The sequence below is a fragment of the Chiloscyllium punctatum genome, chromosome 10 (assembly GCF_047496795.1).
Source record: "Chiloscyllium punctatum isolate Juve2018m chromosome 10, sChiPun1.3, whole genome shotgun sequence".
NCBI lineage: Eukaryota > Metazoa > Chordata > Chondrichthyes > Orectolobiformes > Hemiscylliidae > Chiloscyllium > Chiloscyllium punctatum.
The window spans coordinates 115,424,246-115,568,424 of NC_092748.1; the positions used below are offsets into that span (position 1 = coordinate 115,424,246).

General features: G+C 44.8%; 1 protein-coding gene across 4 annotated transcripts; it reads left to right on the forward strand.

The window, feature by feature from the left end:
- Nucleotides 1–2,089: 2,089 nt before the first annotated feature.
- stk11ip (serine/threonine kinase 11 interacting protein) lies at nucleotides 2,090–111,171 on the forward strand. 4 transcript variants are annotated; one of them, XM_072579997.1, is made up of 26 exons: nucleotides 2,090–2,383; nucleotides 18,487–18,553; nucleotides 24,920–25,122; nucleotides 25,942–26,016; nucleotides 27,745–27,840; nucleotides 30,328–30,435; nucleotides 31,358–31,429; nucleotides 31,828–31,957; nucleotides 33,814–33,917; nucleotides 34,299–34,388; nucleotides 35,958–35,999; nucleotides 36,631–36,786; nucleotides 38,382–38,463; nucleotides 40,015–40,395; nucleotides 41,157–41,341; nucleotides 44,518–44,661; nucleotides 53,621–53,807; nucleotides 58,113–58,288; nucleotides 60,815–61,214; nucleotides 63,149–63,264; nucleotides 81,663–81,760; nucleotides 89,337–89,515; nucleotides 102,734–102,818; nucleotides 104,661–104,746; nucleotides 107,178–107,389; nucleotides 108,597–111,171. In XM_072579997.1, the coding sequence occupies exons 1-26, from the start codon at nucleotides 2,105–2,107 to the stop codon at nucleotides 108,735–108,737; spliced, it is 3,894 nt and encodes a 1,297-aa protein (XP_072436098.1). In that variant the 5' UTR covers nucleotides 2,090–2,104; the 3' UTR covers nucleotides 108,738–111,171. The 4 variants fall into 4 exon arrangements, 3 of the variants coding, with proteins under 3 accessions (XP_072436098.1, XP_072436100.1, XP_072436101.1); XM_072579999.1 differs by having other exon boundaries at nucleotides 63,152–63,264; XM_072580000.1 differs by having other exon boundaries at nucleotides 44,551–44,661.
- Nucleotides 111,172–144,179: the final 33,008 nt, after the last annotated feature.

Genomic DNA, 144,179 nt, shown 5'->3' on the forward strand with positions numbered 1-144,179 from the left:
TTCTGTGTTGTACTGGTGTCTAGGATTTATGCTGCTGCCCCTTGTTCTGTGCAAAACTGTGGGAGTTAAAAGTAGGAGGCCATTCAGCCCCTTGAACCTATTCTGCTATTCACACACACCGAAACTTTCACCACCTTTTGATTTTTTTTTGGAGAGAAGGGTTACTGGATGAAGCAGATACAGTGGAGCTATAGGCACAGCATGAACAAATGGCTGGCACAGGATCGATGGGTTGAACGGCCATCTCCTGTGCTGTGAGGGAGACTAGCGTGAGCATGTCTGATAACAAAATTGATTACTGTAAGCGATTTGGGAGAAGGTTTGTGGCGCGCAGGTTGTGGATCAGGTTGTAAGTTTGCTTGCTGAGCTGGAAGGTTCGTTTTCAGATGTTTCGTCACCATGCTCGGTAACATCTTCAGTGAGCCTCCAGTGAAGCGCTGGTGAAATGTCCTCCTTGCTATTTGTGTGGCTTGGTCTGTTCCGGTGGGTGATATTTCCAGTTCTTTTTCTGAGGTTGGTAAACGGGGTGAATGCCGTACTTCTCAGATGAAAGCCATGTGCTGTGAACGCTGGAAACTTGGACTAAAAGCAGAACGTGCTGGAAGTAATCAGTCTGGCAGCTTGTGTGAAAAGAGATGTGTTAGCGTCTCTGCTTGATGACCTTTTTAGCAGAAGTACTTCCAGGTGCAGTCAATGAACAAGGCAGCTGACCAGCACACAGCAGGATCTGGCAAAGAGCAGTGTGAAATCACGGGCTTGTTTCCGTGGCGTTCTGAAAAGATTGTTTTCCAGCACGCGGATTGCACTCCTCCTCCTGCTGCCGATTTGTAATCCTCCTCTTTAAAATCGTGATCTTGAAATATTTTTTAGAATTAGGTTTGGATTGTCATGTGTACTCCTGTACAGGGATACAGGAGTACAGTAAAAATTTTACAATGTCGCCATTCACTGTGCCATCTTAGGTACAAAATCTTTGGTGAAAAAGTAGAAAAATAAAGTTAAGTTCAACATTTTCTGTTCCTCTCAGAATGAAGTAATAAATGAGAAATAAAGTTAAAACATTCGAGTGACAGTCCTCCTTTAGCTATGGGCCTGCAGTTGCTCTAAGCTGGGCTTTCCCAGTGTAGGGTCAATCCCTCGATTCCTGTACCTCTGGGGAGCCTCCTGGCTCACCCGACGCCGCCTCGTCACAGACAGCCAGAATCCCACTCTGGGCCCCTAGCAATCCTACCGACCACCAGAGCTCTGTCTGGGCACACCAAGCACCTTGTGACTGCCTGCCACCCGAGAGGATCTCTGTTTAACGTCCCTCAGGTCTGACTGTGCAGTGCTCCTTGATGCCACACCACTGTAATGGCAGAATTTAGCTCGTTCCAGCCTGTACCATCATTTTACGTGATCGTGGCTGATCAAACTTAGTCCTGTGTTGCCACTTCATTCCTTATACCTTTTGATTCCTTTGGCCCTAATAAATCCATCTATCTCCTTTTTGACAATGTTCAATATTTTGTCCTCAGTCATGATTTGGAGGTGGCAGTATTGGACTGGGGTGGACAAAGTTAAAATGCTCACAACACCAGGTTATAGTCCAACAGGTTTAATTGGACGCACTAGCTTTCGGAGCGCTGCTCCTTCATCTGGTGATTGTGCAGTATGCTCCACTTATACTTCACAACCACCTGATGAAGGAGCAATGCTCCGAAAGCTAGTGCTTCCAAATAAAGCTGTTGAACTATAACCTGGTGTTGTGTGATTTTTAACTTTGTCCTCAGTTGCTTTCTGTGGCAGAGAATCACCTTACTCACGTGATGTGAGGCATGTGCTGTTAGCCTATCTGTAAACAATGGCTGATTACTGTCCTGTGCTGACATGGACTGTGATCGGTTTTGATAAGGGGCAAGGGGTCTTTGAGCGGATACACTCTATTTATAAACAAGAAAACATTCCTGTGTGCTTCCTCCAGCTACCAGTGTGGAATGTGAAGATAACTTGGCTTTGTTCTGTTTCGATCATTCCACCGGCTGTGGAGGTGAGGATCAGCCTTTGATTGGACAGGTTAGTGTTAGTGATCACTGGGGAGGGGTGCTTGTCTCTGCAATGTACAATGGGGCCATTAGCACCTGATAAGGCAGTGGCTGCAGCTTCACTGAGTCGTTATGCACAAAGTCTGCCCCCACACGCACATGCACTAAAGCTCGGGGGAAAACATCTGAGGATGTATCCGGTGAAGATGTACAACCACTATTACAAACTCTCCTGGCTTCTGTTCACTCAGAAGCCTCAGAAAGTGGCTTGGCTGGAAGAAACTGAGAGTGTCGAGAGGTATCCCAGTCAAAAGATTGGACCTCACAGAGCAGCCTATTCTGGAAGCCAGTATGCAGTTGTAAGTGTCTTTAACTTATGTTTGCTTGTCGTGTCTTTAGAGTTTTGTCGGCTGGTGTGGCCCAGAGCTGAGAGTTGTGGAGCACAATGTGCTGTAAATTCCTGATTTGGAGATACCGGTATTGGACTGGGGTGGACAAAGTTAAAAATCTCTCAACACCAGGTTATAGTCCAACAGGCTTAATTGGAAGCACTAGCTTTCGGAGCATCGCTCGATCACCAGGTGGTTGTGGAGTATGAGTGGAGCATACTGCATGACCACCCTGATGAAGGAGCAGCACTCCGAAAGCTAGTGTGCTTGCAATTAAACCTGTTGGACTATAACCTGGTGTTGTGATTTTTAACTCTGTAAATTCCTGTCTGTCTTTGCCCCCTCCACACCCCCCCCCCCCCACTAAACTTTTGAAAATCTTAGCTCTTCCCCTATTTTAATTCTGCCTGTTGGGTGGTATTAAGGTAAAATGAATTCTTGGCTTTCCCCTCCCCTCCCCTCCCCTCCCCTCCCCTCCCCATCTCTCTCCTCCTCCCCCCCCCCCCCCTCCTCTCCTCCTCCTCTCTCCCCCAATCCCTCCTCCTCCTCCCTCCCCCCTCCTCCTCCTCTCTCCCTCCTCCTCCTCTCTCCCCCCCTCCTCCTCCTCTCTCCCCCCAAATCCCCCCTCCTCCTCTCTCCTTACATCCCCCCTCCTCCTCCTCCTCCTCTCTCCCCACATCCCCCATCCTCCTCCTCCTCTCTCTCCACATCCCCCATCCTCCTCCTCCCCCATCTCCCCAAATCCTCCTTCTCCTCCTCTCTCACCCCAAATCCCCCCCTCCTCTCTCTTTCTCTCCCCCCCCTCCAAACCCCCCCTCTTCTCTCTTCCACCCTCCCCAAATCCCCCCTCTTCTCTCTCCCCCCTCCTCCTCCTCCCCTCTCCCCCCAAAAGCCGCCTCCTCCCCCTCTCCCCCCAAAAGCCTCCTCTTCCCCCCTCCCTCCTCCTCCCCTCTCCCCCCCAATCCCCCCTTCTCTCTCTCTCTCTCTCTCTCTCTCTCTCTCTCTCTCTCTCTCACACCCTCCCCCCAAATCCCCCCTCCTCCTTTCCTCTCTCTCTTCCACCCCATCCCTCCTCTCTCTTCTCCCTCCCCCCACCAAATCCCCCCTCTCTCTCTTCTCCCCCCCATCCCCCCCTCTCTCTTTCCCCCCCTCTCTCTCTTCCCCCCCCCATCCCTCCTCTCTCTCTCTCTCCCCCAAATCCTCCCCCACTTCTCAACTGTCTGTAACCACCACCTCCCAAAAATTCTCCACCTCTGTTCTCCTGCACGTGCCTGATTTAAATCTGTTTACCACTGATGACTGCTTTCATCTGTCTGAGTCCCATACTTTGCATTCTTTATTTAACAAATCAATTAATGTGTCTCTTCCCCCACCCCCTCCCCCACCCCCACCAAATTGCTATTTAAATCCCTGTCTCTTCAATGTTAAAAATCACACAACATCAGGTTATAGTCCAACAGGTTTATTTGGAAGCACTAGCTTTCGGAGTGCTGCTCCTTCATCAGGTGGTTGTGGAGTATAAAGTCGTAGGACGCAGAATTTATAGCAAATATATAATTTCATTACTATAAATACTGCGTCTTATGATCTTATACCTCACAACCACCTGATAAAGGGGCAGCGCTCCGAAAGCTAGTGTTTCCAAATAAACCTGTTGGACTATACGCTGGTGTTGTGATTTCTAACTTTGTCCACCCCAGTCCAACACCGGCACCTGTCCAACACCCCAGTCCAACACCAAATCCTGTCTCTTCGAGCTAGCTACAGTTTAACATCCTAATTTCAGTTACATCACACTGTAGGCTTTTGCTATAAATTTTGTCTTACAATTGTGTCCTCCACAACCACCTGATGAAGGAGCAGTGTTTTGAAAGCTAGTGCTTCCAAATAAACCTATAGGACCATACCCTGGTGTTGTGTGATTTTTAACTAAATCCTAACATCTGAGTGACAGATTTTGATTGTGTTTCTGTGAATACCTTTGGTGGCACAGTGGTTAGCACTGCTGCCTCACAGCGCCAGAGACCCGGGTTCAATTCCCGCCTCAGGCAACTGTGTGGAGTTTGCATGTTCTCCCCGTGTCTGCGTGGGTTTCCTCCGGGTGCTCCGATTTCCTCCCACACTCCAAAAATGTGCAGGTTAGGTGAATTGGCCATGCTAAATTGCCTGTAGTGTTAGGTGAAGGGATAAGTGTAGGGGAATGGGTCTGGGTGGGTTGCTCTTTGGTGGGTTGGTGTGGACTTGTTGGGCCGAAGGGCCTGTTTCCATACTGTAAGAAATCTCATCATTTATAGATGCAAGTGATTTGGTGTTAGGGTTTATTCTAACGTGTACTGTGCACTGCTGACAGCTGGGTAAACACACCGATATGCGTTCAAGGAGTGTGGACTTCTGAGGGGTTTGAGGGCACTTTAGCCTCAGCCATGTTGCTGAGTGTCTAGAGTCACATGTAGTCAGGATTGAGTAATGACAGCTAATTTCCTTCCCTAGAGGACGTGGCTGAAGCAAATGGAGTTTGATGACGATCAGTTATACCACTGTTTCACTTCTTTTTTTAATTCCTTATATTTCAATTCCACTAGTTGCTGCAGAGGTATTTAAACCTGTATTCTGAGAGCATAGGTAGAGATCTCTGTATTCCTAGTTCAGTGAGTTTAGCATTGCCTCCTCTCTGGTACGCTGTCTCCAAGGCATTCTGTACATACCTTCTCCCTAGGTATCCTCTCGTTTTAATGTAAGACCACTGAAGGATAAAGGAGAGAACTTGTGTTTGGAGGTAGAGGATGTGGGTGAGATCCTAAATTTGCATCAGTATTCACCCAGGAGAAGGAAAGGGGCAAATTTCTTTTACACAGTGGTACGAGTGTGGAATATGGTGCCAGGAGTGGTGGTGGAGGCAGATATGATGTGAGTTTAAAAGACTTTTAGATAAGCACATGAATATGCAAGGATTGGAGTGATATGGGCCAAGGGCAGGCACACGCCATTAGTTTAATTTGGTATCATGTTCGGCATAACATGGTGGGCAGAAGGGCCCATTCCCCTACTGTACTGTTCTATATTGAAAGCAAAAAATGCTGGAGATCACAGTAGGTCAGACAGCATCCATGGCGAGAGAGCGAGCTAACGTTTCAAGTCTGGATGACTCTTCAGAGCTGTAAAATGTGGAGGGAACAGCACTTATGCTGTAGTTTGGGGTGGTGGGGGAAGGTGTGGGGGTGGTGAGGTGTCAGGTGCTGGAGGAGAAAGGATGCTGATAGTTGAGATTAAGTGATCAGAATGTGAGAATGGTGTGTCTAACATACAGTCCCACTGGAGTGGGGGGGGGGGAGGGGGGGAGAGGACATGGTGACAAAGATGCAACAAGTAAAATGGAAGAAATGAGATTTGGTTCACGGTTTAAAGGTATTGAACTCAACATTGAGCCTAGAAGGCTGTAAAGTGCCCAGTCTGAAGATAAGATGTTGTTGCTCCAGTTTGTGCTGTGATTCACTGCAGCATGTCGAGGGACGGACACATGGAGCACACGACCGAACGCTGTGTTAAAATGACCGGCTTTGTGAAGGTCAAGATCCTGCTTACGCACAGACCGGAGGTGTCCCACAAAGTGGTCACCCAGTCTGCGTTTGGTTTCTCCAATGTAGAGCAGGACACATTGGGTGCAGTGAATACAATCCACAAGATTGGGAGGAGGTCCAGGGGAAATGCTGCTTCCCCTGGAAAGCCTGTTTAGGCCCTTGGATGGGGAGCAGGGAGGAGGGGAAGGGGCAGGTATTGCATCTTCTGTAGTTACATGGTTCTGTGGGGGGGAGGGGGAACTGCTGGTTGTGGAATGGACTAGGGTGTCCAGGAGGGAACAGTCCGTGCACAATGCAGACGGGGAGAAGTTCTATGTTCTACTTGCCGAGAGACACTGAGGAGAGTTGCTGCTTGTCTGACTGGATCAGCTAGGAACACAGATCAGCCTCATAACCTTCCCAGTTTGAGACACTGAACCATTCAGCACATTAGGAAAACTGCAATCCCTTCAAGTATTTCAATTTGAATGGGGGTGGGTGGAGGAATAGTGAGCCACCAGAGAATGCTAATTCAGCATCAACTGCGGCATTGTGGCTAGCTCTGGACACTTCAGGAGGGATGTGAAAGAATTGCTGGTAAAATTCACATGAAGGGCTGAGTGAAACGAAAACAGTGAACATGTTGAATCCAGTGTGACTACTTCAGAAATAAAAGAAGCTGGAAAGTCTTGGTTTTTAGGCTGTTGACAGGAGAAGTGAGTGGTCCAAGAGGTGAGGGTGATCAGAGCAAGAGATGGTAAGGACAGCAAATTTGTATGCGGAAAGTAATGTGATTTTAAAAATAGTTAATCTGCTTTCTAAAATTATTTCATGGGATATGGTCATCGCTAGCTGGCCATCATCTTTGAGATGCTGAGGGTGAGCTGCCTCCTTGAACTGTTTACCGTCTTTGGCATGTAGGGACAACCATAGTGGTGTTGGAGAGGGTGTTCCAGGAGTTAGACCTAGCAACAGTGCAGGAGCGGCAAGATATTTTCAAGTCAGGATGGCGAATGCCTTGGAGGGTTGAATTGATTTTGATTTGATTTATTACTGTCACATTTACCTAGGTGAAAAGTTTTGTTTTGCATGCAGTACAGGCAGATCATAGAACAGAGCAAGGAATACAATGTTACGGCTGCAGAGAAGGCGCACAGAGAGCGAGATCAGCGTTAGATGTGAAATTTGACAGCTCCATTCAGAAGTCTAGTAATGGAAGGGAAGAAGCTGTTCGTGAATCTGGTTGTGTGTTTAAGCTTTTGTATCTTCTGCCTGACAGAGAAGTTGGGAGAGATTGTAACTGGGGTGGAAGAGGTCTTTGATTATGTTGTTTGCCTTTACAAGGTCGCGAGAGGTATAGATGGAGTCAGTGGATGGAAGGTTAGCTTCTGTATGATCTGGGCTATGTTCACAACTTTGTAGTTTCTTACTGTCTTCGGCACAGCTGTTGTCATACCAAGCTGTGATGCATCCAGATGGAATATTATCTATGGTGTATCTATAAAAATTGATAGGAGTCTTTGAATCTCCTTAGACTCCTGAGAAAGTAATGGCGTTGTGCTTTGTGAACTGTCACATCATTTTGGGTGGGCCAGTACAGATTGGTGGTCATCGTCACTCCTAGGAACCTGATGCTCTCGACTCTTTCCACCTCAGTAGACAGAGGCATGTCCTCCATCTTGGTTCCTGAAGTCAATGACTATAGAGTCCTAGAGATGTACAGCATGGAAACAGACCCTTTGGTCCAACTTGTCCATGCCAACCAGATATCCCAATCCAAATTAGTCCCACCTGCCAGCACCCGGCCAAACTCTTCCTATTAGCTCTTTAGTTTTGCTGATATTGAGGGAGAAATTGGCATGTTTACACCACACCACCAACCACTGTGTATTTTGCCTGTATTCTGTCTTGACATTGTTTGAAATCTGTTTAACAGTAGTAGTGTCGTCCAATAGTGGTTGGTATTGGTTAAAAACGAGACACAGGACAGCATTCCTGTTCTTTATAATGGTTTTGAGCGTCTCAGTTTAAGGACAGATGGCACCACTCCCTCACACTCTGTGCTGGGAATGCCCACTAGAATTTTATCCTCTGCCGTGGTTGTGGGTATCTTCGCCGAGCTGGGAAGTTGATTTAGAATCGGAGATGTACAGCACAGAAACAGACCCTTCGGTCCAACTCAGATATCCCAACCCAATCTAGTCCCATATGCCAGCATTTGGCCCATATCCTCTAACCCCTTCCTATTCATAAAGAACAAAGAAAATTTATAGCCCAGGAACAGGCCCTTCGGCCCTTCAAGCCTGAGCCGATCCAAATCCATTGTCTAAACCTGTTACCCAATTCCAAAGCATCCATATCCCTCTGCTCCCCATCTACTCATGCATCTGTCCAGATACATCTTAAATGAATCTACCGTGCTTGCCTCTACCACCCCTGCTGACAACGCGTTCCAGATGCCCACCACCCTCTGTGTGAAGTACTTGCTGCATGTATCCACCTTAAACTTTCCACCTCTCTCCTTGAAACCGTGACCTCTAGGAAAAAGCTTGTCGCTATCCACCCTGTCTATACCTCTCATGATTTTGTAAACCTCAATCAGGTCCCCCCTAATCTCCTTTTTTCTAATTAAAACAATCCTAACCTACTCAACCTCTCTTCATAGCTAGCACCTTCCATACCAGGCAACATCTTCGTAAACCTTCTCTACATCCTCTCCAAAGCGTCCAAATCCTTTTGGTAATGTGGTGCCCAGAACTGTACACAGTATTCTAAATGCGGCCGAACTAAAATCTTGTACAATTTTAACATGACTTGCCAGCTCTTATACTCTTGACCACTCTATCCACCTGCACAGCGACCTTCAGGGTACAATGGACCTGCACTCCCAGATCTCTTTGCCCATCAACTTTTCCCAAGGCTCTTCCATTCATTATATAATTTGCTCTAGAATTAGACTTGCCTAAATACATCATCTCACATTTGTCTGGATTGAAATCCATCTGCCACTTTTCCGCCCAACTCTCCAGTCTATCTAAATCCTCCTGTATTCTTTGACAGTCCCTTATGCTTTCTGCTACTCCACCAATCTTCGTGTCATCTGCAAACCTGCTGATCATACCAACAGTGCCCTCTTCCAGATCATTTATGTATATTACAAACAACAGTGGCCCTAATACTGACCCCTGTGGAACACCACTGGTCACCTTTCTCCATTTCGAGAAACTCCCTTCAACTACTACTGTCTCCTGTTGCTCAACCAGTTCTTTATCCACCTAGCTAGAACACCCTGCACACCATGTGACTTCAATTTTTCCATTAGTCTACCATGAGGAACCTTATCAAATGCCTTACTAAAGTCCATGTATATGATATCTGCAGCCCTTCCTTCATCTATCAACTTGGTCACTTCCTCAAAGAACTCCATTAAGTTGGTAAGGCATGATCTCCCCCTCACAAAACCATGTTGCCTATCACTGATAAGCCCATTCTTTTCTAAATATAAATAGATCCTATCCCTCAGTACCTTCTCCAGCAACTTTCCCACCACCGACGTCAGGCTCACTGGTCTGTAGTTACCCGGAATATCCCTACACCCTCCTTGTACAGGGGAACAACATGAGCAACCCTCCAGTCCTCCGGCACCTCACCTGTATTTAAGGATGCCACGAAGAGATATCTGTCAGGGCCCCAGCTATTTCCCCTCTCGCCTCCCTCAGCAACCTGGGATAGATCCCATCCGGTCCTGGGGATTTGTCCACCTAAATAACCTCTAGCCTACCCAACACATCTTTCCTATATACTCATCCAGATGCCTTTAAAATAATGCAATTGTACCAGCCTCCACCACTTCCTCTGACAGCTCATTCCATACACACACCACCCTCTGTGAAAGAGTTGCCCCTTGGGTCCCTTTTATATCTTTTCCCTCACACCCTAAACCTAAGAACTCTAGCTCTGGACTCCCCCACCCCAGGGAAAAGACAATGTCTATTTACCCTATCCCTGCTCCTCATGATTTTATAAACCTCTGAGGTTGCCCCTCATCCTTCCATCCCTTTGAGGTGGCATGTCACCTGGACAGAAGGTGAAACGTCTGCAAATCAACTTCCCAGCTTGGCGAACATACCCACAACCACAACAGCCAGCACCCGAGTTACAAATCTTTACACAATCCTTGAATTTTATCCTGTAGTCCAAACATTCAGATTTGAGCTAAAATTTTCGAACTTGATTGAAGTGTGATCCCTTGGGCCATGAATGTGATCACCTGAACTCCATTCGTATGTTTCCTGTTACGTTATTGCTAATGGAACCCAACTCCTTAGAAAAAGGAGATCAGAGAGGAAACAAGGGATTATGGACAGGTTAGCCTGCCTTCCGCCATAGGGAAAATCCAAGAGCCCAGTATAAAAGATTTGATAATGGAGCATTTGGGAAAGAGTGAATGGATTGATTAGAGTCAGCATGGATTTATGAAAGGGAACTGATGCTTGAGAAATCTACTGGAATTTTAAGCATGTCATGAGTAGAGTTAGTAAGCGGGAGTCAGTGGTGTGGTTTGATTGGACTTGTAGAAGGTTTTCAATAAGGCCCAGAAGACATTTAAGATGTAACATTAAAGTGAATGGGATTAAGGATAGTGTACAGATATGGATAAAGAACTGAATCTGAAAAAGAGTCTTAACAGACTCAAAGCATTAACTCTTGGCTCCACAGATGCTGCCAGACCTGCAGAGTTTCTCCAGCATTTTCTTTAGTAGAGTACTAGTTGGTGCATGAACAGGTATAAACAGGTAGTAACTTGTAGGATACTGCTGAGTTCAGTGCTTGGACCCCAGCTATTTGCAATATATATAAATGATTTAATGAGGGTACATCTGAGTTTGTAAACGACACAAAGCAGGGTGTGATGGGGGTGCAGCATGTGGAGAGGAGGGTGAACTGTAAAAAGAATACAGAAATGCTTAAGTATGATTTAGACAAGTTGAGTGAATGGGTAATGCTTTGCAGATGAAGTTATACTATGGATAAATGTGAGGTGGTTCACCTTCTGAGCAAAAATAGAAATGTCAATTATCTTGCAATAAATTGGGAAATGGGGAAGTGCAACAAGACCTGGATGTCCTTGTGCACCAGTCACTGAAAGTACGAATGCAGGTGCAAAAGGTGGTGAAGAAGGCAAATGGTATGTTGGTCTTTGCAGAGAGAGGATTTGAGTACAGGAGCAGTAATGTACTGATGCTGCAACTGTACAGGGTATTGGTGAGACTACACTTGCAGTTTGGCCTCCTTATCTGAGGAAGAGGGGAGTACAGCGAGTTTGTACCAGACTGTAGCCAGGTTTGAGTCTTCCAAAGACTGTTGTCTGTCTAGTACCTGGGTTTAGGATATCTCATCTGAGTTGCAGAGGAACTTGGAATTGGAGAGGAAAGGTTCGCATATGTGCCAACGCTGTGGGGGAGTATGATCATCCAGGAGCTAAATTACAAAAAGGTAACAATCTCCAGATTACTACCTGAACCATGAGTTAATTGGTAAGGAGACAACAAAATTCAAGAGGTAAATGTGGCTGAAAGATTGGTATGGGCGACACGCGTTTGAATTCTTGGGACATTGGTGCCTGAACTGGGAAGGAGCAAGTTATTTTGATGAAACTGGCTCCACTTGGAACGTGTTGGAACCAGAATGCTGGAAAATGATGCTAGAGAAATAGTAATGGGGAAACAAAGAAATGGTGGAAGAACTAAATATGGTACTTTGCATCAACCTTCATGGCGGAAAACACCAGTAGCAGACCAGAATTCAAAGTAGACAGGGAGCAAGTGAATATAGTGACCCTCATTAAGGTGAAGATGCTGAGAAGGTCGAAAGGTCGGCGAAATATAAATCATCTGGACTGCACCAAGTTCTGAAGAGGATAGCTGAGGAATCTTTGGATTAAGGGAGAGCGCTAAAGGACTCTACAAAATCCCAGGGTGAGGGATTCAATAACGAATTTGGATCGGGTTTGTTCTTTAACAAGACAATGTAATGCCACTGTTTAAGAAGGCAATCAGGCAGAAGACAGGAAATCTGCTGGCTGGTTAGCCTGACCTCAGTCCTTGGTAGGATTTCCAGAGTCCGTCCATTAAGGATGAGGTTGTAAAGTCAACATGGCTTCATCAAGGGGAGGTCATGCCTGACAAATCTGTCAGACGTCTTTGAGGTGGTAATGAGCAAGTTAGATAAATGAGAGCCGATGAACATGACCTACTTGGATTTCCAGAAGGCCTTCGACTAGGTGCCACAGAGGGAGTTGGAAAATCAGAGTCTATGGTGTTCGAGGCAAAGTACTGGCGTGGATAGAGGATTGGCTGAGTTGCAGAAGGTGGAGAGTGGGGATTGAACTTTTTTTCCAGGATGGCAACCAGTGACTAGTGGATCCACATGGGTTAAGTTTGGGACCACAACTATTCACGTTATGCATAAACGATTTAAATGAAGGAACTGAGGGCTTTGTTGCTAAGTTTGTGGATGACACAAAGATGGTTGGTGAGAGAGGTATTGTTGAGGAAGATGATGAAGTGCTTATGGCCGCAGAAGGACTTGGACAGGCCAGGAGATTGGGCAATGAAGTGGCAGATGGAATTTAATGTGGGAAAAAGTGTGGTTATGCACTTTGACAGGAAGAAGAGGTGTAGATCATTGTCTAAATGGGGAAAGACTTTGGAAATCTGAAGCATAAAGGTTCTAGGGAGTCCCAGTTCACATTAACATGTGCGTTCATTTAGCAGTTAGGAAGTCTAATGCAATGTTAGCATTTATTTTGAGGAGGATGGAATGCAAGAACAGTACTACTGAGGCTGTATAAGGTTCTGGTCAGACCAGAATATTGAGTTGTTTTTGGCCCTGTATCTAAGGAAGGATATGTTGCTATTGGAGGGGTCCAGAAAGGGTTAACAAAAATAATCCTGGGAATGAAGGGCTTGTCATATGAGGAGCACTTGAGGACTCTGGGTCTGTACTCGATTGGGGTTTAGAAGAATAAGGAAGATCTGATTGAAACTTACAGGATACTAGCAGGCCTGGATAGAGTGGATGTAGAGATGATGATTCCACTAGTAGGAGAGACTAGGACTCCAAGGCACAGCCACAAAGTGAAGGGATTCCTTTAGACCTGAAACAAAGTGGGATTCCTTCATTTGGAAATTGGTTAATCTGTGGAATTCATTGCCACAGAAGGCTGTGGAGGACAAGTCGTTGTCTGTATTTAAGACAGGTTCATGATACGTAAGAGGATCAAAGGTTATGGAGAGAAGGCAAGAGGATGGAGTTGAGAAACCTATCAGCAGTGATTGAATGGTAGGGCAGGCCCAATGGATTGAATGGCTTAATTCTGCCCTGTACTTTATGGTGCTGTGATTACTGGGATGACAGGACTGGTCTATGAAGAGAGTTTCAAAAGAATGAGGGGGAATCATAAAAACCTATAAAATTCTAGCAGGACTGTACAGGATAAACACAGACAGGATGTTCCCCATGACCATAGAGTCCAGAACCAGTGGTGAATGGAAATTGGATAGGCCATTTCTTACTAAGATGAGCCCAGCAGGAGGTCATTGTATACGTTGGAGCCAATGACATAGGAAGGGAAAAGCTTGTGATTCTGAAGGGAAAATATAGAGTAAGGCAGGAATTTAAAAAGGAGGTCCTAGAGTAGAAATATCTGGATTACTCCAGGTGCTACGAGCTAGTGAGAGTAGGAATAGGAGGATAGGGCAGCTGAATGCATGGCTGAGGAGCTGGTGTATGGGAGAAGGATTCACATTTTTGGATCATTGGAATCTCTTTTGGGGTAGAAGTGACCTGTACGAGAAGGACAGATTGTACCTGAATTGGAAGGGGACTGATATACTGGCAGAGAGATTTGCTAGAGCTGCTTGGGAGAATTTAAACTAGTAAGGTGGGTGGGGGGTGCTGGTGGGACCCAGGGAGATAGTGAGGAAAGAGATCAATCTGAGACTGGTACAGTTGAGAAAAGAAGCGAGTCAAACAGTCAGGGCAGGCAGGGACAAAGCAGAGAACAAGGTAGGACTTATAAATTAAACTGCATTTATTTCAATGCAAGGGGCATAACAGGGAAGGTTAGATGATCTCAGGGCATGGTTAGAAACATGAGACTGGGATATCATAACAATTACAGAAACATGGCTCAAGGATGGGCAGGACTAGCAGCTTAATGTTCCAGAACGCAAATGCTACACAAAGGCAAGGGAAGGAAGAGAGGAGGGGGAGTGGTGTTTTTGATAAGGGATAGCATTACAGCTGTACTGAGGGAGGATATTCCCGGAAATACATTCAGGGAACTTATTTTCGTGGAACTGAGAAATAAGAAAGGGATGATCACCTTATTGGGATTGTATTGTAGACCCTCTAACAGCCAGAGGGAAATTGAGAAACAAACTTGTAAGGAGATCTCAGTTATCTGTAAGAATAATAGGGTGGTTATGGTAGGGGATTTTAACTTTCCAAACATCGACTGGGACTGCCATAGTGTTAAAGGTTTAGATGGGGATGAATTTGTTAATGTGTACTAGAAAATTTTCTGATCCAATATGTGGATGTACCGACTAGAGAAGGTGCAAAACTGACCTACTCTTGGGAAATAAGGCAGGGCAGGTGACTGAGGTGTCAGTGGGGGAGCACTTTGGGGCCAGCGACCATAATTCTGTTAGTTTTAAAATAGTGATGGAAAAGGATAGACCAGATCTAAAAGTTGAAGCTCTAAAATGGAGAAAGGCTAATTTTGACGGTATTAGCTAAGAACTTTCAAAAGCTGATTGGGGGCAGATGTTCACAGGTAAAGGGATGGCTGGAAAATTGGAAGCCTTCAGAAATGAGATAATGAGAGTCCAGAGACAGTATATTCCTGTTAGGGTGAAAGGAAAGACTGGTAGGTATAAGGAATGCTGGATGACTAAAGAAATTGAGGATTTGGTCAAGAAAAAGAAGAAAGCATATGGCAGGTATTGTTAGGATAGATTGAGTGAATCCTTAGAAGCGTATAAAGGCAGTAGGAGTATACTTAAGAGGGAAATCAGGAGGGCAAAACGGGGACATGAGATAGCTTTGGCAAATAGAATTAAGGAGAATCCTAAGAAGAAAAGGGTGACTGGTGAGAGAATAGGGCCCTTCAAAGATGAGCAAGGCGCCTTTGTGTGGAGCCGCAGGAGATGGGGCGCTACTAAATGAGTATTTTGTGTCAAGTGTTTTCTGTGAAAAAGGACATTGAAGATATAAATGTAGGCAAATAGATGGTGCCATCTTGAAAAACGTACATATTACAGAGGAGGAATTGCTGGATGTCTTGAAAAGCATAAAGATGGATAAATCCTCAGGACCTGATCAGGTGTGCCACAGAACTCTGTGAGAAGCTAGGAAAGTGATTGCTGGGTCCCTTGCTGAGATATTTGTATCATCGATAGTCACAGATGAGGTGCCAGAAGACTGGAGGTTGGCTAACGTGCCACGATGTAAGAAGGGTGGGAAGGACAAGCCAGGGAACTATAGGCCAGTGAGCCTGACGTCGGTGGTAGGCAAGTTGTGGGAGGGAATCTTGAGGGACAGGATGTACATGTATTTGGAAAGGCACGGACTGATTAGGGATAGTCAACATGGCTTTGTGCGTGGGAAATCATGTCTCACAAACTTGATTGAGTTTTTTGAAGAAGTAACAAAGAGGATTAATGAGGCAGAATGGTAGATGTGATCTATATGGACTGCAGTATGGCGTTCGACAAGGTTTCCCATTGGAGACTGGTGAGCAAGGTTAGATCTCATGGAATACAGGGAGAACTAGCTATTTGGATACAGAACAGGTAGAAGATTGAGGGGGGTGGTGGTGGTGGTGGTGGTGGTAGAGGGTTGGTTTTCAGACTGGAGGCCTATGACCAGTGGAGTGCCACAAGGATCAGTGCTGGGTCCACTGCTTTTCATCACTTACATAAATGATTTTGATGTAAGCATAAGAGGTATAGTTATTAAGGTAGTAGATGACACCAAAATAGGAGGTATAGTGGGCAACGAAGAGGGTTACCTCAGATTACAACAGGATCTTGACCAGATGGGTCAATGGGCTGCAAAGTGGCAGATGGAGTTTAATTTAGATAAATGCGAAATGCTGCATTTTCGGAAACTAAACCCGAGCAGGACTTAAACACTTAATGGTAAGGTCCTAGAAAGTGTTGCTGAACCGTGGCATGCAGGTGCATAGCTCTTTGAAAGTGGAGTTGCAGGTAGATAGGATCATGGAGAAGGCGTTTGGTATGCTCCCCTTTATTGGTCAGTTAAAAATCACAACACCAGGTTATAGTCCAACAGGTTTATTTGGAAGCACTCACTTTCAGAGCACTGCTTCATCAGGTGGTTGTGGAGTATCACCTGATGAAGAAGCAGCGCTCTGAAAGCTAGTGCTTCCAAATAAATCTGTTGGACTATAACCTGGTGTTGTGATTTTTAACTTGGTACACCCCAGTCCAGCACCAGCACCTCCAAATCATTTATTGGTCAGAGTATTGAGTACAGGAGTTGGGAGGTCATGTAGCGGCTGGATAGGTTATTAGTTAGGCCACTTTTTGAATATTGCATGCAGTTCTAGTCTCCTTCTGATCGGAAGGATATTGTGAAACCTGCTAGGGTTCAGAAAAGATTTATAAGGATGTTGCCAGGGTTGAAGGATTTGACCTATAGGGAGAAGTTGAACAGGCTAGGGCTGCTCTCCCTGGAGCATCTGAGGGGTGACCTTGTAGAAGTTTATAAAATCATGAAGGGCATGGATAGGATAAATAGGCAAAGTCTTTTCCCTGGGATGGGGGAGTCCAGACTAGAGGCCATAGGCTTAGAGTGAAAGGGAAAAGATATAAAACAGAACTAAGCGGCAACTTTCTCTCACGGAGGCTGGTGCATGTGTGGAATGGGCTGCCAGACAAAGTGGTGGAGGCTGGGACAATTACAGCATTTAAAAGACATCTGGATGAGTACATGAATTGAAGGGTTTAGAGGGATATGGGCCGGGTGCTGGCAGGTGCAACTAGATTGGGTTGGGATATCTGGTCAATGTGGATGAGTTAAACTGAATGGTCTGTTTCTGTGCTGTACATCTCTATGACTGTAGGAGAAATGTTGTCAGCCAGAGAGTGGTGAGCCTATAGAATTTTTTTTAGATTACTTAGTGTGGAAACAGGCCCTTCGGCCCAACAAGTCCACACCGACCCTCCAAACAGTAGGTGGGCGGCATGGTGGCACAGTGGTTAGCACTGCTGCCTCACAGCGCCAGAGACCCGGGTTCAACTCCTGCCTCAGGCAACTGACTGTGTGGAGTTTGCACGTTCTCCCCGTGTCTGCGTGGGTTTCCTCTGGGTGCTCCGGTTTCCTCCCACAGTCCAAAGATGTGCAGATCAGGTGAATTGGCCACGCTAAATTGCCCGTAGTGTTAGGTAAAGGGTAAATGTTAGGGGTATGGGTGGGTTGTGCTTCGGCGGGTCGGTGTGGACTTGTTGGGCCGAAGGGCCTGTTTCCACACTGTAATGTAATGTAATCTGATCTAATCTTAAAAAAACTCACCCAGACCCATTCCCCTACATTTACCCCTTCACCTAACACTACAGGCAATTTAGCATGGCCAATTCACCTGACCTGCACATCTTTGGACTGTGGGAGGAAATCGGAGCACCCGGAGGAAACCCACACAGACACGGGGAGAATGTACAAACTCCATACAGACAGTTGCCTGAGGCGGGAATTGAACCCAGGTCTCTGGCGCTGTGAGGCAGCAGTGCTAACCACTGCTGCCCAGAATTCTTTGACACTGAAAGCGTTGAGGTGAAAACATTGAATGTTTTAAAGAAGGAGCTAAATATACGTAAGGCTAAAGGGACCAACGGGTTGCTGAGCTGGATGGTCATCCATGATCGTATTCAATGGCAGGGCAGTCAGAAGGGGCTGAATGGCCTCCTCGTGCCCCTAATTCTTACATTCTTATTTATTAGTTGTCAAGACTTTCTGTGATTCCTTTTGTCCTGTGCCTGTAGGCTCTGCTGATAGAATTGTGGAAATTTCATGGCACAGAAAGAGATCACTTTGCCCATCATGACTGCGATTGTTGTAAAACACACCATCCAACCCTAATTCCACTTCCCAATGTAGTTGGGCCGGTTCCACTTTTCACAGAAGTTGAGGTTTCTGTTTCTGCCAATCTTGCAAGCATTGAGCTTCCGAGCACTCCCAATAGCAGGGTGAGAAAATAATTTCTTTCAACAGAAGTCTTTCAACATCTCAAACAAATCTCCCTTCGGCCCACTCTTTTCTAAGGAGAACAACCCCAGACTATCAAATGTTATTTTCCCCAGTATCGTAAATCTTCACTGTCTGATCCTTCCTTTGATCAGGTGACCTGGATCTTTGGAACAAATGTTTTTGTGTTTGCCAACCAAAAGTGTGCTTGTGTTCTAACCTGGCTCCCTCTTTGCATTGTAGACAATGGCAAACAGAGTGCTGGAGGATGAGTTTGTGCGAAACTTAGCAAAGCTGCTCCGAAACCATGGTAAGTCAGATGGAGAAACTTCTTCCTGTGGTGCGGGACAGTGGGAGGCTCTGGGACAAAGCGGCAACACTTTTAAAATTGAGCCAGGTCGTCAAGGAGTGAAACACTTGATGTCAGGTAGATGACTGAACACTTGGAAAAACCAGTGTCAGTGCAGTTTCACAAAGGTCAGGTCGTGGATGACAAAGTTGCTGGAGTTCTTTTGAGGATGTAACTAGCGAGATGGATAATGGGGATCCAGTAGATGTGGTATATCTGGACTTTCAGAAGGTGTTTGACAAGGTGCTGCATAATACTCTGATCTAAACTGTTAGATCCCAGAGGGTTAAGGGTAGAGTATTGGCTTGGATAGAGGATTGCCAAAGTCAGGATAAGTAGGTCCTTCTCTGGATGGCGAGCTGTAACTATCAAACTGCCGCAAGTTTCAAATTTTGGGTTACAGCTATTTACAATCTGTGCTGGAGATCATAGCAGGTCAGGCAGCATCCATGGAGAGAGCAAGCTAATGTTTTGATTCTAGATGACTCTTTATCAGAGCTTTACAAGATTCATCTAGACTCGAAACATTAGCTTGCTGTCTATCCGTGGATGCTGCCTGACCTACAAGCAGGGATAGTGTAACAGAGCAAAATTCACAGCTGATACTAAACTAGGTGGGAAAGCAGGTGATGATGAGGAGATAAAGAGTTGACAAATGGATCTTGATGTAGGTTTGCTCGCTGAGCTATAAAGTTCGTTTTCAGAAGTTTCATCTCCCATACAAGGTAACATCATCAGTGAGCCTCCGGATGAAGCACTGGCATGGCTCACTTTCTATTTGTGTTTAAGTTTCCTTAGGTGGTTGATGTCATTTCCTGTGGTGATGTCATTTCCAGTTCTTTTTCTCGGAGTGTGGTAAATGGAATCCAGGTCAATGTGTTTATGGATCTTGTGGATCAAGATGGATCTTGATAGACAAGCAGAATGGCCCAGAGTCTGGCAGATAGAGTTTAATGTGGATAGGTATAGCAGGCCAGACAGCATCCAAGGAGCAGGAGAATCGATGTTTCGGGCATAAGCCCTTCTTCCTGCTTATGCTCAAAACGTTGATTCTCCTGCTCCTCTGCTGCCTGGCCCGCTGCACTTTTCCAGCACCACACTTTTCAACTCTGGTCTCCAGCATCTGCAGTCCTCACTGTCTCCTAATATGGATAGGTGCCAGGTTGTCAATTTTGGCTGGAAAAATAAAAGGGCAAATTGTTATTTAAATGGGAAGCAGATTGAAAGTGTGTCAGTGCAGAGGGATCTGGGTCTCCTTGTGTATGAATCACAGAATGTGGGTACACAGCTATACTGTATAATAAGAAAGGCAAACAGAATCTTGGCATTTATTGAAAAAGCACCGAATTATAAAAGTAAAGATGTGTTATTACAATTATATAAGGCGATGGAGTGATCATACCTGGAGTATTGTGTCCGTTTTTGATCTCCTTACTTGAGGGAGGATGTGGTGGCACTGGAGGCAGTTCAGAGGAGGGTCACCAGGTTGATTCCAGGGATGAAAGGGCTGTCGCATCAGGAACGGTTGAATAGTTTGGGCTTGTACCCACTGGAGTCAAGGAGATTGGGGGAGGGGGGGATCTGATTTGAGGGATAAAATGCAAAAGGGGAGGGATAAAGTGAATGGTGAACAGCTGCTCCCCCTTGTGGGACTGGCTTGAACAAGAGGTCAGAGATATAGAGTGAGAGGTGGGTGGTTCAAAACTACTTCTCTCTGAGAGTTGTGAATCTGTGGAACTCACTGTCCCAGAATGCAGTGGAGGCAGAATCAATCAACAGATTCAAGAAAGGAAAAGGTATGTTTCTAATGAAAAGCAGATAAAGGGTGATAGGGAGCAAGAAGGAGACTGGGGATGAGGATGAGATCAGCCGTGTTCATGTTAAAGGGAGGGACAGGCTCGAGTGGCTGAATTGCCTACTCCTGCTCCTAATTCCTATGTTCCTGTGAACCCATTGTCATGAAGTGAATCCATACTTTCTATCCACCACTACCCCTCACTGAAATTAAGTACATTCACAGATTTTTGGTAAAACAGTCAAACAGTATGTCCTGAAGTGTGTAAATGGTGTAGAGCTACAGATAAATTGTTATCTATAAAATAAGGTGAAAGGGCTGAATGGCCTCATGTTGTGTTAGGATGTTTATTTTAATTACAGCCTGCACTGATAACAAGTGAACCTCAGAACTTGAGAGGTGACTGAAATTTTCATTGAGGGGGGAGGTACCTGATGTACTGAATTTATACAAATTGCAGCTTAGGGCTTAAACCCTGGGGAATTTAGGGTTTAGAAACTAAAAGATTAAAAACAAGTGGGACAATTTCTTTTTAACTCTAACTCTAAAGATAATGAGATTGTGTAATGTGTTACAAACACAGGAAATGCTGGAGGTTTCCAACATCTGCAGTATTTTGCTTTTATTTGTGTGATATGTTACCAGGTTTGCAGCAGATAATTAATGCATTTCCTGGAGAAAAGGACGTTAGCAAGATGTTAGGTAGGTGGGAATTGCTCTCTCAAAAGGTTTGTTGGGTTTAAAGGTCAAGTTCCAATTTCTTAAATATTCTGTGTTCTTCTCATGAAACATTGTGCACCCCCAGTGCCCAAGTTCCTTCATAATTGCCAACAGGGGTTGGGATGACATTTGGTGTCCAGGAAAAGTTGTTTGTACTCTGGGAGTCCTGTACTGGCTATGAGTGATCTAACTGCTACATTGCATCCATTATAGTAGTGATTCCACCTCCAAAGGCTTTTCTGGCTGCAAGATGTCTTTGGGCCAGCAGTTATGACCCATTTGGGAAAGAGTTTTGATTCTCGAGCCCCACTGCTCTTAGGGGCATCGCAAAAGTTGGTTCAATCAAAGCACACACAGTCCCCTTTTACCTGTCCTTTAGAATCAAAATCACAAAGCATACCATAAGACATAGGAGTGGAAGTAAGGCCATTCGGCCCATCAAGTCCACTCCGCCATTCAATCATGGCTGATGCACATTTCAGCTCCATACTGACCAGGTTCCTGCACTTGAGGTATAAATAAGTACGGTCTAATCACAAGTAAAGTATCAACATATGGCCCTACTAGTTAAAAGCCTAACCGTTTTTAAAGTGCCTACACATATACATACAAGAAATATCATTTTATGGATGGAGGAGCTTGAAAACCCAGGGGACACAATCCATTAGCACCAGTCCATTGAGGGCTCATTGAGACGTTCCCTTTGCTTACCAAGACTGTGTGTTCTTTAGTCATCTTTCTCCAGATTCATAGAATCATTGAATGCCTACAGGGATTCTTTGTCATCTTTCTCCAGGCTCTTTCACTTTTATGTAGGAGGCAATTGATACATTGACTACAAAGTTCTTAGTTACTGGTGAAAGGCTGCAGCTTATCACACCTAATGGGAGAAAATATCTGGCTGTCTTCAGGTATTTTTACTGCAGGGAGTGTGTGCGCAAGATTCACCACCTACCCTACCTGAGTCATTCACAAGCCGTTTAGCTGCCCTGGAACCAATTAGAGAATTGTTGTTGGGCTGATGATCTTCGACATCTGCGACTAAGCACAATTGCACAAGCCACTCAGCTACCTATTGCTGGCCAAATCATGCTCTGCACTCTGACCGAGATGCCACAAGGCCATGGTTCACCTTCTCCAGAGGTGTGTCATATCATCTCTAAACTGGTTGATTAGGGATATCTAAAACAAAACATCCCCCTACCGTTTGCACAAACGAGCAGTGTTAAATGCCAAACACAGAGTTTGGTAACTTGTTTTTAAAAGTGCAGCAATTACTTCCATAGTCCTATAAATTTTAAATGGTCCTTTTTCCATTTTAGTCCATCATTGAAAATAAAATGATACTGTCCCCCTACAGACTGAAGTTGTTCAAGGTATTATGAAAATGTTAGTCTCCTTCCCCCCCCCCGCCACAGGTCAGAGTTCCTTCAATAAAGGTGTTGTTTACTTCAGTGGATGAGATTGAAGCTGCCCTCCAACGCATCTTGTCCACATCCCGCACCTCCGCCCTCAGACCCCACCCCTCCAACCGTAACAAGGACAGAACGCCCCTGGTGCTCACCTTCCACCCTACCAACCTTCGCATAAACCAAATCATCCGCCGACAATTCCGCCACCTCCAAACAGACCCCACCACCAGGAATATATTTCCCTCACCACCCCTTTTCTCCTTCCGCAAAGACCGTTCACTCTGTGACTACCTGGTCAGGTCCACGCCCCCCTACAACCCACCCTCCCATCCTGGCACTTTCCCCTGCACCGCAAGAACTGTAAAACCTCCACCCTCACCTCTATCCAAGGCCCTAAAAGAACCTTCCACATCCATCAAAGTTTTACTTGCACATCCACTAATATCATTTATTGTATCTGTTGCTCCAGATGCGGTCTCCTCTACATTGGGGAGACTGGGCGCCTCCTAGTAGAGCGCTTTAGGGATTATCTCTGGGACATCCGCACCAATCAACCACACCGCCCCGTGGCCCAACATTTCAACTCTCCCTCCCACTCTGCCGAGGACATGCCGCTCCCTCACCACCAGACGCCTGGAGGAAGAACGCCTCATCTTCCGCCTCCGAACACTTCAACCCCAGGGCATCAATGTGGACTTCAACAGTTTCCTCATTTCCCCTTCCCCCACCTCACCCTAGTTCCAAACTTCCAGCTCAGCACTGTCCCCATGACTTGTCCGGACTTGTCCTACCTGCCTATCTCCTTTTCCACCTATCCACTCCACCCTCTCCTCACTGACCTATCACCTTCATCCCCTCCCCCACTCACCCATTGTACTCTATGCTACTTTCTCCCCACCCCCACCCTCCTCTAGCTTATCTCTCCACGCTTCAGGCTCACTGCCTTTATTCCTGATGAAGGGCTTTTGCCCGAAACGTCGATTTCGAAGCTCCTTGGATGCTGCCTGAACTGCTGTGCTCTTCCGGCACCACTAATCCAGAATCTGGTTTCCAGCATCTGCAGTCATTGTTTTTACCTCAGTTATTAAAAGTCAGGCATTTGCATAAGACCTTGCATCACTTCAGGATCTGTCAATGCAATTAATAGCCAATGAAATGTTTTTACATTGGAACATTGTAACATTGGAAATGCAGCCATCTTTCACCTAGCAAACTCCTACAAATAACAGCTAGATTATTTTGATTTAGTGATGTTGACTCAGGAGACTGGAAAATAAGGCTCTGTTCTGAAAAATAATCATAGGTTTGGGGGCATTGACTGTTTTTCTCTCCAAAAATGCTGTCAGACCTTCTGAGTTTCTCCAACACTTTGTTTTAATTTCAGATTTCCAGCATCCACTGTATTTTGCTTTTATTTTTAATAAACCAAAGCCCCTTTTGAAATTGGGATCTTTTTCTTTCGCTTGATGGAGACAGGCAGGGTTTTGGTTGAGCATCCTATCAAAAAGGCAGCACCTCTGACAATGCAGCAGGCCCTCAGTCCTGCACTGGGAAGTCAGCTCGGATTGTGTTAGCAAGTTTCTGGAGCAGACTCAAGTGAATAATTCTGACTCTGAGGAGTGAATGCTCATAATAGAGCCACAGTAGACTTGAATCGTATGCCAAATGCAACTCACTAGTAGGACATTCAATCTGTTATGCTTGTGCTAGCTCTGGGAAACTCTCCAATTAACCCCACTTCGCATGCTCTTTCTGTATAGCCTTGCAACATTTCCAACCCCTTCTGGTGTTTGTCTACATTGAAAGTAATTCCTACAGCTGGTTGCATCACCAGTTCGAGTAGAATGTTCCAGGTTGTAACTGAGTAATTATGTTTAAAAACATTTTCTCGTGTCTCCTCTGGTTTTTCAGAAATGTAGTGCTCAGAAAATGAATAGAAGGGGTGCGATTGCCAGAACCAGGAAGCTTTGTTTCAGGATAAGTAGTTGGCCAATTAAGGCAGAGATTAAATCTTTCATCACTGAGAGTTAAGAATCTTTAGAAATCTGCATCCCAGAGAACAGTGAACACTATTATTGAGTATAATCGCAACCTTAGATTAACAGATCTTCGGAATCTGAGGAAATTATGAATGTGTAATTGGTGCAGGAAGGTAGAGTAGTTCCAGATGATAACTGGATTTTGCAGAATGTGAAGAGTACTCAATGTCAGTGTGGCCAGCTTTGGTTTCTGTCTCATTCCTCCTTGGATTAAGGATCAGGAACATTTTGTCCAGCCCGCTTGATGCAGCAGTACGTTCCTCACAGGAGTTGAGGGGTCCCTATCTTGGTTCATGAGGGTGTCCCACTTACCAGCAGCTTTGTTATATATGTGAATGTGTCTCTGGTGCCCTTTGTCCAGGTGACTCTGTACTGAATGGGACAAGTACTCTGTCGCTGTTAACTGTTGGCCTCCAGCTCCTCCACAATCTCTTTGAGCAGCACCTCCTGCCACGCAAGTACCAGCATGGGTTCATCGCACTGCCCTCCCACCCTTCTGATACTGCCTCCGTCCTTGAGGTGCAGTTCCTTTTTGATGTTCTACAGAAAACCGTCTCGCTGAAGGTTGGTGAAACTCTGCACGTTTTATTTTCTGTATGTTCATGGCTTTTAAGACTGTGGCTTGAATTTTCATTGATGACATCATTGATCATGTTTTCTTCACGCTCGGAAGGATCTTTCTGATCTTCTTAGATTGTGTACAGAAGCTTTTGTAAAGTTTATTTTCATCTAGATAGCAAAACTTTCTCTATGCTGTCCCTATCGAACACTTCCATGGACAGCATGGGTTTAGATGCAGAGGAAAGCGCTCTCTATGCTACACTAAACCCCCCCCCATCAGACACTCCCAGGATGGGAACAGTCCAGGGTTAGATAAAGAGGAAAGTTCCCTCTACACTGTGTTTTAGAATCCTGACGTCAGAAAGCTCTCCAAGTGTTTCCAATAACTGGGTTTCTGTTCTCTTGTGTTATCCGGTGCAGAATCTAGAACACGGTCCAGGCACTAGGGGGGGCAAGCAAGTGAAATAGTAGCACCTCTGCCGTATGGCAGCTATTTCTATGGATGGAACAGTGTGAAAAATTGTTTTACCTGCATTTGTGGAACATTACAGTAACTTCAATTTTTTAAAGTCTTTCCTTGGCATTATCAGACAGATTTGGCCTGTGGGGGGGGGGGGGGCGAGAGACTGATGTACACATTTGTGGGAGGGTGTTAGTAAGACAGATGAGCACATACGTGCATCAATGGGAGCTCTGGGGGATGTTTGCACACATTTGCTTTTGAGTGAGAGGCGAGAACAGTCAGTCTGTGTTGAGCAATGGGCTATATGTGCATCTTTTCTTCCTCAATCTCTGTAAAAATACTATCTTTTTCTCTTCCAGTTGGTACATCCCCCGGGTCCCAAACTTCAGACACCTGTGAAGATCATGGCTTTTAAATCTCTCCGATTTTTAGAGGTATGTATGTTGTGCCATTCCCTTCCAATCGGGGTGACTGGTTGGGTGGCTCTGCTGTGTGTTTGTCTGTAGCAGACAGCTTCCTGGGATGGAGCCATTGACCTCAGCTGCTTCCTTCCTATGGATGAGACTGTTCAGCTGCAAACAACTTCAATTCACAGCAACAACTTGATATTTAAAAAGCACCTTTAATGTCATCAGACTTTCCGTGTCTCACTGTCTGGCTGTCACTAATGTATGGGATCTAACCCAGTGTGGATAGCAGCTCATGGATATAAAGTAATTAAGCAAGCCCAAGATGCATCATCAGACACAGTATGACACCCACTTTTACATTAGGTCAAACAACCAAAAGCTTGGTCAAAGTGTTAGGTTTTAAGGTCTGTTTTGAATGAGGAAAGTGAGGTGGAGTGGTGTAGTGAGGGAATTACTCATACAGCATGGAAACAGACTCTTAAGTCCAACTAGTCCATGCCAACCATAATCCCAAGCTAAACTAGAGCTACCTAGTGTATTTGGCCCATGTCTTATTCATTTACTTATCCAAATGTCTTTTAAATGTTGTAACTATGCTCCCATACACCACTTCCTTTGCAGGTTCATCCCACACGCTGACTACTCTGTTTTAAAAAAAGGTAAATTGTCCTTCATGTCTTTTTAAAATCTTTCTCCTTTCAGATCTATCCCTAGTCTTGAAATTGCCCATGCAAGGGAAAAGACACCTGCCGTTCACCTTATCTATCCTCCTCATGTATTATAAACCTCTATAAGGTCACCCGTCAACCCCCTACGCTCCAGTGAGAAAGGTCCCAGCCTATTCAGTCTCTATGTATAACTCAAACCTTTCATTTCTGGCAACATTCTAGTAAATCTCTTCTGATCCCTCTCGAAACTTAATATATTTCCAAAAGATACAATCCACTATCACTAGTTTCGTACATTCAGACAAAGAAGGACGCCACTTTGACTGGGACAACACACATCCTAGGACAGGCGAAACAAAGACATGCACAAGAATTCCCAGAGGCATGGCATTCAAACCAGAACTCCATCAATAAACCCACTTAGACCCCATTTACCTTCCCTTGAAAAATGGAACCGGAAAGGACATCACCCACTTTAAGAAACCAAGACTTCTAAATAGAGAGGTGGGATATACCACTTGCGCTTCACTGGAGACTCTCACTGATGATGTTACCTAGTCATGGTGACAAAACATCTGAAAACAAACCTTCCAGCTCAGCAAGCTAACTTACATCACAATATCTTTCCTATAACAGGGAGACCAGAACTTGGAACTCAGGGAGCTGAAAGTTGCAGCTGTCATTGGTGAAGCGATTAAAATCCAGGATGTGCAGGAAGTCAGAATTAAAGGAGCTTAGGTAAATCTGAGTTACGTGGTTAGAGGTTACAGTGATAGGGAGAGCTTTGAAAAGGAGGGTGATGTATTTAAAGTCACAATGTTGCTCAGCCAGGAACTCAGTGTAGGTTGGTGAGCACAGAAGTACGGGCGAATCAGGACTTAGGGCAAGTTTAAATACAGGTAGAAAAGTTCCACATTCTTACAGAGTGGGTCACTGTATTCCAAGCACATTGGAGGTGGTATTGTAAGGTGTACTGCAATGGCAGCCTGTTTGATATTGATCAGTGATGCCCTGATGCAGTAGAAATTATCTTTTTGTGAATCACATGATAAAGCCCTCACCTCAGTCTGCTATTGTTCTCCAGTTGAAGCGGGTACCCCCTCACTGTCTGGAAGGGCTGCGGTTTGTCTACACGAGACTCGAGATCCTTGTCTGTTCAAGCTGCATCAACACAATTGAGGTGAGTCCAAGTCCTCTATCAAATGCTAACAGAGTGAGGGTGAGCCCATCGGAAATGGACCCCTTCTGATATTTTACAGAAGCAAAAGGTGCGCTTTTCCTGTCTTCTGCATGCTGAAAAGTCCATTACAGCTGGTTAGTGACTTTGTTTTGGCAGTGCAAACACTCATAGGATGCAAGGGACTGGGCAAACAATTTGCACATGACTAGCATCCCACACCCCCTACCCCCCCTACCCCTCCACCCCATAACATATGAACATCCCTCATGCACCTCCTCCCTGGCGCATATCTGCTGCTATGTGGTGTTTTCACACTGAAATTATTGTCAAGAAATCATCTGAACTTCCTGTGAAGTATTTTTAAGAGCGGATGGTGAACGTGCAAACTCCACACACTCAGTCGCCTGAGGTGGGAATTGAACCCGGGTCTCTGGCGCTGTGAGGCAACAGTGCTAACCACTGTGCCACCGTGCCGCCCGCAGTATTCCATCTGTGGCCTCAGTAATGTTATATAAAGTTGTTACAAGATCACTCTGGTCCTGTATTCTACCCCCGCCCCCCCCCCCCAGCTAATGAAGGCAAGCATCCTGTATGCTGTCTTCACCACCTTGTCTACCTGTGCTGACACCTTCAGGGATCTATGGACTCTTACACCAAGGTCCCTTTACTCCTCATCACTCCCTAGGAACCCACCATTCGTAGTGTAAACATTCCCTTATCCAAAAATGGACTACCTGACATTTATCAGGATTAAATTCCATCTGCTGCTGTTCTGCCCAATTTACCATAGAGACATAGAGATGTACAGCACGGAACAGGCCCTTCGGTCCAACTTGTCCATGCCGACCAGATATCCTAAACTAACCTAGTCCCATTTGCTTCTATCCCCCTCAAGCCTCCTTATTCACCTACATATCCAGATGCATTTTAAATGTTATATTTGTATCAGCCTCCACCATTTCCTCTGGCAGCTCATTCCCCACACGCACCACCCTCTGTATGAGGCAGTTGCCTCTGAGGTCCCTTTTTAAATCTTTCCCCTCTCTCCCTAACCTATGCCCTCTAGTTCTGGGCTGCTCCACCCCAGGGAAAAGACCTTGTCTATTTACCCTGTCTTTGCCCTTTATGATTTTATAAACCTCTATAAGGTTACCCCCCAGCACTCGTAAGAGCAGAATTAGGCCATTCAGCCCATCAGGTTTACTCTGCCATTCAATCATGGCTGATACATTTCTCAACCCGCTTTCTCCCCATAACCCTTGATCTCCTTTATAATCAAGAACCTATCTATCTCAGTTTTAAATCTCAATGACCTGGCCACCACAACCTTCTGTGGCAATGAGGTCCATAGATTCACCATTCCTAAGGCTATGCCCTCAGGCCCTTGTCTCTCCTGCCAATGGAAACATCTTCCCAGCATCCACTATGTCTAGGCTGTTCAATATTCTGTAAGTTCAATTAGATCTCCCTGCCCCCCGCCCCCCCCCACCCCCACCCCCACCCAAAATCCTTCTAAATTCCATTGCATATAGTCCCAGAATCCTCAAGCATTCCTCATATGTTAAGCTGTTCATTCCTGGGATCGTTCTTGGGGAGCTCCTCTGGACCTGCTTCAGGGCAAGTACTTCCTCCTTGAGATATGGGGCCCAAAACCGTGCACAATATTCCAAATGTGGTCTGACCAAAGCTTTCTAAAGCATAAAGTACATCCCTGTATTTATATTCAAGTCCTCTCGGAATAAATGTCAACATTATATATGTCTTCCTAACTACCGACTCAACCTGCAAGCTAACCTTCAGAGAATTCTGGACTAGGACTCCCAAATCCTTTTGTACTTCAGATTTCTGAATCTTCTCCCTATTTAGAAAGCATTAGTATACATAACAGCAAAGTGTCCCAGCACTGACCCCTGTGGTACACTGCTTGTCACAGGCTTCGAATCATTATAAACAGCCCTCCACCATCACCCATTGCCTCCCATCTGTTAGTCACTTTTGGATCCAGTTCGCTAACTTGCATTGGATCCTAGTGACTCTTACCTTTTTGGACCAGCTCTCCACGTGGGCCCTTGTTAGAGGCCTTACTGAAGTCCAGGCTTCTTAAGAAAAGGACAGGTTGGACTCTGGTCTGATTGTCACCATGCTTGTCTGGTGCACAGTGAATGGTGGTGATTCTAGTAGCAGGACATTTCCTTCATATAGAGCAATACAGTGCAGAACAGGCCCTTTCAACCCTAAGCTCAGCGATGACCTGGAGGAAGGAGGCACAGCCTCTAAATTAGCTCTTCTCTAACTGTGTGTTATTGCTCTCTCCATTTCTTTGCCGTTGCTCCCCCTCCCACCCGTGTGTGTCTCTTTCTCTCCCCCTCCCCCAAACCCCTCCGCGTGTCTCTCTCCCACCTGTGTCTGTCTGTTCTACCCTCTCACTTCCCGTATGTGTGTCTCTTTCCTGTTATCTCCCCCACCCCACCCTTTTCCCCAATGCAGGAAATTATCTCGGTCTGCGGTGGGGACCTGAGCTCTGCGCTCCCCTGGCTTGATTTGCACACGCTCAATTTCAGCAACAACTTTATCACCTCCCTGGACAGCTCACTGGTAAGGCCATTTGCCGGGGCATTCTACTGAGACTCTAATTGCCCTGTTGGTATAAGGTAGCCCCATGTTGTTTATCTGCCCATGTCCAGTTTCAGCCCCTATGCTGTGGGGCTCCCACAGTCACTTTTATGTTCTGCACATTTAGATATCAAACCCAGCCTGTTTCAGCTTTGAGTACAATACAGGGTTAGATAGAATAAAGCTCTCTTTACACTTAACACTGTACATCAAGCAGTTCAAGGGCCAGGTACATTACAAGGTTAGATACAAAGTAAAGCTCCCATCAACAACTCCCAGTACAAGGATAGCACAGAATTGGATTCAAAATAAAACTCCCACTATACTGACACCCATCAAGCACTCCCAGGACAGGGACAGCATGAGGTTAGATACAAAGTAAAGCTTCCTTCAGACTAGCTCCATTGAAAATGTTTTTTGGGCTGTGGGAATTAGGAATATAGTTGAGACTTGCTCCTGTTCACAACCTTATCCCCCACAGAGGGTAATTTTCATTCGTTAAACAACCGTTGATTTGGTTAGTATTTATTACCCACCTTTAGCTATTGTTGTGAAGTAAATCCCCATTGCCGGTGGAAGTCAAACTTATCTCTAGATGAAGCGTAGTAAAAACAATAACTGCAGATGTGGAAAACCAAATGCTGGATTAGTGGTGCTGGAAGAGCACAGCAGTTCAGGCAGCATCCAAGGAGCAGCAAAATCGACGTTTCGGGCAAAAGCCCTGGCTGTGCTCTTCCAGCACCACTAATCCAGTATCTAGATGAAGCGTGACTATTTGTCCTGTAACATCACCATTCTGTTGCTGTAAGTCCATGACAGTGTTGCTGAAAATGCAGTAATCTCTCTCCTAGACCAGTTCCCCTGCTGAATCCTAATTTTTTTTTTTGCTGACCCATTCCAACAGGCCCTGCTCAGTGTGCTACGTATTCTGGACCTGAGTCATAACCGAATACGGGACTGTGCAGAGCACCTCAAGGTGAGGAACTCCATCTACTGTGGGGGCTGTATACCACATGAACATCTCTGGAGGAGATGGGTTGGCTGGGGGAGGGGTGTGTTTCAGGTTTAATGTGAAATGAAATGTGGTTTGTATGATGATAGCTAAGCTAATGAGTAATGGGGATATGGTTCAAGCTGTATTCAATCCGTTTTGGATAGTATTGGTTTGTAGGGTGCTGAGGTGAGCGTTGCAGGGGTACTATTGAAGAGGGGAAGGGGAGTACTGATAATGGGGACCTGAATGCTAATGGTTGCTGTGGAGATAGGACACTGCCTCACTTGGACAAATAGCCCTGCAGCTGCATGTGCTCACGGTTAGTCTCTTCCTTTTTTCTGATTCCTACACACTCTAACTGTCCCCTTCTCAATCCTCAGCCCTTGTCAGAACTGGAATATGTCAACTTGAGCTACAATCTTCTGGAAAGAGTGCCCGTCTTCAGCTCCTGCTCCCGAGTTCAGCTGACCACTCTGCTCCTGCGCAACAACAATTTGGAGAATATTAATGGTAAGCTGACCTCTCTGTGTTGGGGGTTTTCAGTTTCAGTGGTTGAGAGTCTGCAAATACATCATTTACAAATGCACAATTTTGGGCAAGGAATAGCCCATTCGGCCCATTCTGTCTGCTCGTAAGATAATAACTGATGGTAGCCTCAACTCAACCCATCCAGCCCTTATAATCTTTGACGTCCTTGTTCATCAAGAATCTACCTACCACATCCGCTCACTCTCCAGGAACACCTCCATAGACTCAAATCTTCAGAGACCCTCTTTTCCCTCTTAAAGAAAAAGGAAACCCCTGATTTCTAATGGTGTCTCTTGTTCTCAACCCTGATGAGGGATAGCTCTTCCTCTCAGTATCTATCTTGTTAAGTTCCCCCTTGTGACCGATTTCCCATGTCTCTGCACTAGGTAAAGTGTGGATATACTGAGGGATGCATGTTGCGACCTCTCAGAAGTCCCAGTGCAGCTGACAATGCGTTCCTATTCATTCTTGAGATGTGGACATCACTGGCTGGGCCAGCACGTACTGCCCACCCTTCACTGTCCTTGAGAAGTTGTCGATGAGCTGCCTCCCAGAACCTTGGCACTGCATTTAGTGTAGGTTGACTGTCAATGCTGTTAGGGAGAGAGTTCTGGAATTTTAACCCAACAGGAATTGCCCGGGAAGTGGAATCCTCTGAGCAGTTTCCTGCTGCTTCGAATCCTCCAAAAACACTCTGATCCTGAGGTCATGTCTGAGGCATCAAGGAGTCCCCACCCGTGACTGAATAGTTTACTTGGAAGCATTAGGTTCTGAAGAAGCGCTCAAAACGTTAACTCTTCCTCACACTATCCCATCGCCCATATGGAATCAGCAGCCATTTGCACAGAAAGGGGCATGGTTTGTGTGACGGTTCACTGCTGCTAGACTATTCCTGTTGTGAAAGTCCTGCCTCCAGAATCATAGATTTGCTGTGACCCAGCTGGAGGCCATTTGGCCCATCGAATCTGAGTCAGTTTTATCACATAATGCCAACCTCTTCCCTTTTCCCGTATCCAATGGCTGCTTGAATGCCTCAATCGAGCCCTTGACCTCCCCCTCCCCCTCATATAGGCTCAGCCTGTCCAAGTTTTCCTCATAAAACAGATCCCAAGGGTCAGATAATTTAAACCTTCTTTTGAACTGTGTCTAATGATGTCCTTGTCTGTCAATATCAAAATCTGTACATAATACTCCAGGTGTGGTCTCTGATGCCCTTTGTAACTGTCGCAAAACACCTCTACTTTTATTATCCATTCCCTTGAAATAATCCATGAATTTGTTTTGCTAATCACTTGTACCTGCATATTAATTTGAAAAATGAATGTACCAGCACATGCAGACCAGAGTTTCAGACTTCTGTGATCTCTCTCCATTTTAAAGAAAAAGTGCTGCTTTTGTAGTCTTTTTGCGAAAGTGGTCAAATTGACGATTGCAGCTGCTGGAAATCAGAAACAGATATTGCTAGCAGCATCTGTGGAGAGAAAGCAGAAATTGACAAATTCACACTGCCACTTTACATTCCATCTGTCAGATGTTTGCCTTCTTGCTTACCTATGGATAGTATTTATGTTGTCTTCGCGACTTATCTTCTGACATATCTTTGTGTCATCAGAAAACTTTGCAATTTCAGTGCTTTCATCCAAGTCATGAGTTTTTAGATAGTTGAGTGTGTTTAATTCCTTTGGAAAGTTATTTGAAATTGTTACTGCCACATCAGGCAGTATGGTCATAATTACAACAACTGCACTTTGACATGTCATGAGCTTCTGGGCAGTGCTATATAAAGGCAAGAGTGTTCGTTCTTTTGATCTTCTGATATCTCATTCCTTTTTTTTTAGGAGTTGAGCATTTATCACATTTGAAACACCTGGACCTGGCCTACAACATGATCTCGGAGCATGCCCAGCTAGCTCCTCTGTCCCAGCTACACAGCCTAAAGGAGGTGGGTAGTGTGACTGACAGTACAGTGAGGGTGAGTAAGCTGGGAGACACTGAAGGATGGGGGAAGATTGCACAAATCCCACACTGGTGTCGCGGTGGGGAAATGGGTGAACTTTTTAATTGGGGAACTGAGCCGTGTCTCCTGTACAAAAAAAGTATGCCTGACAGTAAGGTTTCGCTATTTCAGAGGGCAGTTGTTTTGAGACCAATAGCCATGTAACTGAGGCAGCTGGTGACTTACATTACATTAGAGGTTTGCTAAATTCAGGGCTAACCTAGATTTCTTGGGTGGACTCCTGCTTCCATATCCCATTTTCCCATGTCCACCCCATCTGGCAAAACTTCAGAGCAGGTGTGTAATGCCTAGTATCTTGTCTTACAGCTCTTCCTTCAAGGGAATCCTGTATGTTACCAAAAACGCCATCGACCCTGCACTATCTATCACCTTTCCCCCAAAGCTGCCTTCATGCGGGTAAGTGTCCGTGGGTAACACTAAGCTGGTTAGAGTTTGGAGTCTCTCATTGCTACTCGGGTCATTTCCTGGGTTTCTGGGGAGGAGCAGCAGCAGCGTGCTGGAATGTTTCTGGGGACTGGGTTTGGCTTTGTGCAATCCATTCACCACCTTTTGCCTTCAGTCGCTCTGGATTACCTGATGAGGGAAGGCTGGATAGATGGAATTTAGAGTCAGAGAATACCTGATTGATACATGTAAGATCCTGAGAGGATGTGATGACAGGGTTGGCGTGGAAAAGGATGTTTCCTCTTGTGGGCGAATCCGGAACCAAGGATCATAGATTAAAAATGGACAGTGTTCACTGATACCTGCAACTGCAGGCAGCTACATATGTGCTATTTCTGGAACACACATGTACACAATACACCATCATTTACAAGTTATGTGATATCATGTGCAAAGGCAGTAATGCGCATGTGCAGAAAAGAGCATACGGTTTCGATATAGGGTTGAGTGGGGAGAAGCCCTGGATAGGGGGAATGCCTGCAGGAAATAGGCGGTCAGGTGCTGGAGCTGGAGCTAGGGGGTTTGGTAAGGTGGATGATGACAAGGTGGGCCCAGAATGTGAGAGAAGTGGGGGGCCGACCAGGAGGGCCCAGGATCTGGGAGGCGCTCTCCCCTCCTCTACCTTCTTCCCTTGTCCAATTCCCTCTTTCTTCCTCTCTCTCTATCTCTATCTCCCCAGTCTGTTTGTATGCATGGAGATGATTTAAAGCAGGACAGTGCACCCGTGTGCTGGTGTCAGCAAATGCAGCTGTAAAAACAAGGGGTCATAATTTAAAATAGAGATGAGGAAGCTTTTTTCTTCTGCAGGATTTGACAATCTTTGGAATTCCCTTCCTCAAAAGGTGCTGAATAATTCAAATATTTTTAAGACCGATGTAGTTTGATTCTTGTTTACCAAGAAGATTATTGAGGATATGCAGTACTGAAGAATTGAGGTTAAAGTCAGATCAGGCTTGAAGGGCCAAGTGCCCTGCTCTTGTTTTTTTGTTCATGTGGTATTGCTGTGATAGTTTTCTGTGCTGGAGAAACTGATCAAATGTGTTTTGCCCTTATGCTGTCCTGCCATTTTCGCTAATGTGAATGATCCATTTGTGGATATATTTAAATCTGGGTAAAGCAAGTTTTTGGTGTCTCAGAATCGAGAGAAATGGGGAGTAGATGGGACAGTAGAGTTGAAACGCAAAGTCTTCCTGCAGTAATACAAGGCTTGGAGTATTTTGTGCACAGTTTTGGTCTCCCTCCCTCAGAGGAGATGTACTTTGTTATAAAGGTGGTACAACCAAAGTTCATTAGGCTGACACCAGAGATGACAGGACTGCTCTGTGAGCAGAGATTGGTCTGTACTCTCTAGAGTTCACAAGAATGAGAAGGGATCTGATTGGAAGGTATAAAATTCTAGAATGGCTGGACAGACTAGGTGCAGGAAGGATGTGAGTAACATTGAGAATTTATGAGTTCACACTGTCCCTTTCTGATTGCATCATTGCTATATTATTAACTCTTCTGTTTGTTCCTACGCAGCTGATTTTGGATGGAGAACCACTGACTATGGCAGAACTCGCGGTGAGTACCCTGTTAAGAGTAAAATGTCTTCTGTCGGTCCTTTGCACATCCACATGACAAAAGGTTACACTCTTAAATTCAGGTGAAAGCCCCATCAAACACTCCCAGGATAGGGACAGCACTGGGTTAGATACAAAGTAAAGCTCACCTATGCTGTCCCTATCCAACACTCTCAGGACAGAGACAGCACAAGGTAAGATACAGAGTAGAGCTCCCTCTACACTGTCCCTATCAAGCACTTCCAGAACAGGTACATCACCTGGTCTCAATTGAGATAACTACTTTAGAATAGGTCACCCATTTAAGACAGAAAAAGAAATTAGTTTTTGGGCCCCTCTTCCAGAAAAAGAATCTTTGTATGTTTTTAAAGCAGAGGACAGTAGATTCATGTTAACTATGGGATGAATGATTCTTAAGGTAGATGGGAACTCTTATTGAATGGCTGAGCAGGCTTGAAAGAGTTGGTCTCCTTAATCATAAGTTTGAATAATATCTGTATCAAACCCCTTTGATTCTCTCTAAGGAGAGAAAATCTTAACAACTGAGGTCCCTCATCCTTCTGACCATTCTCTGACATCATCTGCACCCTCTCTACTACAATCCTGAAATGTCATGACCTTCCCTTTTGCAGTACCTGCCAAAGTCTGGCCGGCTAATTGGACAGTCAATGCGCCACTCTTCCCGGAATAGCCCGCTCAGGAATGTTCTGGAATCTTCGCTGACCAGTAACCGCAGTGACAGTGTATACTCATCAGCCAGCAGTGCCAGACCCATCACCCGCAAAAAGGTAAATGCTTCAACTTTTTACACATTTATTCATAGAATGTGAGTGTTGCTGGCTGGCAGTCCATGTGGTGTGGCTATCCCCACTGTGCCATTAGGGCAGACATTCTTGGACTTTAATCTGGTGACACTAAAGAAACGGCGATTACTTCCAAGTCAGGGTGGTGTGTGTCCTGGAGGAGAACTTGGCGGTTTTCCCATGTATCTGCTGCCCTTGTTCTTCTCGATGGAAGTGGATGTGGTTTAGAAGGTGCTTTCTAAGGAGCCTTGGTGAATTCCTGCAGTGCATCTTGAAGGTAGTAGCAGTGCATACTGAGCGTCAGTTGAGGGGGGGGGGGGTAGTTGAAGGTGATGGAAGCACATGGCTTTATCCTGGATGATGCCGAGCTGCTGCTTTGTTGTTGGAGTCACACCCATCCAGGCATTCTGTCATCATTGTTACGACATGGGGTAAACTCTCCAGCTTAATTTAAACCAACACAGAAAAGATTTATCCCGTGCAGTAATCTGTGAAAATTTGAGAGCCAAGAACTAAAGTAAAAATTCAAGTGTAACAGAGAATAATTAACTGACAACTATTTACAACTCCTTCCTCAAATCTATCTTTTACTTTCCCTTCTATAATACTAGTCTGATAAAAATCGCAATTAAGATTTACAAAACAAAACTACTTATCTCAAAATCAGGCAGCTTTCGGTTCTTCTCTGTATTCCTGTCTTTTCTTCTGGGGCGTCTGCTTCACAGGTTACTGATCGATAAAGGTACATTTTAAGAGAGCTACTTTTGGGTAGTCTTTACATGATTGTGGCTTGGCAGTTCTCCTCCCAATTGTTCAATTTCCCTTGGTCTTATACCACCACCACCCCCCCGCCCCCCAAAAGCATCGGATTATGTCATTGGCTTTTAAGATTGTCACTATACCCAATTCAAACTGGATTGGGGTATAACTTAAACTGATTGGCTAAATTCGAATTTGTTTTTGTCTCCAGGCAACCAGCTAATTGAGTTGTTCAACCAAATGTTACATTATATTTTTATTCCGAACACTTGGTACTGTCAGGTAGTTCTACTAGCTTTTAACTTCCTTAAAGGTACAGTACACCCACTTCTTCATAACACCATAAAACCTACTTTGACCACGCACTCAAATTGGCGTACCAAAAGCAAGATGTTGAATTTGTGTATGAGCCTGTGGTGTACTTCCGCCAACACCTTTCTAATTCTATAAAAACATTTAGATGGGCGGGATGTAGAGAAAACGTTTGCAACCTCTGGAACTTTTGAACACCAATGTCATAAATGTAAGCTTTGGTCATTAACTAATCCAATGGGAAACTCAGCGGCGGGAATGTGTAACTCTGCATTAGAGAAGGTGAAACAAGGACGGGAGATGTTTTGTGATGATTCTAGATAAAAGCATGAGGAAAGAAGATTGAAAATATGTTGAGAGCATAAACATCAACCTAGACTGCTTGGGTTGAATGGCTGGTATGTTTCTAAGCTTTAGATGGAGTGCCCATCTCCTACATAATCAAACTGACCATGTTTTACTGATTTTTTTTTTTCCTTTATTGGATACCAACCTCTCACCCATTGCAGAGTAAGATCAAGGTGCGGGCTGCCAGTATCTCGGAGCCAAGTGACAGTGACAAGGATATTCCGAATACTCCAGTCATATCACGTGAGTGTTTTGGAGATCTGGGCCACAAGCTGACAGAAGGGACGTGGAGATGTCCAAAATTGGAATTGTTCAAATGAATGCTTAAATTGCCAAAGATGTGGGTGAGCAGGGTGGTTCAGATCCCTTGCAAACTGAAGGAAGGAGTTTATGTGTGGCACAGTGGTTAGCACTGCTGCCTCACAGCGCCATAGACCCGGGTTCAATTCCCGCCTCAGGCAACTGACTGTGTGGAGTTTGCACATTCTCCCCGTGTCTGCGTGGGTTTCCTCCCACAGTCCAAAAAATGTGTAGGTTAGGTGAATTGGCCATGCTAAATTGCCCGTAGTGTTAGGTGGAGGGGTAAATGCAGGGGAATGGGTCTGGGTGGGTTGCACTTCAGCGGGTCGGTATGGACTTGTTAGGCCAAAGGGCCTGTTTCCACACTGTAAGTAATCTAATATAATCTAATCTAATATTGCAATGCTCAAAGACTGGATGAAATAGAACTGGTGTTTTACCTCTTAGTCACACTAGTATGCATCAGTAATGATTTAATGGCGTTAAAAACAAAGTGCTGGAGAAATTCAGTAGGTCTGGCAGTACCTTTGGAGGGAAACTTAACGTTTTGAGTCCACCATGACTCCTCTTCAGAACAGGGTAAAGAGAAGTTCTGAAGAGGGGTCATTCTGGGCTTGGATCTCTCGCTCTCACGCTCTCTCCCCACAGATGTGGCCAGACCTGCTGAGTGATGTTCTCTCTGAACCGCACGTGCAGCTGTCCCAGAGTCTCTTGCATGGTGATTGGCATTGGCCCGGCATTGCGGCCCAGAGGCACAGTACTCGTGCAACCAGAAAGAAAGTGACATGGGACACTGCAGCTGAGTTTCTCCAGCAGTTTGTGTTATTTCAGATTTCCAGTTTCCGCAGTGATTTGGCTTTTATATAATCATACTGAATAATTGAATAGGCTGGAGGGCTGATGACTGTTTTTATTCCAGTGTCTCCTTTTCTCCAGGGAAAGTCTGCCTATAGAATATGTAACAGAAATGGGCAAAATGATTTGTTGGGTGGGAGGGACTGTCTTATGACCCAAGATTAAACAGGTTGGGACTGTAATCACTGGAGTTTAGAAGAATAAGCAGTGATCTCATTGAAACCTATTGGATCCTTGAGGGGCTTGACAGGATAATTGCTGAGGGGATGTTTCCCCTCATGGTAGAGTCTAGGTCCAGAGGACATTGTCTGATTAAAGGGATGCCAATTGCAGACTGAGGTGAGCAGGAATTTCTTCTGAGGGGTTGAATGTCTTTGGAACTCCTTGTCACAGAGAGCTGTGAGGCAAAGTCTTTGTGTATATTTAACGTTGAGATAGATTCTTCAGAGGGACCTTCAAGGGTTATGGGGAAAGGGCATAAAAGTGGACATGAAGAATGTCGAATCAACCATGAGCCCTTTGAATGGGAGAGCAGAATCAAGGGTTGAACAGCTTATCTTATTCCTATTTCTGACGGTCCTACGGCCAATTTTCCTGTTTGTAAAACTGCTTTGTCGTTCATTCCTGGTTACTCTGCAGATGTTGTCTTGCAACACCAGGAGGACATCAAGAGGATGGATGAGCTCCGTGGTCAGATCGGGGACGATTGGCTGCGCTATCAGCATCACCTGAACAGTCCCAGTGAGGGGCAAACGGACAACTCTGAGGTAGCCAACACCCCTGGCAAGGATGAAGCCGACAGCTCCTCCAGCATCTTCCATCGCAGAAACAGTCTGGACGCTACATCTGAGGAGTCAGGAGACCATGCCAGGAGCAACGAGACCACTCTGCTGGCCCCGGTCAGCAACCAGGATGAATGTGCCTCCTCCAGCTATCTCGCTTCTGAAGAAGGAGCTTATTTGAATAATTCTGTGTCACTAATGGAGACACAGGAAGAGGAGGAGGAGGAGACAGTGAGAGGTACAATTCAAAGTGTTGGGGACATAGCCCTTCCTGATGTAGAGATGTCCAATGAGAGACAGCGAATTAATAACCGTACAGTAAAAGATACTGGGAAATGGTAATCAACTATTTGCAATCTATTTTAGCGACTTAGATTTTGGGAGCAAATCTAACATTTAAATAACGCAAGGACGGGTAAGAGAGTAAGTTATGAAGAGCTCATGAGTCTGTAAAGGCATATTGATGGGTTCAGTGAGTGGCAGATATATGTCAGGTGGAGTATAATGTGGAAAAATGAGTCTGTCCACTTGAACAGGAGAAAGAGAAGAGCAGCATATTATTTATATAGAGATTTCGAAATACTGAGGTTCAGAGGGATCAGGATGTCCTGATACAGGAGTAACAAAAAGTTAGTATGCAGTTAATTGGGAAGAGTAATGGAGTGTAGCTGTTTAATGCCAAAGGAATAAAATATAAAAGTGGGGAAGTGTTGCTGCGATTGTACACAGCCATAGTGAGACCTGGAAGCCTCTTGTACAGTTTTGCTCTCCTTATTTAAGGAGGGGTTTGAATGTATGGAAAACATTTATGAGTCAGTTTCTCAGCTGATTCCAGGGTTGAAGGGTTTGATGAGAAAAGGTTGATCAGATTTGGATTTATACTCATTGGTGTTTAGCTGAATGAGAGAATCCAGCAGTGGCTGTGCAGCGCTTTTGGGACGTCCTGTTGAAACGTTATTGTGTAAAAGGCAGAGTCTGTCTTTCTGTCCGCACTGTTAGATGTCTGCCAGCCCTTCATCGTTGGCCGGTTGGTGGAGGAGGAGCCTGAGATGGAAAGCAGCTGGATGTTCCTGAGAGTGACAGAGGACCAGCTCCTGGAGGTGGACCTGATGAATGCAGACGTCCTGGAGAAACTGGAGCTGAGCAGCCTGACAGCCATCCATACTTCCGAAGAGTTCTGGGAGGTAAGCCAGTTCTGGAGAGGTTGCCAGATTTTACCTGCTGCGGGTGGTTTCTGCTCTTGCAGACTTGAGTTGCCCTCAGGATCTTGGTTTAAATTGCGTAGAATGGTACAACACAGACACAAGATCATTCAGCCCATTGTCCCTGTAGTAACTCTTCAAAAGCGCTATCCAATTAGTCCCACTGGCCTGCACTTTCCCTGTCATCTTGCAATATTCCCTTCTGAACTTCCTTTGCAAATTCCCTGTGGAAGTTTACTATTGAAGCTGCTTCAGGGCTCCTCTGGCTATACATTTCAACGTGTCATCACATGCTGCTTTAATAAGGAAATTCTCCTTTTCCTATGGCTCTCTGGATCCGAGGCTGAATCCTGCAGCCCCTCAACAATCTTGCTAAGAATCACTGTCGTAACAAACCTACTCTTTCTCCTCTTCCTGCCCAACGAATCCAAAAGAGTTCAAGTAAATTGCAGGGCCTTCATTCTGATGAAAATGATCCTGATGGTCTGGTCCTCTTGTTTACAATAGCAGTGTATCTCTGAATATCTCTCTTCTCAACGGACTTACCTGCAGTGCATCTTTTTGCTTTGTCACAGAGGGGGCCTCTCCCTGTGCACCTTTTTAATGCAGCACCTTACTTCCAGATCATTCTCTGAACGGTATCTTTCAGCGATAAACACCCTGGGACTGGTCTACTTTTTGAAGGAGCCGTGGCAGAATGTGACTCCGTTTAAGAACATATGAAACAAGTTGGTCGATTTTTGATCAAACATATTCTGATTTGTCAGTGATGAGACAAAGGTGCACTGGAGTGTTATGTCTCTTGTACATTCGGTTCCCTTTTAGGTCACTGGCTGAGAATGAGCATCAGGTACAGACCTGCAGATGTTAGCCTCTCGCTCCATCACCGAAAGCATCTGTAAAGGATGGCCAGTGCACCGTTGGTATTGCACACCCACTGGATCACTTGTTACCTCTGAAAGGTGCCCCTGGGGAAAAATTAATCACTCACTCACTCATTCACATCCTTCCTTGTATGTTCAACACTAACACACCATGTATAAGCTGGCATGTGTGGAAGGGAGATTTCTGCAACAACGTTAAACTCAGTTTATGTTTCAGAGCAGCAAACCTTTTTGTAGTTAATTCACAGGATGTGGGTGTTGCTGGCTGGGCTTATTATCCATCCCGTAATATCCTGAAGAAGGGGGTGGTGAGCTGCCATGTGCTGTGGGTTGACCCTCTATGCCGTTAGAGAGGGAATTCCAGGATTTTGACCCAGTGACCGTGAAGGAATAGCGGTTATATTTCTAAGTCAAGATGGTGAGTGGCTTGGAGGAGAGCTTGTAGGTGGTAGTGTTCATTTATTTCTGCTCCCAATCCCCTTCTGGAAGCAGCTTGGAAGGCACCTTCTTAAATAATTTTGAGTTGTTTTTTAAACATGGTAGGTAGTAAATCTTTGAAATTCCTTTACTAGACAGCTATGGTGGTTCAATGATTCTATACTAAGATCGAAAGTTTTCAAGATACTAATGATATTGATAGTTCTGGAGGCATTGTGGGAAAATAGCATTGAGATCAATGACCAGTCGCAATCTAGACAGCATAGGGTGGCACGGTGGCTCAGTGGTTAGCACTGCTGCCTCACAGTGCCAGAGACCCGGGTTCAATTCCCGCCTCAGGCCATTGTCTATGTGGAGTTTGCACATTCTCCCTGTGTCTGCGTGGGTTTCCTCCGGGTGCTCTGGTTTCCTCCCACAGTCCAAAAATGTGCAGGTTAGGTGGATTGGCCGTGGGAAATTGCCCGCAGTATTAGGTGAAGGGGTAAATGTAAGGGAATGGGTCTGGGTGGGTTGCTCTTCGGAGGGTCAGTGTGGACTTGTTCGGCCAAAGAGCCTGTTTCCACACTAAGTAATCTAATCTAATCTAGAAGGACAAAGCAGGCTTGAGGGGCTGAATGGCCATTTCCTGCATTTCAACATTGGTTTATTTCTCATTCTTAACATGAGGAATGGAGAGACACCAGATCAGTTAGGACTACACTCACTGGGGTTCAGAAGAATAAGGGGCGTTTCATAGAAACTTATAAAATTCAATCAGGACTAGACAGGATAAACACAGGAAGGATGTTCCCGATGACCAGGGAGGAGAAAGTAGATGGCAGATGCTGGAGATCAGAGTCAAAAGGTATGGTGCTGGAAAAGCACAGCAGGTCAGGCAGTATCCAAGGAGCAGGAGAATTAACGTTTCGAGCATAAGCACATTCCTGATGAAGAACTTATGCCCAAAACATCAACTCTCCTGCTCCTTAGATGTTGCCTGGCCGGTTGTACTTTTCCAGCACCGATGACCAGGAAGTCCAGAACCAGGGGTCACAGACTAAGGATATGGGATAGGCCACGTAGGACTGAGAGGAGGAAAAATCTCTTCACCCAGAGGGTGTTGAGCCTGGGGCAATCTCCACCATTCAAACTGGTTGAGGCCAAAACATTGAATGTTTTCAAGAAGATCAAGGAGAAAGAGAGAACAGTGGACTGAGATAAATGGTGAAAGTGATGACTGCAGATGCTGGAGATCAGAGTTGAGAGTGTGGCGCTGGAAAAGCACAGCAGGTCAGGCAGCATCTGAGGAGCAGGAGAATTGACGTTTCGGGGGCAAAGCCCTTCGTCAGTCCATTCATTCCTGATGAAGGGCTTTTGCCCGAAATGTCAATTCTCCTGCTCCTCGGATGCTACCTGACCTGCTGTGATTTTCCAGCACCACACTCTTGACTGCAATAAATGGTCAGGCATTGAATGATGGAGCAGACTCATCTGGCCTGCCTCTGTTCCTGTTTTCTCTGTTTGTAGCTCATCTCATCTCAGATTCAGAAAGGTCAAGTAGCTAGTTCAGCATTTTCCAGTGCCTGAACCCTGAACCTATCCACCAGCTCATCCCATGGGAGGTTCTGAGCCTCCCACCAATGGCCTTGCTTTGTACTGTCCCTTTTCTGACCTGGGCTGAGGGGGACTCTTGCTCCGACAAATGGATGCAAAGCCGTCCCGACTTCCCTGCACAGCAAGCTTATACCAGATGTGTTCTTCACTTCCATTTTCTATCTCCCCTCACCAAACCCACACACCCCAACCCAACCCAACTGCAGCCGAGGCCCTGTCGTAACCTGATCTTCTTTATTTCAGGAAAATAATTCTGAGTCTTGCCTTTCTCGGCAGAGCAGAGGACAGGCTCTCCCAGCAGTGGAGTGTTCCTTCAGTTACATTCGCAGGGACAAACGCAAGAGGAAGTACGTGATCCTGGACAAGAATCCCCAGGATGCCTCTGAGGTGAGTATGGAACAGAGCATTACCAGGCATCATTACCTCAGAAAATGTTAATGACCTTGGAGGGAGTGCAGCATAGTTTCAACGGGATGATACCTGGCTGCCACAAATTGAGTTACGCAAACCTAGGGTTGTTTTCCCTGGAATTTAGATGTTGTGTGATTTGATCAAGTTTACAACCTGTCAAGTGGAAGAGAGCGAAATTATTTCAGTTGGTTGGGGAGTATAAAACAAGTGTGAGATCTGAATGTTTCAGGAGTGAAATTCGGCAACTTTTCTCTCAATACACACTATCTCTCACTCACTCAAAATTTGGAAATCTCTTCTACAAATGAGAATTGATATTTGCCAGTTGATTAACAAAAACACATCAGTCACATATTTAAAATTTCCAATGGCGTACTTAGTTCTTTAAAGAGGTAAATCCACCATCCAAACGCAGTCTGATCTATGCACCCAGAGCATTGTAGTTGATTCTTAAGCGTGGAAAATAGGAGTGGGAGTAGGCCATTTAGCCCTTCAAATCTGCTGATCAATGACTGATCGCTCAGCTCGACAGCCTGTTCCTGCTTCTTTCGTGCCCCCTCCCCCGCATTCTTCGATCCCTTTAGCCCCAAGTGCTGTATATCTAAGTCCTTCTAGAAAGTATTCCAGTGTTTTGGTTTTGACTGCTCTCTGTGGTAGAAAGTTTGACAGGCTCACTACTTTCTGAACAAAGAAATTTCTCTTCTCAGTCTTAGATGGTTTGCCCTATTTCCTTCGATTGAGCCCTGTTTCTGGACCTCTGCTTCTAAAATGGCCTCTTAGTTTACTTCGGACAATTAGGGATGCACAACAAATGCTGGTCTTACCATCAACAGCACGTCCCTTTTCCTTTTTTTTAAAGGTAAGACAAAGCTGACCACATGGGTTAGGTGATTGTACCCTCAATCCCACTTCCCTTTCTATCTCCAAGGGTCCCCTTACTGCTTTGTCAATCAAACATTTGTCCAGTGCAGCCTGGAATAAAATAAGAGACCCAGCTTCCACGATGCTCTGAGTAAGAAAGTTCCGAAGATTATCCATCCTCAGAGGAAGTTCCTACTCATCGCCATCTTAAATGGGTGATCCTTTTTTTTTCTTAAACTGTGGGCCCTCATTCTTTATTCCCTTGCAAGTGAAAATATCCTCTCCGCACCACCCTCAATTGAGCCCCCTCAGAATTTTTTTAAAATCTTGCAATAAGATCCTTTTTTATTCTTCTAAACCCCGTGTGTATCACCTCAATCCTTCTTTGTGAAATAACCCTTTCATCCCAGGAATCAGCCAAGACTACCTTCTCTGAGCTCCTTCCTGAAACAAGAAGATAAAATTATATTTTCCAGGTGTTTGCTTACTCATTCACAGGATGTGGGTGTTGCTGGCTGGGGCACATTTTGACCCATTCCCAATTGCTCCCTAGTCTGCATGGCTTGCAAGGGCAATTAAGAGTCAGCCACATTGCTGTGGGTCTGGAGTCATGTGTAGGCCAAATCCAGTAGCAATGGCAGATTCCCTTCTCTACAGGATATGAATGACCAAGATGTGTTTTGCCCTGATGAGTGACAGTGGTTACATGTTCATCGATAGGCCAGATGTAACTCCAGTTTTTTTTTAATTGAGTTCACAATTTGCCATCAGCCATGCCAGATTCAGACCTGTGTCTCCAGAGGTTTAACCTTGGGTTCTGGATAATTAGGCCAGTGACATTGATCTCACTAACGCTCTGTCTGTTTGCAGCAAGATTTCTCTCATAGAAAGTAACTCTGCCATCCTTCCCTGCTCTGTCCTATGTTGACTGCAGACCCACAGCAATGTGGTGACTCCTCTGCGTCCTCTGAAGTAGCCTTGAGAGCCAGTCCATTGTGAAGATGACAGCCCAGCATCACCACCTTAGGGCAATAATTTAATAGCATTGCCATGGGTGTCCAAGCCTCTTGAAGGAGTAACAATTCTTTTCATTGTGTTCCAGATCGTGGCAGTGAGCTGCGTTTTTTTTAAATACCTACTGTTTTTCCTTATTTATCTTTAGTTCTTGTCATGTGGTTACCGATCGCACTTCTGCTTCTCTGCCCCACAACAGTTTCTCCTGACGTACTCATTTACAACCCGTTATAATTTTGTGAAATTCTATTAAATGTTCTTTCTGCAGGATGCTAAACTCCTCCTCCTCATATAAATCTTTTAACAATATGTTAGTCAAAGTCCACAGTCACCTTCGTTGGCCTCCTGTCTCTCTATACCACCTGACAGTCTGGGTGTGTTTATTATATTCACTCATGGGACATGAGTGTCACTGGCTGGGTCAGCATTATTGTGTTCCTACTTATAGAGCCATAGAGTCCTAGAGATGTACAGCACGGAAACAGACCCTTCAGTCCAACCCGTCCAGGCCAATCAGATATCCCAACCCAATCTAGTCCCACCTACCAGCACCCGGTCCATATCCCTCCAAACCCTTCTTATTCATACACCCATCCAAATGCCATTAAATGTTGCAATTGTACCAGCCTCCACCACTTCCTCTGGCAGCTCATTCCATACACATACCACCCTCTGTGTGAAAAAGTTGCCCCATAGGCCTCTTTTATATCTTTCCCCTCTCACCCTAAACCTATGCCCTCTAGGGTCAGGGAGTCCAGAACTAGAGAAAAGACTTTACCTATTTAACCTATCCAAGCCCCATATAATTTTGTAAACCTCTGCAAGGTCACCCCTCAGCTTCCGCTCCAGGGAAACCAGCCCCAACCTGTTCAGCCTCTCCCTGTAGCTCAAATCCTCCTTCCCTGGCAACATCCTTGTAAATCTTTTCTGAACCTTTTCAAGTTTCACAACATCTTTCCAATAGGAAGGAGACCAGAATTGTACGTAATACTCCAACAGTGGCCTAACCAATGTACTGTACAGCTGCAACATGACCTCCCAACTCCTGTACTCAATACTATGACCAATAAAGGAAAGCATACCAAATGCCGCTTTCACTATCCTATCTACCTGTGACTCCACTTTCAAGGAGCTATGAACCTGCACTCCAAGGTCTCTTTGTTCAACAACACTCCCGAGGACCTTACCATTAGCTTACCATCCGACAAATGTGAGGTGATGCATTAGGCAAGTCTAATTCTAGAGCGAATCATACAATGAATGGAAGAGCCTTGGGAAAAGTTGATGGGCAGAGAGTGCAGGTCCATTGTACCCTGAAGGTTGCTGCACAGGTGGATAGAATGGTCAAGAAGGCATATAGTATGCTTGCCTTCATCAAACGGGGTATTGAGTATAAGATCTGGCAGGTCATGTTAAAATTGTACAAGACATTGGTTCGGCCACATTTAGGATATTGTGTACAGTTCTGGTCGCCACATTACCAAAAGGATGTGGACGCTTTGGAGAGGGTGAAGAGAAGGTTTACGAGGATGTTGCCTGATACGGAACGTGCTAGCTATGAAGAAAGGTTGAGTAGGTTAGGTTTATTTTCACTAAAAAAAAAGGAGATTGAGGGGGGGACCTGATTGAGGTTTGCAAAATCATGAAGGGTATAGACAGGGTGGGTAAAGACAAGCTTTTTCCCAGGGTGAAAGATTCAATAACGAGAGGTCACGCTTTCAAGGTGATGGGTGGAAAGTTTAAGGGGGATATGTGCAGCAAGTACTTCACACAGAGGGTGGTGGGCATTTGGAATGTGTTCCCAGCAGAGGTGGTAGGGGCAGGCACGGTAGATTCATTTAAGATGCGCCTGGACAGATGCATGTGTAGGTGGGGAGCAGGGGGAGACAGATGCTTAGGAATTGACTGACCAGTTTAGACAGTAGATTTGGATCGACTCAGATTTGGAGGGCAGAAGGGCCTGTTCCTGGGCTGTAAATTTTCTTTGCTCTTTATTCTATTAAGGGTATAAGTCCTGCTAAGATTTACTTTTCCAAAATGCAGCTCCTCGCTTTATCTGAATTAAACTCCATCTGCCACTTCTCAGTCCATTGGCCCATCTGGTCCAGATCCTGTTGTAATCTGAGGTAACCCTCTTCACTGTCCACTACACTTCCAATTTTGGTGTCATCTGCAAACTTACTAACTGTCCCTCTTATGTTCGCATCCAAATCATTTATGTAAATGACAAAAAGTAGAGGACCCATCACCGATCCTTGTGGCACTCCACTGGTCACAGGCCTCCAGTCTAAAAAATAACCCTCCACCACCACCCTCTGTCTTCTATCTTTGAGCCAGTTCTGTATCCAAATGGCTAGTTCTCCCTGTATTCCATGTGGGCGGCATGGTGGCACAGTGGTTAGCACTGCTGCCTCACAGCGCCAGAGATCCGGGTTCAATTCCCACCTCGGGCGACTCTCTGTGTGGAGTTTGCACATTCTCCCCGTGTCTACGTGGGTTTCCTCCGGGTGCTCCGGTTTCCTCCCACAGTCCAAAAAAATGTGCAGGTTAGGTGAATTGGCCACGCTAAATTGCCCATAGTGTTAGGTGAAGAGGTAAATGTAGGGGAATGGGTCTGGGTGGGTCACTCTTCGGCGGGTCGGTGTGGACTTATTGGGCCGGAGGGCCTGTTTCCACACTGTACGTAATCTAATCTAACCTTTTGAGGGGCCCTATTCTCTCCCTAGTTACCCTTTTGTCCTTGATGTATTTGTAAAAACCCTTTGGATTCTCCTTAATTCTATTTGCCAAAGCTATCTCATGTCCCCGTTTTGCCCTCCTGATTTCCCTCTTAAGTATACTCCTACTTCCTTTATATTCTTCCAAGGATTCACTCGATCTATCCTCTCTATACCTGACATATGCTTCCTTCTTTTTCTTAACCAAACCTTCAATTCTTTAGTCATCCAGCATTCCCTATACCTACCAGCCTTCCCTTTCACCCTGACAGGAATATACTTTCTCTGGATTCTTGTTATCTCAGTTCTGAAGGCTTCCCATTTTCCAGCCGTCTCTTTACCTGCGAACATCTGCCCCGAATCAGCTTTTGAAAGTTCTTGCCTAATACCGTCAAAATTGGCCTTTCTCCAATTTAGGACTTCAACTTTTAGATCTGCTCTATCTTTTTCCATCATTATTTTAAATCTAATAGAATTATGGTCGCTGGCCCCAAAGTGCTCCCCCATTGACACCTCAGTCACCTGCCCTGCCTTATTTCCCAAGAGTAGGTCAAGTTTTGCACCTTCTCTAGTAGGTACATCCACATATTGGATCAGAAAATTTTCTAGTACACACTTAACAAATTCCTCTCCATCTAAACCCTTAACACTATGGCAGTCCCAGTCCATGTTTGGAAAGTTAAAATCCTCTACCATAACCAGCCTATTATTCTTACAGATAGCTGAGATCTCCTTATCTGTAAGAATAATAGGGTGGTTATGGTAGGGGATTTTAACTTTCCAAACATAGACTGGGACTGCCATAGTGTTAAAGGTTTAGATGGAGCTAGTAGTACAGATTGAAATTGGCAGGTATAATGTTGTGGGTATCACAGATAAGTGACTGCAAGGTGATCAGGCCTGGGAACTAAACATCCTGTTGAAATAATGGACAGAGGGGGCAGCATTGTTCGTAGGAAATTAAATTGATAGCTGAATAGGCTGGGGTTGTTTTCCCAGGGGCATCAGGGGCTGATCTTATAGAGATTTATGAAATCATAAGGGGCATGGATAGGATAAATAGACAAAGTATTTTCCCTGGGGTGGGGAGTCCAAACTAGAGGGCATACATTTCGGGATGGAGGAGAAAGATTTAAAAGGGACCTAAGGGACAACATTTTCTCTCTCGCGGTGCTGTGTGTATGGAATGAGCAGCCAGAGGAAGTGGTGGAGGCTGGTACAATTACAACATTTAAAAAGCATCTGGATGAGTATATGAATAGGAAGGGTTTGGAGGGATATTAGCCAAGTGCTGGCAAATGGGTCTAGATTAGGGTAGGATATCTGGTCAGCATGGACAAGTTGGACCGATGGTTCTGTTTCTGTGCTGTGACTCTAGGCAGTGATATAATAGAGTTGGAAAGCAGAGAATCTGTGTGGTTGGAATTGAGGAACAGCAAAGGACAGAAGACCCTGATGGGAGTTGTGTACCTTCCTCTTGTGGTAGTCAGGATGTGGGGAAGAAAATAAATCAGGAGATACAATAGGCATGTAAGGAAGGTGTTGTTACAATAACCATGAGGGACGTCAGTATGCAGGTGGACTGGGAAAATCAGGTTGGTAGTAGATCCCAAGAAAAGGAATCTGTGGAATTTGTTTGGCGTAGCTTGTGTTCGAGCCCACTAGCTAACGGCAATTCTGTAAATTGATGAGTAATGAGGCAGACTTGATTAGGGAGGTTAAGGTGAAGGAACACCTAGGAAGCAGTGACTATAATCGGATAGAATTCACCCTGCAATTTGAGAGGGAGAAGCAGAAATCTGAGATGACTTCATTACAATTGGGTAAAAGTAACTACAAAGACATGAGGGAGGAGCTGGCCAGAGTTGATTGGAAGGGGAGCCCAGCAGGGAAGGTGGAGCAGTAATAGCAGGAGTTTTTGTGTGTAATTAGGCACAGCAGAAATTCATCCCAAGGAAGAAAAAACATATTAAAGGGAGGACAAGGTAACTGTGGCTGACAATGGAAGTCAGGAACAGCATAAACACAAAAGAAAATACATATAATGTAGCAAAGATTAGCGGGAAGCCTTTATAAACCAGCAGAGGACAATTTTTTAAAAAGGCAATAGAGGAGAAGATGAAATGAGAGTAAGTTAGCTAGTAACATAAAAGAAGATTGCAAGAGATTTTTTTAGTTATATAAAAGGTGAGAGAGAGAGGCAAGAGTGGACATTGCACCATTGGCAAAATGAGGCTGGATGTGTATAATGGGGAGGAAACAAATGATGGAAGAACTAATAGGTACATTACATTAATTTTCACCTGGAAGACACCAGCAGCATACCAATACTCGGGGGTCGGGGGTAGAGGTGAGTGTAGTGGCCATCACTAAACAGAAGGTGTTGGGGAAGACTGATAAATCATCCGGACCAGATGGACTACATCCCAGAGTTCAGAAGAAGATAGCTGAGGAGATTGTAGAGGCAATGCAGGTGATCTTTCGGGAATCACAAGTCAGGGAGAGTCCCAGTGGATTGGAAAGTGGTTAATGTAACACCCCTGTTTAAGAAGGGAGAGAGGCAGAAGATGAGAAATTATATGCCAGTTAGCCTGACCTCAGTCATTGATGTGATTTTAGAGTCCATTATGAAGGATGCGATTGTGGAGTACTTGGAAGTGCGTGGGAAAATAGGGTTCATGGCTTCATCAAGGGGAGGTCATGCCTGACAAATCTGTTCGCGTTCTTTAGAGGAGATGTAGAACAAGTTAGACAAAGGAGAGCCAGTGATCGTGATCTGTTTGGATTTCAGAAGGCCTTTGACAAGGTGTGCACAGGAGACTGGTAAACAACCCATGGTGTTAGGGGCAAGGGACTGGCATGGATAGAGGATTGGCTGACTGGCAGAAGGCAGAGAGTAGGGATAAAGGGGTCTTTTTCAGCCAGTGACTATGAAGTTCTGCAGGGCTCGGTGTCGGGACCAAACTATTCACATTATACATTGACAATCTGGATGAAAGAACTGAGGGAATTGTTGCTAAGTTTGCAAAGATAGATGATGTGACAGATAGTGTTGAGGAAGTGGGGAGGCTGCAGAGGGCCTCGGACAGGCTGGGAGAGTGGACAAGAAAGAGACAGATGGAATGCAATGTGGGAAAGTGAGAGACTTTGCACTTGGATAGAAAGAATAATGGCATGGACTATTTGCTAAGTGGGGAAAGGCAGTCTTTGTTCAAAAACCACTTCAGGTTAACCTGCAGGTTCAGTTAGCAGTTAGGAAGGCAAATGCAATGTGAACATTCATTTCAAGAGGACTAGAATACAAGAACAGAGGTGCAATGCTGAGGCTGTATACGGCTCTGGTCAGATCACCTTTGGAATATTGAGAGTAGTTTTGGGCCCTATATCTAAGGAAGGATGTACGAGCATTGGACGGGGTGCAGAGAAGGGTAATAAAAATGATCCTAGGGATGAAAGGTTTGTCACATGAGCAATTGAGGACTCTGGGTCTGTACTTGGTGTTCAGAAGGATATGGGGGGATCTAATTGAATCTTACAGAATACCGAATGGCCTGGGGAGAGTGAACATCGAGAAGATGTTTCCACTGGGAGGGGAGAATAGCACCACAGCCTCTGAGTGAAGGGACATCCCCTTAGAACTGAGATGGGGGTGAATTTCTCCATCCAGAAGGTGGAGAATCTAATTTCCCCAGAGGGCTGTGGAGGCCAAGTCATTGAGTGTAGTTAAGACAGAGATAGGCAGGATTGACAAGGAAGGCAACAAATTGGGGTTGAGAAACGTATCGGCCATGGTCAAATGGTGAAGCAGACTAAATGGGCCCAATGGCTGAATTCTGCTGATCTAAGTCAGGATGGTGAGTGACTTGGATGGGAACTTTCAGGGGGTGGTGTTCCCACCTCTCTTGTGCCCTTGTCCATCGAAATGGTTGTGGGTTTGGAAGGCGTTGTCTAAGGAACTTTGCCGACTCTCTGCAGTGCATCTCATAGATTGTACATCCTCCTCCTGAATATCGATGGTTTGAGAATGGGGTGCCACTAAGGGAGCTGCTTTGTTCTGGACAGTGTCAGGCTTGAGGGTTGTTGGAACTGCATCCATTCATCACAGTCCTGAACTGTGTCCTTTTGTGGATAGGCATTGGGATTCAGCAGATAAATTACTCAAGATTCCTAGGCTGTGACCTGCTCTTGTAGCCACTGTATTTTACGACCAGTTGAGTTTCTGGTCAATGGTAACCCCCAGGATGTTGGGGTATTCATTGACGGTAACGCCATTGAATGTCAAGGGGGGATATTAGGTAGAGTTTTCTTGGAGATGATCATTTACCTGTTTTCTCTGGTTTCAGATGCTGGTTAAGATCCTGAGTGATGCATTGGAAGCCAACCAGAGGGCGATGCAGGAGCATTTTCCCAAACTCCAGTGTTTGAAGTGTCAACACGAGTTCACAGTTTCCCCACAGGAGCGGGAGGCTGCTCACTGCCTCTCCGAGCGTTCGAGTGTTGGGCAGGCAGATGACCCAGATTACCTGCAGAGTGAGTGATCCCCACACTACCTCCCAACCCTTGACATTGCTCAGCACTGCTCGGCACCCCAAGTCATTTCCTAACCAATCTCTTGTGGGATTTTATTACAAGTTCTAGAGCAGATGGGGCTGGAACCATGGCCTCCTGGTTCAGGTGTAGGGACACTGCCACTGCACCACAACAGCTCCTCTAAGCACTTCTATGCATGCTGATCTGGGGGGTGTGGAGAATGTCAATATTTCTTTTCCTTCCTGCTCATTCTCTCTCCCGCTTAATTTTGAAGAAGGAGTTGGATATAGAGTCATAGAGACATACAGCACAGAGACAGACCCTTCGGTCCAACCTGTCCATGCTGACCAGATATCCCAACCCAATCTAGTCCCACCTGCCAGCACCCGGCCCATATCCCTCCAAACCCTTCCTATTCATATACCCATCCTAATGCCTCTTAAATGTTGTAATTGTACCAGCCTCCACCACATCCTCTGGCAGCTCATTCCATACACGTACCACCCTCTGCGTGAAAAAGTTGCCCCTTAGGTCTCTTTTATATCTTTCCCCTCTCACCCTAAACCCATACCCTCTAGTTCTAGACTCCCTGACCCCAGGGAAAAGACTTTGCCTATTTATTCTATTCATGCCCCTCATAATTTTGTAAACCTCTATGAGGTCACCCCTCAGCCTCCGACATTCCAGGGAAAACAACCTCAGCCTGTTCAGCCTCTTCCTGTAGTTCAGATCCTCCAACCCTGGCAACATCCTTGTAAATCTTTTCTGAACCCTTTCAAGTTTTACAACTTTCTGATAGGAAGGAGACCAGAATTGCACGCAATATTCCAACAGTGGCCTAACCAATGTCCTGTACAGCTGCAACATGACCTCCCAACTCCTGTACTCAATACTCTGACCAATAAAGGAAAGCATACCAAACACCACCTTCACTATCCTATCTACCTGCGACTCCACTTTCAAGGAGCTATGAACCTGCACTCCAAGGTCTCTTTGTTCAGCAACACTCTCTAGGACCTTACTATTAAGTGTATAAGTCTTGCTAAGATTTGCAGCACCTCTCATTTATCTGAATTAAACTCCATCTGCCACTTCTCCGCCCATTGGCCCGCCCTGTTGTAATCTGAGGTAACCCTCTTTGCTGTCCACTACACCTCCAATTTTCATCTGCAAACTTACTAACTGAACCTCTTATGCTCACATCCAAATCATTTATGTAAATGACAAAAAGTAGAGGACCCAGCACCGATCCTTGTGGCACTCCACTGGTCACAGGCCTCCAGTCTGAAAAACAACCCTCCACCGCCACCTTTGAGCCAGTCCTGTATCCAAATCAGATCTAACCTTGCTTATCACTGTCCCATGGGGAACCTTGTCGAACTCCTTACTGAAGTCCATATAGATCACGTCTACTGCTCTGCCCTCATCAATCCTCTTTGTTACTTCTTCAAAAAACTCAATCAAGTTTGTGAGACATGATTTCCCACTCACAAAGCCATGTTCACTATCCCTAATCAGTCCTTGCCTTTCCAAATACATGTACATTCTGTCCCTCCAACAACTTGCCCACCACCGAGGTCAGGCTCACTGGTCTATCGTTCCCCGGCTTGTCCTTACCACCCTTAAACAGTCACACCATGTTTGCCAACCTCCAGTCTTCCAGCACCTCGCCTGTGACTATCGATGATACAAATATCTCAGCAAGAGGCCCAGCAATCACTTCCCTAGCTTCCCACAGAGTTCTCGGGTACACCTGATCAGGTCCTGGAGATTTATCCACTTTTATGCATCTCAAGACATCCAGCACTTCCTCTTCTGTAATCTGGACATTTTGCAAGATGTAACCATCTATTTCCCTACAGTCTATATCTTCCATATCCTTTTCCACAGTAAATACTGATGCAAAATAATCATTTAGTATCTTCCCTCATTTTCTGCGGCTCTACACAAAGGCTGCCTTGCTGATCTTTGAGGGACCCTATTCTTTCCCTAGTTACCCTTTTGTCCTTAATATGTTTGTAAAAACCATTTGGATTCTTCTTAATTCTATTTGCCAAGGCTATCTCATGTCACATTTTTGCCCTCCTGATTTCCCTCTTAAGTATATTTTTACTGCCTTTATACTCTTCTAAGGATTCTCTCGATCTATCCTGTCTATACCTGACATATGCTTCCTTCTTTTTCTTAACCAAACCCTCAATTTCTTTAGTCATCCAGCATTCCCTATACCTACCAGCCTTCCCTTTCACCCTGACAGGAATATACTTTCTCTGGATTCTTGTTATCTCATTTCTGAAGGCTTTCCATTTTCCAGCCGTCCCTTTACCTGCGAACATATGCCTCCAATCAGCTTTCGAAAGTTCTTGCCTAATACCGACAAGATTGGCCTTTCTCCAATTTAGAACTTCAACTTTTAGATCTGGTCTATCCTTTTCCATCACTATTTTAAATCTAATAGAATTATGGTCGCTGGCCCCAAAGTGCTCCCCCGCTGACACCTCAGTCACCTGCCCTGCCTTATTTCCCAAGAGAATATAATGTGATGAAGTGATACTGGGGGAGGGCAGGATTAGAGTGTTGAGCTTGATGATCAGTTATGTTGTTTTGGCTGGCGTCACAGGTTTGAAGGGTTGAATGGCCTACTGATTCTCCTGTCTCTCTGTTTCAATTCCACATGCCCACTTGGGTGCAGTAATCTGGATTGTATTGTTGCAGTACTGCATTGTGCCAGCAGATGGTGGCAGCACACTGCTTTCCACTCTCATTGGCAAAGGCTTGAACTGTTCTGGACCTTTGTCAGATTTTGACTCTTCACATAAGTCAGTGGCTCACGAGCTGCATTCTGCAGCATTTCACAGGCTTGTCGGAGATGCACATGACTGATGAGCAACTCCAGTGTCTCATCCAGAGCAGAGAACATTCCAGAATCCTCAAAATGTCAGATAACCAAACTGAATCCTGCATGTCTGAAGGGCAGTCATTAGTGCAACCAACAACCAATGTACTTTAGAATATTGTAATATTTATGTTTATGATATGAAAACATACTAATTCTGACAAGAATTTACCACTTGCCTATGATAAAAGATGCACAAATGGTGTAAACGTAGTGGAGGTATTTATTGCTTCAGTAGTCTGTTATAAAACTGACTGAGGTCCATGGCCCTGCCAAATCGGTCTGTGGCTGGTAAAGCAGGATAACTCCTAACTTTAGTAACAATGGTAAAAGTAACATCATGTGGATGCTGGAATTCTGAAATAAAAAGTAAATACTGGAAAAACTCAGCAAGTCTGTGGAGAAAGAGAAACAGTCAGTGCTTCTAATTCAGTATGACTCTTGTTCAGAGCGGAAGGAGATACATCAGACTTGAAACATTAACTCTGTTTCTCTTTCCCCGAAGACGCCGCCAGACTTGCTGAGTTTCTCCAGCACTGTCTGACTTTAGTGATGATGTTCAGGTGCTGGTGTTGGACTGGAGTGGACAAAAAGTCAGGAGTCACATGACACCAGGTTACAAGGGAAAAGTGAGGACTGCAGATGCTGGAAACCAGAGTTTAGATTAGTGGTGCTGGAAAAGCACAGCAGGTCAGGCAGCTTCCGAGGGGCAGGAGAGTCGACGTTTCGGGCAAAAGCCCTTCAGGACTAGAGGAATATTCCTGATGAAGGGTTTTTGCCCAAAATGTGGATTTTCCTGCTCCTCGGATGCTGCCTGACCTGCTGTGCTTTTCCAGCACCACTCTGGACTATAACCTGGTGTCTAGATCAATTGGTTTATTTAAAATTGTCAGCTTGTGATTTAAAATAAACCTATTTAACTGTAACCTGGTGTGATGTAACTTCTGAGTTTGACATTACTGAGTCCCTGGTTTGTATTGTTCCACCTCTGGCCTCCACCCCAGGTTGTTGGGAATGATGAGGGGTCAATGTCACAAACGGCACTCTGAACGAGAAAGGTCACTTGGTGTCACTTTCTCTGTAACCTGCACATTGTTCTTTGTCTGATAGGTTTTCATTTCCATTCTGAAGCCTCACATGAACTGTCGTTTACCACGCTCTCAGTCACCGTGTTTCTGACTTCATCCACTCACCGCATGAGAAATCTTTTCATCCTGTCAGCATTCTGCCCACGCCTCTTGCCTTAAATCCGTGCCCTTTTTGCTGTTGATTTTCCATGAGTGGGAACAGTTTTGGCTTTTGAGTAACTTAGAGGGATTATTGCTGCCAGTCCATGTGCGTTCAAAAGTAGCCTGTTCCTTGGTGAGCTGAGCAGTGTTTGTCTCGTGTCTGTTTGTCTCTCTCTGCAGTTGAGAGTCCAAAGGCCTCGCCGACCTGCCCCAAGTGCGCGAGTGAGATTGTGATCATTGTGCCATCCGAGGTACACACATGCACCAGCACACCCGTCCACCTGGAGGATGAAGTTGTCAAGGTGGACGTCCTGAAGATCGCCTTCACCGATGGCAGTACCACTGGGAGCCTGAAGGTGAGCCACATGGTGTTACCCAATTGGTCAAAGGGAATGAGTGGTTCAGTTGTTCAGGAGGTGGGGGGCTGTGAGCATTGCTGGCAAGGTTGTTTTTTTTTTGCCTGCTCATTATTTGTCTTTGAGCATGAGATCATGAGGAATTGTAGTAGACATTGACCATTTTGACCTTGGATCTTCCTCCTGTGTTCACTGAACTCTTGACTGATCCAATTGTGCCTCTTTTCTGCCTGACTCCCGTTATACTCGATTCCTTTGTAGATGAGAAATCTAATACCGTTGAGTGTCCCAATCTCCACGTATCACTGAGATATAACGATATAAGACTGCGAGCAGGAGGAGGCCATTCAGCCCCTCCAGGCCTGCTCCATTATGATCATGGCTGATCTCCCCTCTCCCTTGACTGCACTTTCCTGCCCGCACCCCATAACCCACTGATTAGAAATCTGTCTCGCTCCTTAAATTTATTCAGTGTCCCAGCATCCACCACACACTGGGGTAGTGAATTCCACAGATTCATGACCCTTTGAGGCCTGTAATTTCTCCTCATCTCTGTTTTAAATTTGGCTCCCATTATCCTAAAATGATGACTACTTGTTCCAAATTGCCTACAAGGGGAAACATCCCCACCAATTTCATGCTGAGTGGCTCAGTTGGGAGGGTGGGGAGCAGGAATGGGCGGACCTCTGGATTACAGTACCAGTAACACAACTTCACAAAGTTACCATTCTGTGTAGATTAGGAGGGTTAGGGTATTCATAGGGTCTGTCCTACTGTTTCCATATGCACTGTCATAGAGTAATATTCGTCTACAGCAGAAAAATAGACCCTTTGGCCTCCCACATACCAACCACTTAGCTATTCTAGTCCCATTTCCCAGCACTTGGTCCATAGCCTCGTGGACCTTGGCATCACACGTGCACATCTAAATACTACTACAGAGTTCTGAGGGTTTCTGCCCCTCCCACCCTTAGGAGTGAGTTCCAGATTCTCACCATCCTTTGGGTGAAAAGCATTTACCTCACGTCTCCTCTAAACTTCCTGCTCTTTACCTCCAATCTGTATCCCTAGTCGTTGATCCCTCCGTCAATGGGGAAGGTTTCTTCCTGTCTATCCTGTCTTTGTCCCTGATAATGCACCTGAATCATGTTGCCCCCTCTGTCTCCTCTGCTGCATGGAAAACAACCCAAGTGTGTCCAATCTCTCTCCGTAAGTAAAACACTCCAACCCTGGCAACATCCTGGTAAATCTCCTCTGCACTCTCTCCAGTGCTATCACATCCTCTCCTATAATATGGGTTCCAGAACTACACGCAATACTCTCGCTGTGTCCTAAAGAACATGTTATACAGTTCCAGCATAACCTCCCAGTGGTTTTTGACTTCCCAGAATGTTAACAGGACTTGAGAGTTAAACTATGGGCAGAGATTATGAAACATTTGCTTGTATTCACCTGACAATGGTGATTAGATTAGATTGGATTCCCTACAGTATGGAAACAGGCCCTTCGGCCCAACCAGTCCACACTGACCCTCCGAAGAGTAACCCACCCAGACCCATTTCACTGTAACCAATGCACCTAACACTATGGCCAATTTAGCATGGCCAATTCACCTGACCTGCACATCTTTGGAGTGTGGAAGGAAACCGGAGCAAACCCACGTAGGCACAGGGAGAATGTGCAAACTCCACACAGTTGCTTGAGGCTGGAATCGAACCTGGGACCCTGGTGCTGTGAGGCAGCAGTGCTAACCACTGAGCCACCGTGCTGCATTAGAGTAAGTCAATTGAGGTCTCTAGGGTTTTATCGAAAAGAATTTGGAGGGCTAATGCAATTATGGTGTGGTCCCCACACTTAAGGGTACAAGTACAATGCTTAAAAGACATTTGGTTAAGTTCATTAACAGGAAAGGTTTGGGCCAAATGCAGGAAGGTGAGACTAGTTTAGTTTAGGAACATGGTCAGTGGCAACTGGTTGGATCAAAGGGTCTGTTTCCATGCTGTAATACTCTATGAACCCCTGGGTCTTTATTCTGGACAGCACTACTCACTACCATTAACTGTATAAGTACAGCCCTTGTTTGTCTTAGAAAATGCAGCACCTTGCATTTATCCAAATTAAATTCCATCTGCCACTCCTCAGTCCATTTGCCCAATTGTTCAAGATCCCTTTGTAATTTTAGATAACCAACTTTGTTATCCCCATACTTCCAGTTTTGGTGTTAGTCAAGGGGACATGGTTATTAAGTTGGCGATCAAAAATAGGACCCAGCACTGATCCCCATGGAACACTGCTGGTCACAGGCCTCCAGTCCGAAAAGCAATCCTCTACCGCCGCCCACTGTCTTGTACCATCAATCACATCACAAAGGTTTAATCACTAGGGCACCCAGATCTTTCAGCATCTTGGAGCTCTGCAACCTCTCACCATTCAGATAATATGTGCAGAAGGAACATAAATAATGAATGAGACTGGGTTTTCTAGTGGAAATACTCTAATGTGGTTGGTCTTGTTTCTGTGGTGTAGAGTATTGAATCTCCGAGCAGACTGAGTCTGGACGCTGGACCTGGGGTACTGGGTGATTGTGCCACTGACATGTTGAGCATGGACCCAGAGATCTATTCCTTCGCTGCCGGCAAGTGTGCCAGCTTCTATTTGGAGTGCGACCAGAGCTGCAGCAGCAGTGTGAGGGACGGCAGCCGGGTTTCTGACACCTCGGGTGATGTGGATCCCAGCCTGGGGACACTGGAGCAGTCTGTGCACACAGCCCCTCAGGGTGGCTGCAGTCCTGGCGTGTACTGTGGTAGCGCTAACCAGAGGGGGAGCACCGACAGCCTGACCTGGAGCTATCGCTACGGCACTCCTGGACTGACGCCAAGCTCACCGCGCTCTGAATGTGGGGATGATCTCTCTACAACCAGCAAAGGTCAGCCAAGTTGTGAAAGACTGAGACCGTAAAGAATGTTATAACGGTGCAGAAGGTGGCCATTGTTCAATGCAGCTTAGTTGTGGCCTTATCCTTCCACCTTCATTAGCTGCAATCAGTTCATCCCTTATTGATGAACATTAACCCTGCCCCGGGTGAGATACTCAACCACAATCCCACCTCATTTCTTCCCCTTCCAGCTCAATCTTCAGAATCATTACTTGTTGGTTGGGTTGGGTGTGGTGGGTGGTTGGGGGGGAGGGGAGGGGTAGTTTTTTTAGAATATATACAACTCCTCCCTGATATCCTGGCCAGCATTCCTCTGGGAACCAAGTATCAGTCATATTGATGGTTTCTTTTTCTCAAACTCCACGTGAAGCGCTGTCATGAACATACGTAACAGGAGCAGAAGTAGACTATTCAGTCCCTTGAGCCTGTTCCACCATTTAACAAGATCATGGCTGATCTATTTGTTTTTTGAACTCCACTTCCCACTCCTCCCTGGTGAGCTTTGATTCCCCTCCCTAATGAGAATCAATCTACCTACCCCTTCAAAATATTCAACAACCCTGCCTTCACCACCATCTGAGGCAGAGTTCCAAACCCCTCAGCCCTCTGAGAGATAAAAATATTCTCATCTCTGTACTAGAATGACAATTTTAAAACCATCATCTAGTTCTGGACTTACCTATAATTGGAAACGCGTATTCCACTTCCACCTTGTCAAGACCAATTCAGGATCTTGTGCATCCAATCATTCATCCTTCATTCTTCTCAATTCCAGTGGAAGTAAGCCCAGTCTGTCCAAACTTTCGTTGTGAGACAACCTGTTTATTACAGCAATCAGTTTTGTAAATGTCTCTTTAATTGCCTGCAATACATTTATATCCTTCCTTAAATAAGGAGACCAAAACTCTGCACAGCATTGGCAATGTGGTCTCACCAATGCTATATTTACTGAAGAATGACATCCTTACTTACAAGTTCAATTCCCTTTGTAACAAATTATACATCCATTAGCCATCTTGATTCCAAGCTAATCCTGCAAGCTAACTTTCGTGACTCATACAATACAATGCTTCAGTGCCTCAACACTTTAACATTCTGCAGTCGTTATCCATTTAAGTAACACATTGCTTTTTCCCACAAAACTAAACAACTTCACATTTTCCCAGTTTATGCTCAATCTTTCAGAAGTTTTACCCATTTACTCAATCTATCTATATCTGTCTGCAACTTTCTTATTTCTTAACTGCAGTCTCTCCTAATTATACTGGTGTCATCTTCAAATGATTCCGTTATTTGCAATATTTTAAGGGTAATTATTTGTGCACAGAGGTTCTTTGTGGTATTTAAAAGCAGTTTCGAAGTAAACGCAACCATTCCACCTGTATCTCCATCTTGACTCATCTCAGATGCTTCTCCTAAAGCTCAAATGTCCCTCTGGGTTAAGGCCAATATTTATCGCCAATCCCTAGTTGCCTTTTGAGCTGAGTGGATTGCTAGACAATTTCAGAGGGCAATTGAGAACCAACCACATTGCTGTGGACCAGACAACGATGACCGATTTCCTTGCAGGAAGGGCATTAGTGAACAGATAGGTTTTTACAACAATTGATGATGGCTTCATGGTTGCCATCATAGAGACTGCCTTTCAATTCAGATTGATTGAATTTAGCTTTCATCAACTGCTGAGGTGGGATTTGAACCCACATTGTCAGAGAAACGTGTGGGCCTCTGGATTGCTAGTTCAGTGCCATACCCACTGTTCCATCAATCATCACAGTCTTGCATCCCAGTCACTTGAATGAGTAGGTAACCCATCAGCAGTAGATAATCTGTTGCTCACTCGCTTCAGAATCTCTTTTGCTTCGTTATTGTCCCCTCATTATTGCTGCACGTTGCGTGGTTTAAGCTGCTTCTTTGTTCTCCAGTAGCCGAGTTCAACTTGTCTGTCGAGGATTTTCAAACCATTGACCACAGGCTGAAGCTGTTCCTCGACGTTGAGGTTTTCAGTGAAGATAAGGAGGAGTATCGGTGCTTTGTCAAGGTAAGAGCTTGGCGAGAGGACATTTTACACACTAGGATTTAGGCCTTTCAGGGTCTCAAGCCTATTATCCTGTTGGTACTAACCACATAAATGTTGACTGACTATAGTTGTTCAGCTGTGCTGCTAAAATAACTGAAACAGAAGACTGAATTGTGATCTGTGACCTAGCTCCATCTACCTACAGTTACTGGGCATCCCTCAATACCTTGAGATAATCTATTAATCCCAGATTTAAATTAACATTTCATCTGGGTTTAACTGTGTCGAAGAATTAGCTTCCAACATGCATGGTGTGCCATGTTGAGGTGTTTCTAGTTTCACACCTTAATTGAGTATTGCTGGATGAAAAAATACATCACCTCTGAGCTTTTTGTTTTGCTAGAATGGTGACACTTTAATGAGAGGAGAATGCTGATTAGTTGCCAATTGATTCTAATTAATAAATGCACCATTCATGCAGATTGGCAGCATCCTATTAGTGTGAGCACCTCATGTTACTACTGCGTGAACATCTACATCCACCTATTGCTCAAACCTTTGACAGACTTTGCCGTTCCAGGTAGACTTTTTCTCTTCACCTGTGGGCCACAGGTGTCACTCTCTGGCAGCATTTATTGCCTGTCCCTAGTTGCCCCTTGAGAAGGTGGGGGTGAGCTGTCTCCTTGAACTGCTGCAGTCCATGTGCTGTAGGTAGACTCACAATGCCCTTAGGGAAGGAATTCCAGATTCAGACCCAGTGACAGTGAAGGGGCGGCGATAAATTTCCACGTCAGGATGGTGAGTGACTTGGAGGGGAACTTGCAGGTGGAGGTATTCCTACGCTCCTACCTTCTAGATGGTAGTAGTTATGAGTTTGGAAAGTGCTAGAATCTCAGAATCCATACAGTGTGGAAGCAGGCCATGTAGCCCATCAAGTCCAGACTGAGAGCATCCTAAAGAGCACCATCTCCCTACCCTATCCCCGTAACCCTGAATTTACCATGTCTAATCCACCTAGCCTGCACATTCCTGGGCATTATGAATAGTTTACTATGGCCAATTCACCCTAACCTGCACAGCTTTGGATTGTGGGAGGAAACTGGATCACCCAGAGGAAACCCACTTAGACACAGGGAGAATGTGCAAACTCCACCCAGGTGAGTGCCTGAGAGTGGAATTGAACCCAGATCCCTGGCGCTGTCTAAGGATTTTTAGTGAATAGCCGGTTTTTTAAACACAGCATTCTGCTCACGTGCCCACGTGTCTGTCCCTGCAGTGTTCCAATGATTCCCAGCATGAACTGGAGGAACAACTTCTCGTCTTCAGACTAGGCACTTTACATATTGGTTTCCAGCAACTGCAGTCCTTGTTGTTACCTACTTTACATATTGAGTTCGACCCCTTCAGATTGCAAACCAGATCGTCGTCCTCCTCCTCCTCCTCTTTCCATCACCCCCCCATCCCAGTATTGTCCTTTCAAGGCTGGCAGTTAGACACACCATTGTTCTGCCATTCTCAGTTCAGATCAAGTGATCAGAATATCAACATCTTTTCACCATTAGCCCCCTATATCCACTCTAACACCTGCCAACCCCACCACCACTATGATGTGGGTGTGGGGCTGGGGGGGATGGTAGCTGAAAATGCAATACGTGGATGAAGGTGGGGTAGAAGGTGATGATAGGTTGGAGAGGAGGGTGGTGATGAAGGTGGGGAGCCCCTCGACCCAGAAGCCTCATTCCTGATTTAGGGGTTATGCCTGAAACGGCGACTCTCTTGCAAAACCACTAAGGTATTTTGGTGGGCGAGGTTTGAAACCAAGGATCATCTTACATAGTGGAGCAGGTCCAGTGGGCTGTATGGTCTACCCTGCTCCTATTTCTCATGATCTTGTTCAAGTGGAGAAGGAGCACTGGGGCATTGTCACTGGACTGGCAATCCATCCCATTTGTGGCTTGGTAGCTCCATTACTGGTTGAGACCACAAAGTTAATTATCGAATATTGGCAGCCCTGATTGTATCATGTTGCACAAATTGATGTAATCCCTTAAAATAGTCATTCTTCATCCTGGAAAGTCCCTGATGCAAGTGAGAGTGCCAAGTGATCCCACCACCAATGGTTCAGATCTAAGCTCTGCAGTCTAGCCACATCCTGTCTTGAATGGTGGTGGACAATTAAACAACTCACTGGAGGATGCGTGTCCACAAAATGTCCCATCCACAAAACTCCCCGTCCACAACAATCCCCATCTTCGGTGGTGGAAGAGCCCAACACGTCACTGCAAAACCAATGACTGAAGCCAACAGTTGACAGAAACTGAATTGGACGAGCCATATAAGCAGTGGTTACAAGAGCAGATGAGAGATTTGGAATCCTTTGGCAAGTTGCTCACCAAACCCTGTCTGCCATCTACAAGGCACAAGTCGCAAGTGTGATTGAATACTCCCCACTTGCATGGATGGGTGCAGTTGCAACATTACTAAGAAGCTTGACACCATCCAGGACAAAGCAATCTACTTGATTGGCGTCACATCCGCAAGCATCCTCTTGCTCCAACACTCAGTAGTAGTAGCAGTGTGTATTATCTGCACAATGCACCTCAAATTCCCTACAGCTCCTTAGACAGCACTTTTCAAACCCACAGCCACTACCATCTAGAAGGTCAAGAGCAGCAGATTCATGGGAACACTATCTCCTTCAAGTTCCCCTCCAAGCTAATCTGCATTCTAACTTGGGAATATATCGCCATTCCTTCAGTGTCACTGGGTCAAAGTCTTGGAATTCCCTCTATATGGCATTGTAGGTCAACTCACTGCACATGGATTGCAGTGGTTCATGAAAGCAGCTCATCCCTACCTGCGTAGTAAGGGCTGGTCCAGGCAGTGGTGACCCCATCCTTGAGTTTTTTTTAATGGATTTATTTCATCAACTGCAAAATTATTGATCATGGAATTTTTGTCTTAAAGGGAAGATTGTGAATTTCTAAGAAGATCACGTTCCCAAGGCACCTTAATGATTTGATATGCAGCCATTGAAATATTCAAAACTGTAACATTGATTTTCTTTTCGTACACACCCGTGGCAAACAGGACAAATTATGGTGCTAAATGTTTGAATTGCAAGATGATACTTGGCCTGCACCAGCCACTTCAGTGGTTGGGAATATATGCAGCTCAGTAGTTAGGGGAACATGATTTCTGTGCTGCTTCAGAGAATCTCATTGAGCTCTCGGATACTGGCAGCTTTGCTTCTGTGCAAAACGCTTTTTGCTTTTATTCAAATGTGGGTGTCACTGGCTAAATCACACTTGGAGAAGGTAACGGTGAACTGTCTTCTTGAACCACTGCAGTTCACGCAATGTGGGGGCACCCACAGTGCTGTTCGGGAGTAAGTTTTGACCCGTCAATAGTGAAGGAACAGTGATATGTTTGCAAATTAGGCTTGGAGACAGGCACTTGGGGGTTGTGATATTCCCAGGAATCTGCTGCCCTGCCCTGTCCTTCTAGGTGATGAAGATCTCTGTTTTACAGTCTAAGGTGGCTTGGAAGTGGTGAGCTCACACTAAAGTATGAATGCAGAGAGACACTTGACATCAAAGGGGTAACATTCCGTTGTCATTTAGTTATTCAGTCAGAGCAAACAGACACAATGTTGTCCAGCTGCTTCAATTTCAATTTCAAAAGAAAAGATGCTCTTGTAAGTCAGGGACGATGTCAATAAATGTCCGCTTTCTAATTGTCAAGCCTTGGGGAGCAAACTTCCTCACCTACTTACAAATTTACTTTCAAACCACCAGCTGCCGGGTCTTTGATATGCTCAGTCACAGGAAGACCCATGTAAGAAACTTTTAACACTGACCATCATCCCTGATGATGCTGCAGGAAAGTCTTTGTCTTTCCTTTTGGTATTAATTTTGCTTCATGTGTCCCTCGCCTTCATATTTGACATCCTTCTCAGAGTATTCTTCTGAAAATGTGTTGCTGGAAAAGCGCAGCAGGTCAGGCAGCATCCAAGGAGCAGGAGAATCAACGTTTTGGGCATAAGCCCTTCTTCAGGAAATTTCCTGAAGAAGGGCTTATGCCCAAAACATCGATTCTCCTGCTCCTTGGATGCTGCCTGACCTGCTGCGCTTTTCCAGCAACACATTTTTCAGCTCTGATCTCCAGCATCTGCAGTCCTCACTTTCTCCTCAGAGTATTCTTCTGCCTCCCTCAATTCTAGTTGTTCTAGGACTATGACCCCACCATCGCCCTTCAAGTACCAGGGATGAGGCATATCTATTGTGTAAGAAAAAACAAAGGGTCTGTGGATGCTGAGAATCAGAAATTGCTGGAAAAACTTGGCAGGTCTAGCAGCATTTGTGGAGAGAAATCCAGAGTTAACATTTCTGGTCCAGTGACCCTCCTTCAGAACGGGAGAACTTGTATTAATATCTGCAAAATAACTGGCTTAGATCTGGCTGTGCAGTATCAAACTTACAAAACCCACTGCTGCTGCTGCTGGATAATCTTGGACAACCCAGATAATTCCCAGCTTTTTTTTTTACAAACCTCACTTTAGTTGTTCTCTTGACCTCCCTCTTCCCCCTTCCTCCACCCACATTTAACTACAAAGAAAGACTTGCATTTATATGGCACCTTTCGTGATCTCAAGCTGCCCAAATTTCTTTATAACCAATCAAGTACTTTTCAACTGCAGCCACTATTGGGCTGTATAACAAATACCTTATTTACAGAAATAAATAAAATAATCTCTGCACATTACTATCTCCTCTTCCCCACTTAGTTCCAACCTGAACCTCTGTCTCCAGTTTCTTGCTCCTCCTCTCATGCCCTCGATGAGCTCATTGTCCATATAACCTACCTTCTTTGGTCTTTTTTCCCCTTCTATTACCACCACCTTTGTATCAACATGCACCTTTTTTGTCTTTGACTAACCCTGAGTTACTGGTAAGTGTGGCTGCGATAGTGGTTAATTCTGGGAAAGTCCAGTGGGTTTCTGGTGGTTGCGGATTGCTGTTATCTATGACAATGGGTCAGTTTTTGGTCATGGTGCTAGGCATAAGTTATACTGGAGGGTGACGTCTAGGTGTGGTGCTGGGAGAGCTGTTATTGTCGTGGGGGTTAGATGGGGTTAATAGTAGGGTGGGGTGGAAAGGTTTTGAAGGTGGTTACAGCTGGAAGGCCTAATCTTGTGCAATTACCATCAGTTCATGTTTAACAAGACGTTGGAGAGCATTAGAAGTCACAAGACTTTATTGAATTTTCAAGCCAGTTTCTTTGCAGTTGCTACAAATCTCTACGACATCCTGGATATTACATTAGGGTCCTCTGCTTTCTGGATTTTACTGCAACAGCTGCCTAATATCCTTCTACATTATATGTTAATAACAGATCACTGTTTGAGGAGCACAGTTTAACATAGGAATCAGTGGTGAAAATCTTTGCTCTCTGAGGTTCGTTAGTTTGCAGAATTCTCTTCCCCAATGAGCAGTGCAGGCTGGAGTCATTGAATATGTTCAAGGCTGAGTTGGGCAGACTTTTGATAAGAGAGTTGAGGGTTTTGGACAGAATTATGGAGTTACGGCCACAGTCCAAATGTCTGAAGAACATAGAACATAGAAAAGTACAGCACAGAACCGGCCCTTTGGCCCACAATGTTGTGCCGAGGTTTAATCCTAATGTAAAATGTAATAACTTAACCTACACACCCCTCAACTCACTACTATCCATGTGCATGTCCAGCAGCTGCTTAAATGTCCCCAATGACTCTGCTTCCACCACCACCGCTGGTAACGCATTCCATGCATTCACCACATCCACTGCTCGACCTTCGTTGACCTTTCTTGTCACTTCAGTAAAAAAAAACTCAATAACAAGAGGTTTGAGAGACCGAATGGCTCACTTCTCATTCATGTGTTCTTGAGCAATGTACAATCACCAAACAGTGTTAGCAAAGGAGACAGCCAAACAGCCCATTATATCAATTGCCAGATCGCTGCAACTCAACTTGTCTCCCCCTCACCTGCCTTTTCCCTGCAGTCCCACTGGCATTCCACACCCAATTGGTGTACTGGTGCATTGAGTTTCAGCTTTGGAAGTCAATCCAGTGGACAAGCCTCAGAGGTCCATGCACACGGGCTAAGATAAATTGAGGGAATATTGGTCAGGATCGTTGAAGATATTTAGGATGGAAGTAGATTGATGCTTGACTAACGAGAGGGACAAAGCTGTTCCTAAGTGTGTTTATATATAAATTTGTTGCTTTCATTTGGATCACCTTCACACCTTGGTCACTTCCGACACTTGTTGACTTCTATTATATCCCAACATAACAACACATTAATTTTAAATTTCTGTTAAGTTTTGAAATCAGTCAATGGTAGTCTAGATCCTAACCATCTCCAGCCTAATGGCTTTCAAATATGTGCAAGACGATTTTGACCAAGCTTTTAGTCACTCATCACTAATATCATCATGCATGGCTAATCAAATTTAACTTGAGAGTGCTCCTGTGCCGTGTCACAGGCCATTCTGTCTTATGACAATGCTACATAAATATATAGCAGGCTCTTGACAACAGCTTATAACTGTAAGGAATTGTTGTGAAGAATTTAGTGAACACGGTGGGTCTCTCATGCATTCTGCAAGCTTCTCTCCTCCATTCAGGGGTTAATAGCCCTGCCACGTGTCAGTTACCATAACCCACCACTAATTATATAAATCGATGGTGTCTGTCCCTCCAAGAGTTGATGTAGTTAACACCCCTTTCTATAAGCGCAAAGGAAAATGCTGGAGCTGGGAAAGGATTGAAGTTAGAACTGTTAAAGTGCCAATAATGTCGAAACAGTCCCTTTTGAAGTCCCCATTGGAAGCATGTTTGAAGCCTTTCTTGAAACTAAATTCCACAGAATGTGCGAGTTAGAACAAGTTTTAACAGTGCAGACTGTCAGGTGAAAAGGAAGGAAAGCTGCTGTGTAATTTGTGTTCAGAGGAGTATGCTTCCGCAGAATGCCTGGTTGAGTACATTGCTCTTCTCATTCCGTTCTGCATTCCCCTCCTGCCAGGGGTGTCGGCTTACAGGCAGTGTGAGAAATCGAGGTTACAGTGTCAAACTCCTCCCACTATTCCTTCACACGCTGCACCATTGGATTCAATCAGTCAGTATTGCCCAGAATGTCTTTATTTCAAAACCATTCCATTCTATTTGGTCAACGTAGAAGCATAGAAGATATGAGCAGGAGGTGGCCATTTGGCCCTTCAAGCCTGTCCTGCCTTTCATCACGATCATGGCTGATCATCTAATGCAATAGCCTAATTTTGCTTTCTTCCCATAACCTTTGATCCCATTTGCCTCAAGTGCTATATCTAGCCGCCTCTTGAATACATTCAATGTTTTGGCATCATTGACTTTGGGCGAAGAAATGTCACCTTATCTCTGTCCTAAATGATCCACCCCAAATCCTCAGACTGTGACCCCTGGTTCTGGACACACCTACCATCGGGAACATCCTCCCTGCATCTACACTGTCTAATCCTATTAGAATTTTATAAGTCTCTATGTGATCCCCCTCATTTATTTGAACTCCAGCAAAAGCATCCTGACCTAGTCAATCCTTCCTCATTCTTCAGTCCCACCATCCCCGGGATCAACCTGGGAAATCTCTGCTGCACTCCCTCGTGCGCAAGAGCATCCTTCCTTAGAATCTAAGACAAAAACTGCACACAATATTCTAGGTGTGGCCTCACCAAGGCCCTGTATAACTGCAACAACACATCCCTGCTCCTGTACTCAACCTCTCCCAGTGAAGGCCAACATCCCATTTGCCTTCTTTACCACCTGCTGCACCTGCACACTGACCATCAGCAACTGATGCACAAGGACGCCCAGCTCCCACTGCACACTCTCCTCTCCCAATTTACAGCCACCTTGATTTTGCTTCCAAAGTGAAAAACCTTGCATTTATCCAAATTATATGGCATCTGCCATTGATTTGCCCACTCACCCAACCTGTCCAGATCATACTGAAGCATCTCCGCATCCTCGTCACAGTTCACCCTCCCATCCAACTTGGTATCATCTACAAACTTTGAGATGTTACATTTTGTTCCCTCATCCAAATCATTAATATAATGAATAACTGGGGTCCCAGCACTGATCCCTGAAGACGCCAATGCCTAAACTACCCAACCTGAAATCCGGCAGTGTTGGCCTGGAGGTTGCCAGTTTTGAGGTACTGTGCCCCTACTATTGTTTCACCCCTCTCTCCTTTTCAGGCAGATGACGTTCATAGTGTCATTCACTCCACCTCTGGACAATTCCTTTTTTTACTTGTCTCCCTACCACCACCTTCTGCCTTGCACCATCACCTCTCTCATCACTCAATGTCTCCTGTCTTCTGCCCTGTTACAGACCTTCACCTACTTTGCTTTTCAAATCTATTGCATTCCTCACATTTCCCTTTATTGATGAAAGGACCTTGATTTGAATCATTATCTCTGTTTCTTTCTCTACTAGTTACCATATTTTTTTCCAAGCATTTTCTCTCTTTATTCCATTCGGCGTTTTGAATACTTTCTATGTCTCTTTGGGGCACTTTGATGGTCTGTGCATCTGAACCAGCTAAATTTCTTTGGATCTCTAATCTCCACTCCTTTGCACACGATTTGCCACCAATCAGTAGTAATTTATTTACAGCAGGTAGGGTTTGTTGGCAAGGTGTGCATTCATTGTACATGCCTAATTGTCCTTGAAGCTAATGGTGAACCACCTTCGTGAATACAGGTGAGTGGCTTACTAAGCTATTTCAGAGAGCAGTGAAGTGCCAACCACATTGTTCTGGAATCACATGTAGGGCAGTTAGGCAGGGTCAGTTAATTTCATTCCCTAAAAGAGAACCAGCTGAATTTTTATGACATTCCCACAGTTGTTTTTCTGATGGGAAATGTTTTTGTTTGAAAATTTTCAAACTGCAACGGGAGCCTTTGAAGCCTGGCTCATCAGATTGCTGTCGTTGCATTACTGGGTGAGCAGTGTCGTAAACTTAATCATGTGCTTAAAGGTCTGCCGCTCCAGTCTGATGGGCTTTAGCCACTGCCAGTACAGACTTGGACACCTATCGCGACTATCATGAACTCCCTACCTTAAATTGGTAACTAGGATGAAGTTGTTATCCTATGATGGAGGCTAAGGTAAATTGGGTTCGTGTTTTCTGGAGTTTAAAAGAGTGGGGGAGTGACAAAGTAGACAGCCAGGAGATTGTTCCTGCTAAATGGGAAATCTAAAGCATGGGCACTGTCTCCGGATTAAGGGGCTGATCATTTGGGACTGAGGTGAGAAGAAACAACATGACTTGCTAGTTGTAAATCTATAGGTTACTGTGGCCCAGAGGGTGTGGATGGTCCATTGTTGAATTTAGTTAGGGTTGAGGTAGACAGAAAATTTGTGTCTCAAGGGATTGAGGGATATGGGAGTGAGCAGGTAAAGTGCAGTGGAAACCCAAAGTTGTCCGGAATGGCTGAGCAGTCTTGACCAACTGAATGAATTACTATACTTTCGTCATTTGCAAGCCACGAGCACAGTTTGATGTGGTTTGAGGAGAAGCAGATCTCTGAGAAGGCGTATCAGTGTTTGTTTGTCCTCCTCTACTGCTGTCCCTCCCCGTGTGTGTTGGATCATTGGTAATTACCACATTGTTTTGAAAGGATCAAGGAAAAAAAATCTTTTTGCAAAGTGAGAGATTTTAGAAGACGGGAAATAAGTGATGCATTCAGCTGCTGCTGGTCTGTAATGAGTTAGCTGACCTCGAGGGTGAGACTCTTAACCAGTACAAAGTCCTTCCTGCTGCTGTGGAGGAGGGATGATGTTTGCCTGTGATGCTTCACTGCTCTTGTACGCCTTTCCTGATCCTCATTGTATGGTCATGTGAGTATTATATTATCTTGCAGTGCATGATGAGCAAGACAGGCCAAGCAGTTGGTTTAACTTGGAGATTTGACTCCCTGCAGTCGCTAGTATTGCATCAGCAACGTATCCTTGAGATAAACAAGCTTGTCTGACCAATCACACGGATCTGTTCATTTGTGTGGGACAAAGAAAGCTCCAAACTGGAATGCATCCATTTTTTTTTAAAACATAGCAACAGTCTGATTCATTTGCTTGCTTGTCTCATTGTGTAACTTCATGGTTTCAAGCCAACCCCTGTGACCCTGAGAACATAATCATTTTCAGTTTCCTGAAATAAAATATTGGCATTTGTGTAGGACATCCCAAAGCACTTTGCAGTCAGTAAAATAATTTTTGTAATCATTGTTGTCATATCAGAAAGGCACAAATCAGTGGAAGCACAGCAAGATCCCATAGGTAGCAGCGTGATGATAAGCAGAGAAATTGTTTTTGTTGGGATACACGCAATCATTGTTCCCCAGCTTACCTTCACATTAGTCACATTTTGTGTCTGACCTAAAGAGGGCAGGTGAGGACTAGGTTTAATGTTATCCAAGAAACAACGCCTCTGATGATGTGACCCACCCCTCAGTGCTACATTTGGGCTTATGTTTGTCTCTGAAGTGGGTCTCGAACCAATGACCGTTTGAATGTAAAATGTATGCGCTACCTCGATCATCACCAATAAAATAATAGAACCACTGCCTTTACCCCACTATAGAGTCAGAGCTGTACAGCATTGAAACAGACCCTTTGGTCTAACCTGGCCATGCCGACCAAATATCCTAAATTAATCTGCTCCCATTTGTCAGTATTTGACCCATATGCCTCTGAACCCGTCCTGGTCATATACCCTCCAGGTGCCTTTTAAATATTGTAACTGTACTAGCCTCCACCACTTCCTCCGGCAGTTCATTCCACACATGCAGCACACTCTGCACGTCAAAGTTGCCCCTTAGGTCCTTTTTAAATCTGTCCCCTCTCCCCTTAAACCTGTGCTGGGGGAAAAGACCTTGGCTATTCACCCTTTCCACACCCTTCATGATTTTGTAAACCTCTATAAGGTCATCCCTCAGCCTCTGACCCTCCAGGGAAAACAGCTCCAGCTTACTCAGCCTCTACCTCTAGTTCAAACTCTCCAATCCTGGCAACAGTCCCAGTAAATCTTTTCTGAGCCCATTCAAGTTTCATGATTTCCTTCCGATAGCAGGGAGACCAGAATCGCATGCAATATTCCAATATTCCTGTCCAGCCACAACAGGACCGCCAAACTCCTATTCTCAATGCACTAACCAATAAAGGAAAGCATATCAAATACTTCCTTCACTATCCTATCAACCTGCAACTCCACTTTCAAGGAATATGAACCTACACTATAAAATCTTTGTTCAGCAACACTCCTCAGAACCTTCCTATTAAGTTTGCAAGTCCTGCCCTGATTTGCCTTTCCAAAATGCAGCATCACATATTTATCTAAATTGAACTCCATCTGCCAATCCTCGGCCCATTAACCCATCTGATCAAGATCCTGTTGTAGTCTGAGGTAGCCTCCTTCTTTGTCCACTGTATCCTCAATTTTGGTATCCTCTACAAACTTACTTAACCAATGTTTACTCTATTATCTTTAGCTTTTGTGAGATCTACTTCAGCAATGCTGGTTGAGAGACAGTTTTGGGCTCAGGGTGGCTTGGGGTGTGGCCGGGGAGGGCTAGTGATGTTCTCCCTTCTTTGAAATACTGCCATGGGATTCCAGTGATGAAGAGGTTGAGCAAGTTGGGCCTATCCTCATTGGAGTTGGCAAAATGAGCGCTGGCCTTATTAGAACATGCAAGTTTGTTTTTTTTTATTCACTCGTGGGACCTGGGTGTCACTGGCTGGACCAGCATTTATTGACCATCCCTAGCTGTCTTTGAGAAGGTGATGGTGAGCTGCTTTCTTGAACTACTGCAGTCCATGTGCTATCGGTAGATCCCCAGTGCTGTTACGGAGGAAGTTCTCGGATATTGGCCCAGCGACACTGAAGGAACAGTGATATATTTCCTAGTCATGCTGATGAGTGGCTTTGAGGCAACTTGCAGGTGGCGTTCCCATGTATCTACTGCTCTTGTCCTTCTAGACATTTTGTATTCATGGATTTGGAAGGTGCTGCCTAAGGATCTTCGGTGAATTTCTGCAGCGCATCTTGTAGATTGAGAAATTTGCACGTGAATACTGACCAACTGTTTCCCCCTTGTGTTGGGAATCGGAAACTGAGGAATTAAGGGTTCTCCTGTATAAGATGGAGATGAGGAAGGTTTTTTTTCGAGTTCTCACTCCTCAGCGCTGGTACCAGGAGCACAGTCCTGTGCAGGTGATGGCCTAGTGGAATTATCCCCTAAGACTATGAATCCAGAGAGCCAGGTAATGTTCTTGGAACTCAGGGTCGAATTCTGCTATTGGGAACTTCAATTCGATAAGAATCTAATTATTGACAATTGTTGGAAAAGCACAATTGGCTCACTAATGTCCTTTAAGGCAGGAAATCTGCCATCCTTACCCAATCTGACCAGCATGACAGTCCAGACCCACTGTGGTGTGGTTGACTCATAACTGCCCTCTGGACACATAGGGATGGGCACTGCCATAGCCAGTGACACCTATATTCTGTGAGTGAATATTTTTAAAAATGCATCCACTTGGAATTGTGTGCATTAGCTTTGAGATATCTGGCTGTGAAGTGCTCAGGAAGGCTGTACTTGGCTCCATGAAGATTGACTGCTTGTATTAAGGTACAGGAGATCTGGCCAGTGACTCTGGAATCTGATGGGTTTATGGCGAGACCTTTCTTGGTCAATATTGACTGGTTTCTTCAAATCAGCCATGGGTAAAATTAGGAACTGTGAACTAAACTACAGAGCAGAACTGTTGACACCTGTTGAGTATTTGACGACAGTGCTGACTCATCAAAGGTGTGACACTGAATTAATCACGGAATTAGTAGAAAACGCCTATACACAATTGTTTGTAGTTCACACGTGTGAGATTTCTTATAAAGCAACCGCCTGCATTCAGTAACCAAAGGCAATTCCGTTTACAACAATCAAGCTATCTTGATTTGCTCCTTCTTGACAGATACATAAAATGTTGAAGTTGACATGTGAATTCTATGAAAGAGTATTGAGATGACATCATCAAGAAGATGTCATGCTACTCATTGTTGAATCTACTGATCAGAAATGCCATATTTGGGTTTTTAATCTGCCACATCTGAAAAGGAAATAATGCTGGAGAAACTCAGCAGGTCTGGGACCATCTGTTTAGAGAAAGCAGAATTGAGTCCATTGTGAATCCTCTTCAAAACTGAAAAGTGTTGGGGATTTATTTTTTCATACTTTTGACAGAGGCATGGACTTAGGGTGGCTGGTGGGGAGCATGTGCAAAACAAAAGAATGTTAATGGTGAAATAGAAAAAGAGATGAAAGTGGTGTAAAGTGTGAGCTTTTAATAGTTTTGCCAGACTATTGGGCTGCTCGGTCATTAGAGACCAAGACAACTGGTGCTGGTTTAACCTGCGGGTCACCACACCTCAGGCAAGAAGGCGAGAAGGTTCGGAAGGAGACCCCTCCATGTTAACCAATCCCCTACATTAGAATGCAGGCCTAGCACACCAATATGTAACATTTAAATTGCCCCAACAAGAGGGAAAGATGTTCCAGGGGAAAGACATGCCCTTTCTCTAATTAACTAGAAACCTTTAAAGGTACTATCAGACTCCAAGAAAAGCCACTCATTTGTGCAAAGACAGTGGTGTATCACAAGAGTGGGCAAAATATAAAAATGCCAAAGACTTGCACTAAATTATCCCCAGTTACTTTTTTTTGAGAGAAAGCTAGCCTGAAATATAAACAAAAGTAAGAGTTTCTGTAAATATTTTAAGACAAGTCGGCAAAGTGTGTTTGGGGAGTTAACAAAAGTGGGACAGACAAATTGAAACAGGTATTTTGCATTAATCTTTCCTATAGAGGCTGCAGGTTAGAATCTAAAAGCAGATAGGCATCAGTGAGAGGGGACTTCAGGAAAATTACCATCGCTAGAGTAGAAGTCCTGTGCAAATTAATAGTGATGTAGACTGACAAGTGCCCGAGTCCTGATGGTATTCGTCCGAGAGTTAAGTACCTAATAAGATAGTTGATGCATTAATATTGTTTTTTCCAATTAATGGGAAGAACCCATTAGACAGCAACTGGATATCATTTTGTTCAAAAAGGGAGACAAGGCAAGAAACTATACTCTCATTTGGCTTAACATTTGTCAACACTTGGAAAGGCAAGAATTGATCAGGGATGGTCAGGATGGACTTGTTAGAGGGAGATCCTGTCTGAATAATTTAATTGAGTTTTATTGTAAAGGTGACTAAATATGTTCATGAAGGTAGTTCAGTTGACATGGTTTGGACTTAAGGAAGGCTATTGACATGGTCCCACATGGAAGGCTGGTCCAAGAGCCCATGGGATCCAAGGCAATTTGGGAGCCTGGATCCAAAATTGACTTACAAATAGGAGGTAAAGGGTGATGTTGGAATATTGTTTGGAAGTGTACTACAGGGATCAGTGCTTGGGATCTTTGCTGGGTGTTAGACATATTAATAACTTAGATGTGAACATAGAGGATACACTTAGTAAGTTTGCAGATGACATAAAAATTGTCATTTATAGTGAGAAGGATGAAATTCATGGTCAGAAATTTGTTAGCTGGTGAATTGGACCGAGTAATAGAAGATGGAATTTAATCTTGATAAGTATGAATTGATGCATTTTGGAAGTTCTAATAAGGGAAGGACATACGCAATGAATGGTAGGTCCCTAGGGAATACTGAGGAACAAAGGGACCTTGTTGTACATGTCCATAAGTGCCTGAAGGTATCAGCATGGATGGACAGGGTGGTGAAGTAGGCATATAGGTTACTTGACTTCATTAGCAGGGGCATAGAATATTGGAGCAAGGAAATTTTGTTACAACTTTTGTGGGACATTGTTGAGACCACCGATGGAATACTGTGTGCATTTCTGGCCACCGCGCTATCGGGAGGATGTGATTGCACTGGAGAAGAGGTTCACCAGGATGTTGCCTGGGGATGGAAAGTCTCAGTTATGAGGAGAAACTGGACAGGCTGGGTTTGTTTTCCCTGGAGCAGAGGAGGCTGTGGAGGGGTGATCTTGGCGAAAGTGAGGACTGCAGATGCTGGAGATCAGAGTCTAGATTAGAGTGGTGCTGGAAAAACATAGCAGGTCAGGCAGCATCGAGGAGCAGGGAAATCGACGTTTCGGGCAAAAGCCCTTCATCAGGGATCATCAGCCCTTTCCTGATGAAGAGCTTTTGCCCGAAATGTTGATTTTCCTGCTCCTCGGATGCTGCCTGACCTGCTGTGCTTTTCCAGCACCACTCTGATCTAGACTCTGGAGGGGTGATCTTATTGAAGTATGCAAAATCATAGACAGAGGAGATCATGAGAATCTTTTCCCCATGTCAGATGTGTCTGAGGCCAAAGGGCATAAATGTAAGGTGAGGCATGAGTAAGGGGCCTGAGAAAAGATTTTTTTTCCCCCACCCAGGGGGTGAGACACATGTGGAACTCACTACCTGAAAGCGTTGTGGAAGCAGATCCTCGCACAACTTTTAAGAAGCATCTAGGTAAATACCAGGGCATAGTTGATCAGTATAGACATGGTGAACCGAAGGGCCTGTTTCTATGCTGTATGACTCTCTATATGACGTCAACTAAATGATGAGACTGCAGAGGTGTGTCCTTGTGCGTGAGTAGCTAAAGGTTACTATTCAGTACACCTAAGTGTGTAATACACCATGTAATTTGGAAAGCTAATGAGATGTTATTATTTGTTGCAGGGGCAATTGAAAATTAAAGTAGGAAGATTATGCTTCAGCCATACATGGCATGAGCGAGGCCACATCTGGAGCACTGTGTACAGTCTAGTTACCTTATTTAAGGAAAGATGGAAATGCATTTGACCCAGTTTAACGAAGATGTGTCAGATTTAATACCTACTCTGGGTGGGTTGCCTTTTGAGGAAAGGTTGGGCATGTATCTGCTGGACTTTAGATGAGTAAGAGGTGACAGGATTGAAATGAGATCTTGACCAATATTGACAGGGTAGATGTAGAGAAGATGTTTCCTCTTACAGAAGAATTGAGAACTTGGGATGACTTTAAAAATTAAGACGGTGCCCGTTTAAATAGACAAGGAGAAGTTTTGAGATTCATGAACTCTTTCTTCTCTTAAAACAAAGAGAAACTGAGTCCTTGAATATTTTTAAGGTAGAATTAAATAGACTTTTGGTAAGCAAAAGGGTGAAAGGTTATCAAGGTAGGCCTGAATATGAATTTGAGGTTGCAATCCAATCAACCACCATCTTATTAAATGGCAGAAAGTGCTTGAGTGGGCCAAATGACCTCTGTATACTCCTTGTTGATATGTCTGTAAATGGACGAGTGAGTCTCCAGTTTTCATGTGTTGCATTTCACTTTCTCTCTCATCATTCACAATCGATTGGATATTTCCTGTTGGCAATATTTGATTCTTCCCAGGAACATGCTAAAAACTGGGGCGTTGCGGAACAAAGTCTCCAAATGATTCATGTTCTCCATATGCAATCTTTCTAATCTCATCATTTTGTTTGAGCGGGGGTGGAAGTGACAAATTTCTTTACCAAGTGCTGAAGTTGCAGTTCCAAGTTTGAGCTGAGGCAGTCAGTGCTTTTTGGTCAATATGGGTCCATGCAGCATTGTAATCCAGGCAGCCTTCTACCTCTACCCAGTCCAAACCTCTTCCCTCTCTAATGTGCCCTTTACTCTCTCTGTCTCTGAAACCACCTGCAGCTCTCGGATCTCCACACTCCTTCAGTTCTGACCTTTGTGCAACTTTGGTTTTAAGTTTTCCACAGTTATTGACTGTAATGTTTGCTGTTTGGAGATGGGAATTTCCTCCATAAACCTTTACATCTCTATCTGCCTTAATGTCATTCCTTATGTTGCTTGCTGTCACATTTCATTTGGTAATGCTTCATGGAAAAGCATCTTAGTGATGTTTACTACTTAAAATTCACGTATTAAATGTGTTGTCACCCTAGCATGAAGTAGACTGTCTAGTGGAAGGCATAGGATTTGGTTTCCAGTCATCATGGATCAGTGGAGTGAGGTGCCTGTAGGAGAAACCTCAGGAATCTGGCACTAATCCCCAGCATATACCTGACGAATGCCCTCCTCTGCAGTCAGAATTAACTGTGTTTAAATTGAATTAATCTAAGTTTAATTACAATCAAGACCTCAGCATCTGTCCAAACATTTCCTTTTTAATCCCTTTTTAATCCTTTATTAGAGCTCTTTCTTGGGGCTGTGAAGGAGCTTGGGGGAGATGATGGTGTGGTGGTGTCACTGGCCTGGTAAAACTGGGGGCTTTGGGGATGCATGTTCACATCTCATCACAGAAACTTCTTGTATTTAAATTCCAATCAATAAATCTGGAATGAGAATCTAGTCTTGGTCACAGTGACCATGAAACAATTGTTTATTGTGAAAACCCATCTGGTTTTTAACAGAAGGTTAAGCATGTTTTTTAGGGATGAGAATCTGCTGTCCTTACCCAGTCCAGCCTACATGTGACTCCAGATTGAGAGCAACGTCAATGGCTCTTAACTGCTCTTGGAAATGGCTGAACGCACCACTCAGTTCAAGAGGCAGTTAGGGTCAGGCAACAAATGCTGGCCTGGTCAGTGATGCCGATGAAACAATAAACTAATGCCCATTGAAGAAATTTTTAAAAATAATTTAAAATGTTGATGCTGTATCAAATGAGACAACTCTCATCAAAGACCTGCATAGGAACTTTGAAAGCGATTTGAGTAAATTCATCAGAATTAAAATGATCTGGTTTCTTGTAAAGTCATAATCATAGAGTCATGCAGCATAGAAACAGATCCTCGGTCCAACTTGTCCAGACCAAACAGACGTCCCAATCTGACCCAGTCCCATTTGCCAACATTTAGTCCATATCCCTCTTAAACTCTTCCTATCCATGTACCCATCCTGATGCCTATTAAATATTGTAATTGTACCAGCCTCCACCACCACCTCTGGCAGCTCATTCCATACATGTTATCACCCTTTATGTCAAAATGTTACCCCTTGGGTCCTTTTTAGGTCTTTCCCTTCTCACCTTAAACCTGTGTCCTTGGGTTTTCAACTCCCCCACCGTAGGAAAAAAAACTTGGCTATTTACCTTATGCATGCCGACGTGATTTTATAAACCTCTATAGAGTCACTCCTCAGTCTCCTTGTAAGTGGACCTTCTGGTGAAATCTCTTCCATAGACCAATGCATTAATCATATTAGCTATCAGTTTGGCTCTTCTGGTGATACTCAGAAAATTGACACCTTTGCAATTCTCAAGTGGTTAATGCAGTTATTTTTCAAATTACAGGCATCTACAGTGAAATATGGTAGCCCTCAGGAGTACCCGTCATTGCTGATCATGTCGAATTTCAATGTCTACATCTTGGAAATCACTGGACCCGTCAGGTTTGTTCAGGTCTTAGGCTCCATTAGAATATTGTTCCAACCTTTTATAGAGGTTTATAAAATCATGAGGGGCATGGATAGGATAAATAGACAAAGTCTTTTCCCTGGGGTGGGGGAGAGCTAGAGGGCATAGGTTTAGGGTGAGAGGGGAAAGATATTAAAGGGACCTAAGGGCATTTTTTCATGCAGAGAGTGGTGCATGTATGGAATGAGCTGCCAGAGGAAGTGATGGAGTCTGGTATAATTACAGCATTTAAAAGTTATCTGGATGAGTATATGAATAGGAAGTGTTGAGAGGATATGGGCCAAGTGCTGGCAAATAGGACTAGGTTAGGTTAGGCTATCTGATCGGCGTGGACAAGTTGGACTGAATGGTCTGTTTCCATGCTGTACATCTCTATGACTCCATAACTCAATGTTGTTTCCCAATTCAGTTCAGAAGTTATAGCTTTGACTGTTGCGTTGCAGTGGAGAGCGACTCTGCCTTTTGATATAAGGTCAGTCAGTAGCTCTGGGCTCGAGATCTACTCCAGAACCTGATGGACAAGAAAGATGTGTTTGTACCATGACTAAGCTTGCTGATAATCTATCAGCACCCACTAGTGGTAGGCGGTAAGACCGGAAGCGATTCCTGGTCAGCCATATGATGTTTTAACGGTAAATTGGAGTCTTTACCATCACTCTCCATAACTCCAGGCTACACATTGGACTCTGTGAAGATCTGAGAGGTTCTAAACGAATATTTCTCGTCTGTTTTCACTCAGGAAATGGAGAACATTGTAGTGGAGAAGACTGAGATATGGGCTATAAGACTTGACAGGATTGAGGTTAGTAAGGAGGAGCTGTTGTCAATTCTAGAAGGTATGAAAATAGATAAGTCCCATGGGCCGGATGGGATTTTTCTGAGAATTCTCTAGGAAGCTAGAAAGGAGATGGCCAAGCCTTTGGCCTCGATCTTTAAGTCGTCATTGTCTACTGGTTTAGTACCAGAGGATTAGAGGATTGCAAATGTTGTGCCCTTGTTCAAGAAGGGCAGTAGAGATGACCCAGGTAATTCTAGACCAGTGAGCCTTACTTCTGTTGTAGGAAAAGTTTTGGAAAGGATTATCAGAGACGGGATTTACAATCATCTAGCAAGCAACAATTTGATTTCAGATAGTCAACATGGTTTTGTCAAGGGCAGGTAGTGCCTCACAAACCTCATTGAGTTTTTTGAAAAGGTGACCAAGCATGTAGATGAGGCTAGGGCAGTTGACGTGGTGTATACGGACTTCAGCAAAGCCTTTGATAAGGTTCCATATGGTAGGCTATTGGAGAAAATGCAGAGGCATGGGATTGAAAGTGATTTAGCAATTTGAATTAGAAACTGGCTTTCTGTAAGAAGGCAATGAGTGGTGGTTGATGGAAAATATTCAGCCTGGAGTCTGGTTACTAGTGGTGTACCACAAATTTGGGGCCACTGCTGTTTGTCATTTTTATAAATGACTTAGACGCAGGTATCGGTGAATGGGTTAGTAAGTTTGCAGATGATATTAAAGTCGGAGGAGTAGCGGACAGTGTGGAAGAATGTTGCAGTTTGAAGGGGGACTCAGATAAACTGCAGATTTGGGCTGAGAGGTGGCAAATGGAGTTCAGTGCAGCTAAATGTGAGGTGATTCACTTTGGGAAGAATAACAGGAAGGCAGAGTACTGGGTCAATGGAAAGCTTCCTGGTAGTGTGGATGTGCAGATGGATCTTGGTGTCTATGTACATAGATCCCTGAAAGTTACCATCCAGGTTGATAGTGCTGTTAAGAAGGCATACGGTGTGTTGGTGAGGGATTAAGTTCCAGGGTCGTGATGTCATGCTGTAACTGTACAAAATGCTAGTGTGGCCTCACTTGGAGAATTGTGTGCATTTCTGGTCGCCCCATTACAGGAAGGATATGGAGGTTTTGGAAAAGTGCAGAGGAGATTTACCAGGATGTTGCCTGACCTGAAGTGAAGGCCTTATGACGAAAGGCTGAGAGACTTGGGTCTGTTCTCATTGCAGAGAAGAAGGGCAAGAGGCGATTTAATAGAGACATACAAGATGATCAGAGGATTAGGTAGGGTAGACCGTAAAAGTCTTTTTCCTAGGATGATGATGTCAGCTTGTATGAGGGAGCATAGCTGCAAATTGAGGAGTGATAGATTTAAAACAGATGTGAGAGGCAGGTTCTTTACTCAGAGTGTGGAATTTAAATAGTCCTTGGATTAGTATATAGATGATGGTGGGATAGTGTAGGGTGATGGGCTTAGATTAGTTCACAGGTTGGTGCAACATTGAGGGCTGAAGGGCCTGTTCTGCACTTTATTTTTCTACGTTCTACATTCTACATACAGATCAAAGTGTATGTGGCCACAGCAACACAGACTCGCTGGGTGGTGGGCTTGGCTCAGTTGGCCAAATAGCCAGTGCAGATCAGAGTGATGCTGACACTGTGGGGTTGATTTTGGAGTTCGCTCTTTGCCTTAACCCACAGTGAAGATTATGATATTACGGTTGGATCTGCTAATTGCTCCGAGACTGTTAACCTCATCTTGTCTATTGTCGTCCCTCTGTTTTCCCTCATCAACCTATCCAGCTTTTTCTTAAATGTATTTACCCTGTTCCCCTCAACAATCCTTTCTGATCACATGATCCACATTCTCACCTCTCCAAGTGAGGAACTTTCTCTTCAATCCATAGTTTTATTACCTGCTTAAGCCAGTGATCGATGTGCATTCACTCAACATCTCTTGTGGTTGGACCTGCTACAATGAGATGCGACTTGCAGCACCAGCCAGCAGATCTCCAGTTCAATCCCTGATTGGCTGAATTGGCCCGATAAAGAGAACCTGTTCCCATTCACTGGCGCAAGGACTCACGGACATGGATTGTAACATTTGGGCCAAGAATTATGGAGGGGAATATAAGAAAGACCTCTTGTCATTAACATTAATGATGAACATGAATGGCTGCCCATGAATGGAAGTGAAGAAGATGGACAATTTCAAAAGGAAATTGGGTGGGAGCTTTTAGGAACTGAACTCCGACAGGAGAATGGGACTCTCAACATAAGCCAGATGGCCTCTGTCAGTGAGCCACTAACCATGTATTCGGTTCAGGAAGATGGTGTTTGTTTAGCTGTGCCTATGTTCCCCAGAGATATTTGATGCATAATGTTGATTATGAGATCAAAGATGAAGTGATCTCCCTGAGGAATATTTGAAGAAAAACCAAAACAAAATCAGAAATTGCTAGAAAAGCTCAGCAGGTCCAGCAGCATCTGTGCAGAGAAAGCAGAGTTAGCCTTGCAGGGCCACAGACCCTTCAGAACTCTCGCTGGCGCGGAGCTACCCTGGCAAACCCCCACACCCCCAATTCCCCTTCATCCCCCCACTCCTTTGACATTCTCATACAGCTGCTTATCCTGAGATCCACAAATGCACATTTTGCCCAATTTTCCTGCTCCTCGGATGCTGCCTGAACCGCTGTGCTTTTCCAGCACCACTCTAATCTCGAGCATCTGCAGTACCCACTTCTGCCTTGCCATATACGCACTCAACCCCTCTCTCTCTACCAGCAACACCTCGTGCTGGTGCAGAGTTGCTCTTACCCCAGTTCTTCCTCATTCTCCAGCTCATTAGACACTTCTGAAGAAGGGTCACTGGACCTAAAACCCCAAAACATTAACTCTGTTTCTCTTTCCACCAATGTTGCCAGTCCTGAGTTTTCCAGCAATTTCTGACACTTTTTTTCCTGATTTCCAGCACTTGCAGTTCTTTGTTTTTTTTTAAAAGAAAAAAACGAGTTTGTGGAGGTTGACAGCAACTCCAGAGACGCAGGAGAGTGTCTTCTGTTTGTACAATGATGAAGAGTTTTATTCATTTCAAAAGTTAACTCTATTTCTCTCACCGCAGATGTTGCCAGACCAGAGTTTCTCCAGCACTGTGTGTTTCAGACCTCCAGCATCTGCTGCATTTGCCTTTAGAATCTCTCAGCACAGAAACAGGCCCTTCGGCCCCTCAAGTCCATGGCGTCCAACAAGCACCATAGCGTCATAGAGATGTACAGCATGGAAACAGACGTTTTTGGTCCATCCCGTCCATGTCAACCAGATATCCGAATCCAATCTAGTCCCACCTGCCAGCACCCAGCCCATATCCGTCCAAATCCTTCCTATTCATATACCCATCCAAATGCCTCTTAAATGTTACAATTGTACCAGCCTCCACCACTTCCTCTGGCAGCTCATTCCATACACGTGCCACCCTCTGCGTGAAAAAGTTGCCCCTTAAGTCTCTTTTATATCTTTCCCCTCTCATCCTAAACCCATGCCCTCTAGTTCTGGACTCCCTGACCCCAGGGAAAAGACTTTGTCTATTTACCCTATCCATGCCCCTCATAATTTTATAAACCTCTATAAGGTCACCCCTCAGCCTCTGACACTCCAGGGAAAACAGCCCCAGCCTGTTCAGCCTCAAACCCTCCAACTCTGGCAACATCCTTGTAAATCTTTTCTGAACCCTTTCAAATTTCACAACATCTTTCTGATAGGAAGGAGACCAGAATTGCATGCAATATTCTAACAGTGACCTAACCAATGTTCTGTACAGCCGCAGCATAACCTCCTAACTCCTGTACTCAATACTCTGACCAATAAGGAAAACATACCAAAACCACCTTCACTATCCTATCTACTGCGACTCCACTTTCAAAGAGCTATGAACCTGCACTCCAAGGTCTCTTTGTTCAGCAGCACTCCCATTTACCTGTACTTGGCCCACAGCCCACCAACCCCTGGCATTTGAAGTTCTCATATCTGTTTTTGTTTTGCATTTGTATAGCACCTTTCTAGATGTCCCAAAGTAGTTTACTGTCAGTGCAGTGCTTCTGAAAGAGTAGAGGGCGTGTGGTGCTGGAAAAGCGCAGCAGGTCATGCAGGATCCAAGGAGCAGGGGAATCGACGTTTCAGGCATAAGCCCTTCATCAGGTTCCTGCCCGAAACAACGATTCTCCTGCTCCTCGGATGCTGTCTGACCTACTGTGCTTACCAGCACCGCACGCACTCGACTCTTGATCTTCAGCATCTGCAGTCCTCACTTTCTCCTAGTGCTTTTGAAACAGTCAATTGCAACGAGGGAAAGGTGACAGCCAATTTTGCTGCGCAGCAAGATCCCATAAACAGCAATGTGATAAAGGCCAGATGATCTGTTTTCATAGTGGGTATGGAATGTGGGTATAATATTGGTTCTGATCATAGAAAATGATCCCGAACTACTTTGTGGAATCTTTCACGTCCACTTGAGGATCCTCCAAAAGACAGCACCTCTGAGTGCAGCTCTTTCTCTGCTGACACTGGGTTATGGGCCTGGTGACCAGAGTTGGACTGTGGAGCCCACAAACTCTTGAATCGAGTGTGCCACTCACTAAGCTACTTGGGCAAGACTGTGGCGCATTGATGTAGAATCTAACAGTCAATCAGAATCACAGCCCACAAAATGTTGCTACTTGTCCACAGGAGCGATAATCCAAACCCACTCTGCCACCTTATTCCTACACCTCTTGATTTCACAAGCAGGAGTCGGCCATGTGGACACACCCCACCTTTTCCAAACCTGCTCTGCCACTCAGTAAGATTATGGCTCATTCTACATCCTCACCTACTCCGGATAATCTTCCTTTGCTTTGCTTATCAAAATTTGTCTCTGGCTTAAAAATACAGGAGGACTCAGAGTTCGAACAAATAACAATTGTCTGAGAAAACTCTCCTCTTATGTGTTTTTTATTCTGAAACAGTAAATCTCCAGTTCTAGATTCTCCTACAAGAGAAACATCATCTCAGCATGATGTTTCATCTGAGCTCATCATCTGAGCTCAATACCACAGACATTACTAGCAGCATAGGATTCATTCAGTGCACGTTTGCTGTAACATCCCTCAAAGCAGAATGTTTATTTTGGAACAAGGAGGAAGCTGGCTAGGGAGGCAGAAGAATTAATGTTGCTGCGTGAAAGATTGGAGGGATTTTGAAAGTATCCTTTGAAGATGTTGCCTGTGGCTCAGTGAGTAGCTTCCTTGGCTCAGTTATAATGCTCTGGCTTCAAATCTATCTCCAGGGCCTGAGTGAGCAAATCAAGACTGACAGCCCAATATTGAGGGAGTACTGCACCGCAGCTATATTTCCCACTGCCTCAGGAAAGCAACCAACAGTAATCGAAGATCTCTCCCACCCTAGCTATACTTTTCTTCCATCCTCTTCTGTCAAACAAGAGATACAAAAGTTTGAATGCACGTACAAATAACTTCATCCCTGCTGTTATCAGACTTTTGAATGGACTTCTTGACTGTTAATGTTGATCTCTCTCTGCCCCTTCTCTGCAGCTGTAACATTGAACAACACAACCTCGATTATCCAAAAAGCAATTATCCGAATTTTGGGTTATTCGAACAAGATCTCAAGGTCCCATAAAAACGGCATTAGGCAACACAGCATTGAGTTATCGGTTAAAGGGCATTACGACGTGCATTGCCGGATAACCAAGAAATGCTTGGATATCCTGCACTCAAATTACAGCTTGTTTACGATCCGATCAATTATTCGAACAAAATACTTCCCACCCCCCTCATTCGGATAATCAAGGTTCTGTATTCCGCACTGTTCTGCTACTCTGATGCATGTTGGTGCAATCTGCCTCTGCAGCACACAAAATAACACTTTTCACTGTATCTCACTACATGACAACAGTAAATCAACTGTCCTCTCTTTCTGATAAAGCATTAAAGCTGAGTTCCCTGCTGCCGGCTCAGATGTCTGTAAAAGACCTCATGGCACTATACTGGGGAAAGACAAGGGAATTATCCTCAGTGTCCTGGCTAACATGTATCCCTTAATCAGTGTCGCAGAACCAGACCAGCTGGTTATTAGCATTTTGCTGTTTATGGGATCGTGCTATGCACCTGTTGACTGCCGTGCATCCTACACTACAACAGTGACTACACTTCAAAAGTACTTCATTGTCTGTAAAGTACTTTGAGGTGCCTGGCATTATGAGAAGTGCTGTATAAATGCAAGTTTGTCTTTTGTCATGTGGAGGGGTGAATTGGAAGAGTTTTGCCATCTGGGCGGAGCCCTGGTGGGCGACTGCTCCCACCTGGAGTGGGGGCAGCTTTGAGTATAGGCCGAAAGGCAATGCTTGGGTGATGTTTAGCTCTTCAAAAGGAAAGTGTTCCTTGTAATGTGTTGAACTGAATGTTGACCATCACTTCCCTGAAACCCTTTTGGGTGGACTTGCGAGCAATGCTTTTCCTTCATTCCTGCAATGTGCCAAGGTCAGTATTTATTCCCCTGAACAAGTGCTGAGCTACTACCATGAACACATTACTGCAGTCCATGTGGTGCAGGGATGTCCAGGGTACTGTTAGGGAGGCAATTCCAGGATTTTGACCCAGTGATGCTGAAGGATGGTGAGTGGCTTGGTTGGGAGCTTACAGGGGGTTGTGTTCCCATGTATCTGCAGCCCTTGTCCTTCTGGGTATCAGAGTCTTGATTCATTTTCTTTCCTGTTTCAGTGGTCAGCCAGCTACCTGGCTCAGGAAACGCGAGGTGCACCCTATACTGGGTCTGGTGCACATACAGGTGGGCCTTCGTACCCAGAGCATTAGTATGGAGTTTGACAGCTCAGGGGCATCCTATACACTGCTGATCCGAAATCCTTCCAAGTGCAAGAGCTTCATGCAGTTTTTCACAGGTGAGTGAATATTTAAACACTGGGCTATTAATGTGTCCCTTGTTCCATTACTGACCTGCCTGAGGAAGGGGCTCAGTGATGAGCATTCCACACTGTACAGACACGTAGGTGCACCCTACAATGGAGTATAAAGGTAGGGAGATTTTGCTAAAACTGTACAAGGCGTTCATCAGACAACAGCCGGAATAACGAACAGTTTTTATCGAAGGAAGGTTAGACTGGCATTAGGGGCAGTGCAGAGAAGGTGAACGAGGCTGATACCAGGTATGGAGGGGCTATCTGATGAGAGTTTGAGTAGGTTGGGCCTGTACTCCATGGAGTTTAGAAGATTGAGAAGTGACCTTATTGAAACTTACAAGATTCTAAGGGGACTTGGCAGGTGAAGTGCAGAAATAGTTTCCCCCATGTGGGAGAGTCTAGGACCAGAGGGCATCATCTCAATTAAAGACCGGTGCGGAGGGATTTCTTCACTCGGAGGGGAGTGAATCTGTTAAATCCTTTACCACAGAAGGATGTAGAGGCTGGGTGACAAAGTGTATTTAAAGTTGAGATGGATTTTTAATCAGTAAGGGAATCAGGGGTTATGGGGAAGAAAACAGCAAAGTGAGTTGAGAATTATCAGATTAGCCATGGTCTCGTTGAATAACAGAGCAGACTTGATGGGCTGAGTGGCCTCCTTCTGGGTAAAAACAATGACTGCAGATGCTGGAAACCAGATTCTGGATTAGTGGTGCTGGAAGAGCACAGCAGTTCAGGCAGCATCCAACGAGCAGCGAAATCAACGTTTCGGGCAAAAGCCCTTCTGACCCTATTTCTTTTGGTGATACAGCTTCCACTGATTCAAATTCAATTAGTGACTTCAATGAAGTGAGGCCACGTGTTGTGATGTGGGAGATTTAGTCAACAATTTGTACACAGCCAGCACCCAGCCTCAAGCAGCAACATGATCATGATTATTTGTTTTCAGCTTTGTTAGTTGAAAGGTATGATGTGGAGGTGCTGGTGTTGGACTGGGATGGACAAAGTTTAAAAATCACACAACACCAGCTTGTAGTCCAGCAGGTTTCTTTGTCAGCATTAACTCCCCGAGTGCTCCTCCTCCATCAGGGAGCAGTGGAGCAGGAGCAGTTGAAAGATAAATAATCAGAGAGATGTACAGCACGGAAAGATATCCTTCCTTCGGTCAACTCATCCATGCCGACCCAATATCCTAACCTAATCTAATCCCATTTGCCAGCACTTGTCCCATATCCCTCCAACCTTTCCTATTCATGTACCCATCTAGATGCCTTTTAAATGCTGTAATTGTACCAGCCTCCTCCACTTCCTCTGGCAGCTCATTCCATACACGCACCACCCTCTGCGTGAAAAAGTTGCTCCTTAGGTCTCTTTTAAAATTCCCCCCTCACCCTAAATCTATACCCTCTAGTTCTGGACTCCCCCACCCTAGGGAAAAGACTTTGTCTATTTATCCTATCCATGCCCCTCATGATTTTATAAGCCTCTATAAGGTCACCCCTTAGCCTCCGACACTCCAGGGAAAACAGCTCCAGCCTATTCAGCCTCTCCCTATATCTCAAATTCTCCAAACCTGGCAACATCCTTGCAAATCTTTTCTCGATCCTTTCAAGTTTTACGCAGTCTTCTGATAAGAGACAGACCAGAATTGCACACAATATTGCAAAAGTGGCCTTACCAATGTCCTGTACAGCAGCAACATGACCAACCAACTCCTGTACTCAATTCTCTGGCTGATAAAGGCAAGCATACCAAATGCCTTCCTCACTATCCTATCCTCCTGCCACTTCAAGGAACCTACACTCCAAGGTGTCTCTGTTCAGCAACACTCCCCAGCACTTTACCATTAAGTATGTAAGTCCTGCTCTGATTTGCCTTTCCAAAATGCAGCACCTCACATTTATCTAAATTAATCTCCATCTGCCACTCCTTGGCCCATTGGCCCATCTGATCAAGATCCTGCTGAACTCTGAGGTAACATTCTTCGCTGTCCACTACACCTCCGATTTTGGTGTCATCTGCAAACTTACTTACGATACCTCTTATGATCATATCCAAATCATTTATATAAATGGCGAAAATTAATGAATCCAGCACTGATCCTTATGGCATACCTCTGGTTACAGGCCTCCAGTTTGATTAATAATGGGCCTGTGACACCGTTCTTCGAGTATGTGAACTTGGGTCTTTCATGTATGCCTGAGATGTCAAGGGGGACCTCAATCTAATACCTTGTCCAAAAGATGTCACATCTTGACATTGTTGTACTCCTTCAGAACTGGCATTGATTCATGGCACTGGAGTGAACCTTTATGTGACCAAACTTCTTCCCTTACTACCCACATCCCCCTACTCCCATCCCTAACACGTGTTTTAACTACTCAGTACCAATAAATATTTACACAAGGCGAACCTTTAAGGTTATCTTGTCAATATTTAAGCCTGCAAAAAATGTGCAGCACACAACAAAAATGTTGCTTCATTGATATCTGCCAAAGTGGCCTTGAAGTGTGATAGTGTCTCTGAAAACAATAGCTCACTGTTAATGTTACATGTTTGACTTAACTGCTCAACCGAATTTAGCAGGGAGTTACTGTCGCTGGACTGTTATTCAGAGACTGAGGCTAACACTGTGGGGACACCGATTCAGATCCCACAACAGCAGCTGGTGAAATTTATATACGATTGATAAAATCTGAAAGTTAGTCTCAGTAATGGTGACCACAAAGCTATCGTCGATTGTTGAAAAAATCCATCTGTTTTACAAATGTCCCTTTTAATTTGGCAATCTGTCATCCTTATCTGGTCTGGCTTACAAGAGACTCCAGACAACCAGCAATGTGGTTAAACTCCACAGCACTCTGAAAAGACCTAGTAAAAGTCATTCGAGGGGCAATAAGGAATAGGCAACAAATGCTGGCCTTGCCAGTGATCCTGTCATTCCATGGAAGAGTTGAAGAGTTGATTTCTTTAAAAAAAATTCAAACCCTGGGGTGGCACGGTGGTTCAGTAGTTAGCACTGCTGCCTCATGGCACCTGGGACCCTGGTTCGATTCTGGTCTCAGGCGACTGTTTGTGTGGGGAGGTTTCACATTCTCCCTGTGGTCTGTGTGGGTTTCCTCCCACACTCCAAAGATTTGGCCAGGCTAAATTACCCACAGTGTCCAGGGATGTGCAGGTTGGGTGGGTTAGCCATGGGAATTGTAGGGTTTCAGGCTAGGGTAGGGCCAGGGGTTGGTGTGGCTAAATGGCCTGCTTCCAAACTGTGGAAATTCTATGATTTTAAGCTACAGGTTCGGCTCAAATTGACCAGTAAGGCTTGCTACTAAGCTCAAACATTTGTCCTTGCTCTCACTTTTACTCTTTTTTTTAAAAATGATTATCTGGGGAGGTTCTTGTGGCCCAGGCTTGTATCCCTTTCATGAGAGACAGAGGAAACTGGAGGATTTATTGAGCTGTAAGTAAACAAAATAGTGCTTCGTCTGTTAAAGTTGCAAACCCACAATGATGTAGCTGCGAAATTAAACAATAATCATTCAATCACACTGCAGTGCCTTACTTCTAAAAACTTCAAATCAAAATTTTTGGTTGTTCTGCTATTAACATCTAAGTTTAATGGCCTGGGTTTATGATTAGCATTGAGAGTTTTGTTTTAAGGCTGTTCCTCACTGGCTGATAGAGGACCGTATGACCTCTCAGCACACCCCACCTTACATCTTACCACCTCCAGGTCAAAGCTGCTCTTGTCCCTCTGAATTTGGCATCAGACCCTAGCTCTCAATGATAGTTGACAAGGGGACAGTGGTGACTGCAAGAGGCAGTGGAACTGGACATAATTCTATTCGTTTTTAAATAATGATGGAAAAGTTTAGACCAGATCTAAAAGTTGAAGTTCTAAATTGGAGGAAGGCCAATTTTGATGGTATTAGGCAAGAACTTTCAAAAGCTGATAGGGGGCAGATGTTCTCAGGTAAAGGGACAGTGGAAAATGGGAAGCCTTCAGAAATAAGACAAGAATCCAGAGAAAGTATGTTCCTGTCAGGGTGAAAGGGAAGGCTGGTAGGTATAGGGAATGCTGGATGACTAGAGAGGCTTTGGTTAAGGAAAAGAAGGAAGTATATGTCAGGTATAGACAGCAGAGATCGAGTGAATCCTAAGAGTAGGAGTATACTTAAGAGGGAAATCAGGAGGGCAAAAGGTGACATGAGATAGCTTTGGCAAATAGAGTTAAGGAGAGTCCAAAGGGTTTTTATAAATACATTATGGACAAAAGGGTAACTAGGGAGAGAATAGGCCTTCTCAAAGCACACACAGCCTGTGTGGGGAGCTGCAGAAGATGGGGGAGATACTAAACGAATATTTTGCATCTGTTTACTTTGGAGAAGGACATGGAAGATACAGAATGAGGGGAAATAGGTGGTGACATTTTGAAACATGTCCATATTACAGAGGAGGAAGTGCTGGATGTCTTGAAATGCATAAAGGTGGATAAATCCTCAGGACCTGATCAGGTGTACCATAGAACTCTGTGGGAAGCTACGGAAGTGATTGCTGGGCCCCTTGCTGAGATATTTATATCATCGATAATCACAGTTGGTGCTGGAAGACTGGAGGTTGGCTAATGTACAACTGAAGAAAAGTGGTAAGGGAAAGCCACAGAACTATGGACCAGTGAGCCTGATGTCTGTGGTTGGCATGTTGTTGGAGGGAATCCTGAGGGACAGGATTTACATGGTACTTGGAAAGGCATGGACCAATTAGGAATAGTCGACATAGCTTTGTGTGTGGGAAATCATGTCTCGAGTTTTTTTGAAGTACCAAAGAGGATTGATGAGAACAGAGCGGTGGATGTGATCGATATGGACTTCAGTAAGGTGTTCTACAAAGTTTCTCATGGGAGACTGGTTAGCAAGGTTGGATCTCAAGGAATACAGGGAGAACTAGCCATTTGGATACAGAACTGGCTCAAAGGTAGAAGACAGAAGGTGGTAGTGGAGGGTTGTTTTTCAGACTGGAGGCCTGTGACCAGTGGAGTGCCATAAGGATTGGTGCCGGATCCACGGTTTTCGTCATTTACGTAAATGATTTGGATGTGAGCATAAGAGGTACAATTAGTAAGTTTGCATATGACACCAAAATTGGAGGTGTAGTGGACAACTACGAAGGTTACCTCAGATTACAACAGGATCTTGACCAGATGGGCCAATGGGCTGAGGAGGAGCAGATGGAGTTTAATTTAGATAAATGTGAGGTGCTGCATTATACACTTAATGGTCAGGTCCTGGGGAGTGTTGCTGAACAAAGACACCTTGGAGTGCAGGTTCATAGTTCCTTGAAAGTGGAGTCACAGATAGATAGGATAGTAAAGAAGGTGTTTGGTATGCTTTCCTTTATTGGTCAGAGTATTGAGTACAGGAGTTGGGAGGTCATGTTGCGGCTGGACAGGACATTGGTTAGGCCACTTTTTGAATATTGTGTGCAATTCTGGTCTTCCTCCCACTGGAAGGGTGTTGTGAAATTTGAAAGGGTTCAGAAAAGATTTGCAAGGATGTTGGAGGGTTTGAGCTATAGGGAGACGTTGAATAGGCTGGGGCTGTTTTCCCTGGAGCGTCGGATGTTGAGGGGTGATCTTAGAGGTTTATAAAATCATGAGCAGCATGGATAGGAGAAATAGACAAAGTATCTTCCCTGGTGTTGGGGTGTCCAGCGCTAGAGGGTATAGGTTTTGGGTGAGAGGGGAAAGATTTATAAGGGATCTAAGATGCTACTTTTTCATGCAGAGGGTGGTGCATATGTATGGAATGAGTTGTCAGAGGAAGTGGTGGAGGTTTCTATAATAACATTTAAAAGGCATCTGGATGGGTATTTAAATAGGAAGGGTTTAGAGGGATATGGGCCAAATGCTGACAAATGGAACTAGATTGGGTTGGGCTATCTGGTTGGCATGGACGAGTTGGACTGAAGAGTTGGTTTCCATGCTGGACAGCTCTATGACTCTACAACTGCTCTGTTAATCCTCTGTAGCATTTTATGCCTCAATTAGATCTTCTCCCAACTCCAGAGAGTATAGGTTCAAATTGCTCAATATATCTTCGCAATGTCCTCTGAATTGCCTCCAATGTAACTACATCCCTCTTTGGGGTCAAATAAGTATTAGGGACAGCTGCAGTGCTGTTTGGAATGGAATTCCAGGGCTTTGATCCAGTAACAATATTGTTCCAAGTCAGGGTGGTGTGTGTCTTGGAGAGGATTGTACAGGTGGTGGTGTTCCTGTGAATCTATGCCCTTCTCTAGGTAAGTGGGGAATACATCACACTCCTGACGTATGTCTCGTGGATGGTTCTGCCAGTCTGAGATTCAGAGAGGGTGCCTGGTTTCTTTCTTCCTTGCCCGCCTTTGCGACGTGTTCAAACAAGGGACGATACTTGGTTTCCCCTCCACACCCTGCTCTGACATATTCGCCCTCTGATCAGCGATTCAGTCTGAACTTTCTTGTAACTTCAACACAGGCAAGCCTGAGCAGCAAAAGACCAGGACACTGAGAAGCTGCCAATGCCTGGAGGCAGACCAAGGACACGAGATGCAACTTGTTGTGGTAGCAGCAGAAATTCACTTGGCACCATTTGAGAGCCTGTAGCTCTGAGTGCAGTCATTCCCATTCTGACAGTCAGCCATACCAGTGAGAGCTGTTGAGACATCCACCACAGTGCTGCCATTTCACAAATTGTATGTAAAACGCTGGGCACATCCTGAGGGCATACAATGTCCTGTCAATGTTCTATCAATTTGTTCCTCTTCTACTTGGTGTTGACACCTTGCTGGCTTCAGTCATCCAACTATGCTCCATTGCCAGTAATGCTTAAATAAACACTAAAGTTGCTGGAGAAACTCAGCAGGTCCATGGAGAGAGAAACAGAGTTAACATTTTGAGGCCAATTGCTTGTTCAGAACTTTTCAGAAGCTTGAAAGGGAAATCTTACTTGACCAATATATCATAGTTCTTCAAAGGAGTAACATTCTCTGGTTAAAGAAGAGCCTATACTACTTTGACAAGGTGTCACATCAAAGGTTATTGTGGGTGAAATCTCAGTGTATTGTGTAGCATATTGGATAGAAGATTGCCCAGCAGAAAACAGAGTATGCACAAGTGAATGTGTTTGACAGCGTATGACCAAGGGAGAGTCTCAAATCTGTTTTGGGCCTCAACATTTGCAATGCATATCATTTACTTCAATAAGGAGAGCAAAGTCATGGTGTTTACATTTGCAACCGATGCCAGAACAGGTAGAAAAGTTTCAAAACAGGAACTGCTGAAGAAACTCAGCAGGTCTGGCAACATTTGTGGGAAGAATGCAGAGTCAGCATTTCGAGTCCAGTAGCTCCTCTTCAGAACAGGTAAGTACGTTGTGATGGAGACAAGGAATTTGCAGATGGATAAAGCTTGGTTGAGTGAATGGATAAAACTCTGGCAGGTGGAGTATGATGTGTAAAAATGTGAAGTTGTTTACTTTGGCAGGAAGAATGAAAATAAATTCTTTTTTAAAAAAAGAATGACTGCCAAATTCTGTACTTCTGAGGGATCCAAATGTTCTAGTGCATGAGTGACAAAACGTTAGTATACAGGTACAGCAAGTGATAAAGCAAACATCACAGAATCCCTACAGTGCAGAAAGAGCCATTCAGCCCATCAAGTTTGCACCAATCCTCAAGTGTACCCCTCCCAAATCCAGCTCCCTATTGTGGATCTGCTATGTAGATGATACCTTTGTCATTACCAAACGCTCACAGCTGGAGCACAACCATCAACTCATAAATAACATCCTTACCGGGGTAAAATTCACCAAGGAAGAAGAGAACAACAACCAATTCCCCTTCCTGGATGCAATGATCAAAGGCAAGGCCAATGGGAAGCTCCAGACCAGCGTATACAGGAAGGCCGCCCACACCGACCAAGTACTGTACTCAAATACAACAGCAACCATCCCAATATCCACAAACGGAGCTACGTCAGAACATTGTTCAAGCGAGCGTAACACACTGAAGCATCCTGGATATCCACAAAGCAGAAGGACACCGACACAACGTCTTCAGAAACAACAGGTACCCAAAAAGCATAGTCTGCCAACACCTAGAAATGACATCAAACTACTCTGACTCCTGGGTATCATGGTAGCTCACAAACCAACTTCCACTCTATGACAGTGGGTGAAATCTCAGTGTATTGTGTAGCATATTGGATAGAAGGTTCCTAGCAGAAAACAGAGTATGCACAAGTGAATATATCTGACAGCGTATGACCAAGGAAGAGTCTCAAATCTGTTTTGGGCCTCAAAAGTATAAAGGGTCCCATACTGTCAACCAACAAGATTAACGTACACAAAATATCATGTCAAAACTGCAAACGCACTACATAAGGCTAACAGGATGGAAATTAGCCACCACCACATAAACACCAACTAGCCACCAAGTGAGACGACCAGTTATCGCTTATATCCATACACACGGACAATGAAGGACACCAAATCGACTAGGACAATGTATCCATCCTGGGACAAGCCAAACATAGATATACATGGGAATTCGTGAAAGCCTGGCACTCAACTTGGAATTCCATTAACAAACGTAGAGATGGAGACCATATACCAACCTCTATGAAACTGAACCAGCAACAAAACTGGAAACAACACCTCTAAACTCAGCAGACTCAGATACACAAATAACAAATAAGAGAACACGAACGCTTCACCGGAGGTGCACTGATGATGTTACCTAGAATGGCGATGAAACGTCTGCAACAAACTTACCAGCTCAGCGATCAAATCAACAACCCTAGCCTCCTACACTATACCCTAACCCCATGTTTCTCACTTAACCTGCATATCCCTGGACACTACAGGGCAACGTAACATAGCCAATCCACTAATCTGCACATGTTTGGATTATGGGAGGAAACCTGAGCATCCGACAGAAACCCACACCAACACGGGGAGAATGTGCAAACTAGGATGCTATTTATTATTACAATAGGAATTGGACATTAAAGAAAAAATACAGTATGTCTGATATAGAGGTATTGGTAAGATCACATCTTGAATACTACATGCAGTTTTGGTCTCAAATGTTTGAAGGATTTAAGTACATTTTGAGGTGGTTCAGAGAAGGTTTACTGGAATGATACCTGGAAAGAGCCAGTTGTCTCATGAGGAAAGTTTGAACAGATTGAACTTGTTTACAGAGGTTTAGAAGAGTGAGGGGTGACATGTTTGAGGTGTATAAGATCCTGAATGGTCTTGACAAGCTGAACATGGGAGGAATGTTTTCCCTTGTGGGTCGGTCATAGACTCATACAGTATAGAAGAGACGTTTTGGCCCATTGAGGTAGCACCACTAAAAGTAATGGCCTTGAACATTATGGCACTTCAAATGCTCATCCATGGACCTTTTCAAAGGTTGATGTGTCCTGTGTCAAGCCCACCCCTCCCCAAGCAGTGCACCCAGACCCCACCAGAAGGGTGATAAAGGTTTCATCAAATCCTCTCTAAACATCCTGCCTTTCACTTTAAAATGGTGCCCCTTCGACTAAGGGAACATTTGCTTTCTATTCATTCGTCCATGCCCCTTATAATCTTATCCACCTCAATATCAGATTCCCCCCCTCAACTGTCTCTGTAAAGAATGCAACCTGAGCTTATCTAGTCACTCCATTGTTAAAAATGCTTCATTCCAGGCAACATCCCTGTGAATTTCCTTCCAGTGCAATCGCATCCTTCCTATTGTGTGGTGACCAGAACTGCACAAGGTACTGCAGCTGAGGCCTAAGCAAATTTCTCTCCAACTCCACCATAAACCTCCTTGTTATTATAAAGCAACCGATAAAGTCCACAGCTAGGGACCATTTTTAAAAAGTTACCCTTTCAGGACAAATGCAAATTTATTTTCACTGCAGGTGAGTAATCATAGAACTCTGACTCAGGAGGCCATAGAGGCGAGGTTATAGAGTCCAAGAGATGTACAGCACGGAAACTGACCCTCCGGTCGAACTCGTCCATGCTGATCAGATAGCCTAACCTACCCTAGTCCCATTTGCCAGCACTTGACCTATATCCCTCTAAGCCCTTCCTATTCATATACCCATCCAGATACATTTTAAAGGCTGTAATTATACCAAACTCCTTTTCTTCCTCTAGCAGCTCATTTCATACACATACCACCCTCTGCGGGAAAAAGTTGCCCCTTAGATCCCTTTACTATCTTTCCCCCCCTCACCCTAAACCTATGCCCTCTAGTTCTGGACTCTCTCCCACCCCAGGGACAAGACCTTGTCTATTTATCCTATCCATGCACCTCATGATTTTATAAACTTCAATAAAGGATGTTATTGAATATTCTTAAGACTGAGATAGACAGAATCTTTGGCAGGGCTTGCCGGGGTACTTGAGATTGTGGAATTTAAAATATAAACAAACCGGTTGTGATCTTTTTTGAATGGTGGAGCAGGATAGTCTACTTTGACTATTTCATGTGTCTCTGGAAAGGATAGTCACAAGGATTTGAGACTAGGGCTGGTGGCCATTGGCAGGGTTACTGAGAAACATCCAATTATGTAATGCTGCATTTCCCTACACCAACACCCAGCTTTGAGTCATTACAGAACAGAAGAAACCATGCCTGTGGGGAGGTGGTGTCGTGGGCATGTCACTGGGCTAGTAATCCAGCAGATGGTGACATTTGAATTCAATAGAAATCTGGAATGAGCTAGTCAGTGGTGACCTGGTAAGCACTTTTGATAATCTTATAAACCCATCTGGTTCACTAATGTCCTTTTAGGGAATGAAATCTGCCATCCTTACCTGGTCTGGCCTACATGTGATTCCCCAGAAATATGCTTGACTGTTTACTGCGCTCTTGCTAATTAGGGGTGGGCATTAGCCACAACGTCAATGTCCCGTGAGCAAATTTTTAAAAAACAATTCAGCCCATTGTATGTGTACCAGCTCTCTATGGTGCAGTCCACTCAGCCCCATTCACCTGTGCTATCCCTGCAGCCTCTGAAAATTTAATTTTCTCTCAAAATCATTAATTGTCTCCCACTCCACACCTTCACTTTGCTTCAAAACCTCAACAGAAACTGAAAAAATTTTCACTCTTATCCAATTGTTCACACGTGCATCCCCATATTATCTTAGATTATTTAACCAGGTACCAACAGACTTTATAAATACACTTGGAATTAGCTAATCTCAACCAGGCTGGTTCCAACTGGCCCAAGCATCTCTAGAATTAGTAGTAATCGGGCAAGGAGAGGCTTGGAAAAACTAGGGTTGTTTTCTCTGGAGTGGTGGAGACTGAGAGGAGACTTGATAGAAAATTGAGAGACATAGTTAGGATTGACAGTCGCAATCTTTTTTCCCCAGAGTTGAAATGTCTTAACACTAGGGGGAAAGCTCAAAGGAGGGCAAGTTTTTTTTTAAAAAAGAGAGGGTGGTCGGTGTCTGGAGAAAGTGAGGACTGCAGATGCTGGAGATCAGAGTCGAGAGTGGGGTGCTGGAGAAGCTCAACAGGTCAGGCAGCATCCGAGGAGCAGGATAATTGAGTTTTGGGCATAAGCCCTTCATCAGGGATGAGGCTTGTGGGTCGGGGTTGAGAAATAAGGGGGAGGGGGTGGGGTTTGGGGGAAGGTAGCTGGGAAAGCACTTGGTGGATGAAGGTGAGGGAGAAGGTGATAGGTCTGGAGGGTGGTGCCAAGTTGGAGGCTTGGGACTGGGGTGATGTAGGGGGAGGGAAAATGAGGAAACTGTTGAAATCCACATTTAACCCGTGTGGTTGCATGTCCCAAGGTGGAATATGAAACGTTGCTCCTCCAGGGGATTGGGGAGGGCGGTCTCCCAGCAACCCCCACCACCCAGTGTCTAAGCACTTCAACTCCCCCTTTGTCAAGGACATGTAGGTCCTGAGCCACCTCCACTGCCAAACCATTATCACCCAACGCTTGGAGGAGGAATACCTCATATTCTGCCTTGGGACCCTGAAACCACACGGGATAAATGTGGATTTCAACAGCTTCCTCACTTCCGCCTTCCGCCCCCCCCCCCCCCCCCCACATTATCCCAGTCCCAAGCCTCCACCACCCTCCAGACCTGTCCATCACTACTCCCTCTGACCTATCACCCTCTCCCTCACCTTCATCCACCTATTGCTTTCTGAGCTACCTTCCCCCAAATGTTAGCCCCGACCCACGAGCCTCATTCCTGATGAAGGGTTTATGCCCGAAATATCGATTCTCCTGCTTCTCAGACGCTGCCTGACCTCCTGTGCTTTTCCTGCACCACACTCACAACTTTGCTCAGTGTCTGGAACATGCTGCCAGAGATGGTGGTGAAGGGAGTTACGATTTGGGTGTTTAAGAGACTTTTAGATAAGTACATGAATATTTAAGAAACTGAGGAATATGGACCAAGAACAGGCAGAAGGGAATAGTTTAATTTGGTGTCATGTTTGGTACAGCATCATGGGCTAACAAGTCTGTTCCTGTGTGTACAGTTCTATGTTCTATACCGCAATGGAGACATTGACTAGATAATGTGTTTGTGATGCTTATTGATTGATGGATACTGTGACAACTTGCATGGTTTCCACAAAATAGCAGCCATTGGCTATTTCAAGTCCCTGTGAGAGGGCATAGTGTGGCTTGCTTTAACATTTCACCCAAGCTGTGAAGAGTGCAGTGCTCCCTCTTTACTGCCTCTTATCAGCATAGCACTCCTTCAGTACTGCTCCTCCAACACTCAGGCTGCCTCAGTGCAGCACTCCCTCAGCGCTGAGTGTGTCAGCCCTGGATTTTGTGCTCAAGTTTCAGGTTTGGGACCTATACCGACAATCTGTCTCTGAGGCAAGTGTGTAACCCTGGGATTACAATGAGCTGTCTCAAATCTCATTTCTCAGCTATATCGCTCCAGTTCTCAAGGAAGGCCAGCCAGCAGCTTGACAGAGTGGGAGGGAAAATGTAGCATGCCCTGTGTCTGTGGGTGAAGATCAGCATAGTGAGGTTTAACCTCCATTTCAGGGCTGCAGGTAAATTGCATCCTGGTGGAATTCAGTACCAACATTGAGTGGCGTTTGATGTGACCATCAATTCTTGCTCCTGATTATGACACAGAAAACACATTCCAGTTCATGGAATTTTTTTTTTCCCTCCTGCAGACATGGTACGGGAATTGACCCCAAGATCAATCAGTAAACTGGAATCCATCTGCTTCACCCGCATGGACCCACAGCACAAACTCTGGTAAAGCTCCAAGGATTTCTGTCATTTTCATCTTTCTCCTGCTATGCTGTTATTTGAGTTTGCTGTTGCTGAGGATATCAGACTGGTAAAGTTTTTTTTAAAAACCCTGTTTACAATGAGATCCATGAAATGTGAAGAGCTTGAATGTTCAGAGAATCTTACACTTCAGAAGGGGGCCATTCAGCCCATTGTGCCTCTACCATTCATAAGACCATAGGAGTAGAAATTAGGCCATTCAATCGTGGCTGATAGGTTTTCACTCCAATTTTCATGCTTCCTCTCCATAACCTTTGATCCCCTTAGCAATCAAGAGCTTATTTAACTCGGTTTTAAATATACTCAATGAATTGGCCTCTACAGCCTTCAGTGGCAATGAATTCCACAGATTCCCCACTCCCAGGCTGAAGAAGTTTCTCCTTATCTCCATTCTAAAAGGTCTTCCTTTTACTCTAAGTCTGTACCTTTGGGTCCTTATTTCTCCTGCCAATGGAAACATCTTCCCAATGTCCACACTCTCCAGGCCATTCGGTATTCTGTAAGTTTCAATCAGATTTCCCAGAGTCCTCAATAATTCCTCACATGTTATGCCTTTGAAAGAGCCCTCCAATTACTCCCTATACCCCTGCTCTTCCTTCAAAACCCCTCAAGTTTTTCTTCTTTTGAGTATTTATTTAATCCTTTTTGGGAGTTTGCATTGAATCTGTTTCCACCGCCATTTCAGGTAGTGCATTCCAGATCCAGCACAGGTTTTTATTTTTACTTGGTTTACACCAACTTAGCCGCCTTAACCAATTCCCTTGGTTATCAGTCCTCCTGCCAGGAGAGATAAAGTCAATAAGAAGATATCGAACCTCCCTCTCATGATTTTGAATGTCTGGATTCTCCCCTTGATGTTCTGAGTTGTAAATAGAGTATTCCTGGTTTCTCCAGTCTCTCTGCATCCACTGAAACATCTCATCAGTATAAATACGGTGGTTACAAGAACGGGTCAGGAGCTGGGAATTCAGCAAGTAACTCACCTCCTGACTCCCCAAAAGCCTGTTCACCATTTACAAGGGACAAGTCAGGAGTGTGGTGGAATGTTCCTGTCCTCTGACATGGCATGTAATCACAGTGGTTACAAGAACAAGTCCAATTGCATTTCTGGTCAATGTTAAGTTCCAGATTTTAATAGTGAGGGGTTTATTGGAGATGGTCATAACCCTGCACTTGTTGGTGTGAATGTTATTTGCCCCTTGTCAGTGCAAGCCTTGATATTGTCCAGTCTTGTTGCACTTGAGCATGTATCTGAGTATCTCCTTCAGTATCTGAGGAGTCGCGAATGGTGCTGAACATTACAATCATCAACGAGCACCCCAACTTCTGATCTTGATATTAGAGGGAAGGTCATTGATGAAGCAGCTGAAGATAGGTGGGGTAGGGCACTACCTTGAGGAACTCGTGTAGAGATGTCCTGGAGTTGAAGTGACTGACTTCCAACAACTGTATTGTTTCATTGTTCCTCTGAAATGCCTTGCGAAGTTTTACTGTTGAGGAGGGTTGGTTAGCTCAGTAGACTGGATGTCTGGCAGTGATGCAGAGTGACACCAACAGTGTAGATTTAATTCCCGCACCGGTTGAGGTTACTAAAAGGACTTCTCAACTTCTCCCCTCACCTGAGACCTGGTGAGTCTCTGGTGAAACCACCACCAATTGTCAATCTCTCTCCAACAAGTCAGGTAGGACTGTGGCCACTTTAGCTTTCTGGTGAAGGTACCATATACACACTTGTTTCATTTGCTGTTCTATTATAATCCTTATAATATAACCTTGTCTAATTCCTGGCACCTTTCTGTCCTACAGGCCTCTTATCTGTGAGCATCCAGCTGCTGACTCACCAGAGTATCAGTGTCCCAATTACCTGTATGTGCTGGCATTCCTTCTTGAAGGTAAACCACCGGTAGTGGGTGGGAGGTGGGGACAATTGTTTATGTAACTGATATCAGGAATGATCAATGTTTGCTACCGTTAAGCTCAGTTAACCCAATTGTGTAGGACACGGGCACATCAGGAGGCCGTTCAGCTCATTGTGAATGTTATGGGGAAAGGTAGGAGAGTAGACATGAGGGTCAGATCAGTCATGATCCTGTTGAATGGTGGAGCAGCTCAAGGGGCTGATTGGCCTACTCCTGTTACTATTTCTTATGGAGAAAGAGTTACCCGACATAGTTCCCCTCTCCAGCTCTTGGCCTGTAATCATGTGGTTTACAGCAATTCAAACCCCTATCTAAGTGTCTATTTCAACTGTTTTGAGGATTTCTACTTCTACTGTCATTTTAACCAATGAGTTTCCAACCCCCACCCCTCAACCAATCTTCAACCCAGAGCCCATTGTGTGAGTAAATTATTCAACTCGCCGCAAGTGCTCCCACCAAGTTACATCGTTCCATTCTCCCTAGTTATTTGCCCCCCCTGTTAAGGGAAATTGATCTTTCCAATCCATTCCCTGATGGCCCCTCCCTCATTGTTCGAGACACTGCAATCAAATCCTCTCTCAGCCTCCACTTGTTTTGTCAAATGTAGACCCCAATTCACTGATCAATCTTGATAGTTGAAGGTCTATCCTAGAAACGTAGGAAAAGGATTAGGCCACTCAGCCCCCTGGGTTCGTTCCTCTATTTAGTGAGATCAGGGGCCTAACTTCATATACCTGCCTTTGGCCCATATCCCTGAATATAGTTGCTGATCAGAAATCTATCTACGTCAAATTTAAAATTAACAACTGACCCAGGATCCACTGCTGTTTGTGGAAGAGAGTTCCAAATCCCTCCCTCCCCTGTGTGTGTGGAAGTGCTTCCTAACATCTCTCCCTGAATGGTCTGACCCTCATTCTCACACTATGCCCCTAGTTCTAGAATCCCAAACCAGCTGAAATAGTTTATCTTTATCACCTTTCTTTTCCTGTTAATAACTTGAAGCCTTCAATCAGATCACCCCTTAACCTTTTAAACTCGAGAGATTTAATTTGTATCATCTTTCCTCATAATATCTGAAGTCCAGGCAGGTAATGGCCTAGTGGTATTATCTCAAGATTATTAATCGAGAAACTCAGCTAATAAGTCATCATTATTCGATACGTGGGAAGCTTTTAAAAAGAGATTGATTAGCATTGAGAAGAGATATGTTTCTGTGAAAATGAGGGGCAGAAACGGTAAGCTTAGGGAACAATGGATGACAGTTGAAATTGAGAAACTAGCCAAGAGGGAAAAGGAATCATACATAAGGTCTAGGTGACTGAAAACAGATGAAACTTTGGTCCTACATTCCCGATATCCTTCCAATCTGTAACGAGGAATTAAGAGAGTTGAAACCTGAGCAAACAGGTTAAGGAAATTCCCAAAGCCTTTTATTCATATATAAGGAGCAAGAGGGCATCTAGGGAAAGGGTTAGCCCACTCAAGGACAAAGGAGGAAAGTTATGCATGGAGTCAAAGAAATTGGGTGAGGTTCTTAATGAGTACTTTGCATCAGTATTCACCGAGGAGAGGGACATGACTGATGTTGAGGCTGATGCTGCGTTTTTCCAGCAACACATTTTTCAGCTCTTATAGGAAACTGGCCATGGAGCCAGAATGTGGGAAACGTAGACTTTGCTGTTAGAATCAAGCCATTTCCTATCTTACAAGGACAGATTGAGTAGGTTGGGCCTGTACTCAACTGGAGTTTAGGGGAAAGGAGAGTGACCTCATTGAAATAGACAAGATTCTTCGGGTACTTGAAGAATAGATGTGGAAAGGTTGTTTTCCTCTTGTGGGAAATCCAGGATCAGAGGATGAAATCTCTGAATAAAAATAGTATTATTAAAGATGAGGAATTTCTTCCTCCAAGGATTGTGAACCAGTGGAATTCTTTACCACAGGAGGCTGTTGAGGTTGGGTCACAAATATATTCAAGGTTGAGTCAGATTTTTAATCGGAGAGAGTAGAGGGTTGTGGGGAAAAGGCAGAAAAATGGAGTTGAGGCTGATCAGATCAGCCAAGATTTCATTGAATGGAGGAGCAGACTCGATGGGCTGAATGGCCTAATTTTGCTCCGTTGTCTCAGATCTTAATTCTGCAACACCTCTGCAGAGAAAAAATGTGGAATTGTTTTCCACAAACAGCGGTAAACTAATTTTAATTTTAAGATTGGACATTGATAGATTTTTGTGGGTTATGGAGTTGAGGAACATATCAACCATGGTCTTCAAATGTGGAGCGGTCTCGAGTGGAGAATGGCCTCTCATTCCTATCCCTGATGTCCCTACCATCCTTTCTGAGTCAACATTAAAACAGTGGTTGTATTGGTTGAATTTTGTCTCTTTTCCCAACATGTTTATAGATGGTGATCTTTCTCCCGTGAGTGTGGTTGCTACCTCAACCACTATCTACTTATTGGTGGAGGACCATCAGTGGAGGAAGTTGATGGGCGAAATGGACAATCCTTTGCCTCAAGAGGTTCCAACGAAAGAAAGCCAAGCCATCAGTGATATCAGCTCAGTCAGCCTCTATCAATCTGCTCCACATGACATTCAACTCCGGTTCTACCACGAGGTACCACTTTCAGCTCCGGTTCTACCATTTTCCCCACCCCCATTGAACTGTCTGTTCCCCAGTTTTGGCCGTTCATCAGGACCAATGGGGAGCAGGCCTGTTCTTTGGTAATGGCAGTCCTGATTCTAAAGTTTTCCTATAGTGTTCATTTTATTCCCACTGCCATCATTCCAGAGAGCACCTTGTCTCTAGTTGGTGGGACTTGATGTACATCAGCATTGTTGTTGCCATTCTAACATTGGCACTGAGGAGATTTACCCTAGGTCTAACCCTGTCCCTGTCCCTGTCCTTGGAGTGTTTGATGGGGGACAGTGTAGAGGAACCTTTATTGCAGCTCCTTGCCAGACTCTATGCAAACCGTTCAAATCCATTTCAGAAGTATGTACTCTCTCTCCATATTATTGACTGTTTCTTGGGTTGGACAATATGATGGGACTTCACCTCAAGAAGGCAAAAGTGAGGACTGCAGATGCTGGAAACCAGAGTCCAGATCAGAGTGGTGCTGGAAAAGCACAGCAGGTCAGGCAGCATCCGAGGAGCGGGAAAATCGACTCTGTTCCTGATGAAGGGCTTTTGCCCGAAACGTCGGTTTTCCTGCTCCTCTGATGCTGCCTGACCTGCTGTGCTTTTCCAGCACCACTCTAATCTTTAACCTAAAGAAGCACTGTTCTACAACTGGCTGTGTTGATGGGGTTCCCCATACATGCCTCACATAGATGAACTTACGGGTACGGAGAGGTTTTGGTTTTAGGGTGATGGAGGGAATTGAGACAAAGAGGCATCTGTAAAAGGAATGTTTGGGAAGGGTTTGTGAGAGCTTTGTATCTTCAGTTGATGTGCTGACCTTGGTTTTGTACTCCTTTTAAAGCACACTGAAGCAACCTAGACTGTCCCTGGTTGACACTGCAACTGAAACAAAATCTGTAGTTCAATAAGAACTTATCAAACCCAAGCCAATATATCACTAACTGAAGTGATGATATTCACAGTCATAGAGGTGTACAGCACAGAAACAGACCCTTCGGTCCAACTCCTCCATGCTGACCAGATATCCCAACCCCAGTCCCTGGTGTGGCCACTGGCTTCGAAAAGCCTTGATCATGCTGATGCCCTCTGCTGTCTAATCTGAGACCATGAACGTCATTAGAGATATTGAAACTATCTGTCTTTCTCTTGATCACCGTCTGACCCTTCACTGTGTCCCCAGGTAAGCCGGACTGAAAGCATCTGGCATCTGCGGACCGAGTGTGTGGAGCTAGTGAAAGCTGTAGTGGACTGGGTCCAGGAGCCATGGAAGGAGATGTTCGGGGTACCACTGAATATCGCTGTTCACCAAACGCTGGACTAGACTGGGAGATGGGAATGTGTTAAACCCAAGGTGCTTGTGGTCAGAACGGATATGTGAGAGGGTGTGATTTTCATAAAATGACCAGAGGTTGATTCCTGCTGGTGGGAAGGGCTTGTATTTAGGCTTTACAAAGGGAATGTTGCAATCCCTGTGGATTAATGACTGTGATCATGAAGCCCTGCCTCACGTTGAGTATTTGCCTTGTCTCTCTCTTTGTCAGTCACCTTTTATACAAAAGTGTTCTTTTTATTTTAAGTTTTCAATTATGCTGATAGTGGGACAGGTCCCTGGCATCAGCCAATCTCACCAGGGGCTGCCCTGACCCTCAGTGCTAGCAAGAGGGTTTGTTCCCAGAGTGGCCAATGGCCAAGACTCTTGTTTCCTGCTTTTGTTTGAGGGGTTAGTTGGTGAGTGTAATTTAGTTGAAGTCTGTGTAGTGTTCAAATTCATGAACTGATTGGGGAGAAGGGAAGGAATTTGAGGTTTATTGACCTGTACTGAGTTGCAATTGGGGATTTTGTTTTGCACCTTAACCTCACTTACTTGGTTGTGGTAACAGTCTCATTAACCAATGAGCACCATGGGGTTGCTGCTCTGGTTTAAGAGGGGGCTGAGATGACCTCTCCTCACCATTTTATATACACTTGGTGGATCATTCTCCCCCCACTTCCTTTCAATAGTATGTTGGGAATCCCAATCGCACTGCCCCAGAGCTCCCATGTTATCCACCTTTAAACAGCCCCATAGATTCCCGTTGTATCCCAGAGCACATCTCCCCCTCAGAGAGCTCTTTGCTGTTACTCCGAGTTACACAGACTCCCTTCCAGTCCCAGGCCAGGCCTACCCAGGTGAATGTGGTGCCCACCTCCACTCGCCCACTGGGTGCAGTCAGATGGAGTCGTGTGGAGGATGGGATAGTCATTGGCGAAACCAGAAAACATTTGTTCTGATGTGATTTCCAATACTTAGTTTTGGCACCATCACCACTTCTGCCCTCCTCAGGGTAGCTAATCTGCTTCTCGCAGTCCTGTTTGTATCCAGTGTTGTATGAATCAGGTGTGGGTGCACCTTATAGATTACTTGGAAATTCCTTCAAGACAAACTAGTATCTGAGTTGAAGCTAAGCAGCAAATGACAGTCTAGGAGGCCAAGTCTTGTTTAACTACTAAACCCTGCTGATCCCTTTCTGTATAGAGGAAGTGCAGTTTATGGAGAGGTGGGGGTCGCAATCTCTGCAAGAGGCAGGATAATTCACACCTGTTCTCTGGACTCCAGGATGAAGGATGACTGGTCCTGGGTGCAGAGCATACCGTTGTCTGAAGTTTATCTACACGCCCACTCTCAGCACACCTCTGACAGGAAACATTGGGGTAATTCTAACCCCTCAACTGGATTCACATCTCCTCCAACTTGTTTCAGGCCCTGTGTCACCACAACTGCCTACAGATGCAATGTGAAGTGATACATATTCCTTGTCTAGTTTTCTCCCCCTGCTTTTTCTTCAGAGTGCTTCCCTGCTCTTTGGTCAGTGATCAGCTTCCTGGGTGGATTAGCTGTTGCACAGGACACTGCTGTGAGTGCCTCTTCTCCTGAATCCTGTGTATGATGTAGAGACGGAGGCACACCTTTCCTTAAGACCACTTGTATTGGTGGGACAGCTCTCTAGTTGCTGCCAGCTTTTTGCATTACATGACTCGTTCTTTTATTGGGTATTGCAGACTCCTCTGTTCTGTCCCTTAGTTTACCTTGCAGGTGATGAGGCTATTGCCAGTGAGCATGCTTGTGGTTCTGTGCCATTGATCATTGTGTTGTCTTCCAACCCTCACCCCCTCATACCACACGGTTGACCGCTTGCCATTGTACCAAAGGCTCGGACGTGTCTGTGCAGTTTAATGCGCTGACCCCTAGTTGGATGCCAGACAGGACAGAGGGACTGAAGACCCCTCATCTCACTCTGCACACAAGCACATACTCCCTGACCTCGTCAGAGAGCTTAATTAGATGATGATCACGGGCACTGACTGGTGATCACAAAGGGGCATCAGGTCCAACTGTTCTTTGAGTCACTGGCCAAGGTTGCCTGGAGGTACATGTACTGAACTGCTGGGGATAGTAGACAAGCACCTTTGGGACGATGCTACTTATTGCACCTATCCCATCAGATAAGGCCATATCTTCTTCACAGGAAGAATTTTAGACGACCCATTTTGTTTTTAATCTATTTGCATTGAAACTATGGAGTGGAAGTATGTACACTCATTACTGGGTGTGTGACACTGAGAATTTGTACAGTAGACCAAGCATGTCTGGACTCTTGCACTGAAGCCAGGAATGTATTTATCTTTAAAAGTGGATTTGCTATATGCACTGTGATTGTTTAAGTTGTCTATCCTGTATTTTTGATAACTGAGAATAAATTTCAATGTGAAGCTAATGCTCTGTGATCTCTCACTCCTGTCCCAACTCACTCCTTGCCTTGAATACAGTTGCAAGGGAAAATTTCAGTAAAACCTTCATTCTTTTTCTACGTTGTACACTGTAATGGTTCTTAAGGGGTTAAAGGTTGACTCCACTGTTTTATTGACCTCACGTCTGGGTGAAAATCAGAAAGGTTTCTACTCTAACTTTCAGAAGGAACAGCTATATCTGTACCAGCTCCCAAAGTCCTAACAATTATCCACACAGTTGCCCTTATTGCTATCATGCAATGAGCCTTGTCGAATACAGTGCCAAATCTGTAAATACTCTACAGTGATGTAGCTCTATTTCCTATCATTTATCACTAGATAGGCACAAGCAAAGTCAAAGGAGGATTGTTGGCAGTAAGCTGCCTCAAACAAACCCTTACCTAGTACCACTTACTGTGAGAGATGGCAAATACCACAAGGTTCCAAAGCAGTCATCAAAATAAACACATCTGTAATCTCCATGGAGACCATCACCATTTCCCCACTGGTCTCCATTAGATCCCATTCCACCAACACAATCCATTGTAAAACAATCCTCCACCTTTTCAAATATTGTTTGAGATTCCGTGGAAGGGTCCAATAACTAAACTAAATGCCAGTCTCACCCTGAGTCCTTTGTATCAGGCGTAGCTGTGTTTATAGGGTTCAGTCAGGGAGTCTGAGTTGATGTGGCCACATACCTTTTTATGTGTAGCCTAGAGTTATGATTGGTGTTAAAGGCTCCAATAGCAGGAGGTTGGCACTAGGTGATGCTCATTTGAAGAGCAGAATCATGTACAATGACATGAATGGCTTCCTTCTGCATTGGAACAATTGAGATTCTGTGATTAAACCCACTATCACTAAGGCTAAAGGCAACAGACACATTGGAACACCACCACCTGCAAGCCTATTGTGACTTTACCTAAGAAGATGTTCCAGGTAAGTAGTCCTTGATAGTTGAGCAAACCAGAGGATTAGATTTATAATTCCAGATGAGGTTTGGAATATTAAAATTCAGTTTAAAAGCAACAGCAAGCTGTATCAGAAGTCACTGAGATGCTGTTGCGTTGTTCTAGAAAAATATCTGGTTCATTAATGTCCCTTTTGTGAACAGGAATCTGCTGTTCCTACTCTGTGAGAGACGCCAGGTCAACAGCAATTGGGTGCTTTGTAACTGCTCCCTGGAATTATCCAGCTAAGCTTTATATAATCATCTCCTCACTACCTGAACAAGCAGTGGACCAATGGTGCTTATATTTTGCAAATCATTTCTTTTTAAGGAAAAACAAAAGACTCACTTTCACACCGTCGCGAGGTGTGACTGCAGTGTAATCCAAACAAAGTTGCAGTCTGAGCCACCTCAGGCAAAAGTGGGGTGGTGGCCCACAGTTTCCACCGAGGAGAAGGAGATTCTGAAGGATGCGAGTGATGTCTGGGGAGAGAATTCCAGAGTTTCGGGTGGAGTGTTTAAAATTGAGGCTGGCATTAGAGGAGCATAGAGAACTTTGGAGGATTGGAGATGGGGAGGAGTGAGGTGTGAAAGGATTTGAAGATATATATAGTTCCAGTTGAATGAACTTTAGCTCCTTTTTGTTTTATCTCATTTCCCATGAAAGACTAATCTTGTTTGATCAGTGAGTATTTCGGGAGGTGGAAAAAGAAGGTGCAAAGATTCTTCTGAGGAGCAGAGAGTAGTGTGGGCTGGGAGGGGGCAGTGGAAAGAGATCTCTGCCTGATGCTGCAAGACCACCTGGACATCAGCAGAGACAAAGCAAGATATTTATGAGGGTTACAGTCTATTAAACCTCCGGTCATCAAGCAAACAGGATGTTCCTCACTTGCAAACTGTGACATTCTTAACTCCATCGTTTAATTATCCAGGAAGCAGCCATCCTGATTTGTATCTTCAAAGTAAAATTAACAGTTTAGCAGGGGAAAGGTGAGAGAAATTACAGATTCTTCAGCTGCCAGTTCATAATACATTGTCCTCTCCTCCTCCCCCTAGGCAGCTTTCTGTTGGTTTAAGGCCATATTCAGCATCTCCCTGTTTGTGCATTTTCTCACCTTCCTCAAGTTTGCCTGATGGAGCTCAAATGCTGAACTTACCTGTCGTCTCACCTCGGGAGGTTTGACTGTGTTAAAGTGACCATGGGAAAGCAAGCTGATGCCCTAAAGGTGGCAGCCTTCAGCTTTTCCAAAAGTAAGACATTGGCACTGCTAGTCCACTATTTATGCTGACCATAAAGTATTAAGTTTTACAACGTAGAGCAGTAGCAGTTGGAGATATGATACAGGTGGGTGCCTCTGTATTCTCAAGAGACACTTCAGGATTGTATGTTGCCTCCCTGGTGCCAGGGTTGTGGATGTCTCCGAGTGGCTTCAGGGCATCCTGAAACCAGAGGGTAAACAGACAGAAGTGATCGTCCTTATTGGCACAAATGGAGTCCTAGAGTAATACAGCATTGGCCCTTTGGCCCAAACTAGTCCATGATGCCCACTCAGTTAAGTTCCAAATGCTTGCATTTGATCCATAAACCTTTCCTATCCATGTAACCATCCAAAAACTTTTTAAATTATGCTATAGTACCTGTCTCAACCAATTCTCCAGCAGCCTATTCCATATACTCACCACTCTGTGTGAAGAAGTTATCCCTAGGTCCTCCTTAAATCTTTCTCCTCTCACCTTAAACCTGTGCCCTCGAGTTTTCAATTCCCTATCTCTTGGGAAAAGACTACATTCATCCTATCAATGCCCCTCATAATTTTATACACCTCAATAAGGTCCCCCCTCATTCTCCTATGATCCAAGGAATAGAGTCCTGTCCTGGCCAACCTCTCCCTATGACTCGGGCCTACAAGTCCTGGCAACATCCTTGTAAATCTTCTCCATATACTTTCCAGTTTAACTATGTCTTTCCTATAACAGGGTCACCAAAACTGTACACAATACCCCCCAGTGCAGCCTCATCAATTACTTATACAACTGTAACATAAGGTCTTAACTCCTATACTCAATGCCACGACCAGTGAAGGCCAGCATGCTAAATGCTTTCATCACCCTGTTTACCTGCGCCAGTGCTTTCAAGGGACAATGTTCTTATGCTCCTAGGTCACTCTGTTCCACAACACTCCTCAGGACCTTCCCATTTTCTGTATAAGTCCTACACTGAGAGTATTGAGTACTGGAGTTGGGAGGTCATGTTGCAGCTGTACGGGACATTGGTTAGGCCACTGTTGGAATATTGTGTGCAATTCTGGTCTCCTTCCTATCGGAAAGATGTTGTGAAACTTGAAAGGGTTCAGAAAATATTTACAAGGATGTTGCCAGGGTTGGAGGATTTAAGCTATAGGGAGATGCTGAACAGGTTGGGGCTGGTTTCCCTGGAGTGTCGGAGGCTGAGGGGTGACCTTGTAGAGGTTTACAAAATTATATGGGGCTTGGATAGGGTAAATAGACAAAGTCTTTTCCTTCGGGTGGGGGGGGATCCAGAACTAGAGGGTATAGGTTTAGGGTGAGAGGGGAAAGATATAAAAGGGACCTAAGGGGCAACCTTTTCACACAGAGGGTGGTATGTGTATGGAATGAGCTGCCAGAGGAAGTGGTGGAGGCTGGTACAATTGCAACATTTAAGAGGCATTTGGATGGGTATATGAATAGGAAGGGTTTGGAGGGATATGGGCCGGGTGCTGGCAGGTGGGACTAGATTGGGTTGGGATATAGAACATAGAACATAGAACATTACAGCGCAGTACAGGCCCTTCAGCCCTCGATGTTGCGCCGATCAAAGCCCACCTAACCTACACTAACCCACTATCCTCCATATACCTATCCAATGCCCGCTTAAATACCCATAAAGAGGGAGAGTCTACTACTGCTACTGGCAGGGCATTCCATGAACTTACAACTCGCTGAGTGAAGAACCTACCCCTAACATCAGTCCTATATCTACCCCCCCTTAATTTAAAGCTATGCCCCCTTGTAATCGCTGACTCCATACGTGGAAAAAGGTTCTCACTGTCAACCCTATCTAACCCCCTAATCATCTTGTACACCTCTATCAAGTCACCCCTAAACCTTCTTTTCTCCAATGAAAACAACTCCAAGTGCCTCAGCCTTTCCTCATAGGATCTTCCTACCATACCAGGCAACATCCTGGTAAACTTCCTCTGTACCCGTTCCAGTGCCTCCACATTCTTCCTATAGTATGGCGACCAAAACTGCACACAATATTCCAGATGCGGCCGCACCAGAATCTTATACAACTGCAGCATGACCTCAGGACTCCGGAACTCAATTCCTCTACCAATAAAAGCCAGTACGCCATATGCCTTCTTCACTGCACTATTTACCTGGGTGGCAACTTTCAGAGATCTGTGTACATGGACACCAAGATCCCTCTGCTCTTCCACACTACCAAGTATCCGACCATTAGCCCAGTACCCCATCTTTTTATTACTCTTACCAAAGTGAATCACCTCACACTTAGCTACATTGAACTCCATTTGCCACCTTTCTGCCCAACTCTGCAGCTTCTCTATATCCCGCTGTAACCTGCCACATCCTTCCTCACTGTCTACAACTCCTCCGACTTTCGTATCATCCGCAAACTTGCTCACCCAACCTTCTAACCCTTCCTCCAGGTCATTTATAAAAATGACAAACAGCAATGGTCCCAAAACAGATCCTTGTGGAACACCGCTAGTGACGGCACTCCAAGATGAACCTTTGCCATCAACTACTACCCTCTGTCTTCTTCCAGCCAGCCAATTCCTAATCCAAACCTCCAACTCACCCTCAATGCCATATCTCTGTATTTTCTGCAGTAGCCTACCATGGGGGACCTTATCAAACGCCTTACTAAAATCCATATATACCACATCTACCGCTTTCCCCTCATCTACCTCCTTCGTCACCTTCTCAAAGAATTCAATGAGGTTTGTGAGGCACGACCTGCCCTTCACAAAACCATGCTGACTATCCTTGATCACATCATTCTTATCCAGATGTGCATAAATCCTATCCCTTACAATTCTCTCTAAGACTTTGCCCATAACAGAAGTGAGACTCACTGGCCTATAGTTACTAGGATTATCCCTACTCCCCTTCTTGAACAAGGGAACCACGTTTGCTAGCCTCCAGTCCTCTGGCACTACTCCTGTAGACAAAGAGGACACAAAAATCAAGGCCAATGGCTCTGCAATCTCCTCCCTTGCTTCCCAGAGAATCCTAGGATAAATGCCATCAGGCTTAGGGGACTTATCTATTTTCACCCTTGCCAGAATTTCCAACACCTCTACATATCTCAAAGCCATCCATTCTACTTATTCGTGCCTCAGTATTCATATCGACAACAATGTCCTGTTCCTGAGTGAATACTGACGAAAAGTATTCATTCAGTGCCTCCCCAATCTCTTCAGCCTCCACACGCAACTTCCCATTACTATCCTTGATTGGACCTATTCCTACCCTAGTCATTCTTTTATTCCTGACATACCTATAGAAAGCCTTAGGGTTTTCCCTAATCCTACCAACTAAGGACCTTTCATGTCCCCTCCTTGCTGCTCTTAGCTCTCTCTTCAGGTCCTTCCGGGCTACCTTATAACTCTCAATCGCCCCTATTGAACCTTCACGCCTCATCTTTACAAAGGCCGCCCTCTTCCATTTAACAAGGGATTCCAATTCCTTATTAAACCACGGCTCCCTCACACGACCCTTTCCTCCCTGCCTGATAAGTACGTACTTATCAAGGACACTCAATAGTTGCTCCTTGAACAAGTTCCACATATCAATTACGCTCTTGCCTTGGAATCTACTTTTCCAATCCACACATCCTAAGTCATGCCTCAACGCATCATAATTTCCCTGCCCCCAGCTATAACTCTTGCCCTATAGTACACACTTATCCCTCTCCATCACTAGAGTAAAAATCACCGAATTGTGGTCACTGTCCCCAAAGTGCTCACCTACCTCTAGTTCTAATACCTGGCCTGGTTCGTTACCCAGAACCAAATCCAGTATGGCCTCACCTCTTGTTGGCTTATCTACATATTGTGTCAGGAAACTCTCCTGCACACATTGCACAAACACTAACCCATCTAACGAACTTGAGCTATAGCTTTCCCAATCAATATCAGGAAAGTTAAAGTCTCCCATAACAATCACCCTATTACTGTCACTCTTCTCCTGAATCATCTTCGCAATCCTTTCTTCAACGATTCTAGGACTATTAGGAGTCCTGTAAAAGACTCCTAACAGGGTGACCTCACCTCTCCTATTCCTAACCTCAACCCAAACTACCTCAGATGGCAAATCTTCGTCCATCTTCCTTTCCACCGCTGTAATACTATCTTTGACAAGCAAAGCCACACACCCCCCTCTTTTACCCCCACCTCTGACCCTACTAAAACATTTAAACCCTGGAACCTGCAACAGCCAATCCTGTCCCTGATCTAGCCATGTCTCCGTAATAGCCACAACATCGAAGTCCCAGGTACCAACCCATGCTGCAAGTTCACCTACCTTATTTCGTATACTTCTGGCATTAAAGTATACACACTTCAAGCCACTCTTCTGTTTACAGGCACCCTCCTTTAAGATTGATGCCATATTCCTGACCTCCCTACACTCCAGGTCCTGCACCCTAAAGCTACAGTCTGGGTTCCCATGTCCCTGCAGAGTTAGTTTAAACCCCCCCCCCCCCCCCCCCCCCCCAAGAGCACTAGCAAACCTCCCCCCAAGGATACTGGTGCCCCTCAGGTTCAGGTGCAGACCATCCTGTTTATAGAGGTCCCACCTTCCCCAGAAAGAACCCCAGTTATCCAAGTACCGAAATCCCTCCCTCCTGCACCATCCCTGTAGCCACGTATTTAACAGTTCTCTCTCCCTATTCCTCGACTCTCTATCACGTGGCACGGGTAACAAACCAGAGACAACAACTCTGTTCGTTCTAACTCTGAGCTTCCAACCTAGCTCCCTAAAAGCCTGTCTAACATCCTCAGCACTCCTCCTACCTATGTCATTGGTGCCAATATGGACCACGACTTCAGGTTGCTCCCCCTCCCCCTTAAGGACCCGGAAAACATATCTGGTCAGCATAGACAGGTTGGACCGAAAGATCTGTTTCCGTGCTGTACGTCTCTATGACTCTACCATCGGGGAGGAGGTACAGAAGCCTGAACACACACCAGCCGGTTTCGAAATAATTTCTACCCTACTGTTGTTAGAATACTGAATGGACTCTCAAACTCTTCGCATTCGCCTGTACCTGTACCTTTTTTTTGCTTTTGCCGCTGTTTACCTATTAGTTTCTTCATCTATGCTACTTAACTCTGTGATCTGTCTGCATTGCTCGCAAGACAAAACTTTTCACTGTGCCTCGATACACGTGACAATAAATTTAATTCCATTAAATTCGATTCAATCCTCGGCTCACTTCCCTATCTGATCAAGATCCCTCTGTAATGTTTGATCACCTTCACTATCAACAATACCTACTAATTTTGTATCAACACAAATTTACCAATAATGCCTTGTACATTCACATTCAGATCATTTATGTAAATAATAAATAACAATGGTCTCAGCACCAACCCTTGTGACACACCACTAGTCACTGGCCTCCGGTCCGAGAAATAACTTTCAACCATCACCCTCTGCTTCCTACCATGGAGCCAATTTTGAATCCAATTAGCTAGTTCTCACCGGATCCCATGTGACCAAACCTTCATGATTAGCCTGCTTTGCGGGACCTTGTCAAAGGCCTTACTAAAGTCCATGCTGACAACATCCATTGCCCTACCCTCATCTATCCTCTTGGCTACCTCTTTTAAAACAAAAACTCTAAAAGATTTGCCAGACATGACTTCCCATACACAGCCATGCTGACTATCCTAATCAGACCTTGACTATCTAAATGTTGGTTGACCCTGTCCCTGTCCAACAACTTGGCTACCACTGATGTTAGGCTCACTGGCCTGTAGTTCCCTGGCTTGTCTTTGCTACCTTCTTAAACAATGGAACAATATTAACCACTCTCCAGTCTTCCACATTGTCTGAGGCTGGCACTTAATAAGGCCCAGGGGATTTATCCTTAAATGCACCTTAAGACTGCACAACCTCTCTGGTAATATGTAATGGATCAAAAACATTCCCACTTGTTTCCTTTATTTCCTTAGTATCCATGATTCTCTCCTTAGTAAACACTGAGGGGAAATATTCATTAAAAATCTCCCCCATCTCCTGTGGCTCCACACACAGACAGCCATGTTCGTCTTTAATGGGACTTATTCTCCCCATGGCCACCCTTTTCATATTAGCTATAGCTGAGTGACAAGGTTCTACAATGATAATTCAGGGAGCTGAGGAATAAACTAAGAAGGAGGACCACGAGGGCAGTAATCTCAGGATTACTCCCGATGCCATGTGCTACTGAGGCTAGGTACAGAGACAGAGTACAATTGAACATGTGGCTAAACAGCTGGTGCAGGGGGGAGCACTTCAGATGTATGGGTCTTTGGATGTCTTCCAGAGAAGGTGGTACTTGTACAAGAAGGACAGGTTGCACTTAAACCAGAGGAGCACCAATATCCCAGAGAGGTTTAATAGTGGCACTTGGGAGGATTCAGAACATAGAACATTACAGCCCAGTACAGGCCTTTCAGCCCTCAATGTTGCACCGACCTGCGAAACCAATCTGAAGCCCATCTATCCTACACTATTCAATTATCATCCATATGTTTATGCAATGACTATTTAAATATCCTTAATGTTGGTGAGTCTACTACTGATGTGGGCAGTGTGTTCCATGTCCTTACTGCTCTCTGAGTAAAGAACCTAACTCTGACATCGGTCCTATATCTATCACCCCTCAATTTAAAGCACACTCTGTGTGAAAAAACTATCTCCCCTCATGCTAGCCATCCCCATCCGAGGAAAAAGGCTCTCACTCTCAGCCCTATCTAATCCTTTGATCATCTTGTATGTCTATTAAGTCACCTGTTAACCTCCTTCTCTCTAACAAAAGCAGCCTCAAGTCCCTCAGCCTTTCCCATAAGATCTTCCCTCCATTCCAGGCAGCATCCTAGTAAATCTTCTCTGAACTCTTTCCAAAGCTCCCACATCCTTCCTATAACGCAGTGACCAGAACTGTATGCAATAATCTGAGTGCAGCCGTAACAGAATTTTGTACAGCTGCAACATGATCTCGTGGCATTGAAACTCAATCCCTCTCCCAATAAAAGCCAACGCATCTTCTTAATAACCCTGTCAACCTGGGTGGCAACTTTCAGGGATCAATGCACATGGACACCGAGATCTCTCTGCCAATCTACGCTACCAAGAATCTTACCATTAGCCCAGTACTCTGTACTCCTGTTGCTCCTTCCAAAGTGAATCACCTCCCACTTGTCCGCATTAAACTCCATTTGCCACCTCTCAGCCCAGCTCTGCAGCTTATCTATGTCCCTCTGTAACCTGCAACAGCCTTCGTCACCGCAACTCCACCGACCTTAGTGTCATCCACAAATTTACTAACCCACCCTTCTATGCCCTCATCCAAGTCATTTATAAAAATGACAAACAGGAGGAGGCTGGGGGAAAAACAATATGGGTACTCTAGATGGTGCTCCCAGGGATGGAAACCTCAGTGGAGGTGTGATGAATGAGTAGAATAAAGTAGTGAGATATTATACAGTTTATGTTAATATTTATTTAATATGTCTGTAGTTTATTTTAAGTAGATATGTTTGTTCTGGTAGAAAGTGAGGACTGCAGATGCTGGAGATCAGAGCTGAAAAATGTGTTGCTGGAAAAGTGCAGCAGGTCAGGCAGCATCCAAGGAGCAGGAGAATCGACGTTTTGGACATAAGATTCCTAAAGAAGGGCTTATGCCCGAAACGTCGATTCTCCTGCTCCTGGGATGCTGCCTGACCTGCTGCGCTTTTCCAGTAACTCATGTTTGTTCTGGTAGAATAGTAGCTTGTTCATTAACAATAGTACTGCATTATGGCTTTGTTTACTGCCCTTTTTTTTTCTGTTTTGATTGTTTTTTTTGTATGTAATGTTTTGTAAAAGATTTAAAGAGTTTTTCAATAAAAATGTTTATTAAAAAAAATGACAAACAGCAGTGGTCCCAAAACCAATCCACCACTAGTAACTAAACTCCAGGATGAATATTTCCCATCAACCACCACCCTCCGTCTTCTTTCAGCAAGTCAATTTCTCATCCAAACTGTTAAATCACCCTCAATCTCAGACCTCTGTACAGATACAGAGTACAATTGAACGTGGTCCAGCGGGGAAGGCTTCAGATGTATGGGTCTTTGAATGTCTTCCAGAGAAGATTGTACTTGTACAAGAAGGAGAGGTTGCACCTAAACTGGAGGAGCACCAATATCCCAGAGAGATTTAATAGTGGCACTTGGGAGGGTTCAGAACATAGAACATTACAGCACACCATGGGAACTTTACCAAATGCCTTACTGACATCCGTACACACCACATCAAACGCTTTACCCTCATCCACCTGTTTGGTCATCATCTCAAAGAACTCAATAAAGTTTGTGAGGCACGACCTACCCTTCACAAAACCGTGTTGACTATCCCAAAATCAATTTATTCCTCCCTAGATGATAATAATCCTATCTCTTATAACCTTTTCCGATACTTTACCCACAACTGAAGTAAAGCTCACTGGTCTACAATTACCAGGACAGTCCTACTCCCCTTCTTGAACAAGGGGACAACATTTGTTATCCTCCAGTCTTCTGGCAGTATTCCTGTAGACAATCATGACATAAAGATCAAAGCCAAAGACTCTGCAATCTCTTCCTTAGCTTCCTAGGGTAAATCCCATCTGGCCCAGGGGACTTATCTATTTTTGTACTTTCCGGAATTGCTAACACCCCCTCCTTATGAACCTCAATCCTTTCTAATTTAGTAGCCTGTATCTCAATATTCCCAACAACATTGTCTTTTTCCAGTGCGAATACTGAGGAAAAATATTCATTTAGTGTTTTCCCTATCTCTTTGGACTCCACGCACAACTTCCCACTTCTGTCCGTGATTGGCCCTAATCTTTATCGAGTCATTCTTTTATTCCTGATATATCTCTAGAAAGCTTTGGGGTTTTCCTTGATCCTATTCGCTAATGACTTCTCATGTCCCCTCCTGGCTCACTTAACTCTCTCTTTAGGTCTCAGCATCTTCTCCAACAATTTCCCCACCATTGACATCAGACTTACCAGCCTATAGTTATTTAAATTATCTGTTTCCCTTCTGAAATAAAGGAACAAAATTGGCCGTTCTCCAGCGCTCTGGAATCTCACCTGAGGTCCAAGAGGATGCAAAGATATCTGTAAAGGCCCCAGCTATTTCCTCCCTTGCCTCTTAGTATCCTGGGGTAGATCCCATCTGGCCAGGGAGACTGGTGTACCTTAATATATAGGGTGTAGGTTTGCTAACTGAGCTGTAGGTTTGATATCCAGACGTTTCATTACCTGGCCAGGTGACATCATCAGTGGCGACCTGCAAGTGAAGCGAAGCTGTTGTCTCCTGTTTTCTATTTATCTATAAATAGAAAGCAGGAGACAACAGCTTTGCTTCATTTGGAGGTCGCCACTGATGATGTTACCTGGCCAGGTAATGAAATGTCTGGATATCAAACCTACAGCTCAGTGAGCAAACCTACACCCTAAACCTCAACCTGAGCTACAAACTTTCACAAACCTTGCAAAAACCTTAATATATTTCAAAACACCCTAATGTATTTCAGCACGAGGTTAGAGACAAAGTAAAGCTCCCTCTACACTGCCCCCATCAAACACTCGCAGAGCAGGGACAGCACTGGATTAGATGCTGAGTAAAGCTCCCTTTACACCATCCCCATCAAACACAGTGCAGGGTTGGATTGAACTTTACTCTGTATCTAACCCATTCTGTACCTGTACTCTGAACCTTTGAGCTGTTCATATCAGAGCAAGTGTCTTGAGAATATTTCCTTGACCCTGCCTGTCCTCTCTGGCTGGCCCCATCAATCGTGGCAAAGAGGTGATTGAGAGTTTCTCCTCTTCTATATACTGGCTGTTTGATGTGATGTTCTTCAGTGTTTGGAGAGTTAATGCCTGGATGTAACTGTGTAATTGAAGTGGGAGGGGAGGGTGGAATGTTGCCTGTGTAACACTGGTCCATGCTCAGAGGCTGGGACAGGACTGTACATGAGCAGCAGATGTTCTTGAAGTTTTGTTTGCATTTTTAAGCTGTTCATTTCCAAATGAACCCTGAAGCTAAATAGTGCCATTTTTAATGGGGTGCAGGGACAGAGAAATCTGAGAGTGCTGTCTACAAGTTATCAAAAAGTAGTTTCAAAGGTAGCATAGGCAGTCCATGGTTTTTTTTAAACAAAACTATTGAAATGAAGGAAAAATTGTTGCTGTTAGTGAAATCATTCTAAAATGTCTGTAGGTGCACTGAATGTAGTGGTACAAAGATGCAATTTGATTAAGTTCAGAGAAGCATCCCCAGGTTGTTTTGAGGTAAGAGTACTGTACAGCCGATAGATACTGGAATTTAAAATGTTGAAAATGCACTGCTGAACCTGTATTGAACCAGGGACCTTTAATTTTCAGCAGTTCAGGCAGCATCCGAGGAGCAGGAAAATCCGACGTTTCGGGCAAAAACTTAACCCCTCTGAAAACACAACAGAACGTCCCTACTTAATACCACTATTCCAAATACAGTGGTGACCCCGGAATCCGAACGCCCTATTGTTCGAACAACTTGGAATCCGAACAATTATTTCAAGAAAACTTTGCCCTAAAATCCGAACACATTTTCAGAATCTGAACACCACGTACCGTTCAGGTCACACATTGTTTGTTCAGTTCGTCCCGGGAAGTAGTCGTGAAAGCATCTCTCGTGTGTCCATCACCTCGTTTTTTACCTCGTGTTTTCCTCGTGTTTTCACCTTGATTTGTGCTGGGGTTTTTTTAATTATCACCTTTGTGCATTCACCATGGCACCCAAGAAGAGCAGTGAAGCAAATAAATGCGTTCACCATTAGCACTCCTCACTAAGATAAATGAAGTTATTTTCATGTTAGCACATTTATTCCTTGCTTTTATTATTATTACTTGATATTTAGGTCATTTACTCATCTTATTATACCTTAACCATGTGTATTTGCAGTTAAAAGTGTCTTGAAATTTTTTTGGGGGGGTCCAGAAACGGATTAATTCACTTTCCATTATTTCTTATGAGGAAAATAGTTTCGGAATCCGAACTTTTCGCAATCCGAACAGCCTCCAGGAACGAATTAAATTTGGATTCCAAGGCACCACTGTACTTGCAACAATCCCCTCGGCAAAAAAAGTAAAATTAGACTCAGCGTCTTACAGGGGAGAAGTCAGAGAGAGAGAGAGGACCAACCTGGACCTGCTTCTTTGGGTCCAGGAGCTTCACAACTGCCTAACTGCTTTCAGTGAATAGTCAGACTGCCCAAAACCAAATCACACCAGAGAAAACCTGATTTGGGTGCCAGTGTTGGACTGGGGTGGACAAAGTTAAAAATCACTACACCAGGTTATAGTCCAACATGTTTAATTGGAAGCACTAGCTTTTGGAGCGCTGCTCCTTCATCAGGTGGTTGTGGAGGACACAATTCTAAGACACAGAATTTATAGTAAAAGTTTGCAGTATGATGTAACTGAAATTATACATTGAAAAATACCTTGATTGTTTGTTAAGTCTCTCATTTGTTAGAATGACCATGTTAGTTTCACTTCTTTCACATGTAAATCACAAAACTTTTTTTAAAGTTACATTTTCAATTTTAACTTTAACAATTGGTGTCAGCCCAGATAATGTGTTGAAAAACTGAGCTGGGAGAATTGGCCAACTCCCTCTCATTATACAAGTGTCTTTCTTAAAAAACAAACTTGAAAGCCTTTTTACTGAGACAGTATCTGTTAGCTATAATCAAATTGACTCTAAAACCCTTTAACCCCAGACTTTTCAGAACCTGTGTCTTTATAATCTCCTGGAGGGAAAGAAAGCCAAGGACAATGTAACCTTGTTAAAGGAGCAGCAGCATCACAAGTAGAGGAGCTGAATTTTGTTCCGAAAGATGGTAGAAAGCTACAGGGATTTGGGTGTCCTTATCCATAAATTGCAAAAAGACAAGATCAGTGGGCAATAGGGAAGGCAGGCAGAATGGTGATCTTTGTTTCAAAGTGAATGGAGAATAAAAGTAGGAAGATTTTGCTAAAATTATACAAGGCATTAGTTGTAAGTCAGCTGGAATATTGGAAATGGTTTTGACTCCTGATGTTAAGAGAGACGTCCTGGTATTGGAGGCCGTCCACAAAGGTTCCCCCAGCTGATACCAGGTATAGGTAGACTGTCTTATGGCAAAAGGTCGAGTAGTTTGAGCTTGTAGTTGGAGTTTTGAAGAATGAGAGGTTGTTTCCCCTTTTGGGATAGTCTAGGACCAGAGGGCATCTTCTCCAGAATAAGGATATCCTGAAGAAGCTGCAGAGATAGTGGTTATAATTTTCCAGGAATGCTTAGATTTCTGGGAAAGTTCCAAAGGATTGGAAAACTCCAATATAATCCACTTATTTAAACAGGGAAGGAAATCTTTGAAAAGATAACTGTAGTTCGATAAATGTTTGTTATAGAGTCATAGAGATGTACAGCACGGAAACAGACCCTTCGGTCCATGTTGACCAGATATCCTAATTTAATCTAGTCCCATTTGCCAGGGCTTGGCCCATATCCCTGATCAGTCGTGCTGCTGCTGCTGAACAACACTTGTTGGTGGTCATTGAAATCCCCCATGCAAGTACATTCTGTGCCTTTTCTACCCTCAGTGTTGGAGGAGTGCTGAATCATCAGCTGGTGGAGGACGGTAATCAGCAGGAGGTTTTCTTGCCTATCTTTAACCAGGTCAGTACCCGGGCCTTTGCGACCACCCACCGGGACCCCCAAGTACTCACCCATAACCTCCTGCGACGCTGCCCCGGATTCTGCCAACAGTACTCTGACCGGCCTCGACTTCCCTCCAGCTTCTGGCTCCGCCCACTCTGCAATCAAGACTCGCACCACATTTCCCAGCATCACCCCTGGGTCCTACTGCTTACCCACAGCCAGCCAGCACACCAGCTCTCCGTCCTCACCCATCCAGCCCCACAATGCACCCTATCCCTCCACCTCTCCCTCTTCACTTCAACCCTCCCACACCCCTTTTCACTCCCCCAGCCCACCCCACCCCACCCCCAATCTCCTTTATCTCCCACAGCCACGCCCCCCCACAACACCAACTCCAACCCTCACCCACCGCATGCCAATCACTCCCTCAGCTACCTCGGGACTCCCCCCAAAACCAACCCCCGAGACTTGCCACATGTTCACCAACTCCTCAACCTCAAACTTTCTGAGGCCGAATGTTCCATCCTCAGTAAAGGGCCCGCACTTGTTCCCCGCCACCCCCACCCCCACCCCCACCCCCACCTCAACAAATTCCACACATTCCATGATGTGGAGCTCTTCTTCTGCCTCCACCTCCTCTGTGCCTCGTCCTTCGATAAAAACTCCCAACCTCCTTCTGAGGACCTCTTCTCCTGCCTCCAACCTTCCTCCTCCACTTGCAGTCTCGTACCCGCCCTAGACCTCTTCATTGCTGACTGCCGATGTGACATCAGCCGCTTCAGTTTCTCTACCCCCCCCCCCCTCACCCACTCCAACTTCACCCCCTCCGAACGTGCAACACTCCACCCCCTCCACACCAACCCCCGGTTCACCATCAAACCTGCTGACAAAGGCAAGGCAGTGGTAGTCTGGAGATCGGATCTCTGTGTCACAGAGACTGAATGCCAACTCTCTGACACCATGTCCTACCTCCCACTTGCCCATGATCCCACTGCAACCCATTAAGACAAAACCACTCACACCCTCATTGCCTGTGGTGATCTCCCCTCCACTGCCTCTCATCTCGTAGTCCCCCAGGTTCTACCTGCTCCCCAAGATCCAACTTCCCCGGCCGGCCCATTGTCTCTACATGCTCCTACTCCCCACCGAACCCATCTCGTCCTACCTCAACTACACCCTCTCCCCCAGGTTCAGGCACTTCCCACCGACATCCGCATCACCAACCACACACTCCATCTCTTCAGTAACTTTCAGTTCGCAGGCCCCAGCGCTTTATCCATGGATGTGCAGTCCTTATACATGTCCATACCCCACAAAGATTGCCTCCAGGCCCTCAGCGTCTTCCTCTCCAACAGACCCATCCAGTTCCCCTCCACCAATACGCTCCTCCACCTCACCGAACTGATCCTCACCCTCAATAACTTTTCCTTTAACTCCTCCCATTTCCTCCAAATCCAGGGCTGGCCATGGGAACCTGGGTGGGCCCCAGTTACACCTGCCCCTTTGTCAGCTTTGTTGAACAGTCCCTCTTCAGTACCTACACAGGCACCGTCCCCCAACTCTTCCGCTGTTACATCGATGACTGCATCGGTGCAGCGTCCTGTACCCAGGCTGAACTGGAGCAGTTCATCGACTTCACCCACAACTTCCACCCCGCCCTCAAATTCACTGACTCCATCTCGGACATCTCCCTCTCCTTTCTTGAGCTCTCCGTTTCCACCTCCAGCGACAGTCTCCAGACGGACATTTACTACAAACCCGCAGACCCTCACATCTACCTGGAGTATACCTCCTCCCAGCCAGAATCCTGCAAGAATTCCATCCCATTCTCCCAATTCCTCCACCTCTGTTGCATCTGCTTGGCCAAGGAGACATTCCACTCCCAAGCATCCCAGCTGTCCACCTATTTAGAACAATGTGCTTTCCCCACTCTGTTATCCAGACATCCCTCCACCACACCACCTCTATTCCCTGTTCCATTGCTCTAAACCCTCCCAACGCAATAAAGACAGAGTCCCCATTGGCCTCACTCACTACCCCACTGGTCTCTGCATCCAACACATCATCCTTCAACACTTCCACCAACTCTAACTAGACCCCACCATCAAGGACATCTTCCCCTCCTCACCCCTCTCTGCCTTCTGCAAGGACCATTCCCTTTGACAGTCTTTGTTTGTGCTACTCTCCCCACTGTTGCCCCCCCTCTTCCCACCCCCAACACCCAGGGACCTTCCCCTGCAACCAGCAAGATGTAAAACCTGCCAGTACACCACCCCCGTCACCTCCATCCAGGGCCCCAAACAGTCCTTCCAGGTGGGACAGAGGTTCACCTGCCTCTCCTCCAACCTATTTACTGCATCAGGTGCTCCTGATGTGGTCTTCTCTACATCGGGGAGACCGAACGTAAACTTAGGGAACAGTTCGCCAAACATCGTAGCCAGGCCCGCAGGAGCTGACCGGATCTCCCAGTCACCACCCATTTCAATTCCCCTTCCCACTCCCTTTCCAACATGACCATCCTTGGCCTCCTCCATTGCCACAACAAACCAAACTGCAAATTGAAGGGATAACGCCTCGTCCTCTGCTTGGGCAGCCGACAGCCCGAGGGCTCAACACTGAATTCTCCAATTCCAAATACCCTCTCTTCCCTTCCCTTGACTCCCTTCCCAGCTCCTTCCCCTCCCTTCCACTCCTCCCAACCACCTAACAGATTCATTCTTCCCATTTACCAACCAGATCGTACCCTCTGCCTGTCTTCACCTCCCCCCACTTCACTACCCCGCCCCTGCCTCCCCCTTTATCTGCAGCTCTCCTTACACCCACCCGAAACATTGACTTCTCCCCCTCCTGATGCTGCCTGGGGGCTTGCTGTGTTCTTCCAAACTCCTGCTTGTCTACTTTGGATACCAATGTCTGCACTTTTTTTGTCTCTAATTCTTTAACTTGAGGCCATGAGACTTCATGGGGCCTGGAATCAGTTTCGAATCAATGTTCCATGGCAACTCCCTCATAACTGTGTACCCACTGTGCTGCTACCTCTGCCAGTGGGATAGGATATATCCAGGGATGGTAATAGCGGTGTCTGGGACATTGTCTGTAAGGTATGGTTCTGTGAGGATGACTATTTCAAAGCTGTTGCTTGATTAGCCTGTGAGACAGCTCTCCCAATATTTGCACAAGCCAAACAGAAAGAAGTAAGATGCAGGAAAGACTTTGCCAGGTCTGCCACACTGAGTTTGCTCTCACCATTGCTTTGGTTCAGACCAGTTATTTATTTGGTCTAGTTTCCTTCCATTATTTTAAGCTTTGATATAGCTGAGGGCCTTGCTAGCACAATAGGTGAGTCAACCACATAGCTGTGAGACCATAAGACGTAGCAGCAGATGTAGGCCAATCAGCCTATATTTATCAAGTCTGATCCACCATTCAAAGACAATATGACTGATCTGATACCTTTTAACTCCACTTCCTTGCATTTTCCCCATAACCTTTGATTCCCTTACTGATTAAAAATCTGTCCATCTCAGCCTGGAATATACTTAATCACACAGCTTCAACAATCTTCGGTGGTGAAGAATTCTGCTGATCCACTACCCTTTGAGAGAAAAAAATCCCTCCTCATCTCTGTCTTAAATGAGTGGTTCTGGATTAGTGGTGCTGGAAGAGCACAGCAGTTCAGGCAGCATCCTGGACTGCTGTGCTCTTCCAGCACCACTAATCCAGAATCTGGTTTCCAGCATCTGCAGTCATTGTTTTTACCTTAAATGAGTGGTCCCTATCTCCTCAGTCTGGAGTCACGGTGTAGGCCAGATTAGAAAAGGACAGCAGATTTCCTTCCCCAAAGAGCATTAGTGAACCAGATGGGCTTTTGTGACAAATGACAGTGGTTACATGGTCACTATTAGATCAACATTTTAATTCCAGATTCACATTTCCACCAGCAGCAATGGTGGAATTTGTTCTCAGGATTTTTGGCCTGGGCTTCTTGATTACTACTCCAGTGGCGTTCCCACTACACCACAGTGTCATCCATTGGGAACGCTGATCGGGATTGTACGCTCTAGTCTTTGGTGTGAAATGTGAATACGAGAAGAGCAGGCGCATTGACAGGAGGAGAATCGTGCTCGCTGAATCATGGCTGACAATTCCATCATAGTTGGTAAGTAAACAAACAGCCTCTCAGCTTCTGAGAGGAGAAGGTGTGTTCGTGATTCTCCTGAAGGCAAGAATTAATTATAGGAACACTGCCTGATTTTCTCAGGTGCTAAAGAAGCTATCATGCCCTTTTTAATTGGTGTGTCTATCTACAAAGCACTATTGTCTGCACAGTCTGAACTCATCACAATCATCTAGCAGGCTTTTTTAAGCCTCGGTCATGAACATTTCAAGTGGGTGTTGTCAGTTGGTGCTGAGACAGGGATTGTGGTGAGATGGTGATGTTGATGGTGCGCTTTCCACTTTGTTGATTTGTTTGTCTGAGGTTGCGGCTTTTCAGCTTTCTCTGTCCCCCCAAGCGAAGATGCTGACTTTAGCTGTCGTCAGTTTAGGCCTGAAGGCCTCCTTCATTACACTGGACGCAGCTCAGAAAAGGTTCACTCTGCTGGTCACGGGAATGGAGGGATCGTCTCATGAGGAAAGGTTGAGTAGGTTGGGCCTGTACTCATTGGAGTTTAGAAAAATGTGAGGCAATCTTATTGAAATCTACAAGATGCTGAACGGTGGAGATTTGACAGGCTACATGCTGATGGCATCTTTCCTCTCTTGTGGAGAATGTGGGGGGACATTCAGATTCATTTGACAGAAGTTGAATTTTCTTGAAGGAAATCACATTTTGTTAAAGTTTTATTCACTTGTAGCCATTGTGTTTATATATTATTTGTATATTTAATCAGTACAGTTGAGTTTCTGGTCAATAGTAACTCCCATGTTGTTGATAGTAGGGGATTCAGTGATGGTAACATCATTGAATGTCAAAGGGCAGTGGTTAGATTGTCTCTGAAGGAGATGGTCATTACCTGGAATTTGTGCCGCGTGAATGTTGACTGCTGATTGCTGAGATTTTGTTGAGATCTTGTTGCATTTGAACATGTACTGTCAAAGTATGAGAGGAGTCACAAATGGTGTTGAACACTGTGCAATCATCAGTGAACATCCCCACTTCTGACCTTGTGGTGGATGGAAGGTCATTGATGAAGCAGCTGAAGATGGTTTGACTCATGGCTTCAAATCCCACCATGACAGATGGGTGAAATTTGAATTCAATAAAATCTGGAATTAATAAAAGGCCCACAGTGGAGTTGTTGCACATGAGCATGGGGTGGGTAAATATAATTGAGAATATTCCTCCATGGACTGAAAGCCAAAGAACTGTGATGCTGAAAATCAGAAAATAAGACTTTTCTGTTCTGAAGAAAGGCCATTGGATTGTAACATTAATTCTGCTTTCTCTCCACATATGCTGCCAGAACTGCTGGGTTTTTTCAGTAATTTCTGTTTTTATCCCAGCCTGCACTGGTTGGGCTGAATGGCCTGATTTGTCAGCTCTGTATAACTTTTGTGAATGGTCGAACTTCCTATATAAGTCTGGACATCCAAGAGGAACCTATTCGCCACACAGACTGATCAGAGTGAAACTCTCAATCCAGCCCTGTCTTGTCCATAGTTACCACATGGATAGGGATGTGTGGAGAGGAGGGTTAGAGGAGACGTAATGAGGTGGTGAGAAGGCTGGGAGAGAGGGAGCTAGGAAGAGAGTAGTGCGGGGCGGCTGAGAGCAGGTGAAGGTGGAAAACTGATGCAAGTGAGTAGACAGGGATTGATTGATTCATGTTTTTCACTGTATCTTGGTACATGTGACAACAGTGTTGTTTTGCATGCTACATAGGCAGATTGTACCGTATAATGTGTACCATGGGTTACAGCACAGAGTCCAGAAAACGGTGTTACAGCGAAAGAGAGAGAGAGATCAGAATTAACATTTGAGAGGTCAGTTTTAAAAACTGATCAAAGCAGAGAAGAAGCTGTTCTTGAATCTATTCTTGTGTGTATTCAAATTTTTACATCCACCAATTGAAGAGAGTGGATGAGAGTATAACTGAGGTTGGAGGGTCTTTCATTACTTTCCCAAGGCAACAGGAAGTTTGACAGAGTCAGTGGAAGGAAAAATGATTTTGCGTAATGGACTGGGCTCTGTTTATGACTCTCCGTAGTTTCTTGTGATCTTGGGAAGAATAGTTGCCAAACAAAACTGATCCATCGGGATAGGATGCTTTCTATGGTGTATCTGTAAAAATTGATATGACTCCTTGTGAACATGCTGAATTTCCTTAGCCTCCTGAGAAAGTAGAGACACCAGGGAGACGAGGTAGGAGGGTAAAGTATTTACAGGAACAGAGGTGTGAAGGTAGGCGGGAAGGAGAAAGGGGGCATAGGACAATGAGGTTTAAATAGAAAGTGTTGGAAAAACACAGCAGGTCTGGCAGCATTGACACTGGAGTGGCAACATCAGCCTCTGTTTTTCTCTCTCCACAGATGCTGCCAGACTTGTTGAGTTTCTCCAGCAATTTTTTTTTGCCTTCTCTCCAAACTGGCCTCTGTTTGGAATGTTGTGTTGCAGTCTGTGACTCTCCAACATGTTCAACTTTGCTAATCCTTCAGAATCTATTTGCTTCCCAGTACTGGGAAATCCTGTAAGAGAAATGGAAATTTACCAGCAATGAGAGAGTGTGTGCAGTGAATGCAGTCTCTTACATGACATCATTTAACCAACATGTATCTAGAGAGAGATTATCTCCTGATCTTGGAGCCCTTGCACAGAAAACCAGCTCAGTTATTGTCTTCTCCTGCTTCCCGTGGTCTCCTTTGTAGCTGTGCTTTCTCAGCCAATTCCCAGAGCACAATCTTCACACTTACAGCACTCCCTCAATATCCTATGTCAGCTGTGGTTCCCTGGGCTGATTCCTAAAGTCATTGATTAAACCGTAACCTTACAATGGAGCCTAAAATCTGGGTTCTCTCACTTACTGCAGCACCGAGGGAGTGCTGCACCATCAGCAGTGCATTCTTTTTGTCCTAACACATCTCAAGATTCTGAGCAGTACCTACAAATCTCCCTTGAATGTTCTTTCCCCCAAGTAAAACAACCTAAACTTTCCCAAGTAAAATTAAAACTTCCTGCGCTATGGATACAAGTTCCCCTCCAAGTCACTCACCATCCTGACTTGGAAATATATCACCGTTCCTTCAGTGTCGCTGGGTCAGAATCCTGGAATTCCCTCCCTAAGGGCATTGTGGGTCAACCTACAGCACATGGACTGCAGCGGGTCAAGAAGACCAGCTCGCCCCCACCTTCTCAAGGGGAGACTAGGGATAGGCAATAAGTGCTGGGCCCAGCCAGCAATGCCCATGTATAAATGATAAAATAAATGCTGGAGTTCTGAAATATAAGCAAAAAGTGCGAGAGAAACTCAGCAAATCTGGCAGTATCTGTGCAGAGAGAAACAGAATGAATGTTTTGAATTCAGTATGACTTTTCAGAATTGAGCTTCTCCTGTTTCTGTAAGGACAACTCAAAAAAAGCTCTTGAACTGCAGCAGCTCAACATTGTCCAATTATAAGACCATAAGACACAGGAGTGGAAGTAAGGCCATTCGGCCCATTAGTCCACTCTGCCATTCAATCATGGCTGACAGGCATTTCAACACCACTTACCCGCACTCTTCCCGTATCCCTTAATTCCTTGCGAGATTAAGAATTTATCAATCTCTGCCTTGTAGACATTTAACGTCCCAGTGTCCACTGTGCTTCGTGGCAATGAATTCCACAGGCCCACCACTCTCCAGCTGAAGAAATGGCTCCTCATTTCCATTTTAAACTGACCCCCCTCTAATTCTAAGGCTGTGCCCACGGGTCCTAGTCTACCCGCCTAACGGAAACAATTTCCCAGCATCCACCCTTTCTAAGCCATGCATTATCTTGTAAGTTTCTGTTAGATCTCCCCTCAACCTTCTAAACTCCAATGAATACAATCCCAGGATCCTCAGCCATTCCTCGTATGTTAGACCTACCATTCCAGGGACCATCCGTGTGAATCTCTGCTGGACACGCTCCAGGGCAAGTATGTCCTTCCTGAGGTGTGAGGCCCAAAACTGGACACAGTACTCTAAACGGGGCCTAACCAGAGCTTGGATTAGTGGTGCTGGAAGAGCACAGCAGTTCAGGCAGCATCCAAGTAGCTTCGAAATCGACATTTCGGGCAAAAGCCCTTCATCAGGAATAAAGGCAGTGAGCCTGAAGCGTGGAGAGATAAAGTCTCAGTAGCACATCACTGCTTTTACATTCCAACCCTCTCGAAATAAATGACAACATTACATTCGCTTTCTTAACACGGACTCAACCTGCAAGTTAACTTTAGAGAATCCTGCACTAGCACTCCCAGATCCCAGATCCCAGATCCCAGATCCCTCTGTACTTTGGCTTTAGGAATTAATAAATAGCCAATGACACCTAAGTAATCATGAGTAAATAAAAAATATAATACAAACCCAAGCTCCTCACATGTAGTACTATTCTCATAAATCTCTTGTGCATCCTCTCAAAGGCATTGATGACCAGGGTGAACACAATACTACAGCTGAGAGCTAACCAGTGCTGTATGAAGACTGAAGTGTATGATTCCTGTTTTGTACACTCTCCCTCTGTTAATACAATCAGAGTTTGTACACAGTTTTGTTAACAGCCATCTCAACTTGTCCAACAAGCTTCTGTGTAAAGCCCCAGAACATTCTGTCCTGCATCTTGTTTAGAATTGCACCCTTTAGTTTATATTGGCTTCCTTCATTCTTCCCTGCAAAATGTATAAATCACAATTCTGTATGTTAAGTTTCATCTGCCACATTTCACTGATCTATAATGTCTTGATCTCCATTACCATCCTCCTCGCTGTTTACTGCATGTTATCTGCAAACTTTGAACTTATGCCCTTAATATACAACGCCAGGTTACTATCAAAAAGAGATGTAGCTACAAGGACAGATCAGAGGCTAGGAATACTGCAGTGAGTAACTCACATCCCGACTCCCCAAAGCCTGTCCAATGTCTACAAGGCACAGGTCCGGAGTGTGATGGAATACTCCCCATTTGCCTGGATGGGTGCAGCTCCAACAACACTCAAGAAACTCAACACTATCCAAGATGAAGCAGCCGCTTGATTGGCACCACATTCACAAACACCCACTTCCTCCTCCACTAACCCCCAGTAACAGCAGTGTGGACTATCTACAAGATGTTCTGCAGAAATTCACCAAAGTTCCTCAAACAGCACTTTCCAAACCCGTGATCACTTCCATCTAGAAGAACAACAGCTACAGAAAAATGGGAACACCACCCCCTGCAAGTTCCCCCCAAGCCCCTCACCATCCTGACTTGGAAATATATCGCTGTTCCTTCACTGTCACTGGGTCAAAATGCTGGAATTCCCTCCCTAAGTGCATTGTGGGTCAACCCACAGCAAATGAATTGCAGCGGTTCAGGAAGGTAGCTCTCAAGGGGCAAGGTCAGAAGTCACACAACATCAGGTTATAGTCCAACAGGTTTATTTGAAATCACAAGTTTTCAGAGCACTGCTCCTTCATCAGGTGACTTCAAAAAATGTGTTGGACTATAACCTGGTGTTGTGTGACTTTTGACCTTGTTCACCCCAGTCCAACACCAGCCCACATCATGGCTTCTCAAGGGGCAACTAGGGACAGGAAATAAATGGAGTCCAGCCAGTGATATCCACATGAAACCATATGAAATAGGAACAGGAGTAGGCCATTCAGCCCCTCAAGCCTATTGTATCATTCAGTAAAGGCATGGCTGATTCGACATTCCTCATATCCACTTGCTTGCATTTTTTCTGTTCTGAGACAGACATATTTTTAATCAGTAAGTCAATCAGGGTTATGGGGAAAAGGCAGTAAAGTGGAATTGTGGATTACCAAATAACCACCACCTTCTCAATTGCAACTAGATTTGAGCTATAAATTAACTGGCAACATCCGTATTCTAAGTAAATAAAAGAAACCCCTTGATTCCCAGACTGATCAAGAATCTCTCTATCGCAACTAGAAATATGTGCAAGGACTCTGCCCTCCAGCTCTCTGGTGGGAAGGTCCACAGACTCACAACTCTCTGAGAGGTGAAATTCTTCCTCATCTCAGTCTTAAACTGGCACCCCTTTATTCTGAAAGCATGCTCTGAATGAATAAAAAATGGCCTGATTACTGACCCCGGGGGAACATGACTGTGAATTTGCCAACAGTGTGAAACCCAGCATTAATCACCCCTCTGTCAGCTAACAGTCTTACAGTTAATGTATCCATGCAGTCACTAACTCAATAATCCCTCCAGCTTTAATTTTCCTGGCAATTTGTAAAAGAACAGTCTGATTGTTACAGTGTTCATGCTGATTCAGGGCTGAAAAGAAGCAGACGTGATATTTACACAGGGATTTGTCAAATATTGCAGACATTGCTGTCAATATACATGCAATAACATCACACCCACATTACACAGAGAGGGGGAAAGAGAGAGACGCTGTAATCCCTAAAGGTTAAATTATAACTTTTAACCTTTTTCAAATTATAGAGCTGAGCACAGTGCAGTGATTGAGGGTGTACGATGGTGCTGCAGGCTAAAAGTTTAAATTATGTTGAAGAAAGGACAATAACTGAAGGCTGGGACTTCACACTCAGGCTTGTCTTAAATATCAGAGTCCCAGCTGGCTCTCCAAATCTGTCGCTGCTCTGATGCTGGGCGGCTGGGCTCAGGGGAGCTGACGCTGCAGATGGTCCCAGCTGCGGATCTCCTCTCTGAGTTATATTGCAGAGATTTGAGGCATATATAATCTCAGCCAATACCCCAGTGCAGGTCTTAGACAGAGGGCCGTCTTTCAGCTGAGGCACCAAACTGAAACCTGCCTATCCCTTGAGGGGGTTTATAATGTCCCGCACTGCTATATTTAGAAGGTGAGTAGGGGTCTTCTCCCTGGCATCCTGACCAATATTGATCCCTCAGTTGACCCCTGTCGGATCACCAGATCCGATTGTCTATTCAAAGATAAGTTTGTGGGAGAAGGGGGATTGGTGCAGGAGGAGACCATTCAGCATGTTGATTTTATACTGCCATTCTAGTCCGTGGCTACCTCAATGCTACTTTCCCGTATTACCTCCATATCACTTATTGTTGCTAACCTCCAGAAACCTCTGTCTTGAACATGCTCAATGATTAAGCTTCCATAGCATTTGGGATCAAGGTTTCCCACCCTCTCAGTGAAGCACTTCCTCCTCATAGAGTCATAGAGTTGTACAGAACGGAAACAGACCCTTCTGTGTGACTTATCCCTTCTGACCAGATATCCTAGATAAATCTAGTCCTATTTGCCAGCATTTGGCCCATATCCTTCTAAACCCTTCCTAGTCATATTCCCATTCAGATGCCTTTTAAATGTTGTAATTGTAATAGCCTCCATCACTTCCTCTGGCAGCTCATTCCATTCACACATCACTCTGAGTGAAAATGTTGCCCCTTCAGTCCCTTTTATATCTTTTCCCTCTCACCTTAAACTGATGGCTTCCAGTTTTGGACTCCCTGCCTGTTATTCTGAGACTGTTTTCTGGTTGTGGGTCTGAAACTGGGAGAACATGGAAAGGTGGAGGTCACAATCAGATCAGCCATGATCTTATTGAATGGCAGAGAATGACCCGAAGGGCTGAATGGCCTCCTCTTGTTCCTAATTCATACATTTATATACATGTATCCCCTAGCCAAGGGAAACATCCTCTGTGCATTGGTCATCATCATGTATTTGTCTGTGGAAGCTTGCTGTGTATATATGTTGTCTCCTGAATTTCCAACACTATATCAATTATGGTAGAATTAGGTATTGAATTTGGGAAAGGTGCTGGATAAATTTAGGTACTTCATAAGGCCTAAGCATTTGATGCTGCCCCTTCCATAATCCACGTCCTGTCCATCCACTGTATGTGGCCTACCCCATTAACTATCTAGAGAAAGGACAGAAGCAACTGAATGAGCAATGAGGGATGTATTCTAGCAAATATCTTAGCAATATACAATAATCTAGGATTATTTCAGGATATTTCAAACTTTTAATCATGGCATGTTTTTAAAAGTGGATATGTGGCCTGAAGATGACCGAGGGTTTCCATTCAAGGACTATTTGACAACCAGAAGACAGTCTCAAAATAACTAGGAGAAAGTGAGGACTGCAGATGCTGGAGATCAGAGCTGAAAAATGTGTTGTTGGGAAAGGAGCTCCTGCTCCTTGGATGCTGCCTGACCTGCTGCGCTTTTCCAGCAACACATTTTTCAGTCTCAGAATAACATTTGACTATTTGAGTGTGAAGCCATGGAGTGTCACACATGTAGAGTGTCAGGATCACTTCAAAAACAGAGAGATTTAAAAAGAAGGGATAATGAGAGGTTGACTATCCCCCTTAGCAGAAAGCGATCTCCTGTCGGTTATGCTCCAAACTGCAGGTATATCTGTATTTTACCCTTCTCAGACTAAACAAAACAGATGCTAAAAGCCCATGACAACTCTGGCCTGTGCATCTTAGTAGCTAATATGTTTCTGTGGGCTGATATGCTCTGAAGGTGACAGCTTGCGGACAGGCATTAACATGTGTTAACACATCTTTAACATGTGTTTCTTAAACCCATGCCCTCCACAGCCTTGCAAGTTGTTGTCCTCTTTGACGTTTCTGTTCTGCTTACTTACTTCAAAGCAGTAGTGTTTGTCGCAACACTCAGTCGGGGTCAACTCCTTCAGCTGGAAGATCAACAGGTTTAGGACCACCCAGAGAACGTCCTTCACCGAGTTGATGATCCTCCAGGTGCAGTTGATGTTTGTCTCGGTGTGCGTCCCGGGGAACAGGCCGTAGAGCACAGAGTCCCACGTCACGGCGCTGCTCGGGACGAACCTCAACAAACACCACTGCATTCCTCTCCAGACTTCCTCTGCATAGGCACATTCCAGAAGGAGGTGTGTGACAGTCTCGTCCCCCCCGCAGCCACTTCGAGGGCAGCGTGCGGTGCGGCGCGGCAGAGAGTCCGGGCGTACATAAAGGATCTCACAGGCAGAGCCCTTCTCACCACCAGCCAAGCCATGTCTTGGTGCTTTTGGAAAGTTCTGGCGATGAGGCATTCTGCCAAATGGCTTTGACAGTCTGCTCAGGGAACCGCTCGACAGGATCCGCCCTCTCCTTTTCCCGAAGGGTCTCAAGGACACTACGTGCTGACCACTTCCTGATGGACTTGAGGTCAAAGGTGTTTTTCTTCATAAATTTCTCCACGAAGGACAGGTTGATCTTCCAGCTGAAGGAGTTGACCCTGACTGAGTGTTGCAGACCGGCACATTCCAAGGTCCAGGACTACGTGTTGAAGCTTGGGGCAGCTACCGCCAAGGCGCAGTGGGGAAAGACCACCATGTAACATCTGTCTGCTTAAGAAGAACAGGGGCCCACGCAGTCATTTGGGCTCTGCTGGCGCCTCAGCTCAATGCAATCGCACCAACCTGTAAATAGGAATGATTACTCTGTTTCGATACGCAAAGAAATGGAATGTTTACATATGTATGGCATGTCCAGATGTATAGATCAAAATATTTATGAATAAAGTATATTTTTGAAATTAAAAAAAGCAGTGGTGTTTACCGAGGTGCGTCTCGAGCAGCTCTGTGACGCGGGACTCCGTGCTCTACGGCCTGTTCCCTGGGGCGTACACCGAGACGAACATCAACTGTGCCTGGAGGATCATCAACTCGGTGAAAGACGCTCTTTGGTCTGTCCGAAACCTGTTGATCTTCCAGCTGAAGGAGTTGACCCTGACAATGTGTTGCGGACTAGGTCCAGGACTACGTATTGAGCGACGCGCTGAAGCTTAGGGCAGCTGCCGCCAAGGCACGGCGGGGAAAGACCACCGTGTAACTTCTGCCTGCCTAAGCACAGGGGGCCGATGCAGTAAGAGGGCTCCGCTGACACCTCAGCTAAATGGATAGTAAATGTACAGACCTGTATATATGAATGATTAGATTAGATTATTTACAGTGTGGAAACAGGCCCTTCGGCCTAACAAGTCCACACCGACCAGCCGAAGCGCAACCCACCCAGACCCATTCCCCTACATTTACCCCTTTACCTAACACTATGGGCAATTTAGTGTGGCCAATTCATCTAACCTGCACGCTTTTTTTGAATTATGGGAGGAAACTGGAGCGTTACTCGATCTCTATGCAAAGAAATGGAATGTTTTTTTATGTGTGGCAGGACCAATTGTACAGATCATCAAAATATTTTACGAATAAAGTGTATTTTTGAAATTTTAAAAATGGGTAATTTCTTCTGACCTGATTGTTTTGGAGACTGCTAAATTACACTGATGTTACAGGCCTGTTACTTTGGACTGACAGGCTTCCTGTACATTGTCATTCTGGTTGAACTTGTTCCTGTCTCTGTCTCCATATACCATAGGCAGCCTTGTTGTTAGGTAACAGCCTGATCTTGTATTCTTTCTTCTACCTTTGTTTCTAATGCACTGAACTATTCTCCTCAGGGGTTTTTAAATTCTCATTTAAGATTGCATGGAAGCAAAGCTCCAGACAACCCAACATCCCTCATAGAGAAACATTTAAAATGAAACTAAATTTTTAATCCTCCACTTCTTGGCACATACAATACAGAGAGATAAATCAAAAGTAAATCCATATTTTTAAACCTAAGTTTACAAACAATAATGACAATGACATATCATGAACTTTCATCATTCTCACTTTATATTGTGCAATCAAGTATCAAACTTGATGGTTAGTAGTTGCTCCATTTTACTTATGTTAAACCTTTATAAATCACATATTAAGCTCCAGGTGAAGTGTTGCATTTAAGTCGAGAATGTGGTGCTGGAAAAGCATAGCAGGTAAGGCAGCATCTGAGGATCAGGAGAATCAGCATTTCAGGCATAAGCCCTTCATCAGGATTCCTAGATGCTGTGCTTTTCCAGCACCACCCTCTCGACTCTGATCTCCAGTATCTGCAGTCCTCACTTTCTCCAAATATTGCATTTAAGAATAAGCACCGCAATTTAGCTGCTTTGGCCTCTCTCCTTTCTCAGCCTTTCTTTCCTCTCAGAGTTATAAAGATTTTGTACGACAGAAAAGGCCTTTCAGCCGTCATATCTGTGCTGCTCATCAAACATCTATCCATTCTAGTCCCATTTTCCAGCACTCGGCCTGCAGCTTTGCATGCTGCGGTGTTTCAAAAGTTCATCTAAATATTTCTTAAATGTCTTGAGTGCTACTGCCTCTATCAGGCAGTGAGCTCTAGGTATCCACTGGGTGAAAAGATTAGATTAGATTCCCTACAGTGTGGAAACAGGCCCTTCGGCCCAACAAGTCCACAATGACCTCCGAAGAGTAACCCACCCAGACCCATCTCCATCTCCCCTCTGACCTAATGCACCTAACACTACGGCCAATTCACCTAGCCTACACATCTTTGGACTGTGAGAGGAAACCAGAGCACCCGGAGGAAACCCATGCAGACACGGGGAGAATGTGCAAACTCCACACAGACAGTCACCCGAGGAATTGAACCTGGGACCCTGGTGCTGTGAGGCAGCAGTGCTAACCACTGAGCCACCATGCCACCCTCACATATTTCCTCACATCCACTCTAAACATACTGTTCCTTACTTTAACACTGTACCCCCTGGTTATTGATCCATCTGCTAAAGGGAAACATTTCCCCCTATCTAGCCTGCCCAAACCCCTAAGGACTTTATACATCTCAGGTCCTCTGTCAGTCTTCTCTGCTCTGAGCAGAACAACCTCAGTTGTCTCTCTTCATATTTGAAGCACTCCATCCCTGAATCACTCCATACCAGGCAACATCCTGGTGAATTCTAATGAATGGTGGTGCTGGCTCAAAGGGCCTACTCCTCCACCTATTGTCTATTGTCTATTGGCTGTAACCCCTCATGTGTAATCACATCCTTCCTACAGTGTGGTGACCAGAACTGCACACAGTACTCCAGCGGTGACCAAGCTAACATTATGTGCAGCTCAATCATTGCTCCTATAGTCAAAGGCAAATATCCCTTTGGTCTCCTGAACCACCTTCTCTGCCGGTCCTGCTGCCATCTTGGATCAATGGGCATGCAGACCCAGGTGCCTCTGATCCTCTGTACTTCCCAAGGTCCTACCAGTCATTGTGTTCTCCCTTGCCTAGTTAGTCCTCCCAAAATGTATCACAGATTTACAGATTACAGATTATATCACAGTGTGGAAACAGGCCCTTCGGCCCAACAAGTCCACACTGACCCGCCGAAGCGCAACCTACCCATATCCCTACATTTACCCCTTACCTAACACTTCGGGCAATTTAGCATGGCCAATTCACCTGACCTGCACATCTTTGGACTGTGGGAGGAAACCGGAGCACCCGGAGGAAACCCACGCAGACACGGGGAGAACGTGCAAACACCACACAGTCAGTCACCTGAGGCGGGAATTGAACCCGGGTCTCTGGCGCTGTGAGGCAGCAGTGCTAACCACTGTGCCACCGTACCACCCTAAACTCACACTATTCAGAATTAAATTCCTTTTATTATTGCTCTGTCCATCTGTAGTCTTTGGCTGACCTCCTCATATTTACAACACCATCTCCTTAAAACCCATACGTTTGGTCACCTGACCGAATAAGTGGTTTGACTGCAATTTTATTTCTCCTGTGAAGCCATTGTAATGATTTTCAAACTTGAGAGGTGCTATATAAACACTAGTTGTTTCTGTACTGTTAGTGGTACCATTACCTGAGTAAGATGTTAAATCAAAGCCCTTCTGCTCTCTGCCAGGTGGGTGTAAAAGATCCCATAGGCAACTTTTCAAAGGAGAGCAGTGGAGATCTCTCTGGTGGTCCCGAGACCCATGTTAATCCCTCAGCCACCTCTGAAAAAGCAAATTATATTGCCGTTGTTGTCCGTGAGAGATTGCTGAAATCAGATCATGTTACACAGTATAACTTACCTATTATTCACAAATAGAGCTAGTCAGCAAGATTCATTTTAATGCATATGGATTTAATTTTCCTTTAAAAACAGCTCCGAGAGTTCACATGTGTTGCTGGTTTTGGCTGTAAAATGTAAAAGTATAGTTTTCCAAAAGATACATTTATTGCTTTGTAATATTGTCATGTATTACAAAGAGAATAGAACATAAAAGTAGGGATGTTTTGCTGCAGTTGTGCAGGGCATTAATGGGGGCCATGTCTGGAGTACTTTGTGCAGTTTTCACATCTTTGTTTTAGAAAGGATGTAAATGTATTCGAAGTGGTTCAGAGAAGGTTCACTCACTTGATACCAAGGAGGGGGGAGGGTTAATCCATAGGGATACTTTGGATAGGCCAGCCTGGATCTGTCAGAGTTTCGCAAAGTCAGGGGTGACCTTACTGAAACGCACAAACGTGCGAACGGGCATATGAACTAGGAGTTGAATTAGGCCATTTGGCCCCTCGAACCTGATACACCATTCAATAAGATCACAACCGATCTTAAATTACAGACTGTCAAGGGAGTCAATTTCATCATGAGAAAGTGGGAGGGTGGAGTTGAAGTTACACTAAGATTAGCCACCATCGTATTGAATGTTGGAACAGGCTTGAGGGCTGAATGGCCTGCTCCAGCTCCTAATTCATCTGTTTGTAGGTTAACAGCAGTTGCAACAGTGGCCACAATTGGATTGCTGTATGGGATCTTGCTGTGTACAAATTGGTTGACATAATTCTCTACCTTTAAAGCATTGAAAACACACCAAGGAGTTTTTAATTGGCCATAAAGTGCGGTGTTATAAGAAAGAAAGTCTTTTGTTTCTGATTGTAGAGAATCACTGTTTGAAGTGGGCAGGTATTGTTCTGTTCATCATTCAGCATCTTATCTTTCAGTCTTGCCTCTTTCCCCATCAAGTCTGATATTACCTGGTTGCAGGATGGTCACAACTGGGAGTTAAATATCCAG

Excerpts from the sequence above, each read along its gene's own strand:
- stk11ip (XM_072579997.1), top strand. The coding sequence starts at position 2,105 with ATGGGGCCATTAGCACCTGATAAGGCAGTGGCTGCAGCTTCACTGAGT. Across the intron at positions 18,554-24,919 it reads AAAGCTGCTCCGAAACCATG|GTGACTCTGTACTGAATGGG; the intron begins GTAAGTCAGATG and ends CCCTTTGTCCAG. Across the intron at positions 61,215-63,148 it reads TCTCTCTACAACCAGCAAAG|TAGCCGAGTTCAACTTGTCT; the intron begins GTCAGCCAAGTT and ends TTTGTTCTCCAG.